General features: G+C 37.7%; 6 protein-coding genes across 8 annotated transcripts; 4 read left to right on the forward strand and 2 right to left on the reverse strand.

The window, feature by feature from the left end:
* Positions 1-2094: 2094 nt before the first annotated feature.
* On the forward strand, positions 2095-6831 carry LOC127174621 (cytochrome c oxidase subunit 7A-related protein, mitochondrial). Its single transcript, XM_051125133.1, has 3 exons — positions 2095-2265; positions 3238-3372; positions 5341-6831. Exons 1-3 carry the CDS (start codon positions 2194-2196, stop codon positions 5479-5481), a joined length of 348 nt encoding a protein of 115 aa, XP_050981090.1. The 5' UTR covers positions 2095-2193; the 3' UTR covers positions 5482-6831.
* Positions 6832-29551: 22720 nt separating this feature from the next.
* rhoq (ras homolog family member Q) lies at positions 29552-49972 on the forward strand. Its single transcript, XM_051124490.1, has 5 exons — positions 29552-30063; positions 30587-30645; positions 44123-44287; positions 48487-48582; positions 48729-49972. Exons 1-5 carry the CDS (start codon positions 29922-29924, stop codon positions 48882-48884), a joined length of 618 nt encoding a protein of 205 aa, XP_050980447.1. The 5' UTR covers positions 29552-29921; the 3' UTR covers positions 48885-49972.
* pigf (phosphatidylinositol glycan anchor biosynthesis, class F) lies at positions 49234-58784 on the reverse strand. The gene is made up of 6 exons (XM_051124489.1): positions 58581-58784; positions 58072-58319; positions 57890-57981; positions 57698-57814; positions 54799-54907; positions 49234-49694 (listed from the first exon to the last, which is right to left on the reverse strand). The coding sequence occupies exons 2-6, from the start codon at positions 58297-58299 to the stop codon at positions 49581-49583; spliced, it is 660 nt and encodes a 219-aa protein (XP_050980446.1). The 5' UTR covers positions 58300-58319; positions 58581-58784; the 3' UTR covers positions 49234-49580.
* A 195-nt stretch (positions 58785-58979) lies between these two features.
* cript (cysteine-rich PDZ-binding protein) lies at positions 58980-60778 on the forward strand. The gene is made up of 5 exons (XM_051124728.1): positions 58980-59105; positions 59393-59458; positions 59564-59618; positions 59717-59820; positions 59905-60778. Exons 1-5 carry the CDS (start codon positions 59090-59092, stop codon positions 59967-59969), a joined length of 306 nt encoding a protein of 101 aa, XP_050980685.1. The 5' UTR covers positions 58980-59089; the 3' UTR covers positions 59970-60778.
* An 878-nt stretch (positions 60779-61656) lies between these two features.
* Positions 61657-65157, reverse strand: gch2 (GTP cyclohydrolase 2). The gene is made up of 6 exons (XM_051124727.1): positions 64845-65157; positions 63588-63697; positions 63323-63378; positions 62389-62420; positions 61997-62081; positions 61657-61802 (listed from the first exon to the last, which is right to left on the reverse strand). Exons 1-6 carry the CDS (start codon positions 65155-65157, stop codon positions 61673-61675), a joined length of 726 nt encoding a protein of 241 aa, XP_050980684.1. The 3' UTR covers positions 61657-61672.
* Positions 65158-72328: 7171 nt separating this feature from the next.
* Positions 72329-89381, forward strand: socs5a (suppressor of cytokine signaling 5a). 3 transcript variants are annotated; one of them, XM_051124342.1, is made up of 2 exons: positions 72329-72596; positions 83514-89381. In XM_051124342.1, exon 2 carries the CDS (start codon positions 83533-83535, stop codon positions 85117-85119), a length of 1587 nt encoding a protein of 528 aa, XP_050980299.1. In that variant the 5' UTR covers positions 72329-72596; positions 83514-83532; the 3' UTR covers positions 85120-89381. The 3 variants fall into 3 exon arrangements, with proteins under 3 accessions (XP_050980299.1, XP_050980298.1, XP_050980297.1); XM_051124341.1 differs by lacking the exon at positions 72329-72596 and adding an exon at positions 73084-73315; XM_051124340.1 differs by lacking the exon at positions 72329-72596 and adding an exon at positions 73091-73524.
* The last annotated feature ends 25512 nt before the right edge of the window (positions 89382-114893 follow it).

Consider the following 114893-nt stretch of genomic DNA (forward strand, 5'->3'; position numbering starts at 1 on the left):
ATTCAAGGGACTTTCTGAGTTAATGTGTCTCTTGGAATAAAATGTTTGCATTGTATTTAGATAAATATGCTATATATGATTAGGGGACATGAGGTCAATTTTATAATAGTATTTCATGATATAGAAGCATCATTAAGAACACAGTGGAGAATATATCAATTTTTTAGCTAATTGATGATAATGTCAAATCAAGATAGAGTACATTGTTTAATTCAGGTTATCCTCTAATTACTTAATTTGTCTTTAGTCTAAATTGTCATGTCCATGTAGGGATCTTATTTGAATAATTGCAGAAATATTGCTTGGTTGATGTCACACCTCACAATGTTTATTTTTGCATCTGTAAGGAGATGTAGGCCTTCATATCTATATCATTTTGTAGCTATGTATTTGTTGCTATTTTGAAAGGGTCATAATGATGCAAATAAAATCTTATGTAGCTTTATTCTGTAACTGAAAATGTATTCTAATTGGTTAGGAGAAGGTTAATTATGTGTATGAAGATAATAAAAGAAATGTTTATGGATTCAAGCCTTATTCTTTCTCTAATTACAACACAGAAAGGAATGTGGCACAAATATAATCTGAAATACACTGTGTGCAGAATTATTAGGCATGTTGATATTCTGGTCATATATTTTTTCCAAACACATTTTACCAGTTCCAAACCACATCAGTTTTAATAACTACTGTCAATTTTGTATTTAATCATTTATATGTGATATATAATTGTCTGTGAAGGCTGGAAGTGAAAAACTCCTTATATTCAGGTGTGCATAATTATTAGGCATGTTTTCTTTTACAGATAAAATGAGCCAAAAAAGATATTTACCCCAGACTGAAAAGTCCAAATTATTAAATGCCCATGAGAAGAATGCAATACTAATGCATTACAAGAATTTGCAAAGTTAAGGCTTGACCATTGGACAGCGAAATGCTTATTGAGTCTGCATGGTCGGAAAAAACAGGTGGAGAAGAAAATATGCATGTTAACTGCAAAAGAATTAGGAATTAAGGTGAAGAATTAGGTGTGACACCATCAGGAACCGTTTCCAGTTCTCCAGCGCCGCCATTTTCCAGAACTGCAACCTACCTGGAGTCTTCAGAAGTACAATGTGTCAGGTTCTCAGAGACTTTGCTTGGTAAAAAATCCTAAAAAATGCCCCTGACTTAATAAGAATAACAAGCTGACGTGTTGTGAAATACATGAAGACTTTTTTTTTTTTTATAGGCTTTATAGACAGATAAGTTGAGAGTGACTCTTGAAGGACAAGCATCACATTCTCTTGCACCTCCGATTCAAGAATTTATCTTCCAAAATCTGGCAGTAAGTTTTGAAACTTTTCAGTCTGAGTTAAATATCTTTTTATCTGTAAAAGAAAACATGCCTAATAATTATGCACACCTGAATATAAGGAGTTTTTCACTTCCAGCCTTCACGGACAATTATATATCACATATAAATGATTAAATACAAAATTGACAGTAGAATTGGTAAAATGTGTTTGGAAAAAAAAATATGACCAGAATATCAACATGCCTAATAATCCTGCACACAGTGTATATGAAGCACAAAGCTTCTGAATGATTTAAATAGGGATGACTGGGTCTAGGTGTCAGTTTTATCTCCCAAGAATATTATTTTTGAAACTCAAAAACCATTACACGTTTCCACCGTTACTACCCAAGAGAAAACACACACATGTTGACACATTTTATGCAGTTAGACAATGGGAATCTTTAGGATAAAGTATATTTTTCCTTAGCTAAAGTATATATAGCTATTTCTGGTCAAGTCTTTAATTGTATAAGCTACAGTTTAATAATTAGAATTTCTGCTGCTCAAAACAGCAAACTGGTGTTTGTGTATGGCAACATTTTTGATGCCTCACGATTTGTTTTGTATTTCATAAGTGACCAAAACATACCATAACACATATTTACTGAAGCAAAAAGTTTGTCAGCAAGCTTAAGTCTAATATTGGAATGACAATGATAATAAACTTAACAATAAAGGTAAATTTAAAAAAAATGACAGGGCTTTTCACATTGCACAACGTGCCTCATACCATTTCGTGTCTTGTGACGTCATATTCCGGCGACAAATTCTTACACAAGGAAAAAGCCGGTTGAGTTCCGACTTCCCGACGGTCACTATCTCCTCGTCCTCGCCGGTTACCATTAATCAACAAAATGTATTACAAATTTAGTGGATTTACACAAAGACTGACGGGAGCCGTGTCATCTTCCGCATACAACCCGCAGGTATGTGCGTACGGTTCCGTTTCTAAAAATGATAATTCGGTGACCTTGGTCTGCCGCCTGCTTCATGTGACCCATAGAGGTGTTATTAAACAGCCTTTAAGTATATTAGATACATTCCTCTTGCACTATTTTAACCTAAATGATTAAGCAGACTAATTATTATGCGATTTATAATCAATAGCGGAGAGCTGATTGTCCACACCAAATTCGAGTAGATTTCAGCTACTTAGTTGAGCTACATTTAATTACATAGATGTGCACGATTGTTCATGACCGTTGTTAATAACGTTGTTTAACAGTTCATCACTAAGTTTTAGTAGTTTAAATTTAGGATTGGTTATATAATCCTAAACTGATTGCACAACAAGAGGTACAACAAGGAGGCCACCTATGAGGACCTCAGCAAACTTAGAATAGGGCCTCAAGATGACTTTAAATGCTTTCCATTTATCCCCCAGTTTAACAGACAATGCTTAAACCTAGTCCTAGTCTAAAATGTAAGTCTGAGCTGTTTCAGCTGACAGAAACTTGCTCTCACTGATCTTAAAATATATCAGTGCCTTTGTCACAAGATGCACACCATTTATATATATATTAAAAAAAAACTTAAATGTCCTAATTGAACTATGACCTAATCCTGGTTTAGTCTAAGCCCTGTCTGGGACTTTGTGCCAAAATTATGAATTTTAATTCATTCAAAAAGTGTGATTTTTAAACCTGGAAGAGTCGTGCAAATGTGTAAATTATGAAAACTACATTTATCCAGTTGTTTTCAAGTTATGTCACGCTCTAATAAGTAATAGAAATTGTGAATACAAATATTTTACGAAATTTTGATATTTAATGTTGTTGTGCGCAATACGGTACTATAGGGTCAAAAAGGTTGAAAACCACTGTAAAAGATGACGTTTTAATTAACAACATTATGTAGTCTTGTATTGTATTGTTAACTTGCTTGTGAACTTTCTTCAGGGCTTGAGGCCACATATACCTTCTGAATCCCCTAATGTCATCTTTGCCACCCCAACTAAACTGGTTTCTGAATCAAATGCTGCAGTGGAGTATATGGGTGCCAACAAGGTTCCAGACCTCCAGAGGATATTTCAGGTGTGTATATGATGTATTACGCTATGTGTATAACTATAACATCATTCCAAACATGTATTACTAAGACGATACTTTGAAGAATGTTAGTAATTAAATAGTTTCAGTTCCAACTGACTTCAGTTGTATAGATTAAAAATGCAATTGGAAGTAAGTTTTGGTTACCAACATTCTTCAAAATATAATCTTTTGTGTTGTGCAGAAGAAAGTACACTGACCACAATTATAAACGCAACACTTTTGTTTTTGCCCCCATTTTTCATGAGCTGAACTCAAAGATCTAAGTCTTTTTCTGTGTACACAAAAGGCCTATTTCTCTCAAATATTGTTCACAAATCTGTCTAAATCTGTGTTAGTGAGCACTTCTCCTTTGCCGAGATAATCCATCCACCTCACAGGTGCGGCATATCAAGATGCTGATTAGACAGCATGATTATTGCACAGGTGTGCCTTAGGCTGGCCACAATAAAAGGCCATTTTAAAATGTGCAGTTTCACTGTATTGGGGGGGGGTCCAAAAACCAGTCAGTATCTGGTATGAGTATGACCACAATTTGCCTCACGCAGTGCAACACATCTCCTTCGCATAGAGTTGATCAGATTGTTGTTTGTGGCCTGTGGAATGTTGGTCCACTACTCATCAATGGCTGTGCGAAGTTGCTGGATATTGGCAGGAACTGGAACATGCTGTTGTATATGCCGATCCAGAGCATCCCAAACATGCTCAATGGGTGACATGTCTGGTGAGTATGCTGGCCGTGCAAGAACTGGGATGTTTTCAGCTTCCAGGAATTGTGTACAGAGCCTTGCAACATGGGGCTGTGCATTATCATGCTGCAACATGAGGTGATGGTCGTGGATGAATGGCACAACAATGGGCTTCAGGATCTCATTACGGTATCTCTGTGCATTCAAAATGGCATCAATAAAATGCACCTGTGTTCGTTGTCCATAACATACGCCTGCCCATACCATAACCCCACTGCCACCATGGGCCACTCGATCCACAACGTTGACATCAGCAAACCGCTCACCCACACGACTCCATACACGCTGTCTGCCATCTGCCCTGTACAGTGAAAACCGGGATTCATCTGTGAAGAGAACACCTCTCCAAAGTGCCAGACGCCATCGAATGTGAGCATTTGCCCACTCAAGTCTGTTACGACGACGAACTGCAGTCAGATCGAGACCCCGATGTGGACGACGAGCATGCAGTTGAGCTTCCCTGAGTTGGTTTCTGACTGTTTGTGCAGAAATTCTTTGGTTATGCAAAACCATTGTTGCAGCAGCTGTCCGGGTGGCTGGTCTCAGACGATCTTGGAGGTGAAGATGCTGGATGTGGAGGTCCTGGGCTGGTGTGGTTACACATGGTCTGCGGTTGTGAGGCCGGTTGGATGTACTGCCAAATTCTCTGAAACGCCTTTGGAGACGGCTTATGGTTGAGAAATGAACATTCAATTCACAGACAACAGCTCTGGTGGACATTCCTGCAGTCAGCATGCCAATTGCACACTCCCTCAAAACTTGTGACATCTGTGGCATTGTACCGTGTGATACAACTGCACATTTTAGAGTGGCACACCTGTGCAATAATCATGCTGTCTAATCAGCATCTTGATATGTCACACCTGTGAGGTGGATGGATTATCTCGGCAAAGGAGAAGTGCTCACTAACACAGATTTAGACAGATTTGTGAACTATATTTGAGAGGAATAGGCTATTTGTGTACATAGAAAAAGTCTTAGATCTTTGAGTTCAGCTCATGAAAGATGGGGGCAAAAACAAAAGTGTTGCGTTTATAATTTTGGTCAGTGTAAGTTTTACTGGTTTGAAACATCATGAAGGTCAGTAAATAATGACTGAATTGTCAATTTTGACTGCACCTTTAATACACCGGAAGATGGAACATACATTATAATTCTTCCTTCTCTTTTCTCCTCAACTTTCCCTTCTTTTTTTTTTATCCAGGCCTCTGATGAGATTCCTGTTCATCTGAAGCGAGGTGTTCCAGACAGACTTTTGTACAGGACCACCATGGCACTGACAGTCGGAGGAGCTCTCTACTGTCTTGTAGCTCTTTATATAGCAGCACAGCCCAAAAACAAGTGAACTGTACGCAGCCTATTTTCATTGACTCACGTCATCAGCATTGTAATAACATTTGCGATATGTAACTTTATTGTATTTATTATGTACATTAGCAATATGCTTCTCAGCATCACAATCACCACGAACAGACACTCTGTCCTGAACAAATCTTCTACTACATAATGCCATTTTACTTTTGTGTCCTGTATCAGATCTGTCTTTACAAATGGGATGCTGTTAGTTGGGATTATAAGAACAGTGGTTCTCAATCTTTGTAATTCCAAGGTCCCCCTTCAAGTCAATATTTGATGCCCCCTACACATAATGAAATGACAACACAAACACATGCAAGTTTTTAAACCTCTTCATTTATAGAAACTAGGGTGATAATTATTAATTTCAGGGACATAAAAGTGTTAATTTTAATGTGGTGTAATGTAAATTCCAGAATACAAAAAGTTTTGAAAGGGGGGTTTCACAAAACCAAAACAATTGTTTTCTTAGTGCAAAGATCATTTTTTTTACTTTAAAGAACCTTTAATGCGATGGAAAGGTTCTGTGGATGTTAAAGTTTCTATACAGAACCATCAATGCCAATAAAGAACCCTTATTTTTAAGAATGTAACAAATATGAAACAAATAAAAAAGATCTTAATTCAGCTATATCATAATTTAGAATTCATATTGTTAAATTGTTACAATTTATTTTTTTAAATATTTTAAAATTTTTGGAGTTTATTGGCTGAGAACCACTGTAGGATTCAAGACCTATAGTACTAACAGACAATAAACCCTTCACTATCAGCCCCATTAATACTTCATCAGTACAGGATGGTTTAAACCAGATGTGTGGTGGCTCACAGATTGTGATAATCATGTTTTGGTAATGATTGATGAATGCTGTGACGTTGGAAAGAGGTTAAGAAAGGAAAATAGGGTGAGATCTCACACTTTTCAGTAGTGTTGATTGGTGTGTTACACACTCGAGCATGTTAAGTGTGCCTCTGGGAGGCCTGATCATGAAAAATCTAAAGGAAGTTCTTTAACACTTATAGAAGATGTGCCGAATATTCCAGAAACGTGGAACTGTATTGGATAAGGTGAATGCATTTGATGCCATGTACGCTTGCACCACTGAATGCAATATTACTATATTTAAGGTCATTCCACTGTTTTGGCTATATTTAATGCATTTAAGGACTTGAAATGCTGCTGTGCTGCACCACTTTCCTAAGCAATGTATGTGTAAAGGGAAGCAAAAACGGTTTGTGTGTGAAATATACATTCATTTCACTCATGTTTTGGCCCTCTGAGATGTACATATTTAATTTAAAACAACCTCAAACCAAATAAAAAATCATGACCTTTTGACATCTGCGTCCTTCAGTTTGACTCATTTTTGAAGTATGACATTCAGTATGATATTTTATGTCTAAAAATGTACTTACCCTCATCTGAACAGATTTGGAGGAATTCAGCATTACATCACTTGCTCACCAACGGATTCTCTGCAGTAAATGGGTGCCAACATGGGAGTCCAAACACCTGATAAAAAAAAAAAAAAAACTCCATTGCATCAATTTAACAATCTACATAATCCATAATAATGCTTCCTCCATCAGAAAAGTCCATTCGCTCTTCACTTCCTACATTAAAATAAATTAAAATGTTTGTTTAGAATTGTTTTGTACCATTTTACGCTTATAAACTGCTTGATCTGTGCATATTTCTCTCCTGATGCAGACGAGATGGCTTTTTCACTGAAGTAAGCAGTATTATGGATAGATGACACATATTTTAGCTGAAAACAAGGGTTTAAAATGTCTTAATAATGGATTTGATTATTACAAACACTCCACAAGACATTAAGCTTGTCATGTTTATATTTCATTTACGTTTTCATTACTTTTGCTTTAATTCTCAGGCACTTGTTCGCTAAACTGAACCAAGTCAGAAGGCAAACCTGCAACCTTTAGCCAAAACGGCGTAACGGCTAATGCTAACACTTCCAGTTTGGGAAAGGAGACCAGAGGCTGTTTTCTTTAAATGGATGTCAGTGAGGGAGAGGCTTCACTATGCTGAATAAACAGCTTTTTAGAGGAATCAGCTTACCATTTAATGAATCGACCACCTATCTGATAATTTTCAACATGATGTACACTAAATAATGAACTATTTTTAGAGTTTACACCGAAAAAAAATGGTGTTTGATAAGAGAAGTCACTGACTTTTTGCGACAAGTGGGATTCAGCTTACGGCACTTCTTATTAGTGGTATCCGTAAACAGCGATCGAGTGTCGCACAACTCTGAACTGAAATTCAATAACGTCAAGGTTGTAATGTGATTATGTGAACTGTAATGTGATTGGTTATCAAGGCACATATGATCCAAGTTGACCATTACGCTTTCTCCAATAGCAAGTAATATTCTCATCTCATCTCCCAATAATAAGAACATCTCTGACTGAACATCCAGTCAGAGTTCTCACTCATGCCGACGGTCCTGACACATTCAGCATATAAAATTGGGCAAATTAATGCCGATGTGTGGAACACACCAAACATACTAGCCTAACAGATGCTCGCCAACGGCCCAACATTGGCCGACCATCAGTGTGTCCCAGCTGGAGTCATGTGGATTACTTGTGGATGATTGTTTTTATCAGCTGTTTGGACATTCTGACAGCACCCATTCAGTGCATTTGGATCCATTGGTGAGCAAGTGATGTAATGCTAAATCTGCTAAATTTGTAATGCAAAATCTGTTCTGATAGAATGTTTTCATGACACTTGATCAATCGGCCATATTGGCGGCACTGAAAATAAACAATGCCACTGAACCGAATGGAACTCTCAAATTTAGCTGATTATTGCTGCTGAAAATGGTCAATTATCGTCATGTTTTGGGCTGTACTAACTGGTTGGGCCAGGAAAACATTTAGAGTACTATAGACTGCCAAAAATTATAACAAATCAATGAAAGAGTGCAAAAAACTGAGGAACAAGACATTTTTGGTTGGCCAAACTGAACTAGGATTTCTAGGGCAAGAATCTTGACAACATTCGTGAACTTATCAGTTCCAGTCAGGTAGGTGAAATATTAGGCTAATATCTGATAGTACGTATCTTTACCACCTATTAACTTTACTTTGTCAAAAATATTGTGCCCTTTCCTGCTTACTAAAGGTCATTGCACACTGAGTCCGAAATGTTGTATGCGTTTTTTATGGGGTTTTTTGTATTCGTCATCCTTTAATATCAAAATGCTTGCTACGGATGCAAAAACGCAGAAAATCGAACCTGATCCAAACTTTTTTTATGACGAATGAACTTTTCAGAGGCAGTGTGTAAACACGATTGATACAACGTGAGGTCGTATTTATTTTTTAACGTTTATCCAAAAATTTCGGATGGAAATTTTGGACATAGTGTGCAATGACCTTAAGTCCTCTATATGATTTAGCAGCTTCCACACGTTTTTCTGTGGTTTAGACAGCACAAATTAGAAGAACAACATATTCAGTAGATCATTAACCATGTAATCAATTGTATTGTTTACATTAAAGGGGTCATGGATGCAAAGTTCACTTTTACATGTTGTTTGAACATTAATGTGTGTTGGCAGTGTACACATCTACCCTATAATGATAAAAATCCATTCAGTGGTTTTTAATTAATCTGTAAAAATAATATCCCCTTTTTCAAATCGAGCCATTCTCAGATGCCTGTCGGTGTGACGAGGCCGCTCCCACGATAGCTGATTGACATAAGCGTCCTACCTCAGATCAGCTGTAACAGTCCGACCTCCATTGTTTCGATGCCGGAGCAGGGATGTAAATTCCCTGTAATATCTCTGATTGAGCGATTGAGGTGTTATGTTGCTATGTGTAATAATGACCATAGTGGTCGTTATTTACTCCCGACTTCTAAACTGCTGAAGATGCAGTGGATTACGTTTGTTTGTGAAGGGATTGCACCTCCCGATCTACATAAACGCGTCTATGTTCACGCGAATCATTCATGATCCAGCTTCACCTACAGCAGAAGTGAGTATAAGGGTGTTTTTATGAATCTGTGCAATCACCTTTCCTAATAACGTGCTAGTTAGCAAGTTTAACGGCTAAATGCGGCTAAAGTAAACATGCTCGTCACTCCACAGAGAGAAGAGAGGGGCGGGGCGAGCAGAGCTCATTAACATTTAAAGCAACCTCGACAAGAACAGGTCGATTTTTGCAGAGCTTATTTTGACAAGGTAAAAAGGGTGTTGTTTTACACAACAATTGAGAATTTTTAACCAAACTATATTATGGACTTTTTATTAAGACCCTAAAGAATCGTATCAACTTATGGAAAATGGGCATCCGATGACCCCTTTAAAGTATCTCCAATGTGCTTGCGCATCTGTGTAACTGACTAAACTGTGATGTAAGTGCAAACCCTCTGTTTAGAAATAAACTCATCTACATCTTGAACGGCCTGAGGGTAAGTACATATTCAGCAAATTTTCATCTTTGGGTAAACTATTTCTTTAAAGTTAAATTTATCCTTTATTTCATATCATCAGTGAATAATTTGTACAGTATATAGTAGTCAACATTTGAAGTGGATCAAAACGTTTCATCACAGTTGTCCAAAACAACCAAAACAATACCCATTCTTGTCTTAGGACAACTTTTTTGATCCACTTCAAATGTTGACTACTGTACACTGTAAGACCCCTCGTGAAAGCTCTTTGAATTTCCTTCTCAGGCTGTTCACATGGAAACCAGGCTATAGGAGACACCGTACACAAAAGCACTTCCAGAAAATCCCTTTGAATCTGTCTCTTTTATGGGCAAAGCTCGGTAGAACTGCAAAGAAAGGATTTCTATTGTTGCTAGATGCTATTTTTCCACATTTCTTTCTAGTCAGGGGTAATAACACAACATGAGGCTGACAGACTGTCTAACTGCACACTGGCGCTTGATAGGCTGTCAGAGCACAAAGCAAAGTGAAACAATCTATGACAATGAGAGGCTGTGATTCACCCAGCATCATCTCTGAGCCACTCTGCTTACTACTGAAGACTCTGGCAACTAAAACGATCAGCCGCACAGAGCATTTTAAAGAGGTCAGTAATCTCTTTGCCAAGTACGGCTGTTCTAGTAATAGCCTTGTGGCTAAGACTTTTTTTTTTTTTTACAAGACAATCAATATTAATCTTTTGTTCTCTGGACCTGTGACGTGAAACGAACGTAGTCATGGCAACCTCAAGACTCTTTCCAGGGGTGCACTTATTTCCTTGGATGTGGTTAATTCTGTTTACATTATTCATCTCTCCATGACGTGCATTTCATATCTAAATGAATACTCAGCCAGCTTTTATCTGAATGTAAACATGACTGCTAGCGCATGTTGAGAGTAGTGATTGATTTGCGCCCATTACCTGTAATGGAGCCACAGGAAACATACTGCTCGTCTTTAATTCACTTGCTTCCCTTTCTCTTGATCTGCCTAATTAAGTCTGAATGGATGAATGAAGAATGGATTCTATCCTTCACAGTATTTGTTTTGTATCTGAATTTTAAAATTCAGATTTTTTTTGGTTAAATTATGTAAAGTGAGGCAGGCATTTAAAACAGTGTTCCAGGTGGTCACATGTTATTAATATTTAGATTTTACATTCTGGCCAGGTTGATTTGACTGCTCCATTGGATTCAGTAGTAAGTAATTCTGCTGATAAGCTAGTTATGTTGTAAACCAGTCATCATTAAATACAATTTACCTAAATGATAGTGTCAAGGTCTAAATACTCTTGAATTTTACAAACTCTTAACCTGTTTGCTTTAGACAAAAACTGCTGGATTTAACCGGTCAAAGATTAAATGATTTATTAACTTAACTTAAAATGCTTTATTAACTTTATTAACTATAAACTTTACAGCAGAAAAAAAATTGTTTACAGCCTGGTACAAAAAGTGGTTTTGGTCTCTATAGCTAATTTTGCCCTTCATGACAACATTTAAATTATATTAAGCCTTAAAGTTCTGCATAATTAAGAGCGTGGCTGTTTGAGTGACAGATTAAATGGAATGTTCCCTTAAAGGGATAGTTCACCCAAAAATGAAAATTACCCCATGATTCACTCATTCTAGGTGTATATTACTTTCTTCTTTCAGACGAATTCCGTCCGAGTTATATTAAAAAATAATAAAACTGGCTCTTCCAAGCTTTAATGGCAGTGGTAATGTCCGTACACCATAAAAATACTTCACATGGCTTCAGGGGCTTAATAAAGGTGTTCTGAAGCGAAGCAATGCATTTGTGTAAGAAAAAAATCCTTATTTAACTGTCATACACGCGTTCACGAGAGAGTTCTTAAGAAGGGTCATATCTAGCGAAACGATCGGTTATTTTCATTTTAAAAAATACAGTTTATATTTTTTTAATGCCAAATGCCCGTCCTGTCTTACTCTGCTTGGACTGTTTTTCTCTAGTTCATGACAGTTAGAGTATGTCGAAAAACTCCCATCTCATGTTCTCCCTCAACTTCAAAATCGTCCTATATATTACCTTTTTTGTTGAGGGTGTTTGATCTTCTTTGCATGTTCACTTTGCAAAGACTGGGTTGGAACTTCTGCAGCGATGTAGGATGATTTAGAAATGATTTTTGAAGTTGAGGGAGAAAATACGATTGGAGTTTTTTGACATACCCTAACTGTCTTGAGTCAGAATACACAAAGTTCAAGGAGAGAAAGGTAAAACAAGCGTTTGAGATTAAAAAGTATTTAAATTGTATTTTTTTAATGAAAATAACTAATCGTTTCGCTAGATAAGACCCTTCTTCCTCTGCTGGGATCGTTTGCAACCGCATTTGGGATCGTTTGAAGCTGCATTTAAACTGCATTTTGGAAGTTCAAAATCGGCGCGCCATATCAGTTCATTATATGGAGAAAACTGCTGAAATGTTTTCCTCAAAAAACAATTTCTTTACGACTGAAGAAAGAAAGACGTAAACATCTTGGATGACAAGGGGGTGAGTACATTATATGTGAATATTTGTTTTGGAAACGGACTTCACCTTTAACTCAGGTGAGAACATGCTAGTCTCGCGAGAACCAAGTTTTGCTTACAGCAAAGGAAAACCAGTCTCCTCTTGGCTTATATCAAAATCCTTCGACATTTTTCTTTACAAATCGTCCTAATTCGTGACCAGTGTTGTGTTTTGCTCTCTCGACCGCGCTCCCGCATTCGTCACTTCTCACCAGAGCTCACGCATTCGTCACGCACCAAAGCTCTCTCTTGTGAATAAACCTAACACAGTTAAACAAGTTTTTAAAAAAACAAGTTTTAAATATGGATATTTTTCTTACACAAACACATTGCTTCACTTCAGAAGGCCTTTATTAACCTCCAGAGCTATGTGGAGTACTTTTTATGATGGATGGATGCACTTTAATGAACTTCAAAATCTCAACACCCATTCACTTCCATTATAAAACGTGGAGCGTTTGACATTAAAAGGTATATTAATTGTATTATTTTTATGAAAATAACCGATCGTTTCGCTAGATAAGACCCTTCATTCTTGGCTGGGATCATTTACAACCACATTTGGGATCGTTTGAAGCCACATTTAAACTGCATTTTGGAAGTTCAAAATCGGGGCACCATATCAGTCCATTATATGAAGAAAAATGCTGAAATGTTTTCCTCAAAAAACATAATTTCTTTACGACTGCAGAAAGAAAGACATGAACAATGGGGTGAGTAAATTATATGTGAATCTTTGTTTTGGAAGTGGACTTCTTTAATTTTGGCTTATTAATATGCATTGCTAAGAACTTCATTTAGACAAATTGAAAAGCGATTTTCTCAATATTTTAATTTTTTTTTTTTTTTTTTTTTGCACCCTCAGATTTCAGATTTTCAAATAGTTGTATCTCGCCCAAATATTGTCCTAACAAACCATACATCAGTGGAAAGCTTATTTATTAAGATTCAAATTATGTATAAATCTCAATTTCAAAAAACCGCCCCTTATGACTGGTTTTGTGGTCCAAGGTCACATTTGTTAACTGGGAAGTTATTTTTCATGAATCCTTCATAAGCAAACAAAGTCCATTGAGGAAAATGAAAAAGGGTATAGCAGACATCATGGGGGTGTGCAGTGGTAGGAACGTGTTTATTTGGGGGCAGTGTGTGTGACTGGTGTAAGACCTCAGTCTGTGGAGCCGAGAGTGACAGAGAGCTAGCGAGCAGTTGCTAATCTCCATCTGTAGCCCTGCTGCTCACTTGGCTATAAGCAAAGCTCTCTCTCTTCCCAGGGAATAATGTGTAGGTTATCTTTTACATGTGTCACTGGAGTTCACAGGGTTCAGGAGGGTTTCTTAATAGCCCTGATACATTATTGAGTCCTTGGCTGCATCTAACTTTCATTAAAAAAACACATATAACTGCTCAGTCAAGTAAATACACTGCACTGATGTAATGAAAAAAAGAACAAAGGGATTAACAGACAAACTGATTCTTTCTAATTACAGACCTGTTTAGAGGAACACATGAAAGGAGTTTAATATTTAATTAGTCTTGGCATCCTCTATTCTTTTGTCTTATAATTTTCCTTTGCTTTTTTCACATATATACATACACACATACATACACGTTGTGGTCATGTTACTTTTGTGAACGTGCGTCAACTGACTTGGCAGAGAAGAAATTGTTGAATAAAGTCTTTTTGTTTTTATGTGTATTCTCATAGCTTTATAATATTATGGATGAACCACTGATGTCATATGGACTATTTTAACGATGTCCTCACCACCTTTCTGGGCCTTGAACGTGGTAACTGCATTGCTGTCTATGCAGGGTCAGAAAACTCATGGATTTCATCAAAAATATCTTAATTTGTGTTCTAAATATAAACAAACAATTTATGGGTTTGAAACGACATGAGGGTGAGTAATTATTGACAGAATTTTCATTTTTGGGTGAACTATCCCTTTAAAGGACATATTATTGCTTATTTTGCTTATGACATGCTTATTTTCATGCTCTGTCCTCCATTCACACCATCACAGTTCCTGAAAATGTGGAGAACAATTGAAAAACCTTGACTACTAGAATCCATTACCTCATCCTGATAGTGCTCTTGGAGGAATGGGAGGATGGGGCGGCAGTCTACAGCATTTGTGCTGGCTTTCAGCCACACCAACTGTTCGTAGGACAGACACCCACAACCACACAACAAGCCAAAGCCTGAAGAGTCTGCTCAAGAGACAATTGTACAATCGAAATAGTACAATCCACATCAGGCATAAGACAACAGTGGAAAAAAACCTTTACAGGAGCAGTAATCTCATGCCATAATCCTTTGAAATATCACACCGCGGCACATTTCTGCCACTTACTCTCATATAGAGAGAAATCAATCGGACTTTGAGCTGAGCACAAACTGTATCTGTGCTAACACAGAGGTCAAGAGCCAATTGTAACTTTAGCTGTGGAAGAACTTGTCATGTGGTAACACATATACATAATATGAATGAAAAGTATATTGGCTTGCCTTAGGTGGCCTTAGCAAAAGCAAAAAGCATAAATGACTTATTTCAAAAAATATTCACAACCCCAAACATACTTTCTTACTGCCAAAGCTTTCCTTTAGTTGGGTTTGCAACTGTTAATGTTGTTGGACTTTGTATGTAATTAATAGCACAATGTCATCTAGAACATCTTTATATTTCTTGTGGTCACTGCACAAGATAGCAGCTGAAATATGGTTTGAAGCGATAACCTACCGCAAATGTGAATTTACTGGAAAACAGAGCAGAGAAGTGCTGAACAATTACACTGTGATGAAACATATTTGTGATGTTCTATTCAGCTGCCGCTTTGACCTTTCCTTGTCTGCTTACATTTTTCACTCTGATTATGCTTTTGTGCTATCTCTCTCATTCTCTGAAAGTCAATACAGCTTTATTGGAACGACTGTAAAGGTCTGAAATATTGCCAAAGCTTTGGAGTGCTTACAGGTGCAGTAAATAAAACAAGTCTCTTTCAAAATAAGATTTGAATGTTTTTCATCCTATTCCAATATGATAAAGCTGTTGGACAACATTTTAAAAGTATGGGTTGTGTTTGTCTTTGATTTTTAAAAAAAGTAGGTTTAACAAAACAACACATCACGTTTTCGATCTCACCAATCATACAGCGCATACACATCCTGCATTTTTATTAGCGACTATATTGTGGTCATTAAGTATGGAGGACCATTTCCGCCACTGAATGAAAATAAATAAATAAATTAATAATGTTATTGCGACTTTTTATCTCACAATTCTAACTTTTTTCTCAGAATTGCATAATACAAAATCGTAATTTTGATTTTTTCTCAGAATTGTGTGATATAAACTTGCCATTCTGACTTTTTTTCTCAGAATTGCATGATATAAACTTGCAATTGTGAGTTATAAAGCCAGAAATTTGTTATATAAACTCGCAATTGCAAGTTGTAAAGTCAGAATTGCGAGATATACACAATTCTGACTTTTTTTCTCAGAATTGCATGATATTAACTCGCAGTTGCGAGTTATAAGGTCAGAGCTGCAAGATATAAACTCACAAGTTTGACTTTTTTCTCAGAATTGCGTAAAATAAACTCACCATTGCGAGTTATAAAGTCAGAACTGTGAGATATAAACACAATTCAGACTTTTTTTTTACAGAATTAAATGACAAACTCACAATTGCGAGTTAGAAAGTTAGAATTGTGAGATATAAACTCACCATTTGGACTTTTTTCTCAGAATTGCGTGAAATAAACTCACAATTTCAAGTTATAAAGTCAGAATTGTGAGATATAAACTCACAATTTAGACTTTTTTTCTCAGAATTGAATGACATAAATTCACAGTTGCGAGTTATATAGTTAGAATTGTGAATTTCTACATATTTTCTCCTAATTGCAAGTTTATATCTCACAATTCTGACTTTTTTTCAGAATTGTGAGATATGAACCGATTTTGAGGGGGGGAAAGACTGATATGTTTTCAGAATTGTAAGTTTATATCTTACAATTCTGACTTCTGACTCGAAAATTGCATGTTATAAAGTCAGGATTGCGAGATATGAACTTGTAATCTTGAGAACAGAGTCACAATTGCGAGATGTAAACATCTATATCTCAATTCTGAGAAAAAAAACATTTGCTTGAAAAAATTCAGAATTATGAGATATAAAGTCACAGTTAATTTGGTAAAAACATTACTTTACCAAAACATGTTTCCTTCAAGATTAGGACATTAAAATAAGATTATATCTGCAACTGGCCATATAGAAAAAGACCTTGTTTTCCATTTTCTCTACAGCACATTGTGTTGTTGCTCTGTGTAAACTGTGAATCTGTCAGGAAAAGCACTGAAGGTGAACTAGAGGACAATACTATTGATTTTCTAAATATACTATGTTTTTTTTACATCTCTGTTAGCAATGTGCATTTGTAAGAACAGCAAATAATAGCTACTGAAATAAGCCTCTCCTTCACTCCCCGAGAAAAAAAATAATGAAATGGCCTCTTTCCTGATTCACAATAGATACAATACGCAAAAATGAATCACTTTCTATCTCACAATGAATTAAAACAACAAATATTTCAAAGACGCACCGGAATGATTTGTGTCTGGCTTTTTGGCAGATAGTGAGTAATCATAAACAATGATGAAAAGAAGATAACGATCTGTTCTCATTCTCTTCAGGGTAATCAGGGATCTGTCATTTGCAGGGAATAGTAAGAGCATCTCTGCAGGTTCACAGTCATCACAGATAAGACAGAAATTGTCTTTTTTAAACATACAAACATACTTTTTTTTTTAGGTAGGTACCCAATGCTGTATGTTAAAATAACAATATTAGTAAAAATATTATCCTCTTACTTTAAAAGTAATATCTAACCAGCAGGCTGAAGTTTTAAAGCCCTGCACAGTCTGTAATATCAAATTAAGCACTTTTGTACATGAAATTGTGTTTTGAATATGGGAAACATTTAAATAAATGTAAATTAATTAATTTATATGTAATTATTTTCATTTATTTTTACAAATAAATAACCAAATAAAAACTTTTTTGATATTTATGGCATTTATTCACATTTTTATGGGGTCCCTGTATGCGACCTAAACATCAGCAAAGTAGCATTTTTTTTATACAGGACGTTTGAAGCATGTTATCAAGTTGACATTTTGTTTATAATCAGTTTTCAGAAGATTAGAAAAAGTCATGATGAATCAACCTGATACTTAAATGTTAAGTATTCTTTTGAGCTAGCAAAATGGCTTTAGGGTTAACATTTCACATTTTGGTGAAATAACTACCGTTGATGCAGACCCACAACCTTTTTTCTACTTAGCAAAATAATTTGACCTACTTGATATTTGCTCTTCTCCAATGTAGAAATGTCCACTATAATAAATAACAAAAATAACAACTTTATTCAACGATTACTTCTTTTCCGTGTCTTTTTGTTTTCTTTGTGCACAAAAAGTATTCTTGTTATTTCAGAAAATTACGGTTGAAGCACTGATGTCACATAGCGAAGTATTTACTACTTTTCTGGGCCTTGAACGTGTCAGTTGCGTTGCTGTCTATGCAGGGTCAGAAAGATCTCAGATTTATCAAAAATATCTTAATTTGTGTTCTGAAGATGAACGACGGTCCTACAGGTTTGGAACGACATGAGGGTGAATATATATGACAAAATTTACATTTTGGGTGAACTATCCCTAAGTAAAGCACAATCATGTCACTGTGTCTTGTAACTTATATAGCATATGTCAGAATTGAACATATCAAGTCACTCACCCCCTACTGAACTCTTAGCCTAGGATTAGCCTAAATTTAGCATTGCAGCATAGAGAGGCGCTTCAACAAGCCGCAGCACTGCAGGTATAAACACAAGCATTGACTAGAGTGGCTGCGTCAGAGCCATAACGCGCCACAGACGTGTGCAGTACAGGGCATCAAAACACATGCTGAAGCTGCAATCCATTCCGGTTGCCGCATCGAAGCTGTAACGTGCCTCAGACGTGTGCAGTGTGTGGTAAGAGATTTACAGTGTAGCTAGCTTCAGTTATAATGCGAATGTTTTTAAATGCATAAAAAGGCTAATCAGTGATGATATTCTTTGATAATGTAAATGTTAGGCTGCTTTTAGCCTTATGTTGGAGCTGGTTTCAGGCAATGAAACTAAGTATGTAAATAATTAAATAAATTAGCAAGATAATATCATGTATTGGCGATCTTGCAGGCTGATGATAGGACTCAACACTTCTGTAGCGTATTATTTACTCACCCTTCATGCATCCTAGGTGTATATGACTTCCTTCTTTCAGACGAATGCAATCGGAGTTATATTAAAATTTACACGGGCACTCCCAAGCAGATCAGCATAGACGGGTGTTTCTCTTCATCAATCCAAAACAAGTCCAATAATGTGCATCCATCCATAATAAAAAGTGCCTCACACAGCTCCAGGGGTCAATGAAGGCCTCCTGTAGTGAATCGATGCGTTTTTGTAAGAAAAATATTGATATTTAATACGTAAGAATCACTTTAATCTAGCTTGCACTAACAGTTATACACAGAACTTGCTTCTTTGACAAGGGGCGTGGCAGTACTGAAACACCATCTAAGCTGTTCGCCAATCGCAATGCAGTGGGACAGCTAACCAATCACAACATATTTTGTTTTCCGGAAGGCGGGGCTTTATTAAACCCTGAACTAATCGAGCCTTTTGTGCCAGGCTGGGAGAAATGTATTGTAAATGTAAATTATGTTAAAAATAATGGGTTTTTCGAACCACCACACATGAAAGCATGTTCTCGTACACCCCCAAAACGAAATCAAGACTTTGTAAAAGAGCATAATAGGACCCCTTTAACTTAAAATGAGTCTTATGTCTGTGATCTCCATGATGCTCCTTCCAGGTAATGTTATCATCCTAATATCTCTCCCTTCATGTTGGCCACAGTCATCTTCCTTCACTGTGATCTTTGGTGAAAGCATGTATACCATGTTTTCTCTGAAGAGCCATATAGAGTGCACTATTCACTGATTGTCCCTGAGTCTGCAGGCTCTTCAGGGTGCTTAGACTGTAATTGTAGCTCTCCTGCTTTCAGTAGAGAGTTCTGTTATGGGTCTCCACCATCATATGTCAACTAAACACACACACAAAAACAGCCTTACTGTTAATCAACTCGGCTGTGGGGGAAGGTCACTATACGTTATTCCCTGTGCCGCCTTTTCTTTACAGCTTGATGAAGTATTATAGTCACAGCCCAGGCGAAATTCCTCTCGAGGATGTGTAATCGATGGGAGCTCTAGAGGTTGTGAAAGTAAAATAAAGAATGAAGAGAGCAATTTTCAGATTACACTGAAATGATTTTGTGATATGCTTGTACTCATTTCATTAGTATTCCTCTCATGCTACAGTGCTGCTGTTTGTGTTTATTAAGGTGGGTAGCTGGTGCCAAAAAAGACATTGGTTATTCTGAAGCAAAAATGAACTTTTCAAAACCATAGCCTTTTATCACAGAGATAATGGAGACGTGGTCTGCCTCTCTAAAATTACCCTCAGAATGAATGACACCTCTTCATGTTTTCTCTTTGTTTGTATTTTCCACTCCTGAACCCTGAGGGAACCAATTCAATTACGCAGATTATCTTTCCGACTATTCCAGTGTACCTGTGACCCACTTATTAGCAGATTTCTCATAGGGTTCATTCAGACAACTACTAATAAGGTTTTTAACACCGCACTTGGTTATTCTGAAGAAGAAAAGCAGTCTTGGAGATGGAGCGAGAGGCTTTTGTAACTGGTTTTGCCAAAGGGAGTGAATATGGTCATTAGAGCTGAGAGAAGGAAGCAGGAGGGCCGTGATCGCAGCTCTGATTAGCTCTGCTGCTTCATGTTTCCTACGTGACCTGGCCTTAGTCGAGCTCCACAGTGTGTAATGCAGTACATGCACTGAGAAAATAGCTGCAGCTGGACTCAATCAAGTCCTGTAGCACTGAAAACCAGCGCCAGTAACCTGGACCATTCTAGTCAATAACAGAATAAGGAACTGACTAATGATGTTTATCTGTCCTCACACATGTTAAAATGGAGTGGAGCGTTATTGAACTATCAGTTCAGAGGAGTTGAACAAATTATCTTATGGGAAAACTTAACTATTTTACAACATAGCAATTTTGTATGAATTTGTAGGTGAAATGCATAAAAGCCTACCGTCATTTGAGAGGCGTTTCCTCCGAGGAGGCAAGGAAGGCAGTCTCCTCAAAACTGGATGAGAAAAAAATCCTAATACAAAAATAAAACTACGCAAATATTAAAAATATGACTTAAAAAGTGTATAAATCTTAAAATTACTAAACTAATTATATTTAGTTTTATTAATTACTTTATTAAAGCAAACATGCAAAATTGATTTTTGTTCTGGTAGTGCAAGTAATGTGTTTTTAACCAAGAAAATGTTACTGTGACATGAATTTACATAGATTATGTGACAGAGCTATAGAGGGTTTTGCACTTGCGTCACGGTTTGGTCAGTTACCCAGATGTGTGGCCATACTGGTGACACTTGGATGTAAACAACAGCATGGATTGCATGGTTGCATATTTATACTGTCTAAACCATGTAGAGGAGGACTTAGTAAGCAAGAAAGGGTGCATAGAAATGATATAAACAAACACAAATATTGTCAAGATTTTTGCCCTGCAAATCCTGGTTCAGTTTGGTCAACCACAAATGCTTTTTGTTTCTCACAGTTTTTTTTGCACACTTCTCATTGATTTGTTATAACTTTTGGCAGTCGGTAGTACTCCAAATGTTTTTCTCAGTCTGACTGATAAGTACAGCCCCAAACATGACAATAAATGATCATTTTCAGCAGCAATAATCAGCAAAATTTGCAAGTTTCGTTCGGTTCAGTGGCATTTTTTTACATTCAGTGCCGCCAATATGGCAGATTGATGACGCGTTGTGAAAACACTCTATAGTGGCAATTTGAAGAAATAGGCATTTTATAGCCAAATGACATTTGTTTTAATATTAAGCATCATAGCAGACATTTATGACTCAGTTTAAGGCATTAAGGCTGTGTGATGGATCTTTAGTGGTTTTGAAAAAAAAACTAGAGTGAATGATTCAATGACTCGCTCACATGGAAAGTAACTTATTTCTTTGCATAATGAATCAGTGTCATCAAATGATTCCATGATTCACTCATCCAGACATTTTGTTTATGCATAACGATGTAACCTGCAGAAAGAGTTACTCCCTGCCACTAAAAGCAAAAGCAGGACCTGACCTCATTTATTTCCAAATTTGACTCGGGACCCCCATAGTGCTCAATCCCTTCATGTTAAAGTCCATGTCTTACAACGGTAGTGCCAGACCTTTGATAGATGCTCAGTGCAGTGTACGCGTGTTTTCAGGCAAAAGGAATGGATTCATGACAGTTTAGTGCAATATTATGGTTTATATTGATGTTGTCAGGTGGAACGTCTTGGCATTCTTCAGATCTTAAGCAGAAAATACACATGCAGGATGTCTGCTGTGAACAAATGTGCTGTCATCTCACAAAACTGCCTTAATACCTTTGCTCAACGAAGCAATCTGAGGCTACTAATCACTAATAAAATGCCCACTTAGATTTGTGACAAAAATCAATAACCCATTGCATGCTACAGGTCAGCTTGAATTTCTTAAGTTAAATATTGCTTTCTCAGTTTGAGGCGACCCTGAAAAATCATGTTTTCAAAGCATCAGACATCCTGATAAAATGAAGCGTTATTTATATTGACACAAGGCAGTGTAAAAGTAATTTCCTCTACTTTAAAACAGGCCCTGCAGAAGATGATTAAACTGTGTTCAATCAAGCAGGATTACTGTAGAAACCAGAGAATTGGAAAGACTAAATGGTCCAGTAATGGCATATGAACCCACAAACCCATCTCAAGGGGCCAGCCGCTCTAACAAAATGAACTCTGCCAGTAGAGATTTTGACACGCCACACAACAGAAACACTCTTCTAAAAATTACTTAAGCGATGGACTGTGAAAGATGATAAAGTCACAAATACTGCCATCAATTTTGCACAGGTCAGACGTTTTTTTAAAAAAATCACCAAATCAAAATCACCCTGCACCCTGATGTTATAAAACATTTACAACTCTTAAAAGAAATGAAAGACAAGGCAAATATTTACACTCTTCTAACAGATTCTGTAGCAACCTAGCAGGTCACATGACGTACTGTCATTTCCTTCCCTTAGCTGATTGAAACATCAAGTATTTCTTTCTTCTCCCTGGATATGAACAATGTTCTCAGGCTAAACTTAATGCCCTCAATAAAATATAACTTCATATTTCAGAATGAAATTAAAAATTCATGTCCATTCCTTCATAAGATCTGTCAAGTGTGTCGAGCTGCTCTAATATTAAAATGGCTCTTGTTTCTTTCTCATTCTCGCAGCTGTAGGGGAACTTCTCAAACGTGGCTCCCCAAAATGCTCATCAGTCAAGTTGATGTATTAACGCAGGCTCTGTGGATTTGATCCAGCATAACAAGTAGTAGGCCTAGTATATCATAGCACTCACACAATCTGCTCGACTGAGCTTCATATAACACAAAAAGAGATATATTATAGCCTACAGTCAGACAATACCTCTTCTCTAGTGTCATTCTTACTGTTTGTCTTTCTCTTACCATATTCATCAATATCCAAGAGAGTGGAAATTATAGCCCTTGCACTTAATGACTGGCCTGGGAGAAATGAATTGATAAACAGACAGGGCGGCTTCAGCTCGTGTTTAAAGAGTAAGTGGCACTTAGACAGGCAATGCAAAAGCATTAATGCAAAATTCTCCCTCCCACCTTCCCATTCTAGACAGTCTTTGTCCTCTGAGATCCCAACAAGTGTCAGGAAAAAAAGATGCCACGTAAAACTGAAGAGGATGGAGGAAAATAAACAAACTCATGCCACGTGAAGGAAAAAAAAATGACGGGAGAGTCAACGACAGGCCTGTGAAGAGGGTTGAGATGAATAGAGGTAGGGATTCGTGAATTTGAGATTAGTTTGGCCTGCCATCGAACTACTAGGCCGCAGGCGACCAATTACACTCCACATTGCTAGAAAGGCAATGTTTCATGGAGCCATACATTATTTATTAGGCCTAATACTCACTGCACCTTTTGTGTGAGCAAAGGCTGCATTTCTTTCTTTCTCTTACTTTTACTGCAGTTGAGTTACTTAGAATTCCTCTCATTTTACAACAGAATATATGTTACCAAGTTCTCAAAATTGCTGTCATTGATTAGTTTAATATCGTGCTGTGATTCGTAATTTATACTCGGATGTTAAACTGTTCATTGGGAATAAACCATTTGCGCCATCTATTGGTTACCGTTGGAACGTCGTTGAGTTTGTGTTCATTTACGCCCTTACGAAAATTAACCATGACTTTGTTGTAGTACAAGTAACTATGGTTTTTGGCGTATTGATTACTATTTGTGACCATGGATCATAAAACCAGTCATAAGGGTCATTTTTTCAAAATTGAGATTTATACATCATATGAAAGCTAGATAAATAAGCTTTTCACTGATGTATAGTTTGTTAGGATAATACAACTATTTAAAAATCAGGAATCTGAGGGTGCAAAAAAATCAAAATAATGAGAAAATTGCCTTTAAAGTTCTTCAAATAATGTTCTTAATGTATATGACTAATCAAAAATTAAGTTTTCATACATTTACAGTAGGAATTTTACAAAATATCTTCATGGAACATGATCTTTAATTAATTTCCTAATGATTTTTGCCATAAAAGAAAAATCTATATTTTTGACCCATACAGTATATTTTTGGCTATTGCTACAAATAAACCCCAGCGACTTAAGACTGGTTTTGTGGTCCAGGGTCACATTTGTATAATCACAGTTTTACTACAAATACCATGGTTAAACTGTCGTTAGTGTAACAGAACAATGGTTACTTTGTGGTTACCATGGTTTAGTAATGTATGTTTTTATAGTATGTTTATTTTATGCTATAGTATGTTGTTGTTTGTAGTAAAACCATGATTAGTTTTCGTAAGAGTGAGATCAGGACTAGGTCTTAAATATAAAAAATTCATATAAAAAAAAAATATATATATATATATTTTTAATATATATTTTTAAAATTATAATACAAAAAAAACATTTTATTTTAAGCACAATCAGACATTTTTCAGACTTGTAACAATTTAAATCTTTAGCCTTTAAACCTTTAGTCTTTATTATTGTCGGTGTGTATGTTTTTATGGACTTTTCATGGTCAATGTAGATTGTGATACATTATTCAGTAATAATTTTGCTAGTAGGCTACTTTTGCATTGCCTTTGTCTTATTTTAAGGTCTTCTGTACTGATTGTGCAGAATTGTGAACCATATTTTGCACAAGAACAAGGCTGATTTAAGATAAAATGTGACCATGGACCACAAAACCAGTCATAAGTAGCACGGGTATATTTGTAGCAATAGCCAACAATACATTGTATGGGTCAAAATATTGATTTTTTTTTTTTTTATATATATATATATATATATATATCAAAAATCATTAGGATATTAAGTAAAGATCATGATCCATTAAGATATTTTGTCAAATTCCTACCATAAATATATAAAAACATAATTTCTGATGAATAATATGCATTGCTAAGAACTTCATTTGGACAACTTCAAAGGCGATTTTCATAATATTTTAATATTTTTGCACCCTGCAATTTCAGATTTTCAAATAGTTGTATCTTGGCCAAATATTGTCCTATCCTAACAGACTCTTATGACTAGTTTTGTGATCCAGTGTCACAAATGTGGCTTGGATGCAGATGGAACACGATTAGGAAGCATATTGTCTATGTCTGTATTTATGAAGCAGGACATGGACTTGAACTCTCCACTAGAGGGAGATAGAAGACAATTTTTTGGTCTGTCCCTTGCTCTTATTACTGTCCAATTGAAATGATAATTGTGCGTGAGTCATGAGATCCAGTGAATCTCTAAAACCTGTTGATTAAAAAAAACATAATTTTAAATGATTCAGAATACATTTTTTGACATTTCTGAGCAATTTTAGGATATCCAAAAAGCTGGCAGTAGGCCTGAAGAAACCTACAGCCTATATTACGCACTCAAAAACTGATATATGTGATACTGCAATCATGTGGCCATGGCAATATTAAATAAAGGGTAGCAATAATTAAATAAAAATCCTCAGAGGCGACCCTGAGCTCTGTAATCACTAGTCAGTTGTAGTCAAGTCATTTGATGGTACAAGCAGGTAGATTTATATACATGGATGTTTCATGAAGCGCTATAAGCCATCCGCCATATTGCGATCTGTTCAAAGGTGATCCATAAAGGAAAACTTAATGTGAGTGACAACACATTGACCATTTCAAGATGTCTGGAGTGGTTGAATGTGGCCTTTACGTATAGGCCTACGCATCTATAGTCCAAACTGGTTCCTAGGTGGCCACTATCCTGCAGATCTTAGCTCCAACCCTTACTAAACACATCTGAACACATTTATCAAAGTCTACAGATTCACTAGAGACCTCCAGTCAAGTGTGTTGGAACTGGTTAAAGCTGAACTCTGCCTGACTTTGGCCCACCAAGAGGAGAATTGCAGACGCCTGCAAAAAAAAAAAAAAAAAAAAAAAAAAAAAACTCTGTGTACCTTTAAAGGAATGGCACAGTGACCCAGTCAGTCAAAATATAATCATGATATAATCCTTTAGAAAGCTTCTTATTAGTTCAGTCAGAAGTAATACCACAATACCACATTTCAGTGGTTCAGAAAGGTTTTACATTTCTATCTAAAACCCATTAAGTTATTACTGAATCATATTTGCATCTTGCCATATTTACAGCTAGGAAAGATTTTTGTATCATGACATCTAAATATGTGAGCCTGGACCATAAAACCAGTCATAAGGGTATTTTTTTTTTTTTTTAAATTGAGATTTATACTTTGCCTGAAAGCTGAATAAATAAGCTTTCCGTTGATGTATGGTTTGTTGGGATATTTGGCTGAGATACAACTATTTGAAAATCTGGAATCTGAGGGTGCAAAAAAAAAAATCAAAGTACTGAGAAAATCGCCTTTAAATTTGTCCAAGTGAAGCTCTTACCAATGCATATTACTAAGCAAAAATTACGTTTTGATATCTCTATGGTATCAAATTTACAAAATATCTTCATGGAACATGATCTTTACTTAATATTCTAATGATTTTTGGCATAAAAGAAAAATCAATCATTTTGATCCATACAATGTATTGTTGGCTACAAATATACCCGTGCTACTTAAGACTGGTTTTGTGGTCCAGGGTCACATATGTAAATGAAAATGTTGTTTAAGAAGTATTAAATATACAATGATTGTGACACAAATTATTAAACCCGAGTTTTGAATGACGTGCAACAAATAGCTCAACACCAGCCGAGAGCATCCGTAAAAATTATCTCATTAAATGATAAATGAACTATATTTATTTAAATATAAACTATGATGGTAAATAGGGTGGTTTTCTGGTAGCCTATTTTTTTTTTTTTCCCCCAATACAATCTCTACACACACAAAAAATATCGAATGTAACTAAGTAATCTGACAGGAGAATCTGCACGGACACAGTGATGTCAAAGCGAATGGGCGCGCCTGCACCACACCGTTTTATTGGTGCGCGCCCACGTGCGCGCCCACACAAATCCATACACACAGAGCACACACCCGCTCACAAGGTATGAGGTAATTGTTTGGTCACATGACTCCTGCAGTAGCTGTCAAAAGTGATACAGCAGCGCATCCTTGACCAGCCTGCCCGCTTCCAGCTGATTGGACTGCGATCAGGTGTTAGGGATCATCTACAAAGTACAGAAACGAAAAAGATGACTCTTACATATGATAGCAACAAATGATAAACTTACAAAGAAGAATACGAACTGCTAGCTAATAAAAACCGATTTACCAAGGCGAATTAGTCGTCGAGTACAGGTTTCATCAAGCAATTGCTGTCAGTGTGAATCAAGTGTTAAAACATCATGCTTCAAAATAGTTGTATAATGTCATCAACATGGTTAATAACACAGTTTATATCATGTTTAATCTAAACCACAATAATTTAACCCTTAAATTAAATTGTGTCATAACAGACAAAGACATTTGAGAGAATAGGGGATGATAGTGAGTGATTGGGCCTAATTGCTGGTAATAAATATTAAAAACTGAATATCTACAAACACTATTTCTGCAAAATGTATTATTTGCTCAAATCCCTACTGAAAGAAAAAAAAAAAAAAACCCAGCCTAAGCTGGTCATTCAGCCTGGTCTTAGCTGGTCAGGCTGGTTTAAGCTAACAGGGAGACCAGTTGGAACAACCAGCTAAAATTTACCAAATTAACCAGCTTTACCAACCAGCCAAGCAGTTTAGGCTGGGTTTAGCGTTTTGTTTGTTTGTTTGTTTGTTTTTTTCTGCAGAGATATTTGGAAAATAGCAATAGATCATAATTTTCTGAGGCATTTTCTTGAGTGATTTTATGTTCCTGCTCTTTCAATGGTTAATTAGTCTTAGTCTGACTTTCTCAGATCCACCCGCTTGCTGAAAAAACCCAGCTAAAACCATCCTAAGGTGGTTGGCTGGTTTTAGCTGGTCATTCAGCCTGGTCTTAGCTGGTCAGCAGGCTGGTTTTAGAGGGGTTTTGTGCCACTTCCTTAGCTGGTCAGGCTGGTCTTAGCTAACTGGGAGACCAGTTGGAACAACCAGCTAAAACCAGCTTGACCAACCTAGCCAGGATGGGAGACCAACCAGCTACTTCCAGCTTAAACCAGCTAAGACCAGCCAACCAGTTTAGGAATAAAGATGGAGGAAAATAGCAATAGATCATAATTTTCTGAGGTATTTTCTTAAGCGATTTTATGTTCCTGCTCTTTCAATGGTTAATTAGTCTTAGTCTGACTTTCTCAGATCCACCCGCTTGCTGAAAAAACCCAGCTAAAACCAGCCTAAGCTGGTTGGCTGGTTTTAGGTGGTCATCCAGCCTGGTCTTAGCTGGTCATCAGGCTGGTTTTAGAGGGGTTTTATGCCACTTCCTTAGCTGGTCAGGCTGGTCTTAGCTAACTGGGAGACTAGTTGGAACAACCAGCTAAAACCAGCTTGACCAACCTAGCCAGGATGGGAGACCAACCAGCTACTTCCAGCTTAAACCAGCTAAGACCAGCCAACCAGTTTAGGGATAAAGATGCAGGGATATTTGGAAAACAGCAATAGATCATAATTTTCTGAGGTATTTTCTTAAGCGATTTTATGTTCCTGCGCTTTCAATGGTTGATTAGTCTGACTTTCTCAGAAACCCCAGCTAAAACCAGCCTAAGGTTGGCTGGTTTTAGCTCATCATCCATCTCAGTCTTACCCTGTCATAAGGCTGGTTTTAGAGGGATTATGGCCACTTCCATGGCTGGGTAGGCTGGGAGACCAGCTGGAACAACCAGCTAAAACCAGCTAGACCAGCTTAGCCAGGCTGGGATACCAGCTAAAAACCAGCTACTTCAGGTTAAAACCAGCTAAGACCAGCCAACCATCTTAGGCTGGTTTTAGCTGGTTTTTTTTCCCTTGAGTACTTTTATGTCCCTCCTCTTTTAATGGTTAATTAGGCTTATTTTCCCTTACAAAAATTAACCATGGTTTTATTATAGTAAAAGTGTAGTAACCATGTTTTTTTGGTGCATTCAAATTTGTATAACCATATTTTAATACAAATACCATGGTTAAACTGTGGTTAGAGTAGCAAAACCATGGTTAATTTGTGGCTACCGTGATTTAACTATAATAACCGTGTTGTTTTTGTAGTAAAACCATGATTTATTTTCGTAAGGGCTGATTAGCTCAGATCCACAAGATGCAGAATATTATTTTGCTTAATGCTTGGTTGATTCAGACACTAAACAACGATAGCAAATATTTATACTTGATCCCTTGATCCAGAGTTATTACCCCGCCTATGTCGCAAGTCAATCCGTGTTGGGCTCAAGAGTCAGAGGAGGTGATACTGGGCTTGGAAAGTAGGGAAAGTGGGACAGTCGTGAGGGCGTATGGTGTTGCATACACGCCTTTCAGGTTGATGTCTTGACAACGCGAAGTTTGTCGCTTGCTTCCATCTCACGGAAGCGGCACACGCTCGGCGTGTGCCAGTATTGAGAAGGGGAAAGCCTCAGTCAATGCCAAATTTGGGAAGCGGGGTGGAGGAAATGGCATTTCAGCTGTTTTTGCTGCCCGAGCGCGGCGCTGCTGCTGGTGGTGGTGACGCCTGAAGGGAGCTTCAGTAACGCGGGATACATCTCTAGCAGCCGAAGATGGTGATTTCAAGTGTTTTGTTATCGTCATGGCAAACGGAACCGGCAGCATCATGTTGAAATGCGTGGTCGTCGGCGACGGCGCCGTTGGAAAAACTTGTCTGCTGATGAGCTATGCCAACGACGCGTTTCCAGAGGAATATGTGCCCACTGTCTTTGATCATTATGCAGGTAAATACACCAGCGTATTACTGCGACATAATGAATATGAATCAACATTTCACTGTCTGTTTGATGTAAATGTATTTAACATTCATTTCGTCGTATTTGCAAGACCTCAGAGTGACTTGCATTGTGTTGCGCTTGTGTCTCTATAATGGAAACCACCTGTGGGCTGAGGATGCAACTGGTGCACATCAGCATCCTTATGCCACGATTCATCACCCTTGATCAGAAATAAACAAACCCATTTACATTCCTTTTTCTTTTGATAAGAACTAAATACAATGTGATTGAAAACCTCTTTCACTTCAGAAATAAACAAAATTGCATTCCTCTCTCACATGATCAGAAATAAACTAAACTGAGTACCTCTTTCACTTCTTTAGAAATGCATTTTAATAAACTGCATCCCTCTTTCACGTTTACATTTCACCTTTTCAGAAATAACTAATACATGACCAACATCCTTTACTTAATCATGTAGGATAATTTCAGTCCCATGTTTAAACTAATAACGTGATTTTGTTTTCAGTGAGTGTGACGGTTGGGGGAAAACAGTACCTGCTGGGGCTGTATGACACTGCGGGTCAGGTAGGGTTAAACCATTCCTCTCTCATTGGCCTGAGGCCTTTTCATTAGCAATAGTAACTCGATCGATTCAGGCAAAGTACACGGTGGCCTGTTCAGATGCGTCCTGAGACTTCTTGGCTTTGTATGGCGGTGATTTAAAGAGAGAACTCATCCAGAAATGTCATTTACTTCACCTCATGTCGTTCCAAACTTTTATGACTTGCTTTCTTCTGTGGAACGCATAATATGAAGTTGGTATAATGGTAGTCTCAGTCAGCGTTCAGTTTTGTTGTGTGGAAAAAGATGCAATGAAAAGCTGTCAGTCCTTAATTCTGTTTAACTTCTCCTTTAGTGTTCCACAGAATAAAGAACGTCATATGAGTCAAAAAGCGTGAGTGTTAGATTACAGATTTTTCATTTTTGGTTGAACTGTGTCTTTAATCACTAATCCAATGCGAAAACTCAACAGGTGAGTACACACTAGCGTCTCTCAGAGGAAAGACAAACATGTGAAGCAGTGGGAATGCAACAGCATTTTCCCCTCCTCTGTTTTAACAAAGTTGTTGAAAGTGAATATGATAGAAGATCTCAAATTGAACATCCCTTGAGCAATACTTCTCACAAGTGGTGTAGTCTAGAGGAATAAGTATCTTGAGGTTTAGCATTATAAATGGGAAGTTTAAAACTTGTGACCTGAAAGGCTAAAGCTGTGTCTGAAATCTTATACTCTCTGAATTAGTACTTCTTTTGAATAACTTACTTCACAACTGTAGAAGTATCTGGATGTACTAGGTTTTGGTGTTGTCATTGTCTTGTGACATTCTGTGTCAGCTGTGTTGCTTAACTGCTATTCACAAATCCTCTGTCATGGTGTCACTGGACAGTAAAGTCTGTTGAATGTGCATTTCAGAATCTTGCCAGAAGTAGTATATCACCTGGGTGCCTATTTTATCAATAATTTGAGTTTGGACACACTACTTTTTTCACATACTGTTTTTTCCCAGCTACAGTCGAAGTCAAAAGTTTACATACACCTTGCAAAATTTGCAAAAGGTTAATTATTTTATCAAAATATGAGGGATCATACAAAATGCATGTTATTTTTGTAGTACTGACCTGAATATGATATTTCACATAAAAGATGTTTACGTATAGAAAATAATAGTTGAGATCCATCTTTTCACACTGAGGACCACTGTAGGACTCATATGCAACTATTACAGAAGGTTCAAACACTCACTGATGCTTCAGAAGGAAACACGATGCATTAAGGGCCAGGGGTGTAAACTTTTGAAAAGAATAAATATCATATGCCTAAATATCATATTTTTTAATTTAGTACTGCCCTTCATAAGCTACAGAAGATACATGTATGCCAGAAGACAAAATAAGTTACATTTGCCTTGATCATCAAGTTCAAAAAGTTTCACCCCCTGGCTTTTAATGCATTGTGTTTCCCTTTGAAGCATCAGTGAGCGTTTGAGCCTTCTGTAATAGTTGCGTATGAGTCTCTCAGTTGTCCTCAGTGTGAAAAGATGGATCTCAAAATCATACAGTCATTGTCGGAAAGGGTTCAAATACACAAAAATGTTGAAAAACCAAAGAACTGGTGGGACCTGAAGGATTTTTCTGAAGAGCAGAAGGCAGTTTAGCTGTTCAGGACAAACAAGGGACTCATGAACAACTATCGCTAAACCAAAAAAAAAAAAAAAAAAGCTGTGGATCATTCAGATACTGGAACAATTCAGTATTAAGAATCAAGTGTATGTAAACTTTTGAACAAGGTCAATTTTATAAATTCAGCTATTACTTTCTCTTGTGGACTATATATAAATGTCTTTTATGTGAAGTATCTTATTCAGGTCAGTATTAAATAAAAAATAACATGCATTTTATATGATCCCTCTTATTTTGGTAAAATGATTAACATTTTGCAATTTTGCAAGGTGTATGTAAACTTTTGACTTCAACTGTACGTAGTAGGGAAGTATGCATATTTGGATACATCAAACTGAGTATATGCATTGTATGTCAGGTTATTTCTTGAGGTTTTTCTCACAACACCAAACTATGTGTTGGTACATGTATACATCCATCAAAGTAGCTGTAAATGTAGACTGAACTCTGAGCTTGATTCCTTCTCGCCCAAGGCCAATAATGCAGAACTGTTAGAAAAAAATCTGAAAGCTGAATATCTGTCAGAGCTCATAGTCTTTGATCTCTAATGATTTATTTATTCTATGGATTTAATGTCTAGTGAAACTTTCTTTGCTCTTTCGTTTGAACATTAGAAGATGGCTGATTTCAATTAACATTCCACGCAGTTCAAATAAAGACATCAGAGCATTTTTGCAATGTAAGATTAGTGTGCGTTGTATTAGAGTAGTTTCATTCAGATATGATAGAAAACTGTATCATAGTATTTTCCATGCTGTTTGAATGATGATCATGAAGCACACAAAATGATTGCCAGAACTTCAGAACATACTAAATCCATGAGATCTATGAAATCCACTTTGAAGTTCTTAGTTCTTAGACATAGTGAAGTAGTGCATCTGACACGGTTGGCTTTTTTCCCATTAAGCGTTGTTCTTTAAAAAGACAAAGAATGTGAGTAGTGGGCCAGATGTGTAGAAGTGTCACTGAGGGCCAAGTGGTGGGGATTAGATTCGAGGCAGTTCAAACACAGAAAACCCTTCTCACGTGCAGCCTCTCTCCACAGCTGGCACCAGTTAGTACCGTACAGAAACCATGACGATCACTTGATCAAGAGGATTCGTTTAGACGAAGAACTGGAAAGAGGGTTAAATTCAAAGCTGATGTTCTTTAGGAAGCAGTTCACCCAAAAATAAGAAAATTCTGTCATGAATTACCCTCATGTCGTTCCAAACCTGTAAAACCTTTGATCATCTTCGGAGCACAAAAAGATATTTTTGATGAAATCCGAAAGCTTTCTGACCCTGTATAGAAAGCAACGCAACTAAAACGCTCAAGGCCCAGAAAGTTATGAAGGACATTCTTAAAATAGTCATAATAGTTAAAATAGTTAAAATAATGTGACATCAGTGGTTCAACCCTAATTTGAAGAGTTACAAGAATACTTGTAAGTGCGAAGAAAACAAAAATAATGACTTTCTTCAACAATTTAATCTCTTCCATGTCAGTCTTCGATGTGCGTTAACGAGAGTACCATGAAAATTTATGGTGTGGCAGTGGGACCTCTCTAAAATAGTGATAAAAATACACTTTTAGTTTTTTGAACTGGAAATGTTTGGTAGAAATAAAATGCCTTCGGATCAGTGTTTGAATGATCAGATAATTTTGAATACTTTTGAGGGCCAAACTAATCATCTGTTTGCACTTTTAGACATCTCACATCTATAATTACATTCTTCTCCAGCAGTATTATAATGCGTTTGACTGCAATATTCCAATTTATATATTCCATATGCATTCCCTTCTGCGTTGACTAGATAAAGGACCTCATCAGAATTCCCTTTGTATGACAAAGGGTGACTTGCCCTTCTCAGGCATGTGTGTTAATGAGTGTGTGCTCCAACGCTATGTGATTTTAAACCTCATTGGGAGGAGAGAAAGGAGCGACAGTTTTCTGGTACACTTTGTGCAGTGAATAAAGAGTATTGATATTGGAAAAATAGGCAGGTGTTCGTTCTATTTTAGTATGTTAAAAATAGTTTCAACCCTGTGGTTGCTCTGAAGGAGAGTGTCGCTTGGCTCATAAGCAGATGCATGTCTGTTGGATGCCTTCACTGACTTTCTGTCTGATTGGTCCTGACATGCTAATTGCCTCGGGGGGAGTCAGATAGTAAGCTGGCTAGTGTCAGTAAAGGGGCAACCTCTTAGATGCTGGCATCTGTCTCACAGCTCCATCTCAACCATCTAATCTTGACCTTTTGTCCTCTACTCTCAGTCCTTCTTTCTTCACTGAGGTGATGTTTTAAAATGGCTTTGAGTTGTCATGCTCCTAATGAGCCTCGGAGAGGGAACTGGGCCCCAGATGTGAAGTACAGCTGCAGTTTTCTTTTTCAATCCAGGAAACCCTCCCACCCTGGAGTACCCAACTGCCTTTTTGCCCCTTCTGGGGCTCAGGCTTCCTCGTGACCAAGCAGATAACTGGACGGTATTTTGAACCACAAGAATGTTAGTGTTTGTAAACTGCTCACATAATATGTTCTTTTTATTCTCAACTGCTTTGAATTTTATTTCTGGAATGAAAATAGGACATTGACTTTGAGTCACACACAAACACAGACATATTTATGTCTTTTATTAGTGAAGACGGGACTGAAAAAGCAAACAGTTTGTAGACTGAATGAAATTGTCTTATGTTTTTTTATAACTAGTTCACCCAAAAATGGAAATTACCCCATGATTTATTCACCCTCAAGCTATCCTAGGTGTATATGGCTTTCTTCTTTCAGACGAATAGAATTGGAGATATATTAAATGTTCTAGCTCTTCTAAGCTTTATAATGGCAGTGAATGGGTGTATTTGAGGTCCAAAAAAACTGCATCCATGCATCATAAAAACTACTTCACACGGCTCCGGCAGGGTTAATAAAGGCCATCTGAAGCAAATCGATGCGTTTGTGTAAGAAATGTATCCATATTTAAAACTTTTTAAACTGTAATAAAGTGTCTGCATTTTATATTTTATTCACAACACGCTGTCAGTTTTTGTTGTTTATTCGTTATTATTTTTGCTCTGGAAGTAACCTTCTCCTTTAAAGGAGAAGTCCACTTCCAGGACAACAATTTACAGATAATGTACTCACCTCCTTGTCATCCAAGATGTTCATGTCTTTCAGTCGTAAAGAAATCGTGTTTTTTGAGGAAAACATTTCAGGATTTTTCTCCATATAATGGACTGATATGGTGCCCTGAGTTTGAACTTCCAAAATGCAGTTTTAATGCAGCTTCAAGCGATCCCAAATGTGGTTGTAACCGAGAAAGAAGGGTCTAATCTAGCGAAACGATTGGTTATTTTCACTAAAAAAATACAGTTTAAGTACTTTTTAATCTCAAATGCTCGTCATGTCTTGCTCTTCCTGAACTCTGTGTATTCTGACTCAAGACAGTTAGGGTATGTTGAAAAACTCTGATCGTATTTTCTCCCTCATCTTTAAAAATCATTTCAAAATCATCCTACATCACTACGATTTAGGATGATTTTTAAGTTGAGGGAGAACATGTTTTTCGACATACCCTAACTGTCATGAACCGGAATAAAACAGAGGTCGGGAAGAACAAGACAAGACGAGCGTTTGACATTAAAAAGTATATAAATTATATTATTTTTATGAAAATAACCAATCGTTTTGCTAGATACAACCCTTTTCCCTCGGATGGGATCGTTTAAAACCGCATTTGGGATCGTTTGAAGCCGCATTTAAACAGCATTTTGGAAGTTCAAAATCGGGGCACCGTATCAGTCCATTATATGGAGAAAAATTCTGAAATGTTTTCCTAAAAATACATAAAGAAAGACATGAACATCTTGGATGACAAGGGGGTGAGTACATTATCTGTAAATTGTTGTTCTGGAAGTGGACTTCTCCTTTAATTACTTGCAGAACTGCCCGTTTCTTGAGGTTGTAAGGTCTTAGCATATCAGCTGAGTTGCGAAGCAAGTTCCACCAAAGTGGAATTGAGAGAGTGAAGGTTCTTGTAAATGAATGTGTCATTATGATGGTACCACCAGACACAGCTCACTCACTGACCTCAGAGGATGGGAGAGAGCATAGACCTGTGGTAAAGTAGGAGAATGCTGTTCCAGAGTCAGTCACAACGGACGGCCAGATCAGAGCATTGAATTTGATGCTGGCAGTTACAGGAAGCCAATGGAGTGAGAGCAAACGTGCCGCCACATTCTGGATCGTAGCAACAGACTGAAACCAATAAGGTCACTGAAATATTGTGGATCCTTGCCAACCGCATTTGTCTTGGTTGGTTAAGAACATGTAGTCCCAATCCAGTTCAGCTCCTGGAGGAAGTGTGAGAGCAAAGACCTGACAGAGCTTCATCCAGGCTGAGTAATCCGCCTGTGTGTGTGTTTATTCGCTGTACCGCGCAGCGAGCTTCAATTAATCTGCATCGTCTGAGTAAACACAGCCATGAATTATTCTCTTTGGATAAAGGCACAGGAGCCTCTTTCTTTCTTCATCTCCTTCCTCAAGACTCCTTCTCCTTCTGAATATAACATTTTCTGTAGAAAATCACCCAACCATTTCATTCCCACTTTCGTTCTTTTTCAACTTGCATAAGTGGGCCTTGTGGGTAATTTTAGTTTGCTGCTTTTTCAGTCTCTCCCTCTGATTCCTGTTGTCTTACGTAAGGAATGAGGTGCTAACAGCAAAGAGACTATCAACTGCAGATTGACCCACTTATTCCCTCACAGCAAATCCATACAGATAACCTAACACACATTCACATACTCATTATACGGAGGATTGACAAACAAAGACAGATTTCTGAATGTATAGTTACTCACACACATACATACAAACAGTTTAAATCTGATTGAATTAAGAGTACAGGAAGACATTTATACATGCAGTAAATGGAGAGCAGGGGGGCTCTGGAGATAAATGTTTTATAGGAACAGTAGTGTAAAAACACTTTCTTTCTCTTTCTACCATACTGGTCTCTCTCAAGTCATCTCTGTGACTGTGGGAATCTTTCAGGAGGGCTGTACAGACAGACCGATTGGAATCTGATCTGAAAGACAAGGGGTGAGGGAAGAGAAAAGGCCAAGGCAATTGCACTCTGAGTGATGGATGGATAGATGCTTGCTTTATTAGCCCAGTGTTGTAAATTGTGCTGCAATAAAAACCAGACACAGTCAACACTGTGCGATTGAAACAGAACAGCGTAGCATAAATTTCAATAGATGCTGACTGATGCTGATATGAAACGTATACTATACAATATATGGAATAATAAGAATAAGAGGGAGATGTTTATTGAGCACCAAGTCAGCATATTAGAATGATTTCTGAAGGGTCATATGACACTGAAGACTGGCGTAATGATGCTGAAAATTCAACTTTGGCATCACAGGAATAAATTGTAATAATACTTTGTAATATTATTGTTTTTACTGTGCTTTTGATCAAATAAATGCAGCCTTAGTGAGAATAAGAGATTTATTTAAAAAAACATAAAAAAAATACAATATTTACACAATAGCCATTTACACTACCAGTCAAAAGTTTTTAATTGTAAATATATATATTTTTTAATTCTCTTCTGCTTACCAAGCCTGCATTTATTTGATCCAAAACAGCAACAACAGTAATATTGTGAAATATTTTTACTGTTTAAAATAACTGCTTTCGATTTGAATATATTTTAAAATGTAATTTGTTCCTGTGATCAAAGCTAAATTTTCAGCATCATTACTCCAGTCTTCAGTGTCACATGATCCTTTTTTGCTGTTCAATAAATATTTTTAATATTATTATTATTATTATTATTATTATTAATATTTAAAACAGCTGAGTAATTTTTTTTCATGATTCTTTGATGAATAGAAAGATCCACAGATCAAATATATATATATCTGAAATAAAAAGCTTTTGTAACATTACACACAACCTTTTTTTTTTTTTTTTTTGAAAGAAATTATATAAATTAATACCATTATTTAGCAAGGATGCTTTAAATTGATCAAAAGTGATTATGAAGACATGTATAATGTTAAAAGATTTCTATTTCAGATAAATGCAGAAACAATTTCAGAAAAAAATTCTACTCGGCTGTTTTCAACAATGATAATAAATGTTTTTGAGCAAATCAAAGATCATGTGAGTGGAGTAATGATGCTAAAAATTCAGCTTTGAAATCACAGGAATAAATTACATTACATATTTAAATAGAAGTCTGTTATTTTAAACAGTAAAAATATTTCAAAATTGTACTGTTTTTGCTGTACTTTCAATCAAATAAATGCAGGCTTGGTGAGCAGAAGAGACGTATTTAAAAAACATGATAAATGTAACTGTTCAAAAACTTTTGACTGGTAGTGTGTATTTCAGTATAAAATAGTATTTTTTATTTAATATAGACTCCAACATACAAACATTTTAAACTGAGAGTATGTGTATATGTGTGTGTTAGGGAGAATGAAGCAATATATCATTCTGATGTCTGTAGCAAGTAAAGGACAGTGACTAGGCATGTCACTACTGATAACAAACGCCTGATAGTCCTCCTTCATCCCATATCAGATATTTGCTTTTGTAAGAAACAAAAAGAAGGACAGAGACTGGAGTTGTCTTATACAGTACTATGTGTGGAGCAGAGATTGTGTACAATTGACTGTATTGTCAGTGTATTCATACTCCAGGAGAAATGCGTGCATTCAGAGGCTGTCTGTTGTCAGTGGTATCAGCTGGAGGGAGAGCTGTATGGTAATGACGGCAGCAGGCAGCAGAGAAGGGTGTTTCCAGGTTCACTGCATTAGACTGCTGTCTCGCGTTTTTCAATCCATTTCCCTCAGCTCTCAAAAGAGCAGGGCGCTCACGCACACACAGGTATACACGCTCACACACACATACACACACACACACATACGGTTTCTACAGAAATGTCACATATTTCATTATTAACAAGCTCTGGATCGTGATAAGCCGTCACAGGGCATTTTCAAGGGAATGAAGCACTAATATAAAAACCTATTTAATCAACTGGTTTTCACAGGCCACAATTTAAAATGTTTTTTAACTTCGTTACAAGCCAGTAAAGCAGGCTGTTTCAGCTTAGCTGACTTTTTATGCTACAATAGTAACCAGTGTTGTGGAAACTACTTTATTTATGGGAAGCTTATAGCTTGACAAGCTACCGTTTCAATGTATTTCTTTTACAGTCAAACTACATTTTAATTTTATATTATATTTTACATTTCTATACATATGAATAGAAATTATCATTTTCAAAAATCATGTTTTTTCGTTGTGCATTCCAGTTAATCTCAGTCAAACTGCAGTTGGGTTATTTTGGTATAGTAAAAATAACTAAAAAAACTAACACAACAAAACACAATAAAGACATGATTTTTGAAAATTAAAAAAAAAAAAAACGGAGTTATCTGTTTTTGCAAATAAACTCTTCAAATATACATTGCCGTTTAAAAATTTGAGATTAGTAAGATGTTTTTAAAGAAGTCTTTTCTGCTCATCAAGGCTGTGTTTATTGTATAAAAATACAGAAAGAAACTGCAATATTGTGAAATATTATTGCAGTTTAAAATAGTGTTTTTCTATTTTAATAGACTTCAAAATAGAATTTATTCCTGTGATGCAAAGCTGAATTTTCAGCATCATTACTCCAGTCTTCAGTGTCACATGATCCTTAAGAAATCATTTTAATAGGCTGATTTATTATCCTTGTTGAAAACAGTTGTGTTTTTAAATATTTTTTGGAATCTGTAATATTTTTTCAAGATTCTTTGAATAAAACGTTAAAAAGAATTTTATTTAAAATATATATATTTTTTGTAGCAATAGTTTCTTTGAAAGAAATTAATACTTTTAAGAGTGTGCAAAAATGGATAAAAATTGATAGTGAAGACTTATACTGTTAGAAAAGATTTCTATTTTGAATAAACGCTGTTCTTTTTAACTTTTCATTCATCAAAGAATCCTGAAAAAATTATCACGTGTTCCAGATAAATATTAAGTATCACAACTGTTTCCAGCATTGATAATAAATCAGCATATTGGCTGTGTAATAGCTGATGAAAATTCAGCTTTGTATCACAGAAATAAATTATACTTTAAAGTATATTAAAATATAAAACAATGATTTTAAATGGCAATAATATTTCATAGTATTACGTTTTTTTTTTTTTTTTTAATCAAAAAATGGAACTTTGATGAGCATAAGAGTCTTTAAAAAACATTACAATTCTTACTGATCCCTAACTTTTGATCAATAGTACTGTGAAATTCAATGTTATCTTCAATCATATTGTGCCTTTTTTACAAGTAGATTGTAATTCTGTTTGGTGCTGCTAGTGGCTTGAAAATTACACATTTCACCTTTAAGTTCGTAGCATTTTACATTTCATTATCGACTCCCCAACACAGACACAAACTTGTTAAATGTGTGTTCTCTGGAGGTAGCAGTAGATATGCAGGAGACGTGGGTGGATGATGTGCTGGCTTATTCTACGTTCAGTTTTGGCAAAGGGCAGCTGTAAATAATACCATCCCTCCCACCCTGCCCCTGTAGAATGTTTGAACAGACCAGAGGATGGGCAGCGAGTGTATTTATAACGCAGTCGCCCCGCAGGGCCAACGCACACACTCGCACAACACTCTCACTTACACCACAGAAGCACCTGCTCAACTTTGTTTTGTCAGGTTATGTCGCAACAAATCTTGATTTGTCATGTGGCAGGAACAGGGCGGTCTCCCTACAGCAGAAGCAAACCGTTTTGGGCTGTAATTCTTGAGGCTATATATCGAAGGTTCATATCTGAGCCACAGAACGGCACATTTAGCCTTGAAACATTGACAGTTGCAAGTAAAAACAGAAGGTTTATATCGCTCGCCAATCTTCTTGATGGATGAGCGTCTGTCTGGCTGTGTTGTGTGTAATGACTGTGTGTGCTTGATGTTGCTCAAAGCAAGCTTTCCTAAACTGTCCTACAATCCACCCTAAAGGCCCCGGTATATCGAAAAACGAATGGTGGGAAATCATTTTAAACAAAATCAGGCCAAAATGAATTTGTTCTGAATTTATTTCAGAAGTTCAAAGCATCTACAAGTGAACTCTCCAGAAAAGTTCACGTCAGCTGGTAACACCTTCGAACTTCCATTGGTTCTTAGTGATGATGTAATAGGATGGTGTGTTCTAGAGCTCCACCTTCTTCTCCAGTTAATTTCTTCTGTTTATTCTGTCAAAGTCATGAGTAAAAACATGAGTAAAAAATAGGGATGCAACAATACAGTTAGTCCACGGTTCAATACGTACCTCGGTTTTTAACCACGGTTTTTGGTTCGGTTCGGTTTTGATAGCTTGCCGCATCAAGTGTTTTTGCATCTAATTAACAACAAAATACTTCTGTAAACCTCTGTAGACTGGAAAAAGTGTGGATTATTAAATGTCTGCTTAATATTCTTTTGAGAGAGGTATTATTTTTCCGATTTTTACGCAAAATAGGATGGGTTTCACTCGAGCAGAAAATTCACATATGCGTCAAAGAAGTAGCACTGATTACGTTACGTTGCAGCTTCTGTAATATGGATAAAGGCATAACGTTAAACGTTTTGAATGATGAAATTTAACCCTTTGAGCGGTACGGTCCCACATATGGAATTTAGAACGTTCGGTGACGTCACGCAACTGCCACATTCAAAATTATGCAGTGTTTTCAACCACATAAAGATTTATTTTAGTACTAGTGAAACAATACATTTAGACTTTGTAAAATACACACGGATGTCTATGGAAGCAGCAATAACAATTGATTCAAGTATAATTTGCCGACATGTTTGATACATTTTAGATACACATAGTGTAAATAACGATATAATTCTCTCCATTCCTTTCCCAGTTCACCAGCCACTTACTTGCATGTATTTCGCCATGGAAACAACAAAGGGAACGTTCTAAAATAACGGTCGCCTAAAAACTCACTCTTGGAGGTCAGATAGAATATTTTAAACTCACAAGTGAAAGGGTTAAGGACAATAAACACTCGTCTGCAATAATATATGGTTTATTTGTGTTCTTCAAGTCACACTTCGGGTATTTTCATAATGATTAAGTATATTTGTAAGCCTTTGCTAATCGACATACAGTGTAGAATATATTGTCTGCCTCATTCTATGATAAGAAGCCACATCAGATCACAAAAGGAAGTTATTTCAAACACTCGACTGATGCTGTGAAGTAAAAATAAGTTATAATGTTCTCTTTTGTTGGACAACAGGTTTAGAAAGGCTTGTCATTGCATGTCATTAGAAGGGAAGATGCTCTGCGTGTTTTGCTTTTTCAAATACAAGCGGGGAGGCGTTTCCTCATCTCAGCACGTGAAATCGCGGGCACACACAGCAAATTTCGAGAGAAAAAAAAAGAGGAAATTATTTAAAAGCAAAACCGAAAAAACGCAATTCACAAGTGCGTATTGAACCGTGGATGTCGTACCGAACGGTTCAATATTATATTGAGTATTGTGACATCCCAAGTAAAAAATGACATGAGTAAAAACATTAACACACTGGAGAGCTGCTTTGCAGATAAGGAATAATCCACGGCTAGCCGTGCATTACTCAAATTAAACGACTCCTCCGCAAAGTGCGTTAAATTTGTTTAATTCACAGCTAGCCGTGAATTATCCCACTTATACCATGATCATTTGCCAGCAGTAACAACTGTTACTGATGAAGACTGACACAGAAGAGAAGAAATTGTTGTGTGAAGTCGTTCTGCGAAGTTTCACGAGCAAAATCAAATAATTCCACCGCTTGTTTAAATTGGTCACACAAATTCACCACGTTGACCAAGCTGTTTGTTTTGAAAGTGACTTCTTTTTGAGCTGTGCTTTAACATCTGTGCGCTACTGAAAATAGACAATGGACGCTTCTCTGGATGTTTTAATCTGACCGCACCACAAGGCTTCAGAAATCCTGAAGGGCTCCAAATTCGCAGAAGTGCTTTTCCCTCGCAGTCTTCAGTTGGCAGTTGTTAGTAACATCCCTTGCGGTTCAGATGCAAAGGTGCTCCAAGATGAGAGGCGTCACGGTAAATTAAACTCTGAAGCTTAGAAACTCTGGCTCCACATTACAGAGGTTTCTTTTCTGGAAGCCCAGGATGGTTCCCTGTCGCAAATGAAATGTTTATACTGCAACGCATGGCCAGAGGCACATGCTGTTATAGTTTAGACACACTCTCATTAGAAAGAATAACCATGGATGATTGCATACCAACACACACACTGCCTGTGGAGACACAACAACACACACACACACACATAGGGAAAAAACAAGTTCCCAAAAATATCAGTCACATGTCCCCTGTAAATCCAGGCTTATCTGTTGTAGCGTCTGGGGTTTCTGGTTTCCAGAGGACATGTCTCTGCCTCTGTGCTGTTTTAGAGGACGAATAGGGAGATGGAGGAAACACTATTGAATGAAATATGGATTTATGGGTCATGAGCCGTAATCTAAATCATATTAATCTTGATCATTGGGGTCAGCGTAATTTCTGGTTGCTGCTTAAGTGATTGTTGATAATGTTCCATTGCAGCGCATTTGTGGACAGAGATTCAATACAGTAGTGGTTGCTATTTGTTAAGATTGTTAGTGAAAGAAATGACACTTTGTATTCATAGCATACTCATAATAGGATAATTTACTAAAGCATATGCTTCTGATGACAACCTTTGAATGCATTCCTGCTGCATTTTTGACCTGATGAATAGTAAAAAAGGCACAGTGCTTGTTTTACCCAGTGTCCTCTGCTCTGACAGGAGGACTATGATCGCCTGCGACCCCTGTCCTACCCCATGACAGATGTCTTCCTCATTTGCTTCTCCGTGGTGAATCCAGCCAGCTTCCAGAACGTGAGAGAGGAGTGGGTCCCTGAGCTGCAGGAGTACGCACCCAACGTCCCTTACCTGCTCATCGGCACTCAGGTACGCACGCCTACATGCTACATACAACAGTAATGTAATTGAATGTGAAACTGCAGAAATTGGCAACAAAAAAAAATTCAAACATAGCTGCGTTATAGCAGCGTCCACACCACAGCTATAAAGTTAAAGGCATAGAAAAATAATAATGTTGGAATCACTCAGAGCAATTTTTTTCCAGCTGATAAATGACACTTTATCAATTCTGCTATCACGAGCCGCTGGTGTGAATGCTGATATATAGTTATGAGAGGTAGTGTAGTGCTGAAATCCTATTGTAATTGTTAGAATGGGCTAGAAATCTCCATGTAAAACTGATCATGCAGACCAAACCGTAAGTCGCAGAGACTTGAAACTGGGAGGGGTGGTAGTATTCAAACCGCCGAAAACATCACCAAGGCTTGCTCCAGTTGGCCTACAGTGATAAAAAAAGTACAAAATCGCTCATAGCTCCTAAACCATCAGTCGCAGACTCCAGTGTCTTATGTCGTCAGAATTCTTGGCTCATGCCAGACAAAACGCATATTTGATCGTGAGCCTGGAAAAATTTTCTGTATTTTGGATTTTTCGGAAAATATACTTTTGCAAACCAGTCCAAGGTTTTTCGCCCGATCGAAACCAAACCAGTGCAGAGAGACACAGAGTTGTCAAAAGATCCCGGGTTCGGTACTTTCGGTACTGAAATTTTAAAAACGTCCATTTCCCGCTCCTCAGCGAGCGCTCACTCATTTAAAAATCGGCTCAACAGCGCTCAAATATGAGCGGGAAATGGACGTTTTTAAAATTTTAGTACAGAAAGTACTGAACCTGGTACCTTTTGACAACTCTACATACACACAATATTCATTTTGTATAATAGAACTCCTCATTCTGGAGAACTTTGCCTCTAGAACCACTGCTTTCAATCAAATTGTTTGTTAAATGATTGAGAAGATGTACAAAAAAAAAAAAAAAAAAAAAAAAAACTACTTTTGCGAACTAGTCCTAGGTTTTTCACTCAACCTGGGAAAAAAACACTGCAGTGCAATTCTCTGGACTCTATAGGTCAATAATTACCAAAAAATATTGAAATTTACCCTTTGGGAACCTATAATGGGGTCGTTTAGAAAAGGGGCCTGTCCAAATTTACCCAAAATCCTATAAAGCCTGAAGGAAAACTCAAAACTTCAACAACCTGGTGAGCCCATGCGACAGGTGATTCTAAACAAGCATGCAAAGTTTTAAGGAGATTGGACCTCAGCTGGCACTATAACAGTCATACGTGTTAAAAACATAATAATTCTATGGTAACTTACCTGGATTTGCTGAAAATGTTTTTTAAATCATTGATGTAGGTGGTTACAGGCTTGCTAAATAATGTCCTTTTTTTCACATGTGCTTAAATGCCTTGAAGCGCTTGAACCCCAGTAATCACTGCTTGCAGCTATATTCTTTATAGTTAGCGTTCTTGGTATGAACAGGCCTTAAATCCTTATGATAGGCCGCCTATTCCAAATGTAGCCCAAGCACATTTATTTTCTGTTTTTGTTCATTCTGTGGTGACTTTCTTAATTACTGATGCTACATATATTTATGTTCTGGGAGAATCTAATGTATTGTAACTGATGTGTGGTTAAATTGTGGTAATATTATTGATTGAATATATTGATTTGTGTGCCATCATGAAGGGTTCAGTCATACAGTGTTCATAGCATGATGTTGTCAATGAAAATGTCCAAATGGCTTCTGACTGTGGTTTGCCAAATACTATAACCTGCACGTGTGTGTGTGTTAAGAGTGAGGGTTTGTCATCAGCCCCAGTCCTGTCAGGTCATGTTTATTGCTGTGTGCACGCTTCCTGTCTTAATCAGCCCACGGAGTGAGATGAATACAGATGCAGTGCAATCGATAAGAAAGGGGGCAAGAGAGTCATGGGAACAAGGACCCTGAACTAGAGCTGCACGTTAAATCGGGATAAAACCGAAAACATGATACGGCTTAGTGCGATTATCAAAGCTGCTCTATGCAAACTCATCTCAGCGTCTGTATTTGTGAGTTTGGGCTGATTTAATGTGCATTTGGGGACGCAACATGCTCTAACATCTTCCCATACTTGTAATGAGAAGCACTTATCAACAAAAGAGAAGTTTTAAGGGCTCCCTGTGGCTTTCCATCAAAATAAAAGTTTGATGATTTAACATTTGGAAATTAAAGCGATAGTACAACGGCGTTTTAGTGCCACGTTAAAAAAAAAAAAAAAAATGTAAGATTGCGAGACTAAAGTCGAAATGTTTGGACAATAAAAATCGATATGTTTGGAGAACTTAAATTGTAGAAATTAAAGTCATAATATTTTGAGCGTATAGCCTATATTATGCATGCAAATGGCCCAGATTGAGAGCACCGGGAAAAGTTGCTAGGCCACTGAATTTTTTTTTTTAAATATTGTTGCATCTGAGCGGCCACATCATCTTACTGGGATGAGAAAGAGTGCATTTTTATGGACTCGTGGAAACAGCTTAATATCAAGAATGTGATATTTATTAACAAACATATGAATATGAACAGCTTTTTCTCTCAACATCAGCTTACACGCCCAATCGACATTCCTTTGGGGGCCGCCTTAGCTCTCATTTAACCCTTTTTAATACACCACAAATATATGTGGGATTATTAGCAGAAATCATACCATGTGTCATACTCGTGGGGACCGTATGCTTTGAAATAATGTCTTTTATTGCATTCGTTATTTGTAGCGTGCCAGCCGCCCAATAGCAATAAGCTTTGTGCTTTTAGTACTTTTAATAGAAAACAAACGCTCTGCTTTTAAAATCAGTTTTATAGGGAAATACAAACTGTGTCTTCCAATAATGTATTTTTCAAGCTCTTTAATGTGGTGTGACAGATCACTGTACTCATGTGAATCAGTTCATTAAATTATACTGTTTTCTTTTGGAAAATTCCACAACCTACTCTGCAAAAACATCTGTGACGTCCAATCTTTCCTTCCTCACATGTATTTAATTAAAAACAACAATGCGTTCTAAAGGTTGAAGTGGGCTTCAGTTCGTTAACATAGGTTACATTGTTGTCTTTTCTATATAACGTTAAGTGACTATTCACAAGTTGTTTTATTCATGGTATAATACAGTAAATGATTAGACATATTTAACATCTTCCATTTATTATTTGTAGTGCGCCAGCCACCCAGTAAATCATTTGGTGCTTTGTTGTTTTTAAATATAACATAGCTTAGCTTTCAATTGTCATTTTTCTTTTTTTTGTCATCATGAGATACAAATTATAAATGTTTTTCCGCTTTATTTCAAATTTATAGCAATATATAAAAGTAAAGGATCATCAGAAGGCATGAAAATATCAGTATAGCCTTGAACGCGTTGAAGACTGACGAGGAAGAATAAACGGTTCATTATCAAAGTCAAAGTCTTTTTTTGGTTTCTTTGTGCACAAAAAAAGTATTCTTGTAGGTTCATAACATTATAGCTGAACCACTGATGTCATATGGACTATTTTAACTGTCCTTACTACCTTTCTGGGCCGTTTCAGTTGCGTTACAGTTTACGCAGGGTCAGAAAGCTCTCGGATTTCATCAAAAATATCTTAATTTATGTTTCAAAAATGAACGAAGGTTTTACGGTTTTGGAACGACATGAGGGCGAGTAATTAATGACAGAATTTTCATTTTTGGGAGAACTGTCCTTTTAAACATCCATAAATATTAGATTTGTAATTTTGACAGTACCCTGAACCCTACAAAGCTTTACTTCAGTTCAGCTGCTGACATATTTAAAGGAAACCTTTTCAATTTGTGCTCCACACGCCTAATTGGAAGATGTGAGGGAAGTACCGCTCTGTGTAGTGGTTTTGGTAATACCTCAGTGGATGTATGGAGAGCAGCTTTTTGTGGAGAGGAGCTGGCAAAAACTCAAACTTAGATGAAATGGAATTTTAATTAGAAACAGGGAAGACGGAGACCCTCCTAGACAACTGCGGTGGTACTTTTTAGGTGAAAGGGGAGTCTGCAGACGCATGCCACCATCTGGTCTTGGGTTGAATTTCCTGGAGCCTTCTGCTCTAAAAACAAACCCCATCATATGGAATCTCATCCGCCGTCCTCCAAAGAAATGCAGCATATGCTCGTACAGTTAACCCCTCACGTTGAGCTCGCTTCACTGTAACTCCGTCTTCTGTTTCGGCTGTAGATTGACCTGCGGGACGACCCCAAGACTATTGCCAAGCTGAATGACGTTAAGGAAAAACCCATTGTGACAGAACAAGGCCAAAAGCTAGCAAAAGAGGTGAGGAAAATGAATACTTCCCTTTTCTCAAGTACAAAATAAAACTGAAACTTGCTTCTGAGAAAGAACTCAAAAGGAAAGTGAAAAGATTGTCATGACTTGCCGGTTCGACCTAAAAAGGTGTCTCGTTTTCTATGCCTTTCCAGATTGGTGCCTGCTGTTATGTTGAATGTTCAGCGTTGACACAAAAAGGCCTGAAGACTGTGTTTGATGAGGCCATTATAGCCATTCTGGCTCCTAAGAAAGGTGCACTCAAGCGAAGACTGGGCCCACGCTGCATCAACTGCTGCCTCATCACATGATACACCAGCTCAGGGGCGTCCAGTGAAAGAAAGCAAGAACTGACGGTGACCAACTGAAGCAAGGCAAACCAATGGGCCCAGAAAGTCCAAGTTAGGGGTGAATGACAGGCAGAACTGACAAAAAGACACATTGTTCAGGGAGAAATGACACAAGAACACTAAACATTGAGATATGGAATACAAGGAAACGGATAAAATGATTTTTTTTTAACATAAAAGCACAGAAAACAGACAGTGAAAAGGATGTTTGAGACACTCTTTCTAATGACTAAGAACAATCGAACTGTATTTCCGTGTCATTCGAGAGACGAAACCCAGACAGGCCTAAACAGCACAACCAAACCCATCGTTCATTTACAGAAGTAAGACTTTATTTAACTTCAAAAAGGGAAACTCCGCATCTCAATTTGGGTTGCAAAACTGTTGCTTTTTACAAAATGTCTCAAGCTTCATTTACAGGAACAGCTAGAGGAATGATCGAATAAATATACTGCCATTAGGAGCGTACGACAAATTAAATATCTATCCTACAAAAAACAAACACAGAAACAACAGATTTTTTTTGTGTTGTAAATGTGACCTCAGAGTCCTTGGAGCACGTACTGGGATGGACAGCCGTTTTTTTTTTTTTTTTTGACTCCAGCCTGGATCTCTTTATCTCAGTTCCTTGTGGCCTGTGATTGTGTCATTCTTTCCTCACTTGAGCTTGTAGGTGAGCTGTTTGCGATGCCAGTGGATCCAGACGGGAGCGGCGAGGAGGCCGGTCAGAAATCCAGTAGTTGCCCCGAGGGTACAGGAGATGGGCCAAACCTGGAGCCACAAAATAAAAATGAAAACTTATTTTGCAGGAGCACAAGTGACTGACTGCAAATTCTACAAAATCACTGTGGTGTTTTACCAACCAAATTTTGTATTTGAGACTGCTTTCTTCCTCTTTCTTTTTTTAATGTAGAGTTTTAAGTGTTACGTATTGGTGGCCTTGCCTCTCAGGTGTGTGCCGACTGCTTTGCATTTTGAATTTTTGCTTCTTATGATCAAGGTGATTTCAAATGTTATTTGAGCTTTTTTTTTTTTTTCAAAATGAATTTCTCGCAGTCCATGCAAATATGTGGAGTGGTCCGAGTGGTCTTTAAAGCTTCCAGCACATTGTGAGCAACAAAAAAAGCTTTTATAAATAGATATATGGAATGCAAATCTAAAAATTAAAAGGCACAATGGTTTTCTGAGAGAACATTAGTAATATGAAAAACTTGCTGTTGATGCCCAATGCACAGTGGATAAATGAAATGTAAATTTAATGACTTGCCTCAAAATATTTACTGACTATAAAACAGGTTTTTCTAATATTTTGTCCTTTTTTATTTAGTCTCGTGGCTTATTCGTATAGATTTGAATGCCTTATTTCAGTCTTGCACATAGAATATTTTAAAATATGCAATTATTTTTCTGTCATATTAATTATATTATGCTATTTTAGGTGACAAAAAAAATGCTACCATTCAAATGTTTGGGGTCAGTATATGTTTTTGTTAGAAGTCTTTTTTGCTCCCCAAGTCTGCATCTTTCAAGCTACAAACACCAAACTCGGATCAGACCTTTAGACTGGTCTGAGTCGGCGTGCTATATCTTTTCTAACCAATCAGACTAACGGTTTTCGTAATCTGACTACCAGAACCAACCAAAAATCCCACAGACTCATTGAGGGGGTGAAAACTTTTGTACAATGACACTTAAGGTGTATTTAAGCTGTATGTCATTGTAGCAAAGCTTAACAACTCCCTACTGAGAAACAGCTAAAACCAGGGTCTCCCAGGCTGGGTTTAAAGTGGCTTAAACCAGCTGTATTTAGCTGTATGACAATTCAGCTGGTTTTAAGCCTTTTTTTATTTTATTTTTTACTAAATCAGCTGTGTTTTTTAGCTGGACTTTTTCATGTTTAGCAACATGCTAGCTATAAAAATGCTAAACATGCTAGAAACATGCTAGTAACATGTTAAAAACCATGTTAAAACATGCTAGCAACATGTTAAAAAACGTTACCAACATTATAATGATGTTAAAAACATGCTAGAAACATGCTAATCATGTTAGACTCATGATAGAAACATGTTAGTATGCTCATTTTTTAGAAACAGGCTAAAACATGTTAGCAACATGTAACACCATGCAAATTATGTTAAAAACATGTTAGCAACATCTCTAATCCATCTCTAAAGTTTCAAACAAGGTTTTACAATTGCTTTAAATTTTCAGGCTAAGCTTTTCCAAGCCAACTTCAAAGTTTGTTTTCAAACTTTACACATCTAGTTATTATTAATGTTAAAAACAGCTAAGCTGCTTATTTTTTGTGATTCTTTTGATGTACAAAAGTTCAAAACAACATATTTTAAATAGAATTTACCTGTCAAATTTAATCAATGCAATGTATCCTTCTGTATAAAAATGTAAGTTTCTTAAAGAAAAAAAAATTACTGACCCCAAACATTTGAATGGGGTGTGTGTGTGTGTGTGTGTGTGTGTGTACAGAGAAAGAGAAATAATAACAGAAAATAGTAACAACAAACAAACCAGACAGAAGAGTTTACGTTGGTGGTCTTGAACTTGCAAAATGTTTTGCTTGTTGTTTATTAATGTTGTTTATTTCATGCTATAACGAGTAAAGAGAAAGAGATGATCAGTTCACGTGCCGCTTTAAATGAGGCGCTACGGCGATCTGTCGTGATACATTAAAGAGCCACAAAACGGCATTTATTGTTTGAATTTCCTAAAAAATGACAACACTTTGAAACCCAAGACTTTGTTTCATACCTAAAACAACCTGCTCTGTCTTGTCTGTCATTGTGTTGTCAGTTTCCTCTCCTCTGCAATGTATTTTTCACTGTGTGGCTTAAGAGTGTCATATCTTAACAAAGGGGTGTCTCAAATTGATTATACAATTATCTCAAGATGATAATATAGGCTGCAATATAACAAGAGTGTCATGGCAGTGAGAAAGAGAGAGTCTGTGTGAGTCACACCGCACTTCCTTACTCTAAAGAAAGACATCTGGATTGAACCACCCCAGAGTTTCCCATCAGTTCACACTCCCACCATCATGTGTTGAGGAATCACTGTACAGCTCCCTTACTCCCATAATGAATCAGTCTCATCTCTCTGCTCTCGTCTAGACATCTGTGTGCAGACAGCGTGTCAAAAAGCACACATGGGAGACTTCAGTGGGTGACATTTTGAGGGCAAAACGAGGGCAAACACTGGCCTCTGATCAATGTCTCTGTACAACACATGAATAATTGAAGTACCAGTGCAGTCTTTCTATGCTTGGAGAACATTAAATTTTTCATTAAGATTGGTTCAATCCCAACACAACCTGTCTATGGCTATCCTGCACGATTTATTGGTTGAGGGATATGTATATTGGCTAATATAATTTGTTACGTAACACACTACACATCATTTTGACTATGATGCCTAGTATGATTTTTTTTTTTGAGCCTGCATTTATTTGATCACAGCAAAATACAGTAAAAACAGTAATATTGTGAAATACTATTCTAATTCATTTTAATATAATTTAAACATTTTAAACAATTTATTCCTGTGATGGCAAAGTTGAATTTCCTTCAGCCATAGCATGTTTAAATATGTTGCTAGCATGTTTTAGCCTGTTTCTAACATATTAGCATGTTACTAACATGTTTCTATCTTGAGTCTAACATGATTAGCATGTTATAACATGTTTCTAACATTACTAGAATGTTGCTAACATGTTTTTAACATGTTTTCAAATTAACATGTTACTAACATGTTTATATCACGACTCTAACACGATTAGCCTGTTTCCAACGTTTTTAACATTATTAGAATGTTTTCCTAACATATTTTTAGCATGATTAACAGGTTGTTAGTATATTGTTAGCATGATCAGCATGTTTTAGCATGTTTATAACATGTTTCTAGCATTATTAGCATGTATATATACCGTAAAACAATATATTCCTGTGATGGCAAAGTTGAATTTCCTTCAGCCATAGAATGTTTAAATATGTTGCTAGCATGTTTCTAACTTGATTAGCATGTTTTAGCATGTTTTTAACATGTTTCTAAAGTGATTAGCATGTTTATAACATGTTTTTAACATTATTAGAATGTTGCTAACATGTTTTTAACATGACTAACAGGTTGTTAGCATGATCAGCATGTTTTTATCATGTTTTTAGCATGATTTGCATGTATATATATCGTAAAAATTTATTCCTGTGATGGCAAAGTTGAATTTCCTTCAGCCATAGCATGTTTAAATATGTTGCTAGCAAGTTTTTAACTTGATTAGCATGTTTCAGCATGTTTTTAAACATGTTTCTAGCATGATTAGCTTGTTACTAACATGTTTCTATCTTGAGTCTAACATGATTAGCATGTTTATAACATGTTTTTAACATTATTAGAATGTTGCTAACATGTTTTTAGCATGACTAACAGGTTGTTAGCATATTGTTAGCATGATCAGCATGTTTTTAACATATTTTTAGCATGATTCGCATGTATATATACCGTAAAAATGTATTCCTGTGATGGCAAAGTTGAATTTCCTTCAGCCATAGCATGTTTAAATATGTTGATAGCATGTTTCGAACTTGATTAGCATGTTTTATCTTGTTTTTAAACATGTTTCTAGCATGATTAGCCTGTTTTTAGCCTGTTTCTAACATATTAGCATGTTACTAACATGTTTCTATCATAGGTCTAACATGATTGTAAATAAATGCAGCTTTGATGAGCATAAGAGACTACTTTCAATAATACTTTCAATAAGATAAAAGTAATTATTCAAAGAAGTGTAAATGTTTTTGTGGTATAAAAGATAGCAAGTTTAATTTGAGAAAAAAAAAGACATTTTGTTCATATAATGAAAGTCATTGGGGTCTACACAACATTGGACCCCACCAACTTTCATTATATGGCCACAGTGCATCGAAATATTTATTTATTTTTTTATTTTTTTATTTTTTATTTTTTTGGCATTACAAACATCACAGGTTTTTCAATGACAATGAGTAAATTAATTTTAATTTTGGTAAACTATTTCTTAGGTGTAGGCATGCTGGACAAAAATAGATGATTTTTTTGCAAACAGAAGAATGAATTTGAATAAATATATACAAAATGATATAAACAAAGCATAAACATAAAAACAAAGTAAAACAAAACTAAAATATTTATACAAAGCAAAAACATGTTCCTCCTTTCTGAGGTTTAATGCAGCATGAGAGCAAGAGTTTGGAAACAAGGAACCCTCAACTGAAAATCTGCTGCCACTGCAAAAGTCTGCAAGAATCCAAGTAAAAAAAAAATCCAAGTATGGAACAAAACAATGCTCTCATTAAGCGACACAGTTTTGAGGGGCTTTTGGAGAATCATAGGAAATCATAGGGTGGAGAGGAAGACAGACGAAATGCATTGGGATGTGTTGCAGGCCAGACTCGAACCTGCATCACCCAGTTGAGCGCCACATCTCAATGGGTCAGAAGCATGTGTGTTAGCTACTAATTGTGATTCCTTGTGGGCACTCTAGGCCTAATGTTTAGAGAGTTGGACTTGTAACCCAAAGGGTGCAGATTCGAGTCTCAGTACCGGCAAAAATTGTAGGCGGGGAGGGGAGCAAATGTACCTCACCCTCAAAGCCACGACTGAGGTGAGATTCTTGAGCAGGGCACTGAACCCCCAACCCCGGGTGCTGCAGCAAAAATGGCTGCCCATTACTTTGAGTGTGTGTTCACAGTGTTTTTTGTGTGTGCACTTGGATGGGTGAAATGCAGAGCATAAAGAAAAGGATGTAACATGTGGCCACATGTTACATCCTTTTCTTTCCTTGTAATGACTGGAATTTTTGAGACCAGTCAGAAATGACACTAACCTGCCAGGGTCTGTCCCAGTCGAGAGGAATAGGGAAAGCTCCCAACCAGGCTCCAATCACACTACAGCCAGTGGTAATCTGAAGAGAGGTGTCCCACACTGACATCGCCCTGAAAATGACACGTTTAAAATTATAACACTGCTGAAAACAAATTAACATGAGTAAAATACAAACACTGCTCTTGAATACAGAAAATGAAAATTTATCAAAACAGGCTGTGTTCATTTGAAAACACACTAGTTTCCAAGACTATTTTTTTTTTTGGAAATTAATACCTTTATTTAGAATTAATGGACTGAATAAAAGTGAGAGTAAAGACTCTTACTATGTAAAAATTCTATTTTATAAATGCTGTTCTTTTGAACCTTCTGTTCATCAAAGAATCTTGAAAAAACAAAAATACCACAGTTTCCAAAAAAAATATTAAGCACCACAACTGTTTTCAACACTGATAACAATAAATGTTTCTGAGTGCCAAATCTGAATATTAGAATGATTTCTGATGGATCATGTGACACTGAAGACTGGAGTAATGATGCTGAAAATTCAGCTTTTGCATTACATTTTAAAATTAATTCAAATAGTTATTTTAAAGGGGTCATTGGATGCCCTTCTCCACAAGTTGATAATATTGATTATGGTCTTAATTAAAAGTCTATAACATGCTTTGGTTACAATTTGGTAGTCAATGGTAGTGTAAAAAACACCCTTTTTACCTTGTCAAAATTAGCTCTGTTCACAGTAACCTGTTTTGTTGCGTGTTCCTTTAAATGCTGATGAGCTTTGCTCACCCCGCCCCTCTCTTTTGTGGGGTGACAAGCCGTAATGTTTACTTTAGCCACATTTAGCCGCAAAGCTTGCTAACCATCACATTATTAGGAAAGGCGATTTGCAAAGATTCATAAAACCCTTATACTTGCTTCTTTTGTAGGTGAAGCTGCATCACAAATGATTTGTGCGAACATAGACGCATTTAGTCAGATCGGGGATCTGCGCATTCACTTCAAAAATGAAAGTAGCGTTAATCCTCTGCATCTACAGCTGCGCAGATGCCTAAATGACGACTGTTATGTTCATTATTACATCCAACAACAGAACACCTCAATCACTTAGGAGAGATTCTTGTCCACTCCTGCACCAGCGTCGAAACAATGGTGGATTGTTCTCAGCTCACTCAGGGCGAGACTAAGGTAAGACGGCCATATCAATCAACTATCGTGGGATAGTCTGTGTGGTCTGTGTGACGTCACATAGCCAAGATGCCTAGAATGGCTTGATTTGCAAAAAAGGATATTATTTAAAGGGATTAAATAAAAACCACTGGGTGGATTATTATCATTATATGGTGGTTGTGTACATACACTGCTAATAAACATACATTTATGTTCAAACAACATGTAAAACTAAATTTTGCATCCGATGCCCCCTTTAAAATTCTATATGAAGGTTATTATATATGAGTTTTATTGGCTAGTATAGAGCGCAATGATGTAGGATACAAGAGGACTATGAATGTTTGATGAAAACAGACAATGCACAACTGCATATTTACATCTGAGAGACAAATTTCCTGCAGTGCTTCAGCAGAGATACTGCAGCTGTATAAACACACAGTATCTCTGACTATCATACCGTTGGAACATCACTAAATTACAGTACAAACATTCTGCGGTCTTGTTATAAAACACTTCAGCCAGTCCAAAACATTTAATTTAAAGGTATAATTTACACTGCTATGTCATCCAGGATGTTCATGTCTTTCTTCAGTTAAAAAGAAATTAAGGTTAAGGAAAACATTCCAGGATTTTTCTCCATATAGTGAACTTCAATGGGGATCAAAGGGTTGAAAGTCCAAATCGCAGTTTCAATGCAGCTTCGAAGGGCTCTACACAATCCCAGCTGAGGAATAAGCATCTTGTATAGCAAAATGATTGGTCATTTTCTAAAAAAAACAAACAAACAAATGTATATACTTTTTAACCACAAATGCTCATTTTGCACAAGCATCTACAACTTCATGCATTACCTAATCACACTGGAAAAGGTCATGCGTCGTTAGTTCTTCGTCTGTATTGAGAAAAACTCCATCTCATTTTCTCTTCCAACTTAAAAAAACGTCCGATGTTGTTTTACCTTTTTTTGTAAAGGGCGTTGACTTTCTTTGCACATTTGCTTTGTAAACACCTTAGCATGACCTTTTTAACGTGACTACGTAATACATGAAGTCATGAATGCAGAGCTAGTGCAAGATGGGCATTTGTGGTTAAAAAGTATATCAATTTTTATTTAAAAAAAAAAAAAATGACAGATCGGTTTGCTATTCCTTGGCTGGGATCATGTAGAGCCCTCTGAAGCTGCAACTCAATTTGGATCTTCAGCCCACTTATCCTCATTGAAGTCCACTATATGGAGAAAATCCTGAGATGTTTTCCTCAAAAACCTTAATTTCTTTTCGACTGAAGAAAGAAAGATATCTTGGATGACACTGGGGTAAATAAATTATCAGGAAATTTATTAATTAAATGATGTTGTATACGATTGAAAAACAAGACCCAGCTCATGCCCCACCCTGCAGGGAATAAAAAACAGGATTTGATTTGAGAGCATCAAGCCACACTTAAATGCAACTAGTCATAAATGGGGACTGGAGCATTGCAACTGCCATTTCAAAATGGTTTTGCTTCATGTATTCTAGATATAATGCATTCATATAAAATAATCCCTTGCATGTGAAATTCTGTGAGAACTGTTGCACCATTTGTCAAAGTTGGACAAGGTCTCCATCTAGTGGATTGAGGACTGTATCTGTAAAACGATTACACAAACTCCTCACCAAAGCTCATAAAGGGAGGAAGGAATCATTCAAGTGGTTCATGCAGAGGGTTTATCCCGCACTTACCCATCTCTACTGAAAACCCGGATCCATGCTTGTACGTTAGGTCCCAGGATACAAAGACATCTCAATGTAGTGAGCGTGGACAGAAGCACGGCCAGAGAAAATGTCTCCAGAGCAGACCTACAATGTGAAGTATGACTTATACACTGGTGTTTTACATTTCTGGACAATGAACAAAAAACTAAACACACTTACTCAAGCAAAGGTGCACCATATAGCACCACAACAGTGTGAAAAAACAGGCATGACAGTAAAAAGTACAAACAGGATCTGAGCAATCTGTTGATCTGTCAAAGAAATAACAAATGAAACATTAAATTATGAAAGTCATTAATTATGTTTGTGTATCATTTGTGTAGTATTTTAACCATCTTTACCTTGTAGCTCAACGTGTGCTTCTTTGTTGGTGGGCTGATGCCAAGAAGCCAAAAGACTGCGATGTTGACCACAGCAACAGATCCAGCCACACAGTACAGCCAAACCATGTGGGTCCCATAAACAGAGAAGTTTTCCACAAATACAGCAGGCATCACAGTTGCCATGAAGATGGAAGAGGCAATAATGGCATGAGCCGATGCCATCCCCCTGATCTCAACATCCCACATTATGGAGGTTAAATGAATTCCTGTTAAGGAAAAATGAAAGTAAATCAATGGGATGGATAAAAGATGGCAAAAGAAATGCTTAAGTCGTACGTTTCTTTCGAATTATTTCACATGAGGTCAAAGAAAGGACAAAACACAGATAAGAAGCCAATGTAATCATGAGACTGGCAGTCTCCAGTTATTAAAATAAAGACAGAGGATACTATACTGCACACAGCTAACATAAGTGATTCATTTAACGTGATTTAATTAATTAAACTTACTTTGAAGTAAAGACTTACCAATAGAGTGGTGTGCCTAACTGAAGTTTATATCGACAAATAAAAACTCCTAAACGAATGCTTTACCAGATTCATCGAGCACCTAAACAACTACGTACAAACTACAGTCGTACCATTTCTAGACCTAATGCCATAAGACTACAAATGAACGTAAAAGCCTAACAGTTTATTTACAAAACATGACTGCCGTGTACTTCCGGTAGAATGAAGTCACCAACAATCACTCTCAAATAAAACATAATAAAAGATTCTAATAAAAATATTTTAAATATTAATACTACTACTAGTAGTAGAAGTAGTAGTAGTAGTAGTAATATTTACTTTTACTGTACTTTTGTTTGTTTGTTTGTTTCGCTAAACACAACTACATTGAGTGGTATTTGTTAGGACTTTTAATTTGACAACGTATTATAATACGTCACTAGACTAAGCAGTGTTTCTAGCTTCGTATTTACAACAATTGAGAACTATCTAGACGTGCTAGCTACGATTTTCTGACAAGTTTGAAGATGGTTTGCGAGAAGTGTAAGTAGTTACATTATAAGTCATATTGTATATTAAACGATGTACTAATGTATATGTCTACGTCATTAATATTGTAGCTCGTATGCAATAATTCAGTTAGCTATGGCTCGCTAGCAAGATTAGCGAAAGCTAACAAAACAGTGTACTGTAAACATAAACGACGCGTGTAGTTCTTTATCTCGACGATGATAAACTTTAATACGCGGTGTATTTTGACGACAGTCAAACATGAAATTTGTGGGCTGACGTGCTTTTGTGAATTACGTATGTTTTGATGTTCTACGCAGGTGAGAAGAAACTGGGGCGAGTCATCACGCCTGATACCTGGAAAGATGGGGCTAGAAACACAACAGGTAATTGTTTTAAAGATTAAATGGTGTTTATGTCTGTTACCCTTTTATACACTTGTATTTATGCTTCGTCAACTAAATATTAACATGAAAACCGTTATGTTTTAGAGAGTGGTGGTCGAAAGCTTAATGAAAATAAAATGCTGACTTCAAAAAAAGCCAGGTTTGTTGCTTGGAATTTTCTGTTTAAACATCATATTCTTGTAATACATTTAAATGTGAGAGTTGTGGTAATGTAATAACAGTATGCGATTTTGACAGGTTTGATCCTTATGGCAAATCTGGGTTTGCCACATGCAGAATATGCAAAAGCTCCGTCCATCAGTCTGGTTCACATTACTGTCAAGGATGTGCTTACAAAAAAGGTGAGATGGATAGTGAGGGATGCTTAGATTCTTTGTTGTTCCAGTCACACGTCTATATATCCTCACCACCCCTCACTTTTGCAGGAATTTGCGCCATGTGTGGGAAGAAGGTTATTGACACCAAGAACTACAAACAGACCTCAGTTTGATTTAGTATTTGTTGCTGGAGATTGAGTTGGGAATGTTTGTGGTTGACTTCCAAGTGTTGAGAATGGTCGTTTTAGTTCACGAAAGAGTTCAGCTTGCGGCAAAGTGCTGTGAAAGAAGTGCACTAGTTTATGACTGTATTTATATTAAAATGTCAGTGGTATTTTTCTCTCACTTTACAACTTTAGAGCAATATATTGGCTTGTACTGTTTGGACAATGTAGATGCCTTCTTTGAGTACATTTGCAAGGGAACATGTTTTATAAATGTTCTTATTCATTTAGAACCTTTTTTTTTTTTAAAAAAAAAAGTAAATAAGTAAATAATTTATCATTTTTAATACTACTGGACATGATTACAACAGTTAGGCCATTTATTAAAAATTAGTTCTGTTCATGGCAATTTATTGCCCTTTTTTACTTACTTCGCCATTGGACCTTACCAAAGTCTAGACTTTGACTTTTAAATGTTACCTCTTCCCACAAAGAAAAAAATGTATATCTATCTCGTTTGAAGTGATATTTCATCTACTGTTTCCAAAGCAGCGTCACTATTACAGATTCTAATGTAAATATGAAATAAGTAGAGAGTGAGATGCCAATATAAGACGGCTACAAGTTCAGTGTACAGTGATGTTTATAGCTTGTCTCCGCTTCTTATTCCTCCACCGCTGGTTCTTTTTGTCAACACTGTTGTGGGTGTTTTCTGGAGATCTGTTTCCTTTTTTCAGTGATCATTTGGAAATACATAGTTCTTGATTTCATGTCTCACATACTTGTAGGATAATAGAGGTTGCAGAGAACAACTGTTGTGGATGCTCTTACAGTACATGTAATTTATTGCCATATTTTAAGTGCAAGAAGTCACCACATAGCAATACTTAGTTATTGTGCAATATAATTTTCTTAATGTTAGTTAAATTAGGAATTGCCCGGGACGCCTATTAGAATGTGAGACTGTTTTTACTGTAAATATTTCTTGAAAAATAAAATTGTGACCGCAGAAGTCAGTCTTTTGCATAAGAAAACAGAGACAAATGTGGTTCATAATGGTGCTTTATTTGTAGTTGACATAGTTGACATTTACTTTTTCTTATACAGTTCAGTCCTATATATTATGTAAAAAAGTGACAATATCTTAATGACAATGTTGTTTCTTTTATGTCACAAGAAACCTTTCATTGACTTATATAACTATAAATATATATTCTTCAAGTTTGATAATGACCTCTTAAATATATAATTAATTTATTTTCTAATGTATTTTAAGTTATATACAAATTAGTTGTAGTGTCTTCATGTTGTATAAAGTCATAAGGTTAGACAAGTATCTGAGGTGATATGTTAATTTAGTAGTTGTTAATAACAGAAGATAATAGAAAGTACACTTACAGTATACTCTGTAAGTTTTAAGGCAGCTTTGTGAACCTTTGGCCGTTCAGTGTTAGTTTCTCAAGGTCTTTTGCTCAAAATTAGTAGTTTATGTAACACTGATCCTTCAATATTCACATTTTTATTTATGCAAAACAGTGAAAACCCCTGAGTTTCAGCAGTGGCTGAGTCTCAGTAGCTGGTGGAAAGATCTACAGCTTTGGCTCAGTGAGGTTCTCTTAGCACCATGGAGGGTTTCAAATGTAGAGAATATTCAATCACTGTTTGGCTGTAAACACACTTATGGAGTTGGAGCAGGGATGGAAGTGTGATCACTATGCGCTTTTGGTCAGGGCCAGGAACTCTTCTCGAGCTTTTGGATCCTCTCTGAACACACCCAGCATGGCGCTGGTCACAGTACGGCTGTTCATCTTCTGCACTCCACGCATGACCATACACATGTGACTACAACAACAAACCTCCATTCAGCTCACAAATAACATTTAAAATACAAATTTTCATGTTCGTTATTGTAGGAATAGTTCATCAGCCATGACTGCCACAATCACTGTACTGTATTCTGAGTTACATGAAATCAAGTCACTTTGATGTCTAGTAATTCTAATCAAATGACTGTGTTTCGTTTTTCAAATACTTACGTTGCCTCAATGACAACTGCCACACCGGCGGGCTGCAGGGCCTCAGAGATTGCCATTGCAATTTGCTTTGTTAGGCGCTCTTGGACTGCAATAAACAAAATTAACAGTGAAACAATGATAACATTTTAGATTAAGGAACATATTTACTATTAACTGAGTTTTCCCTCAATAAAATCCTAATTTCTGTTTTAATAAATTGCAGAATGCGAATTTTCAGCAGAAATTTTCAAACAATTGGGGTCATTAAGATTTTTGTGGACACCCATTTTTTTTCAGGATTCTTTGATGGAGAAAAAAATAAAAAAACAGAATTTATTTGAAATGTGTATATATATATATATATATATATATATATATATATAATATTTAGATGTGACATTTGGGATATTTACCTTGAAGTCTGCGACTGTAGATTTCAACAATCCTAAGAAGAGACAAAAATTCACAGCGTGTAAGTAAAAAAAATATTAACCAAACATGTAACTTGTTAAAATCAAAGAATGACAACATTAGCAGAATATTCCTTTATGTTGTATGTTATACAGTGTTGTTCTGAACCCTCTTTCTCACAAACATTCATCTCTAAATATTGTTTCTGCTCACCAAGCCTGCATTTATTTGATCCAAAGTACAGCAATAAAAGTACAATTCTGAAATATTTGAATATATTATAAAGTGTAATTTATTCCTGTGATCAAAGCTAAATTTGCTAAAAAAAAAAATCAGCTTTGAAATAAAAATAATAAATTACATTTTAAAATATATTCATATAGAAAACAGTAAACACTTGAAATAGTAAACACATTTCAAAACTGGTGAGCAGAAGAGACTTCTTTAAAAAATATTTAAAATCTTACTGTTCAAAAACTTTTGACTGGTAGCGTATAGTGCGACATTTTCGTGATAGGATTAGTAATAGAAATCAGTGTGGCTGATGAATGGTGTCTCATGAAGTCTGGTTTATTTTACTCATGCAAAGAAAGCACCGGGCTGCACATGATATTTTGTGAGGATTGCAATGTTAATGGTTCCCACAACCACCCCGCAGTGGAGGTGGGAGTTGAGGGGGATTTCCTCAGCGCCAGAAGTCAGCTAGTCTGGCGTTTTTCAGATGGGACAGGATACTCTGCCAGGCTTTGGATCTAAGCCTCAAGTGAATGGGCTGTGATAACAGAAGAACTCAGCCGCTTGTAACTAATGCGCTCTCTTTTTCAGACTCACTCTGATGTGAGAACAAGGCTCTTACCATCCGTCTGAGACTGGCTCACTAAATTGTGTGTGTGTGTGTGTGTGTGTGTGTGTGTGTTTTGCAAGTTGTATACTCACCTTGCAAGCTTACTGAGGCCAACAACTTTTTTACTCGGCAGATATCCTATGTGAACCTACAGATTAATTAAAATAATCATTTATTTCATATGTACTTCAGCTTATTGAAAAGAACCCATTGACCTCCCAGCACTCAACACAAATGTATGCGTCAGTGATTCCCTTACAACCATAAAACCGCCTTGCCTAGTGGTGCAGCATCAAGCATGAACTGAGTGGATAAAAGCATCTTTCACTGACATTATCAGCAGACACAGAGACATACCTTGCCAAAAAATGGTACTAGATGATGTTCACAAAGTGAAAACATGTCAATATCTTTCACAATAACTAGCTCCTCGTGGTCTTCATCAAAGATGGCATCATTAAGGACGTCTGTGGAACATGAAAAACATGTTAACATAAGTAACATAACACTGATTTGGGTTTTTGCTACCACACACACAAAATGAAAATATAAAAGGGTTTATGAAAGAACTTTGAAAACAATATGCTTAAAAAGCCCTTATAAATGGGGTCAGTTCAGGCAAATATTTGAGTGTGATTAGTTTAAGTAGTCCTTCACATCAATCAGACTATTGAAGCTGGTGCTTTCAGCATCTGTTGCAGTGTAATTAAGCAATTCCTGAATGACGTATAAGTATTTTATACAATACCTCACCAGCATAGTGTTTTGTTGTCAGAAATTGTCAGAAACACCACATTTTAGTATTATGTGTCCGCCCAATAAGCACACCGAAAAGCACTTAAAGTTATCATAACTTTGCCTACTTTTATACACCAGTAAATATAACTTATAAAAACCCCTTTTGGTGATGAGCTAAAAACTACTGAGTCTAAAAATGCTCAGTGGGGAAAAAAATCAGGTCTGAACCCTGGTGAAAAAAACAGCATATGCTGGTAGGTAGGTTTTGATGCTGGTTTAAGCTGGTCCTTTGCTGGTTTATGCTGGTCCTTGACCAGCAACATGACCAGCAAAAACCAGCAAAGGACCAGCTTAAACCAGCATCAAAACATACCTACCAGCATATGCTGTTTTTTTCACCAGGGAAGGGGTTAATAAACAAAACAATGAAACCATATATTAAAATCTAGAAAATAACTAAAACTTTCAGTATTGTGTATATCGTATTTATGTTAAAGTTTGTACATATATCCAATCTAACAATAATCCAATGACTTTCAGAGGGACTACTTTATCTGTCGTCATTTCGGGAGAATTGGTTGTCACAATTGTCACGTGACACACAAGTCAAAACTTTTTAAATGTAGTATATTTCATATTCTGTAGTATATGTGTGTTGTGTAAAAATATGATAAAGAAATAAACAGTAGAGCGTATCATAGCTGATCCTATCTGGAGTGTTCAAGCAGCGTAGCTGCTGTTGCTATAGTAACATCCTCCGGTTAAAGTGATTTCCGTTGACTAACTTGCTTACCAAAACTCTACATTTAAATATCCAAACTCAGATTAAACTGTATAATGTGATTTTTTCTGAATTATAATAATAATGATACTTGCCGAAGATGGTCTCATGGTAGCCTTTGGTCAAGAACTGCATGGCTTTTGCTGCACGGAGCGGGGTTTTGAGGAGCCCCTGGCGGTCCGTGTTCTCTCCCAGACCTTGAAGGATGGTTGTGTACGCCGCCTCCAGAGCAGGTAACCGCGACTCATCCTCCGCTTCTTTCCGGGATGTCTCGTTTTTGTGCTGGACAGCGACTTTTTTCGTATCGAAATTTTCTGTCAGCTCGCTAAAGCCGTTACGGCAGAGATATTCTGTGACGAGTTTGCCATTGCACAAACCGTTCAATTCTGCCGCTTTTTGGTATTCCATTGGATGTACTTTAAATGCTATTTAAAAGAGAATAAATTATTAAAATGTCTAAATTAAGTAGTATTAAATTATTATTACTTATTAAAAAGCTGTTTCTTCAGAACTGCAACCGGTTCTCAGGTAGGCGTGTCAGGTAGCTCGTCGTAGTGCTTCTAAGTTGAGGTGCAGTTGCAGTGTAAGTCTCTCCCACTCAGCGTGGCATTTATAGGTGCCCTCCACTATCACTGTCCAATTGAACACGCCGGTATTTAGTGTGAGCACGCGCTCTATTGTGTTTTACACATGTCACACTCTTTTTATGCGGTGTAATTGAATAATTTGTTACAGTCATGCACACGGCAGAAACTGATTCGTGATTTGCTAGTCTGAATGTAAAGACACAAATGACCGTCAAACTTCTGAGCATATGACCTCACGTGCTCACAGATAAGCCAAAGCTGTATTAGACACGTCAAATTCTTTGAAAGTTTTGAATAATAGCCTCATAATAATAGTACTACTACTAGTAGTAATTGTACTTAATATTGTTTTGGTTAATGGCAAAGAGTTCTATTCATTTGGAAGGTGTATGCAATACACATTGTAGCTATTTGACTTCCCATTGATGACTATTGTGTGTACTGAGCTTAGGATATTTTATATCCCCCTTCTTTTTAAAATGTAACCATCACACAAAACGTTTTCGCATATTAGGCTAATATTATATTAAATCATTATTTTGTTTTCCTCATATTTCCTAGTGATTAAGTTACTGTCCTTGAGTGCACATTTAATTCCTATGATGGTGGCAAAACCTAATCAGTGTCAAAAGATAATTTATCAAGGGACGTTTTTAAGCTTGTATTTTTTTTCTAATGTATTGGAATCATATGACAGAAAATGTTAAAAATAGGGTCGTTCCTTTTGCAGCATATCCAAGACTGATTTCTGTGACCAAGCTCGTTTTCCCCAAAAAAATTAGTTTTCATGTGAATTTTGCTTGATATTCAATCATGTGAATGTCAGGCGTGGACTGATAAGTTGATGTTGGAGTAGCCTTTTCTATTTCATACATAATAAAAAATAATACTACTAATAATAAATGTACGGATGTATGTATGTACAATGAATTACATAAAATAACACAAATGTTTTGGAATTATGGAAGTACTACTTACAGTGTTCCAGTATTTGCTAAGAAAGTACAAAGAACACAGAATCCAAGATCATAACCAAAAGGAGATTACACCTTTATGCAATGTAGGCTCCAAAAATAACTCAGCAGCTCCATTGCATCAGTATATTGCGTCACCTGGCTTTTTTTTTATCTTGTGATGATGGTGAAGGTTCTGGTACATCTGGCCTTTGAGAAGTGAAACGGAAAGCTGACTGACCTAATAATTATTTGTTCCTTGGAAAAACATCACAGTGGAATTCAAGCGATGAGTTGTTGGTTTTTAATCTAATACGTAAACAGGTACACATTTACATTACTTAAGTTTTTTTTTACACCAAACATAGTATAAAATTATGTTTTTCTGGAAATTTTACAGTATAAAGAGACAGTTCACCCCAAAATGAAGATTCTGTGCACAATAATATTCTCGTAGCTTCAGAACATTACGGTTGAACCGTTGAAAAAAATCTCGTGTTCCGAAGATGAACAAAGGTCTTACATGTTTCGAACAGGGTGAGGGTGAGCAATTAATGACAGATATTTCATTTTTGGGTGAACTGTCCCCCCCAAGTAATATATATGTTAACACATACACTAATCAGAGGTCAAACCATTTCTAAATTTTTTAATTAAAAAGGCAGAAGTGAAGAACCATTTGGGAGTCAAAATATATCGCTGAACTGAACCGAAGGGTCTGGCTCACTAAAAAGTCAGAGTTCCCATCACAAGTGGCAAGACCTGCTGCGTGCTCTGCTTAATGTAGACCTGCTGTGACAATGTACAAGGGTTATGCTGTTCTGTTGTTAACAGACCTGACGTCATCAGTGTATGACAAGATCAGGATATCAGAGCATGGCTTGAATCACAGCATCCATGCAAGCAGATCAAATAAGCTATGTTACTGTGGAGACCAGGCGAACTAAATGCTTGGCCCTCAGGCTTTGTGCACTGTTCATGACCCATGTACATGAAAATAGGAAGAGTAACTAATTGTGAAAAAAAAAAACCTGGAAGGAAGAACAAGCATGCATTTGATGTGATGTAGAAATGCTGTTTGTCTCCGTATTGCAAGATATTGTCAAGTTAATTAACAGCTACACAAACATTTAAAAAAAATTAGCTTTTATTTTTATATTTTACATTTTACCTCATTTTTAGGTGCTTTTGTCATTTTTATTAGTTTTTTAGCTTTTAGTTTATTTTTCAGTTTTAGTGATTTAAAGAAGAAATTGTTAAAGATGTTATTTTTGTTTTCTTACAGCACAAAAGGGGGCAATCATGACCTAATGGTTAGTGAGTTGGGCTTGTAACCCAAAGGTTGCTGGTTTGATTCCCACACCAGCAGGAATTGAAGGTGGGGATTGTGAATGAACAGTGCTTTCAACAATGACAGAATTTGCATTTTTGTGTAAACTATCCCTTTTAGGCAAGGGTCAACTATAATACAGAACTTAAAGGTTGAAATGTCTTTTCAGGAAAAGGATTTTTTATGTCATTAATGTGCCCTCAATGAGCTGTATCTTTTTCATGTTTCATAGCTTTTTTAAATCTAAGATCTACCCTTACAGTTTCTTTTTTCTATTATAACAGTTACAAGTGTTAAAAGTGCAATTTACAGACACATGTAAGTCCACACAAGAGATGGGAAAAGATATCTGTGCAAATTAGTGTGGAGAGCTTCTTCACGCACAGGACTTTTGTATTTGCTGGTGACGTGAGGAACGAAAGCTGTGTCGATCACGCTTGAGATACAGGCCATATGAGAAACCACATGTTCTGAAACAGAAGCTTCCCTTCACAAGAACGTGTACAGCGACAGTCACATTCAGCACGTGGTGATAAAAGTCATTAATTAAACTGAGAAGATTTTATCAGATAGTGACATTAAAGATTTTATCTGACTTCAAAGTCCAAAACTGTATGTCTTTTTCCTCTTTTGAACTTAGGGTAGCTTTTAAAGAATATCATGGTCACTAATACAGTGCATGTACACTACTGTTCAAAAGTTTGAAGTCAGATTGATGCATTCGTTTGATCAAAAGTGACAGTAAAGACTTTTACATTGTTACAAAAATTTGTAAAGTATCACTGTTTCCATAAAAATATTAAGCAGCACAACTGTTTTCAACATTGATAAAAATATAAAAGGTTACTTGAGCACCAAATCAGCATATTAGAATGATTTCTGAAGGATCATGTGATACTGAAGACTGGAGAAATGATGCTGAAAATTTAGCTTTGCCATCATAGTGTCAGGATCATGGATCTGTTTGATGTGTTTTCGCCCCGGTTTCTGTTTCTATTCCTTTGTTTCCTTATTTGGTCATGTTCCTGTCCCCGTTTAGTTTGATTATAATCCCATGCACCTGTGTTTCCCAATTACCCTGTGTATTTACGTTCCTGTCCTTACATTCTGTCTCTGTTGGGTCTACTTGTAATATACGTGTGTTGGTTCCCACTCTTGTTGTGAATTTACCCCGTGTTTGCCTATTAAAGACTGTTTACATTTATTTGTGCCTCCTGGGTGCTTCCTCAACAGCGTATCATGACGGAAGACCCAACCAAAACCAGTATGCCCCCAATTTTTGTTTCTTGTTTTTGCACAAGTTTTTTTGTTTCCGTACTGTTCCCCTCATGGATCCCTTCGCCGCAAAGTTCACCTCCCTTACCCGCAAAGACCTTTCCCTGTTGGAGTATGTGGTTAAGTTCAACCAGCTCACATTTTAACAGTATTTGACGATGCCTTCACCACAAGGAGAGACCCGTGGAGCCGAGGCTGGTTGTTACATCAGACCAGGTGCCAGACCCGGCAACCACGCCTGCCACAAGGGAGCAAGCCGTGCACAGCAACGTTGTGGAGAGGAGCTCTGCCCACTGCATCACGGCTGAGGGTGAGCTAGTTATTGATCTGGGACTGTGTAACTGGGAGGGAGAGGCTACCGTTCTAGAGTTTAGCCTGGAGAGGGCTCCTTTTCCCCCATCCAGCCCAGAGAGGTCTTCTGTTCCTGAGTTTAGCTCATAGAGGGCTCCTGTACCCAAGTTAAGCCAAGAGAGGGCTCTTGTTTCCGACCCACTCCTGCCTCCTCCTCTGCCATGGCCTGGCAGTCCACTGGCTTCACTGGGCTCCCTCATTCCTCCTGCTCCACATTGGTCTGTTGTCGACCATCCTGTGCCTCGGGACTCCACTCCTCCGTCTGTGCCTTGTCCCGCCGGCTCCGTCAGGCTCCTCTATCCCTCTGGCTCCACCTTGGTCCTCTGTTGCTCCAGGTCCACTGTGGCCTCCCAGATCCACACCTCTGTGTCGGCTGCTGGTGCCATCGGCTCCACCTCGGTCCTCCGGATCCTTCTCGTCATCCTGGCTCATCGGCTTCCCGTCTCCGCCTAGGGTTCCTCCACCACCTGCTCCGCCGCAGCCGCCAGTCATCAGCCCTTACTCCTCCATGGCTCCTCCCTCCGTCGGCTCCACCGTGGGGCGTCATTATGGCTGTGGTCTGGGTCCTGCCTGGCGCTGCCTACTCCAAGTCCCTCCTGTCGTCTCCCTGGCTCCTCCCTCTGTCTGGTTCGCTCTGGTTCCTCCTGTTTCCACCTTGGCTCCTTCCTCTGTCGTCCTCCTCCCGGGTATCCATCCTCCACCTGAGCCTCCTCACAAGTTCCCACTCATGCCTCCCTCTGTTGCTGTCTACGGCGTGAGGACGTGCCTTCTGGGAGGGGGGTGATATGTCAGGATCATGGACCTGTTTTAATGTGTTTTCGCCCGGTTTCGGTTCTTGTGTTTTCTTATTAGGATATGTTCCTGTCCCCGTTTAGTGTGTTTTCCAATTACCCTGTGTATTTAAGTTCCTGTTCTTGCATTTTGTCTCTGTCGGGTCTACTTGTGACATATGTGTGTTGGTTCCTCCTGTCATGGATTTACCCGTGTTCACCTATTAAAGACCGTTTAAATTTATTCGTGCCTCCTGCGTGCTTCCTCAACAGCATACTGTGACACATAGGAATAGATAACATTTTAAAATATATTGAAACTGAAAACAGATATTTTAAATTGTAGTAATATTTCACAAAATTACTATTTGTGATCTAATGAATGCAGCCAAAATAACAAAACCACACTATATCACACACAGTGTCCTATACATGACTCATCCACTATATTTTGAAACAATTTATTTTATTGTATTTATTATTTGAACGGGTAGATCAGGTTCACAAACCATTGACAAAAAGACTCAATGATTTCACATTTAGATTTATTAATTTAGCAGACACATTTATCCAAGATGACATAATTAAGAACCTTGGTGATGTCAGTCTTTTCACCTCATAAAGCTTTTGCATATGGTTTGAGATAACTGCAAATATAGCACACAAGTTGTATGGACTATAGTTTGGACGTCTTTCTTTATACATGTAAGCTTCAGGCCTCATTAAATGTAACTGTATAGAAAAAAACATCAAAAGCATATTATTCAAAATCTGAATGAAAGCCATAAAGGTTTGGAATGACACAAAGGTAAATCTGGTTAATCTTTTTTCATGCCAACACATCCATAAAATATGAACTTCCATAAAATATGTTCCTTCTTGGCAAGTTATTACTATTAAAAATATTATTATGAAATACTATTACTGTATTCACTTACTTTAATGCTGCCTTCCATTCTAGTATCACGCCTTAATTCTGTGGAATCTGTATTTCAGCCAAAGATCTTGTGATTTCTCAGTTCATTCACATGAATTCTCAAAGCATACCAAATAACCCAATATCAATATCCTTAGAAAATCCTTTTAACTCACTTCCTGTGTTTTAAAAGTCTTCGCTTTGAAAGACGAGTGGAATCACTAAAAATGAGCAGTTTACAGTGCAAATAATCAGATTAAAGTGAATTAAAAGACCACCTTACACTATAAAAGTACCAACATAACAAATGCAGTGTACAAATATATAGATCAAATTTGTGTTGTGGTTAAAAAGGGCATTTTTAAGTTTAAAGCGGATTTAATCAGTAGAGGGCAGTATATCACTTTTAATTACTCCATAAAGATTCATTAAAACAACTTTCCATGAAATGGGAGGTGGGGGTTGTCACAGTAAATTAACTAAGCCTAAACTATACTTATTTCTATATACCCCCATTCAACAATAAAGCTAAGTGCGAATATTTTGTCAGAATCCAAGTGTTTCCAACGAACATTACTACTGAGCACTGCAGTATAGCTGCCGCAGTTAGTAAGGAGGGAGAACATTTTTGCCTAATCTTGTTCATGTGAATTTTGCTGACTTGGACTTTCTGAGGTCTCATGCTTAAGTAATCCACAGAGAGCCATATGAATATCAAAGTATCTGAGCACTGCAAGGAGATGAAAACCATATGTTGTTAAGAGTCCAAGTACACATGAACTTTACTGTATTGTAAAGGTCAGTGGTTGACACTGTGGCTTACAGGAGATTTTAAAGAACAGCCTGCCTTTGTCACACAACATGCAGACGTCACATGACTAGGTTGCATGAAGGGGACACTGGATAAAGGGAGACTCACATGATAGTCAACACTGTTTTTTTTCTCTCTCTATTTAGAAACTATTTTACTATTTTTGTTGTATTCATAAATATAATGTCAGTGTTTTTTTGTTTTTAATATGACATTTCGTTACACTCACAAATTCGTTATGCCACATTACATAGGCCTAGCTACATAACTGAACAAAATCTTATAAATCAAGTGTTTGACAGCCATTTCTCGATGTATGTGCAACCTCAAACCATTTTAAAAGTACTAAACTTAAGTTTTGTTCAAATTATTCGTTCTTTCAATCGGCAACACTTCTCCACAATTGCATACAGTACGGTGTCACTGTGGTTGCTCATGTTTCTAGTTACATAATCGCCCTACATTACACTACATGGAGAATCAAAACACGTTATGCAAGTTACGATCCATTCGCCCGCGTTTGCTTTTATGTTGTCAGCACAGACAGTTAACGTCTTAACTTGTGTTTATATCTCGACACCCAAGCAACCAGCTGAGTCCTGAGGCGGTCGTCCATCACTGCAGTCTGGGGCTGGATTATTGAAGTCCGAATCGTGAAAGAATCGGATCTCTATTTATGCATCTGTTGAACCGGTTCACAAACCTCGCTTTGACGATTCGTTTATCGAGCTGAATAGGTCCGGGAGAAAATTGTTCGGACATGCCCGATTTGCGATAGTGTAAAAGAGAAGATAATCAGAAAGAGAAGATAATACGAACTTTAAAAGTGAAGTGAAGACTTAATGAGGCGAAAAGTAAGTTACTTTAGGCTAACAGCCGAATTGCAGAAATGTTACAAGATATTTAAGACGAATTGGAAATATGTTTACAATTCAATTGTATGTCTTTATTGTTTGTTCAACACACGAGTTTTGGCTTTAAGAAATATTATTATTATTATATATTATATATTATACAATATGTATTGTAGCGTGCAAAAACTAGTTTTAGTATGTAATTTCAGTGTAAATTATGATTAAAGTGCTTTATGCATACAAATCATGGCTGAAACAAACTGAACTGAGATACGTAAGCTAAATACTATTTGTTTTTTTCTTCTAAAGTCACTGATAAAACGTAATAAAAACAAATAAACTGCAAAACGTGCCTATATATGGCTTTATTGTTTGGGACCACGTATAGGCGTAACTACGTAAAAGAACGTCTGATTCATTTTTGAACCGATTCTTTGAAACCAACTGTTCAAACGAACCGACTCGCGGAATTGAGTCGAACATCCCATCACTAGCTGGAATTCGAGCGGGGAAGTGACGCTTTCTTCCAAAGGCTTTCCCCATCCGTATCCGCCGGAACACAGAACTTCGTGCAATTGGAGTCCCTTGATGTCAGTCAACAGCAGCTTTGCCACCACCTCTCCTGATTCTCTTCTCTGCTGCACTTGGCGACCATATCGGCCGTCAGGGAAAGAAATGCCAACGGGATGAGGGGATCGTAGGCCATGTAGATACAAAATGTAAAATGTTTACGATTTCATCGACACATTGATGTGCAGTTTGCTTCTCGGTTATCGCAGTTATGGTCCCAGTCGTATCCCGTCCGTGTGTTTTATCCACCACCGTCTCTAGCCTCGGGAAAATGTACCCGACTATTCTTGATAGCATTTTTTTCGCAAACAAAAGAAGACACCCGAAAAAACAATAAAAGAGCACGACAGAAGGATCGGTGAGTTTATCTCTCCGTGTGTTGTGAATGCGCATCGATTATTTCATGTTATGGCGAATGTTCGATGGCTTTTAACTAGTTTTTTTCAGTCGGCCCCCTTTCTGGATTGTCCGAAGCCGGTTCAACTAAAGCAGCCAAGAAAAATGTATAAAGACACTTCGAGTTATTTACAGATTTGGATTGATGATCCACATATAATTCGTGCAATTCAGTGGTTCTAATATTAAAGAATTTGTGGAGAGAATCATAAAGACATCCCAAAAAATACCGCTATTTCCATGCCTGGTTTGACTGCTATACCTACTAAGACTAGCTGCACTGTTAATGCAAGGCCTACACTAGGCTGTTTAACACGAAAGTTTAAGTCAAGTCAGTAAATAAATTATGCTATTAATTTTTTTTAAATGACATAAATTTAGGCCCATGGCCAAAAAAGGAAATTTGTTTATGTGAGCTCCAGATTTATAGACATATACACGTGACAGCTCATGAAATGACATAACATGTCAAACAATAGAAATGCTTGGCCTTGGAGTAAAACCTGAATTCAGTTTTGTGGTATAGACTTTCATGTTCAAGGTATTTTTAACATATTTCTTAAAATGCACGTTTAATTAATATATTTTTATATAATCAGTGTCACAAATTAACTTTGTTTAATAGCAGTATTTTATAATTATGAGGTAAACTTTTTTTCTATTAATTTTTAACGTGTAAAAAAAAAATCTTTATGTTAGATACTGTGATTGAATCTGTTCAGTCTGAATTGGAACAATTATGACTGATAGGTGTAAAATCAGCTAATTAAATTGAATATGAAAGAAGCCATAAATAATCCCAAGATATCATCACTGCTAGAATTTGCAGTGTTTGTGGAGAAACAAAACCTGTGCTGAATCTGTTAATAGAAACTTCTACTATATATCTATAATACAGCTCATTTTTAAATATCTGGGATGTTTTTGTAACTTCCAATAGGCAATTTGCACCGAGACGTATTAAGTGTCTGACTTGCGTATGTTTGAATTTGCAAAAAGTGCAACGATCCAAGTGTTATCAAGTGGGAAATGTTACTCAATATAGGTTTAATGCCTATCTATATGTCCTAAATAGGGAGTTGTGGCTCATTGTTGCATAAGATTTACAGTGGTGTAACATCAGTAGGCCCGTTAAACCTCTTTAACACTGCAGCTTTACAAAGGTCTCTTTCCCAAAAAGTGTGGTTTGTGGAGTTTGAGGATGCCTGGGAACATTTTCTATTTCTGCAGACCTGCTGCAGTGCTAAAGATTGTCAGTTCATTCTGAAAACATATCAGTTTTTGAAATAGTCTGCTTGTTCAGGGTATCACAGATACATTCTCTTGACACGCAAGACAATTAGCAGAGTGTGAGAGAGACTAAACTCCTTCTGGTGTATTTCCGTGTGCAGAGGTTAAGGCCTGTCCAGATATTTTAGTTGTCTTGAGCGGGGCTTAGACATTGCAACAGACGTTTCCTAGAAAGCTGCTTCACTACACTAAGTACATCAGTAACACTGTACAGTAAGGTCTCGTTTGTTAATGCATTAGCTAATTTGAAATAACATTGAGCGGTATGTTTTTTTTTTACAGCACTTATTAATCATCGAGTAAGTAATCATCAATCAGCAAGTTGTGTGACTAGGTTGTATGATTCAAATTAGTCTCAAATATCAATGCTAATAGATGTATTTACTTTTTATTGTTATTTTATCCACCTTTTCCTTCCTGTAAGAGTGGGCGCAGCCATTTATTTGTTTTTAAGTTTATGTATCTGGCTTCCGGTCTCATCTGCGCCCAGCTATTTTTAACCGCATAAAACAGCTCTTTTTGCTGCTTGATATTGCAAATTGGTGTGTCTCTTACCAAATTATTTGAATGTATTATCTTATTTATGAACACACTGGTTTGTCGTTTTACCGTTTACTGCACGTTGTTATTCTTTGTTATTTCCCAATAGCGGATAAAGAACTGGAAGTTTTGCCCATTGGCTTACTTCTGTATTGAAGAAAAAGGTGGATATACTTGTTTTATTAAAGAAATTAAGATTACATCTGTCTTAAAATGTACACTACATGCTTAAAAATAAAGGTTCTGAAAGGAGATTTTTGCAGTGATGCCATAGAAAAAACATTTTAAAATAGAACCATATTTTCATAGTGTGAAAAACTTTAATTAGTCTAAAGAACCTTCTTCCATTTTAAAGAATGGAAAGATTCCATGAATGTTAAAAGTTCTTAATGGAACCATCAATGCCAATAAAGAACCTTTATTTTTAAGAGTGTTCTGTTTGGGGTTTGGGTTCTGTAATATTTTTCAATGGTTTAATATCTCTTATGCTCATCTAGAGCATTTATTTGATCAAAAATACAGTAAAAACAGCATTATTGTAAAATATTATCTTTTTTATTTTCTGTTTTCCTAATTCTAAAATCAAATGTTTATCTTTAAAGGCAAAGAACATTCTTACAAGCTGTTTTAGCTCAAAATAACAGCGTTTATTTAAGATAGAAATATTTTGTAACATTATGAATGTCTGTACAGTTAGTTTTATTTAGCAGAGATGCATTCAAGTGAACAAAAGTATTAATAAAAAATAATAGACCCCAAACTTTTAAACATTTGTGTACATCATGCTGTTAAGGGGATAGTTCGCCCAAAACTGAAAATCCTGTCATTTATTGCTCAACCTCATGTTGGCCAAAACCCCTAAGACCTTCGTTTATCTTCGGAACACAAATTAAGATATTTTTAATGAAATCCGAGAGCTTGTTGCTTAGACAGCAATGTAACTACCATGTTCAAGGCCCAGAAAGGTAGTAAGGACATTGTCCATCTACCATCTCTACTGCTAGTAGAGAGGTAGTAGGGACATTGATAAAATAGTCCATGTGACATCAGTAGTTCAACCATAATTTTATAAAGCTCTGAGAGTAGTTTTTGTGCACAAACAAAACAAAAATAAAGACTTATATAATAATTTCTTCTCTTCCGTCTCAGTCTTTAATGCACAATCTCTTCTTGTGGCTTTATAAAATTAAGGTTGAACCAGTGATGTCACATGTTTTTTTTTTAATCAATGTCCTTACTACCTTTCTGGGCGTTGAAAGTGGTAGTTGCATTGCTGTCTATGCAAGCTCAGAAAGCTCTTGAATTTCATCGAAAATATCTTTAATTTTTGTTTTGAAGATGAACGAAGGTCCTACAGGTTTGGAAAGACATGAGCGTGAGTAATTATTGACAGAGTTTTTGGGTGAACTATCCCTTTAAGTTTTAAATTATTACATGGATCATAATTGTGTGGTCACATATTAATTATGGATCTAAGCTTGTATTGTTCCTAGCGTTTAAAGGACGAGTGTAGAGTTGAATCGAGTTGCCACTTTCTTTATAGAGCAAGTAAAGCACACCATTGCTGTGGCTCTGTCTTATCTGTTGTGCAAGGAAGTACAACCCACCCTGTCTGTCTCCTATCCAGGGCATGGATGTTATCATCAGCTATCAGTATAACTCTACCACTTAGTGTATTCATTTTTTACTTTACATAATACAGATGTTTTTCATTTAATATAGTTTCTTATCGCCAGAGAAGGGCATACTTTACATCTAGTAGTTTACTGAAGGTGTATGCGGTTGATAGGGGTTCTTTCTCAATTTCATGTGGCGCTCAGACTTTTTTCAAAAGAGCTCAGGCACATAGAGCATACAGGCAAGATCTGTCTGTGAACAGAAATTTAGTGTGGATGTTTGTTTCAAATGACTGTGAAGATTTGTGAATGTCTGTCCAGCATGAGAACGAGGCGCACTGCTCCGTACTGCTTCCTCTTCTGGCGCTTGGGTGCTAGAGATGTCTGGTGTAGAATTTGGCTGCAGTATCAAGTGAAGGGGGGTGAGGCCTGGGGGGACAGAGGGGGCTGGGCCCACGCTACCAGGAAGCTGCTGCTCTGGGCAAGGCTTGTTAGCGTTCTTGGTAGCAGAAACCCTAGCTGAGCAGAGAATAGCATAGTATTTAACGGGCTAGTGTTTTGTGATCTGGTGCCAGGGTTCATCTGCAGACAGTCCTGTTGCATCTAGTCAGTGAAGAACAAGAGGATCACAAGAACAGATCTGTTAATCCATTAATATGCTTTAATTGGTTAAAGCAAAAACTGAAGTTGTGGAGTGTCCTGTAGGCGGCAGAATAACGAGGGTTTAAATTAATATGTATTTATATGTATGCATGTAATTGTGTCGCAATAAATCGGTCTCTGGGATCGATTCCAAGCTTAGTTTTGAGCAGCAGATGGCGCTCTATGCTAGTGTTTAACCGCACACTCAAATGCAATTTGCAATTTAAAAACTAGCCTAAAGCGCCATCTGCTGTTATAAAATAGGCTCAGATTCGATTCCCGAGAGAACCGCGACGCATCGGAAAATCGCAGAATCAGTCAACGAATTGATTTATCATGACACCCCTAATGTGTGTGCCTTTTTTCAAACTGCCACTGGAAAAGTACAACTGAAGAGTTAAATGTAAGATTTGGAGCAATTCTTGTATTTCTGTACATACCATTTAAACTCTAATCTCATTGCAGTGCATTTGCTAAAAAGCTTGAAGGGATAGTTCACCCAAAAATGAAAATTGTCTCATTTATTACTTAACCTCATGTTGTTCCAAACCTGTAGACCTTCATTGTTCTTCGGAACACAAATTAAGATGTTTTTGATAAAATCCAAGAGCTTTTTGACCTTGCATAGACAGCAACGCAACTACCATGTTCAAGGCCCAGAAAGGTAGTAAGGACATTGTTAAAATAGTCCATGTGGCATCAGTGGTTCAACCGTAATGTTCTGAAGCTACAAGAAAACTTCTTGTGCATAAAGAAAACAAAAATAACGGCTTAACATTAACATTAATGTTTGTTGGCAGTGTATGTACAAATCTACCCTATAATGATAAAAATCCATGTGGTGGTTTTTAATTAATCTGTAAAAAAAATATCCCCTTTTTCAAATCGAGCCGTTCTCAGATGCCTGTCGGTGTGGTGTCACACCAACAGAGGCCGCTCCCACATAGTTGATTGACATGAGCTCTTACTTCAGACCAGCTGTCACAGTCCAGTAACTTTCCTTGTTTTGATGCCAGAGCAGGGATGTAAGTTAGACAAGAATATCTCCGACTGAGCGATTGAGGTGTTGTGTTGCTGGATGTAATAATGAACATAGTGGTCGTCATTTACTCCCGACATCTGAGCCGCTGAAGATGCAGTAGATGACGTTTGTTTGTGAAGGAAATGAGCCTCCCGATCTACATATATCCGTCTATGTTCGCGCGAATCATTCGTGATCCAGCTTCACTTACAGCAGAAGTGCGGCTAAACGCGGCTAAATGCGGCTAAAGTAAACAAGACCATCTTTCCACAGAGAGAAGAGAGGGGCGGGGTGAGCAGAGCTCATTTGCATTTAAAGGAACAACCCCTGAGAATGAGATGATTTTTGCAGAGCTCATTTTGACAAGGTAAAAAGGGTGTTGTTTTACAAAACCATTGAGAATTTTTAATCAAAGTATATTAGAGACTTCATTAAGACCCTAAAAAATCATATCAACTTGTGGAAAATGGGCATCCGATGACCCCTTTAAGGAGGGACAATTTGGAAAGAGATTCATTCAAAATGAATCTGTTGCGTGGTTAGAAGGTGAGCTGCATAAAATCTTATGATATTTACTTGAATGAAACTAGACTAAAATAAAGATAATTCAGATGACTAAAATATGACTAAAACTAAATGGCGTTTTAGTCAGAAGACTATGACAAACTAAATCAAAATTTGCTGTCAAAATTAAAACTCTCTAAATCTCTAAATGAAAATTTGCTATGCAAATGTTGGCAAAAAAGTCAACTAAAGGGGTTCTAGCTTAAGTGATTGCGGATTATTATGTAATTAATAGTTGTATTTTAATTTTAATTATTATTATTATTATTATTATTATTATTATTTCAGTGTCTATAGAATGAGTGGATTCGGTTATGAAGAATGGAATCTGTTGTTACTTTTTTGTCGATTTCTTTGCGTATTTTTCTTGCAGTTAATTTGTAGTAATTTATTTTCTTGTAATGTACAATATACAAGTATATAGCTGTATTTATTTAATAGACGTTAATAGTGTCTGAGAATATATTGAAAATCAATTTACGCCTAAAAATAAATGTTTTCATATCAAGTGAAATATTTAACATTTTAGATTTCCAGGGTGCTAATCAAGTAATTAAATTTGTTACACTCATCATGTGAACTCCTTTGTACAGACAGTCAGATGTTCTTCCACTGAAGCACAAGATGCTCTTTGGATCTTTCTCAAATCATGCTGGGGAACATGATCAAGTTTGACCCAGGCTTATGGAGTTCATGCAGCTTAAGTGCTGCTGTCATTAAAGTAAAAGGTGTACAAACCAAGTACTGAGACATTTAGAAAATTTCTAACTCTTAAGCAGTTAATTAGTAATGAAAACATTTGTATTTAAATGAAAAGCATTTTTACAGTGTTATCCATGGACCCTTTGTAGACTGTCCTCGATCTCTCCTTTATCTCCTGGGTATTTCTTCTGAACTTTTGCTCTCTGCTACAATTAGTCTTTATCTCTGTCCTGGTGTTGTTATCAGGACTATAATCTATTGTGATATAACTACATACGTAAGTATAATATAACTATATACGTAAGTCTTGAATGGCAAATTCTCGGGTAATTTGTAGTGTCTGTGTTGGTATGATTTCCACTTAGTTGAGGAAGGGGCACTGCCTTTGCCAATATTCTGTCTCAACCCATTTTTGAGCCAAATATTTTAAAATAGTTTTGTTTGTTTGCTCTTGGGGTGCGGTTCTGTCTCTTAGCCGCACAAGGGAGCCCCACAGCCAAACACGAGCCTCCCCTGTATCACGTGCAGAGTTAAAGAAAACATTATGGATGGAAACATTCAACAAAACAGCCAGACACCTTACGTCATGTATGTGTTATAGGTTGTATAGAACATATGCACATCCTTCTAACACAGGTTTAGCATTCCTTTAGGTATGAGTATGGTTGAGGGGTGTACTTTAGTTTTGGGAGCTGGTCTTTTGCCTGGTTGGGTTTCAAAAGAGAATATATTGAAGATCTTAAAAGTTTTCAGAAGGTCTGTGTTGGGAAGTGGTTGACTTTAGGTGATAGACTTTGTCTTTGAAACCAGAGTGCACGGGAAGTTCATGTACATTCACTCTTTTGTGCCTCCCAACCATGTTTGCTAAGGCAAGGTTATATAATATCAATTTACCACAGTTCTAGTCATTTCAGTAATGTGAACACTGGTCACGCAACACTTTTTGCGCAATAGTCTTGTTTCAATATGTATGCAACTTTTTGATTGAGAATCTAAGGGGAAAAAACAAATGACCCTTGACTTCATATTTAGCACACAGTTTCACAGAATACATCTTAATGAACTCAGCAACCCCTTTTCATGAACCCTTCTAACCACCCTGCTCTACAATTTTACAAATGTTATGTAGTGCAAGTTCATTCTGGAAGTGGAGCAAGGTTTCTGAGTTTGGGGAAAAGGTCAGGCTTGTTGGCCTTGATGCACATTGTCACCATAGCTGCACTGCCAGATCTGAACTTTGATTTATGGGCATCCTTTATGCTCTCAGAAATGGACAAAGACAGGGTAACAAGAGGACAGAGGGGCGGAAAAGACAGAAGGAAGATGCTCAGAGTTAATAGGCGTTTGCTGTATGTGCACTAATTTGCCACACTGGCGTTAAGCAGCAGGTTTTTGCAGTGGGTTCTACCAAAATGTCACCATGTCCAATATTTGGAAATGTGATTGAAGGTGAGGGTTTGAAAGTACAGGGCATTATGACTTGCTTTCCTTTTTTAAATATAGCTTGTAACTCGTCCAGTTGAAAGAAAATTTCAATTCTCAATTGAAGTTGAGATCCCACGCCATTTACTGAAATTAGATTTATTACATATAATGCATTTACAGGTCGCTAACCTGATGACCACTAGCACAAAGGATGAATCCACCATATTATTAAAGAATATGGTTCACCCAAAAATGAAAATTGTGTTATTAATTACTCACCCTTATGTCATTCAAAACCTGTAAGACATTCGTTCATCTTGGCACGTCCAAGGCCCAGAAAGTTAGTAAGGACGTCGTTAAAATAGTCCATGTGACATCAGTGGTTCAACCATACATTTATGAGGCTACAAGAATACTTTAGTGCGCAAAGAAAAAAAAAGGATTTTATGAATTGGAATTTGACATGACAATGAGGAATCTGTCTTTCATGACGTCTACATTTTTTAAATTTTTTTAATTTTTTTTTAAATTTTATTTTATTATTATTTTTTTTTTTACAAAAAAGAATCTATGCTGATACCAGTTGCTGATTTTCTGTCAACATCACAATTCATAAGTTGGTCAAACAGCTGCTAGAAAACGTGACAACCATCCTTTTCGCCATCCTTTAGGTGAATAATGCACTGTAGCTCTTTCTCCCACATGACCTACATTCTGTTGTACTTTTTATCAGGAGACTTGATGAACTATCATTAATTATTCAAGGCAGTTTTTCTCTCTCGTTCAGACTTCTCTTGTTGTGACATATTTCACATTAAATAATTTAAAGTCTTGGTTTTTGATTGCAAATTAATGCAGTAACATGTTTTGATAGGGGTGTTTTTATTTTTAACATTGTTACTAGTTTTATTACCTTTTATTTTAAATTTTTGATTCTAATAGAAAGATATGCACTTAGGTTATACAGCTTGCTTTATGTGTTCATAGGTGGAAAGTTCATCCTGTGAAAGGATGGGTTAGCCAGAGTATGTGCGCTCAATAAAGAAGCTAGTTTTTCTGAGTACATGCAGTCCTTGGGCTCATGCTTCACCTGGAGGCGATCGCTGCTCTATTTTTTGCTGACTCACGTTTGGCCTGTTCTGACTTTTTGGTCAGGTCTATCACGGTGTTGCTTTTGTGAATAATTGCTGGTGAGCACATAATTAGCCCAAACCCAAATTCATGCTTGGGTTTGGGAAGAGTGCATGAGCTTTTTCAAGATTATTAAAGTCAAAGCTAACTCAGATGCTGTTTTACACCATGATTACAGAAGATAGGATTTACGGAGCTCATACAAAATCTCTCCGTTCATTAGCTGCTCAGTGCTCTGCTGTGACGGGTCAGAAAAAGACAGGCCCAGACCGGCATTGTAACTCAGCCCACGGCAGCATGTTGACTGGGAGCAGTTCCATGAGTTCATTTTTAGCGCTGGCCTTGAGACTCAGTGAGTCTGCCTGGCAACACTTTAATCACTTAGGCCCTGTTTACACCTGGTATTAACATCCGTCTTGGGTGATCTGATCCTAAGTGGTCAGGCGAGAAAGATTGCTGTATACACCTGGAATTAACATGCGTCCCTGTGGCCACTTGTGATTGCATCTCTTATTGAGTGATTGCCACTTCATGTTGATAGAGCCCAAAAAAAAAACATTAATGGAATAGTTCACCCAAAAATGTAAATTACCCCATGAGTTTGGATGGTCCTCACTGCCGAACACAAGATCCGAGGGATGAGGTTGGATCCAGATCCAACTCCTCCCACATTTCATATTCCTAAACCCAACCGTCTCTACCCTCGAATGAAATTATGCAAATTATGATTGTGTACATTGAACTAAGTATTGACTGATTTAAAACCAAAGAAGTGCAAAAAAATTAACACTGGCACAAGTAACAGACAGTCTTTAAAACACTTTTAATAGTACAATAGTTGATTAACAGGGGAGAACTTTATTATTGTTCAGGTTGCATCTGGATAGAATAACATCAACTACAAAGACACAGTGGTCACATTTATTTCTGTCCTTCTCATTTTTTATACACTTATATTTAGCATTATATGCTTATAACAATGTGGCTTCTATCTTATTGATTTTTGTCATCATGTTCCAGATCCAGGTGCCCCCACCTCATGGAGAAGGTTGGCAAGGTGTGGAGCAACCTGAAGAAGGGATGTCAATCTCTGCTCCACACAGATGGGGGTTCTCGCATTGAAACGCCACCACAGCTTCAACCGCAAACAGACACGGTATGCCAGAGTGTGGACAAGGCCCAGGGAGACAGCACATTGGAGGCTGCAAGTACATCTAGTAGTGTGGCAGCACTCCCTCTAGTGGCATGGAGGACCGGTGGGAGTGTGACACGACAGGGCCATAACTGTGTAGTGGATGTACCCCAGATACTAGAGATCACAGTCGAGCAGGATACTGAAGATGCTCGTGCTCCTCTGGGAGCCCGCAGAGACTCTTATTCACGTCATGCACCTTGGAGTGGAAAGAAGAGGCACTCATGTTCCACTAAGGCTCAGAGTTCTCTAGAGACCACAGATCGGCGATCAGGCCGGTCTCGGCGCAGACATGGGACTGGTACCAGCCGTGAGGAGTTGGAGCCAGGGGCAGCACGCTCAATCCGGCAGCAGATCCATGATACAGTGGGCCTGTGCCTCCCGCTGCGCTCATCCTCTCGGAACAGTCACCTTCCACTACCCAAACGTAAGATACAAATCACAGAGTTGATGCTGGAGACGTGCCCCTTCGCACCAGGATCAGACCTTGCCCGAAAATGGCACCTCATTAAACAGCACACCGCACCAGTCACAGTGACACCAGTAGATTCATCCTCAGATGCTTGTGGTGCTGCCTGTGCCTCACCGGAAGATGAGGAAGAGCGCTTGCGAGAAAGAAGACGACTTAGCATCGAGGAAGGTGTGGACCCACCTCCAGATGCCCAAATCCACACAGTGGAGGCCATCACAGCTCCTCTGGCTTCTCTTTATAAGCTGGGACCCAAGTTGGCCCCTGGAATGGGTGAAACCCTAGGCGATAGCCGGGGGGCAACAGCAGCAAACTGTGACTCTGAGGACGATGATACCACCACTCTTTGCTTGCAAGCTCGCAGGCCCAAGCAGCGACACGCTTCGGCTGAGGGTCTCCTGAGCAGCAAGCAGCCAGGTCCTTGGAAAGTACACACTCAGATTGACTACATCCACTGCTTGGTTCCAGATCTGTTACAGATCACAGCACTTCCCTGCTACTGGGGTGTGATGGACCGTTATGAGGCTGAAGCTCTGCTGGATGGTCGGCCCGAGGGTACCTTTCTGCTGCGGGACTCTGCGCAAGAAGACTACCTGTTCTCCGTTAGCTTCCGCCGCTATGGCCGTTCGCTGCATGCACGTATTGAGCAGTGGAATCACAACTTCAGCTTTGATGCGCACGACCCTTGCGTGTTCCACGCAGCCACAGTCACGGCACTCTTGGAACACTACAAGGATCCTAGCGCTTGCATGTTCTTTGAGCCGTTGCTCACCGTGCCTCTGCACCGGACCTTCCCATTCGGCCTGCAAAGCCTTGCTCGATCAGCCATTTGCAATGGGATCACCTACGATGGCATCGGGGCACTGCCACTGCCCCCTGCTCTGCAGGACTACCTCAGGGAGTATCACTATAAGCAGAGGGTGCGCGTACGCTGGCTTGAGAGGGAGCCAGTCAAGGCCAAGTGAGGCAGGGCAGATACTTCTCAGCTCTCCAACAGGAGTAGTCCATTCAGCACTTTGCAGAGGTGGAGGAATTACATTTTTTGTTTGTGGGGGGCAAGGGGTTGGAGATATGAATGGAGGGACCTGAAATCGAACACAATATATAAGCTTCTATCATTTTTGTTATCACTCTAGCAAACAAAGAAATTACATATACAGTGGGCTCTCCAGTGTGCACATTTCACTACAGCTTCTGGACTAGGATGAAGCAGCAGAGGTCTTGGTGTCATTTTCCCTTCTCCCTCAGTTCCCTAGGGGGAATCTGCAGATACAGATATTATGCCCTTCCATTCTTTCACCGCTTGACTATGTGGTTTATAGCCATTTCACTTTATTTGTGTTGTACCGTTCACCTCCGCACCTTCAATTCCCAATTGCATTGTTAACATTTATTAAAAGAAATATTGCGGACAAATTCTGAGGGGAGGGGAAATGAAGGGTGATGTTCAACTATTGCTTTTCCCAGCTTCTTTCATCATCCTTAGCTTTCATGGTGCTCTGTCAGTGGTTCCCATGGTAACATTCTGCGCTCATCCTGTGGTTAGAGGAGGAGGCATTCTAGAGCAGGAAATAGAAAGGCTTTCACCCTGCTCGCAGAGAACGAGACAGAAATCCATGAAAGATGGATTGACCTTAAACTAAGGTGTCCAGACAGCTTTTGGGAATGCGTTGCAGTGGAGAGAAGGGCTCTGTGACGTTCTGCTTCCTTGCGCTTCCAGGAAGCGATAAGGATGACGGTGCACAACGTGACGCGGTGTGATGTGAGAGCGCTTGGTTTTCAAAAAAACATAGTTACTCACACTCTGCGTTCTGTTGCTGTCAGTATGTTTTGTAATCATTAATTCCTACCACTAATTGCACAGGGGGGGGTGACTAATTCTGTGTTGTCTTTTTGTATTGTTTTGAATGGTCTATCAGTGCCCTGGAAGTTGGGCGCTGATTGAGAGCACTTTAACTTAACTGTGCTTATGTTAGTGGGTGCAGCAGAGGCAATACATAAACCTGCTACACTGGGACCATTGTTGTTAGGCATAAACACCCTCCTATATAGGAATAAACACTCTATGCTCACTTCGTCTAACCCACGTTGTTCTAGAGAGGACAGAGTAAGAGTTTGAGGTGACCCTTTGAGTGCCATTGGGTTGGGTCAGGCTGCCTTGCTTGGCTTGATTTTGGGATTGATCTGTAGTACATTTATCAGATTCTTTTTCGAAAGCAACTGGAGGAAGGTTCTGGATTTAAATAAGAGTATAATCACATTATTGGCCTCTAGGCCAAGACCAGCTTCTTGATCACTTTAGAACAGGGGTGCCCAAACTCAGTCCTTGAGGGCTGGTGTCCTGTAAGAGTTTAGCTCCAGCTTGCCTCAACACACCTGCCAGGACGCTTCTAGTATGCCTAGTAAGAGCTTGATTAGCTGGTTCAGGTGTGTCTAATTGGAGTTGGAGCTAAACTCCAGGACCGAGTTTGGGCACCTCTGCTTTATAATCAGTCATATCCACACTTGAATTTCTTTGACTAAGTAAGAGATTTCAAATGCAGTAGGTGTTTTTTGATGAATGCTGCAAAAAGGAAAAAACAGATTTATAACTCTCGTACCATTCACCCCATCTGTTTAATCTCAAACAAGATCACTTAAGCAGGGTGCCTTCATACATCTAAAGCTTTTAGTTCATCATATGGTGCATTCAGTGGATGTTACTAAAGGTGGTCCAATTGGAAAAGACATCCTTTCCAATGACTGTTCCTGCGCTGAGTGCCAATGGCGCTGTTAGACATCCTCTTCACAGGCCTGGTGCTGATGTATGATGCATTTTAAGTACTGCTAGGGATATGACTATTGATTCCCACATCTTTCTGACTTGTTTTCAATTGAGGAGATCAGGTAGAACTGCCAAATGCTAAGCTCAGGCTCGCAACACCTAAATAGCAGTGTGGTACCGTGCGACTATAACCAGCTTTGTGTGTATGTGTGTGAGTGTGCTGCACTGCCCCTGACCTCCCTGTCAACCGTAAGAGACTTCTGCTGACGTGTAAAGTTTTGTGCTATCCACTCCTCCCAGGCAACACTAATCCACAGTCTATCCTGATGCATTTAAAGTCGTCTTCCTGCACGTTATCCCGTTGAGTCTTTTTTCCTTGCACAAGGATGTCGGGAAGAATTCAAAGACCCGAGGAGGAAACTTTGGGGCGACGCCGACTCACCACTGTGTGGTTTGATCTCTCACCTCCTCTCTTTCTGTAAGGTGTGGGTGAAATTAGTGCAATTTAGACAGAGCCTTGACTTAGATGGAGGTTGTGAAGCAGGGCTCAGGTTGACATGGCATCTGAAGGGGCCAGCTGTCCTGCTTACGCTCACCTGTAAAAGTGTCATGCTTGGCTTCGCTCCAGACACTCCTCACTGCACTAACTCATGAAACTTGACGTGTACCTACCTATACCTGTGTGTACCAATTTTCATCAGGGGTGGAACATTTGCTCAGTCAGATGGGGGCGGAGATGGGGTCCTGATGCCTCTTCTCTCCCCCCTTTGTTTTCCCTAGTTTTACTAAAGACGTAATGGTTTAAAATAGATATCTATCTATATATATATTGATACAGATTTTAAAATGAAATATTTTTAATATTAGTAACTGTAAAGAAATGCAATAATATTCTTGGGCTTAGCTCTAACGGTGACCCATGTGAAAACTGATGTGAAGACGGTCTCCTTCAGGTTAGGATCATTCTGTTCACATCATGACAAAAAATGGATATGGTGCAATGTGTCATAAAGGTGTGAGGGAGAAACTATAGATTAATGTGACCAAAGGTTTAGGTTTGGAGAAAAATTGTCAATGAAATAGCTTTTAGACATCATCCTTATAAAATGATTACAAAAATGTTCCAAGTTAAACATTTTCCAAGGACTAGTTTAGACCCTAAAGGTGCTAATTGGCTCACTGTATGGATTTATTAACTTTCAGAAGTGCCTTTTCTTAAATTTTCTCACCCTTTCCCTCAAGTAACCCAACTTTAGTGATCCCCAGTCTAGTTAATTTGCATGTTGCAGCAAATGAAAGCAAAATTCCCTGTTGTAGAAAATGCAACGAAAACATATGCATTAGTTTTATTTGTTTTTATACAAGTGTGTAGTTGTGCCCCGCAAGAAAGTTGAAAATATCACAAAGAATTAGCCAACACAAGCTTTTAATTCCTCATAATTTAGTACCCAATTTAAGGTCTGGATTTGCTGATTATCTGTTCACCAGAACAATGTAGTTAAATGTAATTATGACATATTTATAGACTATCAGGTGTATGATTGACTCAAGTGATCGGTTAGCATGGATGAAGACTTTATAACAAAGCAAGAGATTCTCAGATGCATTACTAAGGTGTAGATTGACAGGCTCAATATATGCCCGTCAATAATCCTTGCTGGAGTAGCTGGAGTTTCTTTTAGAAAAAAATGTTAAAATGTTAAGAGAAAGTCATTTTGTGTGCAAAGCCTTGCACATTACCAACAGGAAAGGTTTTCTGTTCAATGTTATTTGATGTTTCTGTACACAAACTATAGGGAGACGTTGTGTTCAACAATGTTTAGACAGAAATAAAAGACTGACTGGTTGTCTGACTTGTATTAAATTCTGTTGAATCTGTTTCAGATTCAATAAATCACAAGCATCACATGGTAACTATGTTACCGTAAAGCTCTATATGCACATTTGTTTTAGAGAAAGGGGCTGAAGGTGAGGTTTAGGACTGGGTGACAGCACTTGACAATGATTAGACTAAAGATGACTTTTGTGCCACCCATGACCTGCCTCTGTATTGGACCCTTGGGACTAGCCCCTCAAAACACTTGCTGAAACATGCACCATGGATTATCTGGAGTGACGTGGTTATCACTGTCTCTCACCATATTATATGTTTCAGTTATTATTATTTTTTTTATACACTGCCCAAGGTTTGTATTGTACAATGTAATTACTCGCACTTGATGTCCTTTCTCTTATCTTTCCTTCATTCTCTCTTATGTAAAGTTAATGGTCCCTACTCCCAGGCTGTTACTAAGTTGCTCTGTTGTATTATTTTGTTTGACTTTGGGTTACAGTTTGCTGTTTTTGGGGGGCAGAGGGTTGCCGCTCTGCTTGCCCCTCTTTCACCAGTACCTGTCACTCTTGGTGCTCTTGGCTTATGCTTCATTGTCTTAATATTCAAAAATAAAAGTGTTGTATGTGTAATCCGTTTCCTTTTTTATTTAGCACACTGTGACACCAGGTTGCTTTTACCAGGATTGATAAATAAAATCTAATTTGTGGTCTTGGTAAAAAAGAATTTTTGAAATTTTAAAAGTTCACAAAAATTAATAATTAAAATAAATATAGCTGCAAGCAGCGATGATGGGCCCAAGCCATCAGCGCAAAAGTTCACCCTAAACTGGAATACAGATGCAGTCAAAAGTTTTCATGCACCTTACAGAATCTGCAAAATGTTCATTATTTTACCAAAATAAGAAGCATGCATGTTATTTTCTACTTTACTTACCTGAATAAGAAAATTCACATGAAAGGCATTCACATATAGTCCACAAAAGAAAATAATAGTCGAATTACAAAAAAAAAAATTATGCATTAAGAGCCAGGGGTGAATACTTTTGAACAGAATGAAAATGTGTACATTTTTCTTATTTTGCGTAAATGTCTTTTTTTTTTTTTTTTTTTTTTTTTAAATTTAGTACTGCCCTTCAGAAGCTACAGAAGATACTTGCATGTTTCCCGAAGACAAAATAAGTTACATTTACGCTAATGTTTCCTTCTGAAGCATCAGTGAATGTTTGAACCTTCTGTAATAGTTGCATGTCCCTCAGTTGTCCTGTGTGGAAAGATGCATCTCAAAATCATACAGTCATTATTGGAAAGGGTTTGAATACACAGAAATGCTGAAAAACCAAATAATTTTTGGGACCTGAAGGATTTTTCTGAAGAACAGTGGGCAATTTAACTGTTCAGGACAAACAAGGGACTCATTAACAACTATCACTAAGCAAAAAACACAGCTGTGAATCATTCAGGTAACAACACTGTTAAGAATCAAGTGTATGTAAACTTTTGAACAGGTTCATTTTATAAATTCAACTTATTTTCTCTTGCTGGCTATATGTAAATATCTTTAATGTGAAATATCTTATTTGGATCAGTACTAAATGGAAAAAAAAAAAAATAACCTGCATTTTGTATGATCCCTGTTATTTTGGTAACATTTTTCAGATTTTGCAAGGTGTATGTAAACTTTTAACTTTAACTGTGTTTAATTATGCTTTTTAAATAACATCACTTCAGTTAGACTTTGCTTAGCAGCCTATAAGCTCAGCATGGTGATTACGTGTTTAAAAAAATAAGTTAGTGTGCTACATTTTTGATTAGTCATTGAGGAAAGGCCAGGGATCTTACATGACTCTAAAACTGAAGGCTGATTCAGGAGTCAGGTTGTCATGTGTCTGCAGTGTGTTCTGCAGACCTCAGGTAAAAATAGTAAGCGGTTTCAATTTATCTGCAGCAGACCTTTTTAATAACTGAAAGGCTGCATTGATTGAGGAGGAGATGGAAGATGGGAGGTAGGTGGAAAAAGATGATGTAATCTCTCAATCGAATCCACTAGCCATATCAAACCAGTATTATATAATGCATGTCTTGCCAATTCTGCATTAACCTACGTTCCATGTGTTTTCATTCCCCTCTTCTGGACACTTTGGTCAGTGGGTAAATGTGTAGGGACCTAGAGGAGTTCAGTATGGTTGGAGCCTGCCTTGAAGACACTGTACTGTGCTATAAATACACCCAGACATCTGGGCCTTGCCAACAGTTAGAAGTTCACAGTAAGGTTCTCATGGTCTTGCGTTAGCCACAATGGAATAACTGTGTTCAAGTGACATCTGGTTCATCTGGTCTTGTCATCCAGGTCAAAAGAGGTAAGAAAAAAAATAGCTTGTTTCTTTTTAACGGCCTAGACACCTAAACCCTTATTTTAAAGATTTTTCTTCTGTCTTCTGCTAGTGACTTTTGACATTTATATTAAAAATCTTACTCATTTACCTTCAGGGCTCTGTAATGCTCAGCTCTACCCCCTTGTGGCTCAAAATACCTTTTTACAAGAAGCCTGTTCTGCAGATTCATAGAAAAAGTCCCAGGTCACTCACCTCTTATTGCTGGACCCAGCATAGAGATTCCCTCCTCCTTGACTCTGATACTATATTATGTTGTCGGTTCATCATTCAGGCTCTCCGTCTCTTTCACAGAAACGGGGAGGGCAAGGGTCAGGTTGCATTCTCTCTTCTGCACACCATGTCTGGCTAGCGTTTGTAAGACAACCATGTAACAAGCAGTGGACTACCAAATGACACGCAGTAAACCTATTCATCAAACAATCCGCATCAAAATAAGGTCTAGAATGATTTCTAAATCCCTAAAAGGCATCTGCTTTTTGCTGGATTAAACTTGATACAGCAACTTCCAAGAAGTCTATGATTTGCTATTGATTAAGGGTTCTAAGAACTCACTCCTGCCAACACTGAGATGTAGTTCAACCGTTCACACACACATAGACAGGTGCTGACAGGAGCAGGTCTCTTTTGGAGGTCATGTTAGGTTCTAGTGTGGACAGCGAAGAGGGATTTGTGCCATCTGAAATTCAGCACTGTAGATGCTAAATTTTCAGAAGATGTACAAAATAGCCTTAATTTTCTTTCTGTATGTGAGACTTTTCTGTCAAACGACGAACATTTAAACAAGAAACCAATATTCTGTGGTTTCTTACTGTTTATAACAAAAAAAATGTAGAACTGTAGGCTTACTAACAATGAGTATCCACCCTTATTTTTCTGTAAGAGCGGGCGCAGCCATTTGTAAGTTTTATGGGTCTGGCTTCCAGTCTCATCCGCCTCCGGCTATTACAAAGCTGTACAAAACGGCTTGTTTTGCTGCATGATATTGCAAATTGGTGTCTCACCATGTTATTTGAATGTATTATCTTAATTATTAACACACTGGTTTTTAGTGCAAACTATTTTACAGTCTACTGCACGTTGTTCTTCTTCTTGTCATGAAACTGAAGTCTCCCTGATAGCACACGTACATCTCGAAGACGTCTATTTGACGTCTGCATTTACATATGCAAGATGAAGTTTGCTCATCTGCAATGTGTCTGTTGGACTATCAGATGTCAAATAGACATCTGTTAGATGTCTTTAAGAAGTTTATGATTTACAATGTATGTAAAACTGAGATCTTACAGACATCTGCCAGACGTTTGTACAGAGTAGATGCTTTCCAGATCAAGAGATCTTCAACAGACATTTTGCAGACGTACGTGTGCTATCTGGGCTCGCCCATAGGCTGGCTTCCGCCCCTGGTGAAAAAATCAGCATATGCTGTTAGGTATGTTTTGATGCTGGGATACTGGTTAGGTATTTTTTGATGTTGGTTTATGCTGGTCCTTGACCAGCAATATGCTGTTTTTTACCCAGGGGCGTTAAAAATAAGGTGGATAGATAGATTTCAAGCTTCAGAAAGAACACAAAGCACCATAAAAGTATTGTGTGCCATAGTAGCCTATACTATGCGATATATTACTGTACTTGAAGTCATTATTCACTTGTCGGTTTCATAAAAGATAACGAGCGAACCCTTTGTTTGATTGAGGTATTTTTAATGAATAATGATTGTTTCAGTCACGTCGATTCATTTCCGAATCGGACTGATCCGTTTCTTAGGTTCAATTCATTGATTCACTTGGTCACAGGGGTTACGGCGTTCACTGGAGGGAAATTTGTATTTAAAAATAACAGCTTATATTTCGGCGTGTTCTTTACATTAAAAAAAAATCGGATCAGAGAATTTGTTCATATGAACAAAGGTCATATGAACTGAATTCATAATAGCCTATTTTAACTATTAAGGTGTTTTGCATCCTTTTTGAATTCCCTGGTGAAAAAAAACAGCATATGCTGGTAGGTATGTTTTGATGCTGGTTTAAGCTGGTCCTTTGCTGGTTTATGCTGGTCCTTAGCTGGTTCATGCTGGTCCTTGACCAGCAACATGACCAGCAAAAACCAGCTAAGGACCAGCAAAAACCAGCAAAGGACCAGCTTAAACCAGCATCCAAACCTACCTAACCAGCATTCCAGCATCAAAACATACCTACCAGCATATGCTGGTTTTTTCACCAGGGTTTTAAGCCTCATTTTTCAGTCGGGTTTGGAAAGACACAAAGGCATATATTTAATTTCATTTTGAGTTATTTCTTCAGGTTAATATATGTGGTTTTGAGTTCTTAAATCATCTTGTGCTTCCCTTTGTGTCCAGCAGGTGTCGGTGCAGTTTAATAGGAAAATAAGGCACCAGTGCTCGAGAGCTGCAGGTTTCTCTGATGCTACATCTTTACTTATAAAGTAAACTCTTTGACCTATGGTCTCTCTTATATTTTGGTCTTGTGTTTATTGGTACATGAGACAGGATGATGTGGACCAAACCATTTGGAACTTAAGTGTGCTGGAATTTTCTTTGGATGAAAAGCTTACACAATATAAAATGACTAAGATCTCTCTCTCTCTCTCTCTCTCTCTCTCTCTCTCTCTCACACACACACACACACACACACACACACACACACACCCTGATTATATCATTCCCACCCTCTCTTCATTCCTTCTCCCTCTCTCCCATACTCCTCCATACATGATTAGTTCAACTCTTCACTCATTGGCTCAGTGTGACTCAGCACAACAGCTCATACACAAGCCCATAATCTGCACACCGTATGCCTGCACCAGAGTCCGTTGTTTTTCATAATTGTGGTAGGAATATATTATTTCATGCCTTCTCTGAAACCTGGGTTCAGTTCAAAGACATGACTTTGAAAAGCATGTCAAACGGGGAGAGAGTGGTCAACTACAGACTAAGTGTTCTCAGCTCTATGTCGCAATGCAGCTGCTGCACGGATGCTGTTGCTTAGCAACCAGCGCTTCACCAGAAGCTGCTCATGGTTATGCAAGTCCTCTCTCTCTTTTTGTCTGTCTCTCTTGGTTCGTCTTCATTTGTTTCACCTCTAGGCTCTCTTCATTAGGACATTTTTTCCAGACCTGCCCTACAGCATGTTTTAATGTTGATGACTACAGGTGGTCTGATGTAAACATTGTACAGGTAGATGACAGACATGGACTTTGTGATTGTAGGACTGGATGCAGGATGTGGGAGTGTTTGTCTGAAGAGTAAAGTACTCAGTTTTATTTATTTAAATTGTATGTATGTGTTTAGGCCTGGAAACATTTCCTTTTGTGTGCCTATGGACTCTTTATCAGATCAGACTACAGGAGTTCTGAGCTGGTGAGCAACCACTCATGATGGATAGATGTCTATCTTGTAAAACTGAATCAGATAAACAGATGCCATATAGACAGCCAAACAGTAATAACTAGATTTCTACATTTTAGTATGAAAATGCTAGGGTGTTGTGGGTCCATACCTTACTAGGATGCTCCGAATGATTGCTAGGTGGTTGCTTGGGTGTGCTGAGTGGTTGCTAGTTTAATGCTAGGATGTTCTTTGTGGTTGCTATTATATCGCTAAGCCATTGCTAGACAATTCTGGGCGGTTGCTAGTGTCTTGCTAGGGTTGCTAGGGTGTTCTGGGTTGCAAGTTGCATGTGCATGGCTAGGTCATTGCTAAGGTGTTCTGGGTAGTTGGTGATGTGTTTCTAGATGGTTTCTAAAGTGACCACTATGATATTATGGGTGGTTGCTAGTTCATTGCTTAGATGTCTTGTTTGGTTACCCGTACAATGCTAGGATATTCTAGGTAATTGCTAGGGTGATCTAAATGGTTTTTGGGCTAATATGTTCTTAGGCTGTGTGTCCACTAAAACATTTGTTCCTAAGGTTAATTGTTTTCAATAGGAGTGCCGCATTTTTTATAGGATTAGTTCACTTCCAGGATAAAAATTCCCTGATTATTTTCTCACCCCCCCTGTCATCTACAATGTTTATATATTTTTCTTTTTCAGTTTACCTGCACAACTCTTACCAGCTGGCGTCCATTACAATCACCCCCTAAATCCTCAATCCCACCCGGGTCACGGCACCAATGTAAACCCTCCAGTTCTACACTCTCATTCGCTTCTAGTAGGCTTCGAACTGGCGTTTCCAGCATGGAAGGCTGGCGCTAACAAGGATGCTCAAGCATCAGTCGCTAATGTGCCTCTTGAAATCAGGGGAATGAGGTTTACCCACACAGATAGCCTTATCAGATGGCCTCCTTTACACTCACTTCCTAAACCTCACTCCAATCCGGGTCACGGCACCAGGTAACCCCTTCAGTTCTACTCACCTCACTCACTTAGAGTAGGATTTGAACTGATGTTTCCAGCATGGGAGGCTGGCATTGACAAGGATGCTAAAGAAGCCTCTAGCGTTAGTCACTACTGTGCCTCTTGAGATCAGGGGAGTGAGGTTTACCTGCACAGCTCTAACCGGCTGGCGTCCATTACACTCACCCCCAAAACCTCACTCCCACCCGGGTCACGGCACCAATGTAAACTCTTCAGTTCTACTCAACTCACTCACTTCAAGTAGGATTCAAACTGGCGTTTCCGGCATGAAAGGATGGCGCTAACAAGGATGCTGAAGACAACTCTGGCATCAGTCGCTAATGTGCCTCTTGAGATCAGAGGAGTGAGGTTTACCTGCACAGCTCTAACCAGCTGGCCTCCATTACACTCACCCTCTAAATCTCACTCCAATCCAAGTCACGGCACCAACCCCTCTGGTCTACTCGCCTCACTCACTTCGCATAGGAATCGAACCAGCATTTCCAGAATGGGAGGCGGACATGCTAACAAGCACGCTAAAGAAGCCTCTAGCATCAGTCCCTCAGGGGAGTGAGGTTTACCTTCACAGCTCTTACCAGCTGGCATCTATACTGTTCTGATTAGCTGCCAATGTGTTGCTTTTTGGCACAAGTTAAAAGAGCCCACACCCGAATGTGTGATATTCTGTTGGTAGTCCCTTTGATGCTAGTTTAAAAATGTGTACAAACCCCATATCTCAGAAGATCACTGCAGTAAGTAGACAGAACAGCTTTGTTGCTCTGTGGGTACCATGCAGGACCATGCTTATCATCTCCCTCGTCACATTATGCCGTGAGCTCTCCCTTTCTCTCTTTCACCCCCTCCTGTCCTCTCCACGCCCAGTGATGGTGAATCAGGCCACCCACTTGGGTGCTCTGAACTAGAACAGCAGCCTACTTCTCAGTATAATTAGAGCTAAAACCAGAGAGAGAGGTGTATATGTGTGTGTGTGTATGTGTGAGTGTTGAGGGAGAAAAGGTGGCCTTGGACGTGTCACTTTGTCTTGAACTTTGAAAAGGCTCAGCTTTTTCTACCTCCAGGAATGGCTAGAAAGCCGCGGCTGCTCATTTCGGCGTGAACAGCGGAGTGACAGTAAAATACATATCCATCTCTCTCTCTGCAGGAGGTTGCGGTGGATGGGTGTGATTAAGAAGATGGAAGATTATGACCCCTCCGAGTGGGCCTACAGAGCCGGGGATTGTGTGCACAGCTGGTGATGGGGACAAGGAAGCTGTGGAAGGAGATTGAGATAAAGCTGGATGGACAAGAAGCTTAGAGCAGAGAAACAGGGGAGGAGACTGGCCTCCTTTGAAGGAAACGCTTCTCTTCACACATTTTTAGCTTCATAATGGGGGTCAGTGAGTGCAGAAGAGTTGGATTACATTAGCGCCGCATTACAGGCCAGGCTTTGCAGCACACATACATGCAAGCAATACAAATTAAAAATAGGTGAATTGCAAATTGCTTTCAGATAATAAAATGGTTCAACTTGTGATTATGACGTCACAGGGGAGTCAAGAGAACATTTGGGCAAATCTGATGTTCCTGAGTATTAGTGTTCATTTTAATGAAATAGCATGTTGATGAAAGAATGCAGAATATTGAAAAAATGTGAGCGCACAGAAAATACTTTATGGACAATGCACTGTGTTATGCACTTTTACACACAAACCCACTAATTTCTGCACATTGCTTTTCTTAGAATTCCAGAAAAGCATCCACCGTTTTAGCTAGTTGGTTTTGTGTATTCTTCTCTAAAATTCACCAAGGAGGTCAATATAATACACGTAGAAAGCTGCTGATTAGCATTTCCATTCATCTCAATGGGATTTGTTCAGCTAGCACAGGACCCTTGGTATTGACCATATATTGAGATATGCTTAAATATTTAGTTTCATTCTAGTTTTCCAGCATTATTAACATCCTTTAATAAACCAATAGCTGAATTTTTATATTCTGATTATGGCAGTTAACCCTTAAGTCTGCATGAAATAGAAACTCAGATCACTGGATCACTGTTGTCTGCTAATTGTTCATATGAGTGACAGGTTGCTAGAGGGGAGGAATAATTGTCCCGTCCTCACGCCAGTGTAAACATCATCAAGAGATGTTTTTCTGTGGAACATAACAGAAGATATTTTGAAGATATAGTAACCACAATGTTTCAGTTCCCATTCACTTCCATTGTATGGGCAAAAACACAAATAAAGTCAATGTGAACTGAAACTGTTTGGCTACCAATATTCTTAAAAATATCTTCTGTTATGTTCCACAGACAAAAATAAGTCAAACACTTTTAGAATTACATGAGGGTGACTAAATGATGACAGAATTTTAATTTTAGGTGGACTGTCTCTTTAAAGTGCCCCTATATGCCATCTTTAAGGTTTTCTTTTTTATGGGCTTTTATGCATTTTTTTATAGATAGGACAGTTAAGAGATGAGAGGAAAGCAGGATTGGCAAAGGACCTCAAGACCAGAATCAAACTCGGGTCGCCTTGAGCACAGCCGCGCCCTACGTCGATGCACCAACCACGAGGCTATCGGCGCCAACATCTTTAAGGTTTTCTAATATTGTTTTGGGAGTCTCCTACAATAGGTTTACATACATGCTAGGTCAAAAAACGCCTCGCTTTGAGGATGTTTCCTCAAAATATGCATTTAATATCATTAAATATTATTAACCTCAAACGATTTGTCTAAAGCATTTCAAATATTCAGTCTCTAAACCCCTCACTTCCATGAGCCTACTCTGCTCTGATTGGTCAGATGGCCCACTCTGTTGTAACTAGTCTACTGCGTACAGTGTGTCTCAGAAATGATACGCCTACTGCCATAGTTCAGTATTTTGAACGCTCCGTATAAATCTATTATTTAGCATATTTACAGGTTGTGATTAAATGTAGTCAGCTGGTCCAAATAAACTGGGTACTGAGTTATCTTTCGAGATTATGGTAAAGCACACGGGACGTCAGCATCGATGCTTGATGGAGGGCGTGATTGAAGCTTGGTGCTTGGGGCGACTGTCATATTGACAACAGCCAATCACACTGCGCTAGGGTATTTGCATAAGGCGTATCTGATTGGCTGACGCCTGCGTTGGCGGTAGAAACGTTTTCAACTTCTGGCACGAGCAACAGCAGTGATGCGACGCAATGGACCCACAATTCAGTTCGGCAACACTTGACGTCACCCCTTTCAAAGTAAACAAGAGGCGCTGACGCCATCTGAATGTACTGTTAGAGAAGCAGTCATCAGTAAAATAACGAGTTTGTGGGCGGGGTCAAGTTGTTCGCGGCCAGCCAATGTAGAACACAGGTGAGAATTATGCAAATGTGGTACCCCGTGATGTCAAAGTCCCTTTAAGACCAAGTCATTTCACTTGGTGGCCATCTTTGAAACGCTATTCAGGCATGCAAGTGCAGCTTCTATCTCTTTGAATCAAGAAACATCAAATTCTATTCACTAAGTTCACGATTAAATTTCAAATTTGAAAACACCAGTAAAATTTTTGACAACAGCAGGCTCATAAAACGTGTTTCTTATGTTCACATACAATTAAAAACAGTTTGTTTTTAATTGTATGTGAACATAAGAAACACGTTTTATGATCCTGTTGTTGTCAAAAATTTTATTGGTGTTTTCAAATTTCAAATTTGAAATTTCAAATAAAAACAGCTTGTTTTTAATTCTAGACCAGCCAGTGAGTATCCGCAGTCATGAGTGTGTTTCTGTAGGAACTGGAGCGTCTAACGGCAGCTAATCAACGATTGGCTCTTTCGTTTAGAGGGCGGGGCTTATTCGCCATATTGGGCGTTGGGTTTAGTCTTCCTATATATAAAGTCTTTGGTGACATCTAGTCATTACGAAAGTGAGATTCAAATTACTAACGACTTGCTTAGGCTGTGCACAGTCGAATCTTTATTTTGGGAGACAACTTTATTTAGCATGCACTTTCAGGTTTAAAATTTAGGAGAACGTTTACATTCACATGCAGCTACATTACACACTGCAAAAAAGGCAGTATTGGAAACGGCATAATAGAGGCGCTTTAACCAGACTCACCAGACGCAGATGGTGCACACTGAGGGTCAAGTGCATATATGAAACCCTCTGCTTCACATATGAGCCTTTATTAGCTGGGTGTTAGTGCTGTTTCATGATTTCTGACATTTATCAATCTCTCAGTCAGTAGTGGCAGGTTTCAATCTTTTGAGTGCTGACGCTGTTTGCGTCTCAACCACCAGGGGGCGCTAAAGAGCTCTGTGAAGGAGGCAGAACTCTTTAGGGAAGTAGTGTGAGATGTTTCTGCATGTGTATAATGAGTGCTTGCATGTGTGCGCATACTTCCTGTCTCAGCAGGTTTGTTGTTCAAAGTACCTCCTTATTATCTTTAACCTCTTTTGCTTCCCTCCTCCACTCAATGTGTAAGCAATGCAGTCTAAGGACTGCCTCCCAACCCCCCCTACTGTCCTACTAGCTCCGCAGTCAGGGACAGACAGAAAGTGAGAGGAGGAGGAATTATGAGCCGCACAGAGCACATCCTAAGATGCTCAGACTGAACGGTGGGAAGAGGCAACAAGAGGGAAAGAAAAGCCAGGATTTGGAATCTCTATGTGAAGCCATAGAAGAAACTGTTTGGCTTCAATAACCAGTTTTACATTAGTGACGCAGCACAGCGCAGCATAACCCATATTTAATGTAGCATGGAATTTTTTCTTCCACCTTGTGTGATTTTGTTCATGGTTTTTGAGGATAAGGGCATGTCAGGCAACCATCCACCTAATTTGTCAAATCTGACAGATGAATTTGCGTCTTTTGCAAATTTGCACAGTGAAGCTTTTCTCACCTCACTTTTAAAAGCTGATATTAGTTTAGCCATTTATTTATTTGCATTTAGCTCTTCTTTGACTCTTATCAGAACAGGCCTGCAGCCCAGCTGAGACACAACCCATCAGAGCTTCTCATCTAGCACATTGGGTATTGTTTTCGGAACAGAAAGTATCTAAAATGTTCACTTCCGTCTCTGCCAGGCCGTGTTCAATAAATATCTTCAGCATCTTCCTTTGCTTGATCATCCTCTTTCTCTCTCAGCTCACGGTGTGCATTTCGAATCACAGGATGGAGCGTTCTCACCCTCTCTTTTCTTTTCCTCTGACCTATTTTTGATCTTCTGTGCTGTTTTCCACTCCACGCCAGATTAACATTTCACCAAGCAAGACGAGTGGAGACAAGGAGAGAGCAAAATCTAAGATGAAATGACAGCTCTATACGCCCCCACTCTCCTCGCTTTTCAACTCCGCTGCCCTGGTCTCCACTCCTGCTCTGCTTTCTTCCTCTCTCCTTTCATCTGCACTCGTTCCATAATCCAGTCCTCCTTTATTCAAGTCGGTCACCCGACTTCAGACCGCAAGGACTGCTTTCGCAATTCATTTGTTGGCGTCGTCATTAACATTTCAGCTTGAGCGAGTGCTTTTCTTTGTGGGAGAGAGATGGGAGTTTAAAACATGGATGAGAGCGAATTCTCTCAGTGAATAATAATAGGTCACACTGGAGGAGTTTCATCACCTTGCTTTGCTTCTTCTGATGTGTTTAGGCTGCGGTTTACACTCATGGCGGAAAAGTTTGATCATATGCTAATGAATTAGATCTGCCCTGATTTCGGTCATCAATAGCGAGGGACTGGCTTTGCAGCGTGGAACAGACAGGGAAATATTCCTTTTCAAAGCACATCTGCCTCAATGGATTCCTGTCTCCCTCTGTTCCTTCCTGTATGCCTGCGCTAATGAATGCATGCATGCATCAAACACTTGCACAGCAGCTGTACTGTCAAGGGAGAGAAACTGCATTTTACAACCTTACGACCAAGCACCCCCCCTCCCCCCATCTGTTTCAGTGACCTCACAGTTGCTAGGGCAACGGGGATTCCTAACTCATGGATGGATCTGATTGGTTCAGAGATTGAGAGGAGCCTCTAATTGGGTCAAAAGCACAACAAACGGAATGCACAAGATGTAACCGAATTTGCATGTGGCAATTTATGTTAGTGTGAATGCGTTATCTGTTATCACTGACTCATGAATTCTTTTATTTTGTTACCTTGTTACTATTATTTCGTACGGTCATACTGGTGTTCGTTCAGCAGAACATTGGTACGAATGTGCTGGTAATCTAGGCTGATTATGAAGTAAGTAAACAGCCAACGGCACATTATTGTGGGCCACAGCTGTTTCGTGTTTGCTTCATGAGCTTCTACAGCCTCATTTCAAGCAGATTCATCCTCGCTCGCTGTTCCTCTCAGAATCCTCAAGTGGATTAACTCAAACAGACTGTGGTTTACAAAATAACTGCATAAAGCAAGGATGCAGATGGACAGTAAGTGATGTGAAGAAGCGAACACAGGTCTGACTGAACACTGTTGGCCCAGTCTCAAATGCTGGCCTAAGCCCTCGCAATCCTCCTCCGAGTCCACACTTTGATGACGTAATGGCACATAGACTGTCCATTGTGAGCAATGTTCTGAAACCTAAAATGTCACGACACAATCGTGTGATGGTCAGTGGAAATTCGAACAATTGCAAGTACACAGTAAGTGTGCCAATTCAAGGATAGAATGTAAGCGTTTTATTCTGTTCAGGTTTTATTGTCCCCAACACAATTTCATTTTAGGAATATACTGTGTTTTATACGATTTTTTTAGATTTAAAGGGATAGTTCACCCAAAAATAAAAATTACAACATGATTTACTCACTCTTAAGCCATCCTAGGTGTATATGACTTTCTTCTTTCAGACGAATACAGTCGGAGTTACAGTTGAAGTCATAAGTTTACATATACCCTGCAGAATCAGCAAAATGTTATTTATTTTACCAAATTAAGAGGTATTATACAAAATGCATGTTATTTTTTATTTAGTACTGACCCGAATAAGATATTTCACATAAAAGATGTTTACATATAGTCCACACGAGAAAAAATAATAGTGTCAAAAGTTTACATACACTTGATTCTGTGTTGTTATCTCAATGATCCACAGCTGTGTTTTTTTGTTTAGTGATAGTTATTCATGAGTCCCTTGTTTGTCCTGAACTGTCAGAAAAATCTGAAAAATATATTTTTTTTGTATTTGAACCTTCTCCAACAATGACTGTATGATTTTCAGATCCATTTTTTCACACTAAAGGACAACTGAGGGACTCATATGCAAGTATTACAGAAGCGTCAAACGCTTACTGATGCTTCAAAAGGAAACATGATGCATTAAGGGCCAGGGGGTGAAAACTTTTGAATTTGAAGATCAGGGTAAATTTGACTTATTTTGTCTTCTTGGAAAGATGTAAGTATATTCTGTAGCTTCTGAAGGGCAGTACTAAATTATAAAAGAAAGGAGATATTTAGGCAAAATAAGAAAAATCTTAATTCTGTTCTAAAGTTTACACCCCTTGGAAGAGCCAGGACATTTTTTTTAATATAACTCTGATTGTATCCGTCTGAAAGAAGAAATATACACCTAGAATGGCTTGAAGGTGAGTTAATCATGGGGTAATTTTCATTTTTGGGTGAACTATCCCTTTAATATTAGTTTGTGGATGGTATTTTTTATTTAAAAAATAAAGTAATTCAATTGTGTAGTATTATTACAGATACAATTTTAATATATTTTAAACTTTTACTTATTCCTGTGATGGTAAAGCTGAATTTTAGGCATCCATTATTCCAGTCATCAGTGTCAAATGATCTTTCAGAAATCATTCTAATATGCTGATTTGTGGAATTTATTTATTTCTTACACAAAACAGCAATAATAGTTGGAAATTATGTGAGTAATTAGATGTTTGCTGCAAAATGATGGCACACATTGCTAATCATTCCTGATTATAGCAATTTTCAAACTGTTTTCATTTCTTCTGATTTTGACAAAAACGTCTAAAAGCCAATAATTTTAGCTAGATGACAAGTTGACAAGCAGAATTCACAACTAATTCAGAACTACTCTGCCAGGCCCTCCTTATTGTTGTTGAGCCCCACAAGTGTGTTGTTTCATGTAAAGGTGGAGCAGTGATAAGAACAGCACAGTACTTCATCCAAAATGAAGTACTGCCAAGCACTGAGTTATGTAAGCTCCTAGCTATGTAAAAACTGGTGAAAGTCTTGCCATGGATATGAGACATTGTTCCTGTTAGTTAAGCAATGTTCTCTGCATCTGACACAACTGCTTGTGTCCAGCTGACTGCACTAAACGAGAGCCGCTGTTAGGTTGTTTTTAAATAACAAGACACATGATTGGACAGCAACTGTACGCCAGTCTCAGAATCTCCATGTGAGATGTTAACTTTTATGTCTGTTATTCTATATGTCTAATGACAATACAGAAGCTGCCAAGACCTTTTGTTATGAAAGTGACGACTGATCCTCTGGTCTTCTCACGATATCTTTTGAGAAATTAGTCTAAACTATCTGATAGAATCTGTATTTATAACTGCTTCGTGGTAATGTAGCTATGAGGGGAGGAAATGCCCACTCTTGTTCTGGTCACGCTGGACTATTCCTGGTCACTGGGTCACTGGGGCAGGTGAGGTCCATACTTCCGAGCAGAGAAGACCAGCTGCTGTTGTCCTCCCGTCCATAAGAGTGGTTTGATTGCTCCTTGAAATCATCACCAGTAATACCAATAATAGATGCTGCTTCATATTACAATTCATCTGAACACTTTAAAAGGGACAACGGATGCCTTTTTTTTGCTCAGTTGGTATGATTCTTTAGGGTCTTCATGAAATGTCTTTTGTTAAAATTCCTTAAAGGAGAAGTCCACTTCCAAAACAAGAGTTTACAAATAATTCACTCACCCCCTTGTCATCCAAGATGTTCATGTCTTTCTGTCTTCAGTCGTAAAGAAATTATGTTTTTTGATGAAAGCATTTCAAGATTTTTCTGCATATAATGGACTTCATTGGTGCCCTGAATTTGAACTTCCAAAATGTAGTTTAAATGCAGCTTCAAAGGGCTCTAAACGATCCCAGCCGAGGAAGAAGGGTCTTATCTAGCGAAATGATCGGTCATTGTTTTCAAAAAATGTGTATACTTTTTAAGCACAAAAGCTCATGTAGCACAGGCTCTGCGATGCATGTCCACAGGTCGTTCTTGAACGATTCGTTCATTTATAACAAATCTTTAATGTGACTCAGAAGAACAAGTCGTCTCAGGGAGTGATTCTTTCAGTAGCGCATCCGCAACATCCTATTAGGTTCTGCACTGGAATTAGTTCACCTATTTTGAGTCTTCAGGTTTTACGAGTCATTCGTTCATCTTATGAGGCTGTCACGTGATGCTGATTTTGTTAAAATGAACGAAACGACTCGAGACTCAAAGGCCAAGTCAGTAAATTGATCCAAACTTTCCATCACTACTACGAATCACGTCTTCGAATCACCACAAATTCGTTGTCTGTGTACTCCGGCTCAAAAAGGTAGAGAATGTTGAAAAACTCCATGTTATTTTCTCCTACAACTTCAGAATCGTCTGACATCGTTGTAACTTTTTGTTTGTAAACAGCATTTGACTTACTTGCACTTTCTTAGACTTTGCGCGTTTGTAAACACTGGGTCTGTGGTTCCGCCTAGGTTCCGCATGACCTTTCGACGTGATTCAATAGTACGTGAACGCGCATCCCAGAGCCTGTGCTACATGAGCTTTTGTGCTTAAAACATAAACACGTTTTTATGTAAACTGATCGTTTCGCTAGATAAGACCCTTCTTCCTCGGCTGGGAACATTTAGAGCCCTTTGAAGCTGCATTTAAACTACATTTTGGAAGTTCAAAATCGGGGCACCAATGAAATCCATTATATGGAGAAAAATCCTGAAATGCTTTCCTCAAAAAAAACATAATTTCTTCACGACTGAAAACAGAAAGACATGAACATCTTGGATGACAAGGGGGTGAGTAAATTTTTTGTGAATTGTTGTTCTGGAGGTGGACTTCTCCTTTAATTGTGGTGTAAAACAACACCCTCTATACCTTGTCAAATATAGCCCTGTTCACAGGCATTTCGGTGCATGCCTCTTTAAATGCTAATGAGCTACTGCTGACTTCACCCCTTTCTTCAGTTTTTTTGTGTATTCGGTGGTGCGTTAATCCAGTCCTCAGTGGCTCTGATGTTGAGAGAAAATAAAGACTCTAAGATTCACTTTTACATCCAACTACAAAACACCTGCATTGCTTACAGGACATTGTTGTTGCTACAGCTGATCAAGCGTGGAGAAAATGGCAGTCAGCGGCCGTGGGCGGGTCCTATGCAGTATGATGTCATACTGCTCAGAAAATCAAAACGGCTTGATAATTGAGACTAAACTAAACTATGAGGGCATAAAGAGGTCAGGTGAGGAAAGTCTCCAGGCATTGGAGTGAGGAAAGAGGCAGATAATACAGATGGATTTATATTTAGGACTGAGGGTTTTACCCAACCCTCTTTCCAACTCAGGCTGTGGCTGATAAGAACTGTGTGTGGTGTTTCGCTGTGCCACAGAGTTTACTGTTGGTCTTTGATAAATGTTTGACTGTCAGATCTACAAGCAGAGTGAGTCATATTCACACTTGTCTGTGCTTCAGTCGGAATGAAGCTGATGAGTCAGCCAAGAGTACTTTAAGTAGCACATCAAGGCCCTGTTCTCTGTGGGTACAAACCAGAGAGAACATACTGCTCTCCAAAGACTCACAGCCATTCCATAATCAGCTCTCATCTTATGTAAATAATGCTGTTTTGATTCATAATGACAAAAGTCTTTTGTAGGATCTCTGTATTTGTACTTTAGCGAATACTGTATTTGTCTGACACCACTCAAGACCTGCTGTACAGACTTAAGTGAACACTATTTATATATATTTTGTATTATTTATGTTTTATTTTTTATGTATTATGTTTATTTGTATTATTTATTTTAGCTCCTATAAGGTATTATAAAGTATTGTTTGTCATTTTTTTTATTTAAGCTTTTATAACATGTCTTGATTGGTGTTAGAAATATAGACATATTCTATAATAATAATTAAAAAATATATATTATTATTATTATTGTTACTGTCATGTTATTACAGCATTATTTATTTACTGAATACTGTAAAACGGTTCTTCAGTGTGTTAAATATGTAGCCATATTCTATAATAATATTAAGAAATATTATTATTTATTTCATTGTAGTGGTACTAATAGTAGTAGTATTTATTAGTAGTAGTAGAGTATTATTACAATGTATACATTTATACAGTATTTATTTATTTAAAACAAACGCTGTATAACAAACAAACAATATGGCTCTACCCCATTTATTTATTTAATTTTATTATTATTTAGCCCCTAAAGCATTATTAAAATATTTATTTATTACATTTTATTACATATTTATTATTTAGTAAATTTATAAGCCTAATTGGTGCTAGAAATAAAGCCATATTCTAATTATTATTAATATTGTTATTATTGTTGTTATTATTATTATTTAGCCTTCAAAGTATCATTTATTTAATCCTGTAAACTGGTTCTTGAATAGCATTAGTTATGTAGCCATATTCTATAGTAATATTAAGAAAATATTATTAATATTTATGTCATTGTAGTATTATCCTAGTAGTAGTAGTAGTAGTTTTGCACATAAAGTATTATTAAAATGTATTTATTTATTTGTTTATTTAGTAAATGAATGAATAAATGAATGCATGTGGCTGTACCATATTTATTTATTTAATTTGATAATTATTTAGCCCCTAAAACATTAATAAAATATAATTTATTTATTAAGCCTGATTGCTGTTAGATATGTAGCCTTTATTATTATTATTATTATTATTATTATTATTATTATTATTATTAAAAACCTTCAAAGTTTTATTTATTTATTCAGGTCCTGAATGCTGTTAAGTATGTAGCCATGTTCTATAATAATATTAAAAAAATATACTATTATTATTATTTATGTTATTGGAGAATTAACCTAGTAGTAGTATTTAGCCCATAGAGTATTTATTTTAAACAAATCTTGTATAAATAAGTAAATCCTGTAAATATACAATAAATAAATAAAGAAATAAATGAAATGGCTGTACCATATTTATTTATTTATTTATTTAGCTCCTAAAGCATTATTAAAATGTAATTTATTTATTAAACCTATTATTTAGCCTTCAAAGTATTATTTATTTATTTAATTCTGTAAAGCGGGTCTTGAATGCTGTTAGATATGTAGCCATATTCTATAATAATATTAGGAAATATTGTTATTATTTGTTATTGTAGTATTAACCTAGTAGTAATAGTTGTTGTTGTTTTATTAGTAGCCCGTACAGTATTATTAAAATGTATTTATTTAAAACAAATCTTATATAAATAAAAAATTAATATGTATAAAATAAATAACAAACAAGCAAACAAACAATGTGGTTGTACTATATTTATTTTGTTTTATTATTATTTAGCCCCTAAAGCATTATTAAAATATCATTTATTTGTTAAGCCTGATTGATGTTAGATTTATAGCCAAAATACTAATAAATATTATTATTATAAATTTGATTATTATTATTTAAGCCTGTAAAGCAGATTGTGGGGTTAATTAACAACTACTGCTAATAATAATATTTAACATGATAATCACAGAGAGTTTGTTGTTTCACCTGATCACCTGTTTGTTATTGTGAACTTCTGCTTCTTTTGCTGTTTGTTTACTTTTCACTGGAGATCAAGCAAAGTTTGTGTTTGCATACCTTATTGGAGGAAGCGTTTTGTATGTGTGTGTGTTTGTGTGCATGTGTGTGTGTGTGTGTGTGTGAGTGTGTGTGAGCTCCATAAGGAGACGGTCAGCTGTAGGCTGGGTGTGGGTGTAGAACACGGGAAGGACACTGTGACTGTACGTGAATTCAGAGGTGATTACTAGTGGGTGGTGATTCACTCTCCCAGTGCAGAAATCCAGGCCGATACACAAGCTGTGCTCAAATCTGGACAGAATCAATCCAACTAAACACAGGCTTAGGTGATTTCCATATTGTAAATCCAAATGGAGGATTTGCATTTTGCCCAACATGAGAAATGAGACATAGTAGACATCCTGAAAGGTGTGTTAAAATGAGCCCAGCTGATTTGCATGAGGCACTCGCTTTCTTTTGGTAAACAAGTGCCTGCTGGTGTACGTGCATCCATGTGTCTGTTGGGTAGAGCAGCTGAGAGCCGAGTGCTGGAGCTCATGGCTGGGCTGAGTGAAATGAGAGTGAGGGGGAAGAGTGACTCATGGCTCTGCCTGCTGGTGGGGGCTGGGGTGTTTGGAGCAATACTTTTCATACAATTCATTTCTGCCCAGCTCATCTCTGTAATTCTTCTGGTGGAGTCGCATCAAATTAAGTTAGCCCACTTCTCTCCGCATCTAAACCGCATCTTTGTGAAGATGCTTTTTGGCGACCACTTTTAGGAGCTTGTGCACTAAGTATATTTGTGCATGTAATGTGTGTTTGTGGGTGTGCGCATTGTAGAACTAAGAGCCATGTCCACTCTCGTTGTGTTTGTATGTGGTTGAGGTGAGGACAGACGTGGCTCATTAATGGCTGTGTGTCCAAAAACCACTAACTGGCTGAGTGCAAATCATCAGTAATGCACTAGAGCATCGATCAGTGCTTCCTCTCATTACCCGTCTTTCTCTCTCTCTTTCAGATACACATCACTCTATTTTGCCATGCTCTTTTCCCCAAAAGCTGAAGTGGATCTATGTCATGATGTGTGGATGAAGTGCAAAAGTCAGCATAAAAAATCCATCTGCTTAACACAATCTCATGGCAGTTTCAAGCCATTTTTAAGTTTTGGCCAATTAGTGGCTAATTTATATGAATTTGTACAATCTTCGTGCTTACGTGTTTTCTAAAAACATGTTTTTAACTTAAAGGGGTCATCGGATGCCCATTTTCCACAAGTTGATATGATTCTTTAGGGTCTTAATGAAAAGTCTCTAATATACTTTGGTTAAAAATTCTCAATTGTTGTTTAAAACAACACCCTTTTTCCTTGTCAAAATGAGCTCTGCAAAAATCATCCCATTCTGAGGGGATTATTCCTTTAAATGCAAATGAGCTCTGCTCACCCCGCCCCTCTCTTCTCTCTGTGGAGTGACGAGCCTGTTTACTTTAGCCGAGTTTAGCCGCTAAACTTGCTAACTAGCACATTATTAGAAAAGGCGATAGAAAAGATTCATAAAAAAAGCTTGTACTTGCTTCTGCTGTAGGTGAAGCTGGATCATGAATGATTTGCGTGAATGTAGACCGATGTATGTAGATCGGGAGGCGCATTCCCTTCACAAACAAACGTAATCTACTGCATCTTCAGCGGCTCAGATGTCGGGAGTAAATGACGACCACTATGTTCATTATTACATCCAGCAACACAACACCTCAATCGCTCAATCTGAGATATTCTTGTCTAATTTACATCCCTGCTCTGGCATCAAAACATGGAAAGTTACTGGACTGTGACAGCTGGTCTGAGGTAAGAGCTCATGTCAGTCAACTATTGTGGGAGTGGCCTCTGTCAGTGTGACGACACACCGACAGGCATCTGAGAACAGCTCAATTTGAAAAAGGGGATATTATTTTTACAGATTGATTAAAAACCACTGCATGGAATTTTATCATTTTAGGGTAGATTTGTACATACTCTGCCAACACACATTAATGTTCAAACAACATGAAAAAGTGAACTTAGCATCCGATGACCCCTTTAAAAACTTAAAGGGATAGTTTATCCAAAAATGAAAATTACCCCATGATTTAATCACCCCCAAGCCATCCTAGGTGTGTATGACTTTCTTCTTTCAGACAAATACAATCTGAGTTATATTAAAAAATGTCCTGGCTTTTCCAAGTTTTATAATAGCAGTGAATGGGTGTTGAGATTTTGAAGCCTAATAAAGTGCATAAACTTTCACTTGTGAGTTATAAAGTCAGAATTGCAAAATTTAAACTCACAATTCTGATGTTTTTCTCAGAATTGCGTGATATAAACTCATAATTGCGAGTTATAAAGTCAGAATTGCGAGATATGAACTTACAATTCTGACATATTCTTGCAAATGCGAGTTTGCATCTCGCAATTCTGACTTTTTTTTCCCGCAATTCTGACTTGTGAGTTTATTTCTCAGAATTGTGAGTTTGTGTCTGTGCCAGTAGCCTTGTGGGCAGTGCGCCGACATGTGGTGAAGTTGTGCCTCGGGTGTCCCGAGATCAAATCCCGCCTTGTGGACCTTTCCCGATCCCACTCATTTCCTGTCTCATCTCCACTGTCCACTTTCAAAGTAAAAAATGGAAAAATGGCCAAAAAAAGAGAATTGTGAGTTTGTCTCGGAATTCTGACTTTTTTTCTGTGAATTGTGTGATATAAACTCACAATTGCGAGTTATAAAGTCAGAATTGCGAGATATAAACTCGCAGCTGCGAGATATAACTCACAGTTCTGACTTTTTCTCAGAATTGTGTGATATAAAGTCACAATTCTGACTTTTTTTCTTGCAAATGTGAGTTTGTATCTCACAATTCTGACTTGCGAGTTTATTTCTCAGAATTGTGAGTTTATGTCTTGCAATTCTGACTTTATAACTTGCGAGTTTATATCATGCAGTTCTGAAAAAATAGGTCAGAATTGTGAGAGAAAATATTGTTACCTTTTTCAAACCTTATTCAGTGGCGGAAACATGCTACAATAGGTTCATAAGACGTTGCTATGCAATTTCTAAGGCAGGGGTGCACAGACCTGTTCCTGGAGATCTGCCTTCCTGCAGAGTTTAGTTCCAACCCTGATCAAACACACCTGTCTATAATTATCAAGTGTTCCTTCAGATCCTAATTAGTTGGTTCAGGTGTGTTTGATCAGGATTGGAGCTGAACTCTGCAAGAAGGTAGATCTCCAGGAACACTGTTGAGCACCCCTGTTCTAAGGTCTTCTGACTGGTTTTGTTGTTGCTATGCAGTTGCTTAGGTTCCTCCCAAGAAGTCTGATTGCTTAGAAAAGCAATAGCACATCTTTCCTCAAACAAGCTGTTTGATTTAAAGTGTGTCCTTAGTACAAACAGTGCAGGATGAGATATGTGCTGAATTTTAATACTTAGGTTAAGAGTTTTTTTTTTTAAATCCCTAACCTTTCAAGCAGTGAAAGATTGCCTTGGCAAATACCACTAATAGCTGAATTCTATCTGTTCTTCTCTGTTAAAGAGTACCAAAAATGTGAGAGCACATTAAGGTCTTTTACAATGAGCAATCTGCGGTGAATCTCGCTAATCCACATTCTGTCTCTTTCTCTTCCATCAGAGCACTTCAGCCCATTTCATCCCAACACATCATCTCCCAACACACTTATTTCCATTCAGGGGAAGAGATAGTAACAGAGGTAAGATGAGGATTCTCTGGAGATCCATAATTCCCTGAATGTTTTAGTCTGAAGTGCTCCTCAGTATAACGCTCGCTTTAATATGAATGTTGGTTTGTTTTTTTGGTTTGTTCGTTTTGGTAAAGACAGAACAGATTGTGAGGTTCAAACTCTCTTTCTAACAGTCCCATAAATCATCCATATTGCATTTTTCGTATGTGTTCTTCTCTTTCCTGCTGTGTTTTTTTGGGTACCTGATTAGATGGTGCGAATATAGTTTTTATAAATAACCAGATCCTGTGTCATGGGCCTTAAGGTTCCCTCTAACAACCTATCTAATTAATTCCAGTGAGAGAGAGGGAGAGTAAGAGAAGAGATAATGAGAAAGAAGGTAGATTATTCATAAAATAAGCAATAATTGTAATGGGTGAAATAGCTGGCTGGGCAGGACATGTATCAGTGTGCATAGTGAGAATGTCTCAGACTGAGTCAGTGCTTCACAGGGAAGATGTGTAAACATGTCGAGCCCTGCTGACCCAAATTGTTCGATGAGACAAATTTTGGCAAAGGGAGCTTGCAGTGCCCTTTTCATGCTGCCAAGGGATTTTAACACTGGCATTTGTTGATCCAACCAAATTCACAGTGACTTCCTGGAGACTGATGGGTATGAGAGGCACCAGAGGCGCCCAAAGATCGCCCATGTGGTCTCTGCACCAATTAGAGCAATTAAAACTATTCCAAATCTTTTTAGTTAATTGACAACCCTCATGTGATTCCAAACACAGACGACCTTCGTTCATCTTCAGAATGCAAATCTTTTAGCATCCGATGACCCCTTTAATGAAATTCAACACCTTTCTGACCCGGCACAAACAGCAACGCAAGGCCCAAAAAGGTAGTAAGGACATCGCAAGTCCATGTGACATCAGTGGTTCAACTATTATGCTATGAAGATATGAGAATATCTTGTGCGCAAAGAAAACAAAAATAATGACTTTATTCAACAATTTCTTCTCTTCTATGGCAGTCACCGCTACACGTTCAGGAGAGTACCACAATGCATGCCCCAGTGACAACTTTTCGTACTTTCGAGTTTTCTGAGCATATAGTCTTGCATAGGCTGACCATCTATCCTCTTTTCCCCTTTTTTTGACCTAAAAAAATGTGTCTGGCCAGGATTTCTAAATCGGCCAAAATGTCCAGGATTCGGCTTTTGCCTTCTACATTTGCCATTCTAAATTGTGTGTGTTTTTTTCAAGGTAATATTAAATATCATTTTCAAACATCAGGGAGTCAGTATCAATATGCAGAGTATTTAAATCGCTTTGGATGCAGCTCATGTTGGATGTAGGGTTGCCAAATCTGCATATTTTCCACAAAATTGAGCTGATTTTAAACTGTTGCGGTGAGTTGATTTTCACCTGTGGGTTAAAGGTTTGAAATATTGCATAACTTACATTTGACTGAAATGTTTGTGTTGAAATATCTTGCATTCTACCCATGATAAAACTGTGGTAGATGTAAGTTTTGTGAAGGATGGCCACTGTGGTATAAGATTTTTAGCTGTGTTTATGATCAATCTGCATAACAGTGACTGTAAAATATGTATTTTAGGTATGGAAATGACATATTTTGAGATTTGATATGGGATAACCAACGATTTACCTCATTTCTCACCCCTAGCCTCTAACTCCATAGATTTTGATAAGCAGTTAATGTTACAAAACATTTATATTTGTTACAAAAAATGTTTACTATTTAAGATGACCGTTTTCTATATGAATATATTTTAAAATGTAATTTATTCTTGTGATTTCAAAGCTGAATTTTTACCATCGTTACTCCAGTGACATGGTCCTTCATAAATCATTCAGATATTCTGATTTGCTGCTCAAAAAATTATTTATCATTATATTACTATGATGATGTTGAAAACAGCTGAGTAGACTGTTTTCAGGTTTCTCTGATGAATAGAAAGTTCAGAAGAACAACATTTATCTGAAATAGAAATCTTTTGTAACATTATAAATGTCTTTATCATCACTTTTATCAATTAAAGCATCCTTGCTAAACAAAAGTATTAATTTCTATAATTTCTTTCAGTTTACTCTATATATACTGACTCCAGGCTTTCGAATGGTATAGTCTATAATGTTACAAAAGCTTTTTATTTCATATAAATGCTGATCTTTGGATCTTTATATTCATCAAAGAATTCTTAAAAAAAAAGTTACTCAACTGTTTTAAATATTGATGATAATAATAATAATAATAAATGTTTCTTGAACAGCAAATCAGCATATTAGAATGATTTCTGAAGGATTGTGTGACCGGAGTAATGATGCTGAAAATTTAGCTTTGAAATCACAGGAATAAATTCTATTTTATAATATATTTAAATAGAAATCAGTTATTTTAAATAGTAAATATATTTCAAAATTGTACTGTTTTTGCTGTACCTTTGATCAAATAAATGCAGGCTTGGAGAAGAGAAGCAGAAGAGACTTTTTTTTTAAAAACTGTTAAAAATCATGACTGTTCCAAAACTTTTGACTGGTAGTCTACATGCAAATAGAGGGATAATCCTGTTAGGGTTAACCAGTTATACCAGTCCAATATAAGTCCGATCCTTATATTCAACCCATAGTTTGCAATGTAACTCGTACGTAGTAAACACTGCAGTTTGTAATCCCTTTCTCTTTAGCTCCGCCTCTCTCTCCATGATGAGGTTGTGACCCCCAGGGTTTCGGTTAGTGCAAGTGTCATCTCCTGTCCAATTAAGTCAGCGCTGCAGTGTGATGAGATCGGGGACAGATGGGTGTAGGTGTAGATGAGGTCAAAGCACTTCTGACCTGCTTTTACTCTTGCACACACACACACACACACACAGGTACCATCGCTTTCTCCTCACGCAGACGAAACCTAAGTTTAATGTCTGATGCCATTTGAGTTCATTTTAAGGT

The sequence above is a fragment of the Labeo rohita genome, chromosome 12 (genome assembly GCF_022985175.1).
Source record: "Labeo rohita strain BAU-BD-2019 chromosome 12, IGBB_LRoh.1.0, whole genome shotgun sequence".
Classification (NCBI taxonomy): Eukaryota; Metazoa; Chordata; class Actinopteri; order Cypriniformes; family Cyprinidae; genus Labeo; species Labeo rohita.

Excerpts from the sequence above, each read along its gene's own strand:
- pigf (XM_051124489.1), bottom strand. The coding sequence starts at position 58,299 with ATGTGGGATGTTGAGATCAGGGGGATGGCATCGGCTCATGCCATTATT. Across the intron at positions 57,982-58,071 it reads AGCACACGTTGAGCTACAAG|ATCAACAGATTGCTCAGATC; the intron begins GTAAAGATGGTT and ends TTTCTTTGACAG. Across the intron at positions 57,815-57,889 it reads TATGGTGCACCTTTGCTTGA|GTCTGCTCTGGAGACATTTT; the intron begins GTAAGTGTGTTT and ends TTCACATTGTAG.
- socs5a (XM_051124342.1), top strand. The coding sequence starts at position 83,533 with ATGGAGAAGGTTGGCAAGGTGTGGAGCAACCTGAAGAAGGGATGTCAA.
- LOC127174621 (XM_051125133.1), top strand. The coding sequence starts at position 2,194 with ATGTATTACAAATTTAGTGGATTTACACAAAGACTGACGGGAGCCGTG. Across the intron at positions 2,266-3,237 it reads CTTCCGCATACAACCCGCAG|GGCTTGAGGCCACATATACC; the intron begins GTATGTGCGTAC and ends AACTTTCTTCAG. Across the intron at positions 3,373-5,340 it reads ACCTCCAGAGGATATTTCAG|GCCTCTGATGAGATTCCTGT; the intron begins GTGTGTATATGA and ends TTTTTTATCCAG.
- cript (XM_051124728.1), top strand. Across the intron at positions 59,459-59,563 it reads TGGGGCTAGAAACACAACAG|AGAGTGGTGGTCGAAAGCTT; the intron begins GTAATTGTTTTA and ends GTTATGTTTTAG. Across the intron at positions 59,821-59,904 it reads AGGATGTGCTTACAAAAAAG|GAATTTGCGCCATGTGTGGG; the intron begins GTGAGATGGATA and ends TCACTTTTGCAG.
- rhoq (XM_051124490.1), top strand. The coding sequence starts at position 29,922 with ATGGCAAACGGAACCGGCAGCATCATGTTGAAATGCGTGGTCGTCGGC. Across the intron at positions 30,646-44,122 it reads TGTATGACACTGCGGGTCAG|GAGGACTATGATCGCCTGCG; the intron begins GTAGGGTTAAAC and ends CTGCTCTGACAG. Across the intron at positions 44,288-48,486 it reads ACCTGCTCATCGGCACTCAG|ATTGACCTGCGGGACGACCC; the intron begins GTACGCACGCCT and ends TTTCGGCTGTAG.
- gch2 (XM_051124727.1), bottom strand. The coding sequence starts at position 65,157 with ATGGAATACCAAAAAGCGGCAGAATTGAACGGTTTGTGCAATGGCAAA. Across the intron at positions 63,698-64,844 it reads CTACCATGAGACCATCTTCG|ACGTCCTTAATGATGCCATC; the intron begins GCAAGTATCATT and ends CATGTTCCACAG. Across the intron at positions 61,803-61,996 it reads GCAGTTGTCATTGAGGCAAC|TCACATGTGTATGGTCATGC; the intron begins GTAAGTATTTGA and ends TTGTTGTTGTAG.